The sequence below is a fragment of the Oncorhynchus kisutch genome, linkage group LG28 (genome assembly GCF_002021735.2).
Source record: "Oncorhynchus kisutch isolate 150728-3 linkage group LG28, Okis_V2, whole genome shotgun sequence".
In the NCBI taxonomy this organism is placed as follows: Eukaryota; Metazoa; Chordata; class Actinopteri; order Salmoniformes; family Salmonidae; genus Oncorhynchus; species Oncorhynchus kisutch.
Genome location: NC_034201.2, coordinates 25,075,981 through 25,197,876, shown reverse-complemented (window position 1 = coordinate 25,197,876; position 121,896 = coordinate 25,075,981). Strand labels below are relative to the sequence as shown.

At 44.2% G+C, this 121,896-nt stretch overlaps 2 protein-coding genes across 2 annotated transcripts; one reads left to right on the top strand and one right to left on the bottom strand.

Annotated features, from left to right (window-relative positions):
- Positions 1-6,609: 6,609 nt before the first annotated feature.
- LOC109873304 (myosin regulatory light chain 2, ventricular/cardiac muscle isoform) lies at positions 6,610-15,049 on the top strand. Its single transcript, XM_020464958.2, has 6 exons — positions 6,610-6,740; positions 7,480-7,645; positions 10,035-10,139; positions 10,374-10,452; positions 12,649-12,697; positions 14,832-15,049. Exons 1-6 carry the CDS (start codon positions 6,738-6,740, stop codon positions 14,934-14,936), a joined length of 507 nt encoding a protein of 168 aa, XP_020320547.1. The 5' UTR covers positions 6,610-6,737; the 3' UTR covers positions 14,937-15,049.
- A 557-nt stretch (positions 15,050-15,606) lies between these two features.
- LOC109872482 (collagen alpha-1(XXVI) chain) lies at positions 15,607-94,107 on the bottom strand. Its single transcript, XM_031808231.1, has 15 exons — positions 94,099-94,107; positions 93,351-93,458; positions 92,433-92,555; positions 91,285-91,388; positions 31,115-31,176; positions 30,845-30,977; positions 30,544-30,651; positions 30,035-30,157; positions 22,820-22,903; positions 22,586-22,638; positions 17,772-17,834; positions 17,616-17,651; positions 17,465-17,509; positions 17,147-17,231; positions 15,607-16,947 (listed from the first exon to the last, which is right to left on the bottom strand). Exons 4-15 carry the CDS (start codon positions 91,364-91,366, stop codon positions 16,802-16,804), a joined length of 1,020 nt encoding a protein of 339 aa, XP_031664091.1. The 5' UTR covers positions 91,367-91,388; positions 92,433-92,555; positions 93,351-93,458; positions 94,099-94,107; the 3' UTR covers positions 15,607-16,801.
- Between the last annotated feature and the right edge of the window lie 27,789 nt (positions 94,108-121,896).

The window sequence follows — 121,896 nt, the reverse complement described above, 5'->3', positions numbered from 1 at the left end:
CCAAATCATGTCCAATCAATTGAATTTACCACAGATGGACTCCAATCAAGTTTTAGAAACATAACAAAAAGATCAGTGGATACAGGATGCACCTGAGCTCAATTTCGAATCTCATAGTAAAGGGTCTGAATACTTATGTAAAGAAGGTATTTACATGTTTTATTTTTAATAAATTAGCAAACATTTCTAATAACCTGTTTTCACTTTGTCATTATGGGATATTGTGCGTAGATTGATGGCTATATCTATGCCTATATGTTTATCCGTTTTAGAATAACACACCATTGTAACAAAATGCGGAAAAGGAAAGGGGTCTGAGTACTTTCCGAATGCACTATACGTACAGTACAGACAGATAGGTTGACATATAGACAGACACATGACATGAACACACAATGACCTAATCATAATCATGAATAATATATACAGTTGAAGTCGGAAGTTTACATACACCTCAGCCAAATATATTTAAACTCAGTTTTTCACAATTCCTGAAATTTAACCAGAGTAAAAATTCCCTGTCTTAGGGTCAGTTAGGATCACCACTTTATTTTATGAATGTGAAATGTCAGAATAATAGAGAGAGAGATTTTATTTATTTCACCACAGCTTTTATTTCTTTCATCACATTCCCAGTGGGTCAGAAGTTTACATACACTCAATTAGTATTTGGTAGCATTGCCTTTAAATTGTTCAACTTGGGTCAAACGTTTCGGGTAGCCTTCCACAAGCTTCCTCCAATAAGTTGGGTGAATTCTGTCCCATTCCTCCTGAAGGAGCTGGTGTAACTGAGTCAGGTTTGTAGGCCTCCTTGCTTGCACATGCTTTTTCAGTTCTGCCCACAGATTTTCTATAGGATTGAGATCAGGGATTTGTGATGACCACTCCAATACCTTGATTTTGTTGTCCTTAAGCCATTTTGCCACAACTTTGGAAGTATGCTTGGGGTCATTGTCCATTTGGAAGACCCATTTGCGACCAACCTTTAACTTCTTGACTGATGCCTTGAGATGTTGCTTCAATATATCCAGATAATTGTCCTTCCTCATTATGTGTGTGAAGTGCATCAGTCCCTTCTGCAGCAAAGCACCCCCACAACATGATGCTGCTACCCCCGTGCTTCACGGTTGGGATGGTGTTCTTTGGCTTGCAAGCCTCCCCCTTTTCCCTCCAAACATAACGATAGTCATTATGGCCAAACAGTTCTATTTTTGTTTCATCAGACCAGACATTTCTCAAAATTTTTTCCTGAGGTCTTGGCTGATTCTTTTTGATTTTCCCATGATGTCAAGCAAAGAGCCACTGAGTTTGAATGTAGGTTTTAAAATACATCCACAGGCACACCTCCAATTGTCTCAAATTATGTCAATTAGCCTATCAGAAGCTTCTAAATCCATGACATAATTTTCGGGAATTTTCCAAGTTGTTGAAAGGCACTGTCAACTTAGTGTATGTAAACTTGTGACCCACTGGAATTGTGATATAGTGAATTATAAGTGAAATATTCTGTCTGTTAACAATTGTTGGAATATTTACTTGTGTCATTCACAAAGTAGATGTCCTAACCGACTTGTCAAAACTATAGTTTGTAAACAAGAAATGTGTGGAGTGGTTGAAGAATGAGTTTGAATGACTCCAACCTAAGTGTATGTAAACTTCCGACTTAACTGTAGCTAGCTATTACACTCGCATCTGTATCTCACATCACCTCCTCTCACTCTCTGTTTAAGAGGACTTATTCCAATGAAATGCTCAACTCGTAATGAGACTAAATTGGACAACTATTAGTAACTAAATAGAGAAAAAAATAGTTTCGGCTATAAGTTACAGTTCTGAATGGAGAAAAGATGAGTCTCAATTATGCTAGACTTTTGTAGAAATGTTGAACAAATGTATATTGTCTTTGAAGAGGAGAAATTACATTAATCAAAGACAAATCCTGGAGAAAATGTGCTGAAAGCACTTGAGCTTGAAATGCATGTATCACTTTTCTCCCCCCACACATATAGGATTTATTTAAACGATTCTGTTGGCTTCTCTCTTTCTCTCTTTCTCTCTCTCTCTCTCTCTCTCTCTCTCTCTCTCTCTCACTTTCTCTCTCTCTCTCTCTCTCTCTCTCTCTCTCTCTCTCTCTCTCTCTCTCTCTCTCTCTCTCTCTCTCTCTCTCTCTCTCTCTCTCTCCATCTCTTCCTTTCTCTGCCCTTCTCTCTTTCCCTTTCTCTACATGTCCCCCCCCCCCTCTCTCTCTCTCTCTCTTTCTCTCTCTCTCTCTCTGCCCTTCTCTCTTTCCCTTTCTCTACATGTCCCCCCCCTCTCTCTCCTTGTTTCTCTCTCCTTTCCTGTCTCCCACTCTCTTGCTAGACATTGAGTGAGTGTCGTAGATACACCGTTAGTCCTGGCCTCATCAGGGCCGTCCATTTAAAGCTAATCATGCATGTGAGTGCGTCAGTATTGCAGGGACCAGCTAGCTCCTCTCTCTCTCTGGGGGCTATCTGTGCCTTAACAAGGCACTTCGGCGTGACGATTGTGTTTGCGCAGGGGAAGATGGGAACTGAACAGACACGGATGGGCAAGTTTGATGAAGGAGCGTTTCCCAACATCTCCTTTCAGAAAAGAAAGAGAGAGAGAGAGAGAAAGAGAGAGACGGAGGAAAGAAGGAGAAAGGTGGGGTAGGGGGCTTTCCGATGATTAATTATGTTTGGGTTTCCCAATTAAAATGGAAAATTACTGTTAATCAACCTGCCAACTTGGTGTGCTGCGGTGAAGAATGGTACCAACGTTTTACATTACATGTACAGGAGGACGTACAGCAGTGAATATCACTTAAAGAAAAATGAATAGTAGCATACACACACATCATAATTCTTAAAAAGGAATTCTTATTCAAAATGACAGGACATTATGCACTGAAACTGTAGAGATAAAAATACATAAATTGTGCCGTGGGCTAATTCAAACAAAGCATTGCTATGCAAATGGACTACAACAATAGCAGTGACATGCTGAATGAACATAGGCCATGAGGGAACTGAGAAGGAGACACTTTCCTGTCCCCATCTCCCCTGGCTGGGCTCCCTTGTGTGACTGTCAGAAAGTCACACACACACATACATGTGCACGCACACACAAACATTCATACAAGTGTGCAGGAAAAGCTGATGAAGACAGAGGGGGGAGAGGGGGAACAGAGGAAACAGTGTAACTCAGGTACAGTAAGAGGAAATAGCGAGAGAGGAGCCATGTTGAAGTATAGCTCAGAAGGGAGAGGGAGAGAGGGAACGTAAGTATAGCTCACACATGAAGACAGAGGGAGAGAGAAAAAGGGAAAAGAAGAGAGCTGAAATCACACAGAGGAAGAGAGGAAGAGTGAGACAGGGAGCTGTAGCAGATAGTAGCCCACGCGTGCAGTGCGGTGCTGAGGAGGGGATTGGGATTTGAGGAGGGCCCCAGTAGACTCCTGAGGCTCTGTGCTCCTCCCCTCTCCTCAGCAAGGGGCTCAGGGAGCACTCAGCCCAGCATCTTCCCTCCCACTAGCAATTTGTTTTCCTAACCCACCAGAGCCTGGTGCTACCACTAGCACTACCACTACCGCTGTTGCTACTGCTGCTGCCCCTCTCTCTCCCTTTCTCTCTCTCTGACTTCCTCTCGCTCTCTCTCAGTCAGGGCCCTCTGGGGAGCCCAATTAGGGCCGTCTCCCCCACACGAAGATCTACCCATGACTCCCCGCTTCTCCTCCTCGTCTTTTTTTAATCAAATAAGAATCCTCTTGAGGCTAGTCCTTGTTTTAAGGAGACGGCATGCTGAATTAAATTTTAATTAAGGAAATGCTAGCCTTTTAGAAGACATCGGAAATGAATGGAATTGAGAGGGTGAGTTGAAAGCCACCCAGCGAGCATTGTTGGGTGCTTGTCTGTGGGAGTGTTTGTGTGTATGTGGGGGATGGAATGTAAATAATATTATAGTGCCATTATTGGTTCAAGTAGAGGTTCATCATTGGAATAATTTGATAGATTATTAATGTCATATCATATTGCATTACTATATATCAGACAGAAATAAAAACAAATAATCTGTGGGATAAATATACATTATTTTTCAGGTACTTACTAAATATGTCAACAAAGTTAATGGACTAACATCAAAGATGGAGGTTCATCCACTCTCTCTACCTGGTATTGTTTAGTTTCACTGTAAATTGAAACGGTATCAAGTATGACCAGTGCCCTTCTCTGGGAATACGTCGCCATCTACTGACAATTATGTGAAATTACTATTTAGCTGAGGTATATGATATCCTTCTGTCAGAGATAGCTAAACCACTTAGTATATGTATTAATTCATGAACATATTTTCACCTTCCAAAAAAGCTTTGCTAATGCACGGTACTTTACCTTGGCATTATCTTTCATTATCTCTGCAGAATCTAGGAATTCCCTCACCCTAATTTTGGGATGGCAGGTAGCCTAGTGGTTAGACCGTTGGGTCAGTAACTGAAAGGTTGGTAGATTGAATCCCTGAGCTGACAAGGTACAAATCTGTCATTCTGTCCCTGAACAAGGCAGTTAACCCACTGTTCCTAGTCCATCATTGTAAATAAGAATTTGTTCTTAACTGACTTACCTAGTTAAATAAAAATGTACCTTCTGTAATAGATCAAGCTTGTTCTTCTAGGCTGAGGTTTTGCCATACGCTAACAATTATTAAATCTCAGATCTCCACAATTGTTTAGGGGGAAGGGGTCAATTTCAGATAGGGTCTGTATGATGTCAATTTCACAGTTAGCAACCGCAATTTAATCACCGGGGGGCGCTGAAGGCCTGACTGATAGAGTGGCCTAAAATAAATTGAGCTGGCCAAAGCCCTATGACAACAGTGAGCTTCAGGTGGATCAGATGGATCGTTTCCCCCTGTCAGGGAATTAGTCAACACAGACAAAACATTCACTTAGAAGGGTCTAATAATAGGGACTACACTCAAAGATGTGCATACTCTCACAGGGCTAAATTCTAATATGAGAGACACATATGCAAAACTGGGATTTTTGTGCAAATATGAGACCTTGTCCCTGTCCCTAAGCCCTTATTTCTCCTCTCCGTGTGAACAGTAGATCTGAAAGGAATGCCATTTGGCCATTCGGCAAACACTCCCCTGAGTCAGATATAACTAGAGTACATATTGTGCATGTAGCCCTACATGCAGTAGGGGGAGAATTCTAGAAGTGATTGACATGCCTGGTAGTCTATGATGTGAATACAGTGATTGACAGGGCTGGGAGGAAATGGAGGAGGACCTTGAGGGTGCAAGAATAATGCCTGGAAGGAGTCCAGGTCATCTGTGTTAGTGGAGGAATACAGTGCCCATGGCACCCTTGAGACCTTGACTCCTCGCCGCTCCCTCTGCTTGGAGAAGCACCCAACATGGACAGAACCCTCCATTGGCCCTCCATGAATATCCTCACCCTGGTCCACACAATGTCGTGCCAGGGGCCACAGCAATAGGACATTCTCCACAGTCTTCAAAGTCTCCCCAAACCCATTCGTTATACGAGCAAATGTTATTTTACTGTACACACACGCACATGCACTCACGCACGCACGCACGCACGCACGCTCGCACACACACACACACACACACACACACACACACACACACACACACACACACACACACACACACACACACACACACACACACACACCTATATATCACTCAGCTAAAATAGGCCTCTCTTCTGTGGAGATGAGTTACTGCCGTCTGACACAACAATGGTCACCTGTTTTCCACACAAACATATAAAGCGTCGCCAGCACAACAACAATCCATATCTGTACAACTGAGGTCAATCGGAGCTATTTTCTCGCTTGACCGTTCAGTTTGAAGGGCTTATGTTTCTATCAAGAATCTGGTGTTTGGCTTATTACTACCCGGACAGATCTGTGCTGCCAATAGTGACATACTTTGGTCCCAAAATACTATTTCAGAAACAAATGTTGAGCTGTGAGCACAACTGAATTGCTTGACAAAAGTGAGCTACCTTGAGTGTGCAGCTGACTTGAGCTGTGTCAATGTTATTCACTGCAGTCATCGCTGTAGTGGTTGCTCAATGCTCAACTCTCTAAAGAAATATCTTAGGGGTTGATTATAATGTTTAATTGTGAGACAATGCTACAGTTTAGTGTTCAACAATGCCTGCCATGACCTCAGTGCACTTATCCGATCCAGTCATGGTGTCCAACCCTCCTATTAGTGAAAAGCCCCACCACAGCTGTTCAAAGCCTCTCCTTCCACACAAACTAGACAAGGGCATCAATTCATTACCGTGGTAATCTAGCGGGCTGAGAAGAACCCTTTTGGAACCCGTTTTCTAAGAGTGTACAGGACCAGTGAAGTCTGAGGCATTCTCACATATTTACAACTACCCATAACCCCCCCCCCCAGACCCCTCTCGAGGATAGGTGCCAGGTTTGAATTTCTAACCGTGTCCCCTGCTTCTAAGATAGTGTGTCACATAAACTGTTCAGAGCCACAGCACCCCTGCATGGGTCAATTACAATGGGTGGCTGGGGGCGGTGGGTGTTAGTCCTCTATATGGCTGGCATGCCTAGGGTAATGTCCCCTCATTGTCTAAACATAGTGCAGGTGGGCAGGGGAGCCAAGTGTTTTGCTATATAAGTAACCAGGGTCACTTTTTAGTGTTCTCTCAAGAGTAAGTGAACAACTGAGAAACTCCTAACACAATGGTAAGAATGACACCTCCTTCACTCTCTCCTCTCAACTTGTCTCTATCTTCACCTTGAAGTTAACTAGGTGTCTCATTTCTATGGTGTCTAGGATGCTGAGAGTTCTTGGAGTAGCTAAACTTACTTCAGAAGTAGACAGCTGTTAATGTTTTTAAATGCATTTATTCAAACTCTATTAATAGCCATGTAGTTTTGTGACTGGATGCTGTGTTCTGTAGCTCAATGTAAGATGTTTATAGTTTTGGTTGTGCATTTGAAATACAATCCAGTAAATGATGACCTATTATTTTTTATAAAATATAACAGTAATTATATTATTACTGTTATATTACTGTTATATTACATGATACTGTCAAAACTTCATGATGTCACTGTATGCAATCTGTATCAAAAAGTATGCAAGCTGTTGCTATTCATCATAACATCAAAGAACTTGTCATTTTCCTGTGTACCGATGTAGAATCTTATTTTGATCAAACTGTTGCAGGATAACTTTACATTGAAGGACATGTAAAAATGTGTCGTGTATTTTAGGTTTAAAAAGGCTTCTGATGTTCAGAAATGTCTAATTTCAACTTTTAGACTTGATTTTCCCTTACGAAAAATTGTATGAATCCCAACAAAAATGTCCATTAATTATAATCCACATACTGTAATAATTCACATTTCATGTTGCTGTAGGATTATTTTCCTGCTGTAGCAAACTGGCTTAAATTAAGATCATACCTCTGTATCTCAGGCACCCAAGAAGGCAAAGAAGAAGGCAGCAGAGGCCAGCTCCAATGTGTTCTCCATGTTTGAGCAAGCCCAGATCCAGGAGTTCAAGGAGGCTTTCACCATCATGGACCAGAACAGAGACGGTTTCATTGACAAGAGTGACCTGAGGGACACCTTCTGTGCTTTGGGTGAGCTAAGGCTAATCTTCGTAACTCCTCTGGAGATTTCCCTTTGCATTATAAAAGGGGTGGGTGAGGTTATCATCCTTTGAGAAGTAGTTGCGCAAGGGATAATCAACAAGGGCTATGCGTTCTATGGAGAATAATGAACGACACGCACGTGAGTGGAACTAACCTTCCACGGAGATGCATTTTTTTCCAGAGAACGCATAGAGCCCAGGTGTTGACTACCCCTTGCGTAACTACTTCTCCAAGGATGTGGCTACAATTTAACACATTTGGCGCTATAAATGCGTTAATTTGCTGGATGAAATGTGTTCGACATCCACTGAAGTAGCTAGCAAGCCAATCAGACAGCTACAGTAGTTACCTTGGTAACCAAACAGACTTGCTAGTTTAGCTAACCAAACCATCAGCCCTTGCTTGCTTTTATTAAAACCGAATTCAACAATGACAATGTTTCAATTCGACTTTTGCTTTCAAAAGCAGCTCTAACAGAACATGTAAGAATTAACTATAGCCATTGAATTCTAGCCTGCTGATAGCTACCATGCATAGGTGTGCTAATGAGGATGCACGACGCAACGTGCAGTGCCTGGATACAGAGGTAGCTAGCCAGTTAGCTTGGGTGCTTGACTGCCATTGTGAGGTCAGAACGTTCGGGTCAACCCTACACATCGGCCATGCGCTCTGACCTCTCAGAGAGCGACACGTTTTGATTTTAGAAACAGACAATCTGACAGCACAGTTGGAGTCACCAACGCTCTGGATAACATAACAGCCTAACCAGCTCTGCTAGGGCGAATAATGTTCAGTGAGCTGTTTATCAACTTTCAAAGCAAAATTACTTCCCCATTGTTCCTCAACTGTAGTGTGTTATATACCATTTTGTTGCTCTGAGTCTCTACTTTTATCCAATGTAAAAAACACAATTTCAAATGTTGCTACATAAGACCGATTTGAGCCTGTCGGTCACATATTGGCCATATACAGTACCACAAACCCTCGCTGGGTCATGCGTAAGAACAGCCCTTAGCCATGGTATATTGGCCATAAACCACACCTCTTCGGGCCTTGTTGCTTAATCTTGAATGCTGATTGGTTAAAACCAGCTGGTGTCAATTACACAAGTTACCACTGGCTAAATCTGTGACATTAAAATGCCTGTTTACTCTGTTCAATTTGACTGCACAATCCACTGCCTCATCAGCCCAGCCAAGCAATTTATAAACTTGATCTCCATTATAAAAAGCATCTCGACATTATCTCACATTTCTTTTAGACTAACAGCTAGTTTACAACAGCAGAGATCTGTATAAAACTTGCTGTCTATCTCTCCAACATTTGCAACATTGTTTCAATATTCAAATTCGATTTCCAACTGTCCCATAGTAATGACGGTGTCGGGATGAGACAGACAGGCAGGCAGCATTTCTCAGCCAGTTGAAATCATGAATCTGCTGCATCCTTTTTATGGATATATACAAAGAAATAAAACAAAACGAAGTGCAGCTAGTTTGCAGTCTTTCCAGCTTCAGTTTGAAGTAATCGTGTTAGCTGTGTTGTTGGCTAGGTCTTCTGAACAACAGTGTCCTGGCGAGTGAGAAAATGTTCACGCCTCATTAGCTCATTGTTATGGATGTTTATCTTGTGGAAGGATGAAATAGTATGAATAAATTCATAAAAATAACGTTTTTAATCAATAATGTCAATCATTATTTGAATATGTTGGTAACCCGTTGTATAACAGTGATAACAACACCCGTGCCAGTAGGTCCTCCAAACACCGGCTTATCGGGCAGTATCACTTAATTATAAACAGGTTATCAGCGTAATTATACCAGTAAATACATGGTATTTATTTTTTTTTTTTCCTTTATTTAACTAGGCAAGTCAGTTAAGAACAAATTCTTATTTTCAATGACGGCCTAGGAACAGTGGGTTAACTGCCTTTTCAGGGGCAGAACAACAGATTTGTACCTTGTCAGCTCGGGGATTCAAACTTGCAACCTTTCTGTTACTAGTCCAACGCTCTAACCACTAGGCTACCCTGTTTTCTAGGTTTTTGTGCATCTATGTTTTGGCCGGGTATGGTTCTCAATCAGGGACAGCTGTCTATCGTTGTCTCTGATTGGGAATCATACTTAGGCAGCTTTCTTTCCCTGTTGTATTTTGTGGGTAATTATCTTTGTTAGTGGCACTATAGCCCTGTTAAGCTTCACGGTTGTTTAGTTATTTCTTGTTTTGTTGGTGACATTTTATATAAATAAAAGAAAATGCACGCATACCACGCTGCACCTTGGTCTCCTTCCAACGACGGCCGTGACACCACCTGGTCATGTGAGTGATCCCAATGAACTCTGACCTGTATCTCTTCCTGTCCTGTGTGTCTCTGCAGGCCGTCTCAATGTGGGTAATGATGAGCTGGACGAGATGCTGAAGATGGCCCCTGGACCAATCAACTTCACCATATTCCTCTCCATGTTTGGCGAGAAGTTGAAAGGTCAGGCAACACCCCTGTATGGCCGACTAGGGCTTGCACATGTCATAGTGCATCACATGTAAACAGAAGCATTATGGCTAGTTAATGCTTTACAACAATCATATATTCAGACAGAAATGAAGAACTAGAATTATAATGAGGCAAATTACTACAGTATTTTCCTTAGTGACCTTTTCCCACGGTGCACTGTTTAGACAGACCAGCTGTATGTCTGAAACATGTGTCTTCTCTCAGGTACTGATCCTGAGGAGACCATTATTAACGCCTTCAAGATCTTCGACCCCGAGGGACAGGGAGTCCTCAAGGGAGAAGAGTAAGGATTTTAACTCTAATATCATCAAACATTGAAACAGTACCGGTAGCTCTTTTCTCATAAAGTTTTCATTCAATAGGGTTTTCTGTACATTTGCTAAGCCTTCCCTTTAAATACGGTGTACCTTTTAATTAGATTTGTCGACAGACTCAAAAGAATACATTGAGAGAACTGGGTCAGAATATAGGGATCAATAAAATAAAGCCATCTATGCATATTCGTCTCCGTTTCCGCACCAACTGGTAGATAATCTGATCATCTAGATTATTTAGACACATTTTTGGTTTCGGAAAGTATGTATGAGTATTTTTTTTAAATTTAAACTGTTTGGAGAGCCTTTATGCTCTAAATATATTGATAAATACAGTGGTTTGATTTATACTGAAATTGTCATATTCAAGTTCAATCCATAAAATATTGGAAGGTGGAGAAAAGTTTACAATAGGGGTTGAACAATAATCTTATGCATCTACCCTAATTCTCACTAATCATGGAACTGTATTACAATTGTCCTGTCGTCATGAACAGTGAGCCAGGCTCCAGGTTTAACCTCCTACGTGTGGTCTGAGATCCATAATGATTCAATTAGGCTACATGTCCCAAATTATTGGGCAATGTTCGCTTAATATGATCCAACTAATGCTAGCGACCCAAGAAGGACATGACAGAGGAAAGAACTATAAAAGGAATTGAATGTGGTGAAAATAAATGTATGTGGGTTTTACTGACAGTGGCCACTGATAGTGCCTAATATTTAACATGATGCAAATTGTTCAAATAAAACAGAGAAAAGCCTGGGCATATAATTAAAACATTCAAAAGCGCATACATCAATTTGGCAAGTTCATCCCTACAGAAGCCTATAGGGTCTCCAAATTTCATCCAGGCAAATTATGAGGGCATACAATAAAAATTCGGAATAACGGCACAACTATTTATATTCTATTTCACTGTGGAAAAGGGGCCGCAATAGCCTACATGTCATGTTGATATGATTTTCAGTTTGCTTCCACATGGCTGGTTTCACAATCTCATCTCCAGAGATCATAAGGAAAAATAATCTAAAACAATTGCTATGTGTATTTACAATCCCATGTTCCAAACGGATTACACATTTACCTAGCTCTTGTTGTAAATTACAGTGCATGGAGAATGGTCTTATTTATGTCAGGAAAAAATTAAGTAGACACTTTTTCCACTTAGAACCGGTAGGTTCGCTAGATGTTATTCATGGTTTCCTCTTGTGTAAAGTTGGTGGAATTAAATCAAGGTCAGAATGCAGTTTATCTGTAGACACACCTCTGCCACACCTTAATTTATTCGAGCTCCACCTCAAACAAGTAGTGTGTGAATAGCATGCTATTGTCATGCTTAAATTCAAGGTCAGATTACGCATAGAGAGAAGAGCATAGAGAGGTATTTATGTGCCATTCACACGCTTAACTGAGGTCTGAATCAGGGTCTACAGATGTAGGATCTTAATTTGATCACTCTTTTGTTGCTTAACATTTTCCTGCACAGCAGGAAATTCACACTTTGTAGTGTACTTTAGGTTTTAAAAAGTCCAAGTTATAATTTCCACTTTAAAATGTCAGACTTGATTTGCCCTAATGAAAAATGTATCAACCCCTACAAACAAAATGTCCATTCATTATAATCCATATAATAATTCCTATTTCTGTTGCTGCAGGATTATTATTAGCCAGTTTGCTACAGCAGGGGGAAAAAATTAAGATCCTACATCTGTAAGTCATTAGCTACACTTTTAGAAAAAAGGGTAATTTGGCTGTCCCCATAGGAGAACCCTTTTGAGTTCCATGTAAAACCCTCTGTGGAAAGGGTTCTACATGGAACCCAAAAGGGTTCTTCAAAGGCTTCTCCTATAGGGACAGCCAAAGCACCTTTTTTTTCTAAGAGTGTACTACAGTAAGGCATTAGATTAATTTTTTTAAATGACTCGATTCTAATCTATTGAATCTCTCTTTTGTGATTGCTGATAATTATCCATCAGTGATAGCGTCGCTAGTTTTATAGTCATGGATTCTTGTAGAGCAGAGACCTTTTCTTGTAGAATGTTGCAAGTGTTTTTGGAAATAATTAAGGAAGAAAGTGTAACTCCTTGAGGTCAACTCTGTTAAAATAACTCCCTGTCACGTTTGATGTGCTGTACCTAAGAATCATCATTTTCCCTTCCAGTATCAAATATTACATAATGTCTCAGGCGGACAAGTTCACCGAAGCTGAGGTAATGTCCTTCTCTCAGGTTTCTGAGGCTCAGTGGGATTTGGGTTTGGAATCAGTTTTCAGCTGTGCTAACATAATTGCAAAAGGGTTTTCTAATGATCAATTAGCCTTTTTAAAATTATAAACTCTGATTAGCTAACACAACATGCCATTGGAACACAAGAGGGATGGTTGCTGATAATGGGCCTCTGTATGCTTATGTAGATATTCCATATTGTAGCTGTTTCCAGCTACAATAGTCATTTACAACATTAACAATGTCTACACTGTATTTCTGCTCAATTTGATGTTATTTTAATGGACAAGAAATGGGCTTTTCTTTAAAAAACAAGGACATTTCTACAGTCAGTGACTCCAAACCTTTGAACGGTAGTGTACATGTAGGTGGAGTTATTAAAGTGACTATGCATAGATAACAACAGAGTAGCAGCGGTGTAAAAGGAGGGGGGCAATGCAAATAGTCTGGGTAGCCATTTGATTAGATGTTAAGGAGTTATATGGCTTGGGGGTAGAAGCTGTTTAGAAGCCTCTTGGACCTAGACTTGGCGCTCTGTTACCGCTTGCCATGTGGTAGCAGAGACAACAGTCTATGACACCGCCTTGTATAAAGGTCCTGGATGGTAGGAAGCTTTGCTCCAGTGATGTACTGGGCCGTACGCACTACCCTCTGTAGTGCCTTGTGGTCGGAGGTCGAGCAGTTGCCATACCAGGCAAAGGTGGCTCTCGATGGTATAGCTGTAGAACCTTTTGAGGATCTGAGGACCCATGCCAAATCTTTTCAGTCTCCTGAGGGGGAATAGGTTTTGTCGTGCCCTCTTCACGACTGTCTTGGTGTGCTTGGACCATGTTAGTTTGTTGGTGATGTGGACACCAAGGAACTTGAAGCTCTCAACCTGCTCCACTACAGCCCCGTCGATGAGAATGGGGGCATGCTCGGCCCACTTTTTCCTGTAGTCCACAATCATCTCCTTTGTCTTGATCACATTTAGGGAGAGGTTGTTGTCCTGACACTACACGGCCAGGTCTCTGACCTCCTCCCTATAGGCTGTCTCGTCGTTGTCGGTGATCAGGCCTACCACTGTGTCATCGGCAAACTTAATGATGGTGTTGGAGTTGTGCCTGGCCGTGTCATGAGTCATGAGTCAGGAGTGAACAGGGAGTACAGGAGGGGACTGAGCACGCACCCCTGAGGGGCACGTGTTGCGGATCAGCGTGGCAGATGTGTTGTTACCTACCCTTACCACCTGGGGCGGCCCATCAGGAAGTTTAGGATCCAGTTGCAGAGGGAGGTTTAGTTCCAGGGTCCTTAGCTTATTGATGAGCTTTGAGGGCACTGATGTTAAACACTGAGCTGTAGTCAATTAATAGCTTTCTCACATAGGTGTTCCTTTTGTCCAGGTGGGAAAGGGCAGTGTAGAGTGCAATAGAGATACCACGTCCTGATAATCCGTCTGGCCCTGTGGCCTTGGGAATGTTGACCTGTTTCAAGGTCTTACTCACATCGGCTGCGGAGAGCGTGATCACACAGTCTTACGGAACAGCTGGTGCTGTCATGCATGTTTCAGTGTTATTTGCATCGACGAGAGCATAGAAGTAGTTTAGCTCGTCCGGTAGGCTCGTGTCACTGGGCAACTCTCGGTTGTGCTTCCCTTTGTAGTCTGTAATGGTTTGCAAGCCCTACCACATTCGACAAGCGTCAGAGCCAGTGTAGTACGATTCGATCTAGAGCACTGACCCATTCTAACTATATATATATATATATATATATATATATATATATATATATATATATACAGGAACCCTATGTACTTACAGTGACCTAATGCAGTACTACTGAGTCCCTTGGAGACCATGGCATTTCTTTCTTAAAAGCACATGGATGTGTTCACAGATATAACTCACATTAATATTGCATGTGTGTTTACCATGACTTGTTTTCATAGCAAAACCATGAGTGGAGATTCCTGTCTAATCCAGGCTTACTCAAAGAAGGCCTTATCCTGACTTGACATGCATGTGTGTTCACTTTTATTTCAACTAAATATACACACCAAATTCAGAGTGCAAAAGGGCTAAGTTAATGTATTGTTTCAACCCATGACCTAGCGTGACCGTTGTGTGCTTTACTCGTCTAGGTTGAAGACATGTTCACAAACTTCCCCCTGGACGTCGCCGGCAATCTGGACTACAAGAACCTGTGCTACGTTATCACCCACGGAGAGGACAAGGAGGCGGAGTAAAGGAACCAATCACAACCTTCAAATCACCAGACCAATCACCTCTGACAGCCAACAACACATCATCACCCTTTCCACATCTCACCATTCTGACAATAAAAACATAGTAAAAAGGACTATGGTGTTAACAAGGCATTGTCATTTGAACTCCAAGATGGTGTTGAAAGTGAAGAGTTGATTGGGGTCAGAGGTAATGCTTAACAATGTATTCTATATAAGGTGGGAATATCCTTTTGCATATTTCAGACACCTTCAAGTCGCAGGGGTTCAGAGGTTAAGGGAAGAAGAGTGCCATAGGGATACACATAAAACACCATGCTTCAGATTGCCCTTACATAATAGGAGTTTGGTGACGGATTCAGATTCATCCTCTGTCCCATTTGTCCATTGTGTGATTCATAGGAAATTCATAGGAATTGAGACTGATAAGACGAGCAGCAAGCCATGGTACATTACATTGTGCATGTAAAATACCACAAGTTATACTGAAGATCAACATAAGACAGGTTCTTACCTAATTTATATCTACTCAAATGGGGTACAATTTTAAATAAAAAACGTTAAGGCAAAAATCGTCTCATTTGTGTCTTAAAATAGGCTACATTTACAATTCCATATGTTCACTAGAGCCATATCAATGGTGCAGAAAAAAATGAAGACAAATCCCAATCAGTCAAAATTATAGTGAATTTTATGAAAAGAACATTCTTCAAAATACTGGGCCAAGTCAAACGAAAACAAACACCTTTAAAAAAAAAAAGGGAATGTACTGTAAAACTGAACCATTCTCAAAGATGAAGAAAAACAAACACACAAATATGAAGTAATGAGTCATGAAATTGTCAGAGACATGCTGTAGGGAAAGACATAACAGTTGAGCTGCAATAATAATAATCTGGTTACACACTCTGCAAATGAGTTGGCAAGGACTCCACACCCAATATAAAAATGGTCATATGAGAGCATCCAACACACAACCACATTCCATCTCCAATCCACCAGACGTCTATTCTATTCAACCTATTTATAAATGTGGTTTTCAACAGGTGCATAAAAAACATGTCATGTAAAAAATTGGAGTTAATAACTCCAGACTGAAAGAAAAGGTGAAGCTAAAAGTAAGATCAACGGGTCAAACTTTATTTTACAGTTGGCTATTCAACAGTTTCACCTGCTTCACCAGCCTACTTGTTGAAACAGGACTGCAAAGCAAAAGCGCTACCTAGTGCTACAGCAATTAATGTTACCTCAAACCATGTGAGGCGATGTAATCTGATATCAACATGCATGTCCATCTGCTCCAATGATATGCAACAGTGGCAGATACAGTACAATATCCCCTACTGCATCGGATACAAAATCATTACTATAAATATAAAACCGAAACAAAACCAATTTATTTCCCTGTTGTGTTCAAATCAAATTCAAACCATTCAAAAACAGAAAACAAATCTTCTCAAGTCTTGTAAAAATCAAACAGTACAGATATTCTTACTGAATACAGATAAAACTAATATATGTATCCTACTGGCTATAGTATCTCCTTTTACCCTTGGTAATCCTACAGTTCCCAACAGGAGTATGTCATTGAGAATATGCACATGTTGAGACCAGTACCAGCACCAAAGTTACACAATTACATTTAAATAACATGACTACGATAATGACACAGTACTAAAAGTCAATGTAAAAAAAACACATTATAAACAGGCCAAATTCAAGGATCTGAGTAAGAATTCTGTGATTCCATGAGTATTGACTGGTCATCCACTCTGACCCAGAGAACACATGGTACGTCTATCTCAATCTCTTACCCAATCACTGTTCGTATACAAACCATGCTCTACTACACCCCTTGGCCGGACCATCTAATTGCCCCTCCTCCTCACTCTTTCCTCTCCAATCAGCTTTCTGTTTCCTGTGGTGAGAGAGTGGAGCAGGGTTTTGGGTCCTGCCCTTTTGTTTTTAAACATGGGCACCAGGTCTGACAGGATGTCCAGGCCAGAACCAGATTCTAGTGGGTTTTGTGAGAAATGACCAAAGAGAGAGAGAGAGAGAGAAAAGGAGGAAAGGATTGGGGATGGAGACAGAGGGAGATCAATTTAATCTCACAACCAGGACTCTCCAATACAACATAACTTGTCACTGACAGACACAGTGATTGCTTGGAATTGGACGCTGTTGTTTTCTGAGTAAGGGTGTGTGTCTCTCACCATGAATGCCGATCATGTGCTCCAGAATGAGAACCCTCTCAGCCAGGATCTTCAGAGCCTCTCTCAGCTGCTGCAGCCCCTCCCCCTGGACAGAAACACATCACTACATCAAGTTCAGCTATCAAATTCAAATTCAGCTTCCATCAGGAACAATATGTTAAGGTCTAATTCATTTATTACAGTACAATTACGGTATACTGTACAACTACTAAATACTACTACTGTGCTACTATTATGACTGCTTTTTCATAAGAGTGAGGTATTGCAAATGTGTCTATGTGGACTATTAAATCATATAGAGGGAATGTATAGGGTCACCTCAGCCTGGGTATCTTCTGGCTCACCCTTTGGCCCTGGTACACCCTAAAAACAGAAACACAAATGGAAAAAACACAGGTGGTTGGCAAAGATAACAATTTGTATATATGTTTAAAAGCAGTCAACTTTTGTATCCTCACTGTGTACTCACTGGCTGGCCATGTTCTCCCCTGAGTCCTGGGGGTCCCTGTGAGGAGACAGACGCTGTATGAGCGATGTCATGTATAGACTGTACATAGTGTGGAATTCCCATCAAATAGAGTCATCTTTATTCAAGATGGTCACTTTAAAGGCAGCCAAACCTCACCCTTTCACCGGAGTCTCCTTTAAGCCCAGGATCCCCAGGTTTGCCTGAGGGACCAACACCAGCCTGGAACACAGAGATAGAATTTCTTGCACTATTCTCCCATTGACATCAATGTATGATTTACAAAAATAACAAACACATACAGTGGGTTCCAGAATTATTGGATCCTTTGTTAAACATGAGATACTAATAAAATTGCTCAGAGAAAGAGATTGTGTTTAACAAGTAAGGAAAAAAACTTCTCAAAAAGATAGTGGTCTAAATGATTAGATCCTCTGTTTTCAATACTACAGCCACTGGCGTACCAGACATCCCTGCAGCCCCCCAAGGCAGGGGGGCCCATGAGCTCTGGGAGCCCATGCACCTGTCATCAATGTCAATTTAGATTTATTTAATAAATCATTTTGACAGTAACCCTCCAAAAAGTAATTCATAAACCTTTCTAATTTCCATATGTACTAGGAAGCTAAGAGTTTGTTTCTTGGGCTTCAGGAATGTGACTGAAAAAAGTGATTCAGGCCTTAAAAAATTTACTGATTTAAAGTAAGGGGATGTCGGTGAACAAATGCCATGGTCAAGGCTACAACGGTGCCAGTGTAATTAGTGGAGCTTATTCAGGTGTTCAAAACCGAGAGCCTAATTTTCCATAGGTAGTTATTTAGTTGTTTTAGGTGCAATATTGAGTTGAGTTTTAGTTGCAATATTCCATTATTGCTGGTATATCTTGGCATGCTTCATACAAGACTAAGTTTAAATTGTGTGCAGCGCAACGGACATACACTTAGTGTACAAAACATTATGAACACCTGCTCTTTCCATGACATAGATTGTCCAGGTGAAAGCTATGATCCCTTATTAATGTCACATGTTAAATCATTTTAGATTAAGGGGAGGAGACAGGTTAAAGAAAGATTTTTAAGCCTTGAGGCAATTGAGACATGGATTGTGTATGTGTGCCATTCAGAGGGTGAATGGGCAAAAAAAATATTTAAGTGTCTTTGAACGGGGGTATGATAGTAGGTGCCAGGCGCACTGATTTAAGTGTGTCAAGAACTGCAACGCTGCTGGGTTTTTCACGCTCAACAGTTTCCCATGTGTATAAAGAATGGTCCACCACCCAACGGACATCCAGCCAATTTGACACAACCAGCATCCCCGTGGAATGCTTTCGACACCTTGTAGAGTCCATGCCCTGACGAATTGAGGCTGTTCTGAGGGCAAAGGGGTTGCAACTCAATATTAGGAAGGTGTTCCTAATGTTTTTTACACTCAGTGTATAATGCACAATGTCTCAGGAATGTCTGGGTTGACTAGCCGTAACATAAATGTAAATCCGAGACCCTGAAATTAGTATGATATGTTATGTTTGGTTATATAAGATACTAGGTCACTTAAGGCAAAAACGAAAGGAGGGTGGTTGGTCGGAGTGGATGGGTGGGCGTATAATGCGAACGTCTAGCAACCCAAAGGTTCCGTGTTACATTTCATCTCATTACAGACAAGGGTTAGGGTTAGGGTCATGCCAACCCTAACCCTACTTTTTAGCTACTTTGCAATAACTTAGCATGTTATCTAACCCTTCCCCCAACCCTAATCATAACACTTTAACCTAACTCCTTACCTGAACCCTAACCCCAAACCTAGCTAATGTTAGCCAACTAGCTAACGTTAGCGTTAGCAACCTATCCACCTAAAACGTTAGCCATAACAAATTAGAACTCGTAACATGTTATACGTTTTGCAATTCCGTAACATATTGTACGAATTGAAATTCGTAACATAATGTACAAATTGTAATTCATAACATATATGAATTGTAATTTGTAACATATTAAATTCATTGTAATTCGTAATTCAGATGTTAGCTATCAACAACAAGGCAACTCCTATGACTAATTGGGAATGGGACGGAAGCGTAGAATTGATCACCCTGTCGCTGGCCGCCTTTGGGGAGGGTGTGAAAGGCCGAAACACCCTAGGAACCAAAAGGTACACTACTGACGATGCGCTCCCCAAATTTCACCAGGCTCACTGTTCATGAACTCTTGGAAGTGCTTGCACAGATAGTAACATCTCATCCTGTGTTCTTGGAATCGTAACATATCTTATGTAATGGATGATGGATATCCACAAATTAATGCATACCATAAGAAACGTAACATATCATACTAAATGGAGTGTCGTGGCTTTACCTACAGAATAATATGAAATGCTTTGACCACGTTGGAGTTGGCAATACTTAGTATAGAAAACAGTCTTCTGAGAGAAAGAAAGAGAAAAAGAGACACAGACAGAGAAAGAAGCAGCAAGGAGGACTTCAGGAGACCAGGGGAGTCCCTCAAGTTGGATTTAATTTACCTTGAATATTGCAGCCCATTTGTGTAGGCTATTAGCCAGAAAAAACCTGCTGAGTTCAAATTCTGCTTACTTTTCCCCCTCATTATTAGGCTATTTTGATGTGTAGTTTTTACTACAAAGTTGATCAATAGCAACTAAATACGGAAGGCTATACAATGCATTCAGAAAGTATTCAGTCCCCCTGTTTATTTTCCAAATCCTTATTCTAAAATGGATTCATTTTAAAACAATTTTCATCAATCTACACACAATAACCCATATTGACAAAGCAAAAACATGTTTTTAGATTTTTTTGCAAATGTATTGAAAATTTAAAAAAACAAATATCACATTTATATAAATATTCAGGCCCTTTACTCAATACTTAGTTGAAGCACCTTTGGCAGGGATTACAGCCTCGAGTCTTCTTGTGTATGACGCTACAAGTTTGGCACACATGTATTTGGGAAGTTTCTCCCAATCTTCTCTGCAGATCCTCTCAGGCTCTGTCAGGTTGGATGGGGAGCGTCGCTGCACAGCTATTTTCAGGTCTCTCCAGAGATGTTTGATCGGGTTTAAGTGTGAGTGCCTGGGCCACTCAAGCACATTCAGAGACTTGTCCCGAAGCCACTCCTGCATTGTCTTTGCTGTGTGTTTAGGGTTGTTTTCCTGTTGGAAGGTGAACCTTCGCTCCAGTCTGAGATCCTGAGCGCTCTGGAGCAGGTTTTCATCAAGGATCTCTCTGTACGTTTCTCTGTTCATCTTTCCCTCGATCCTGACTAGTCTCACAGTCCCTGCCGTTGAAAAACATCCCCACAGCATGATGCTGCCACCAATATGCTTCACCGTAGGGATGGTGCCAGGTTTCCTCCAGACGTGACACTTGGCATTCAGGCCAAGGCCAATGGTTTCATCAGACCAGAGAATCTTGTTTCTCATGGTCTGAGTCCTTTAGGTGTCTTTTGTCAAACTCCATTCGGGCTGTCATGTTCCTTTTACTGAGGAGTGGCTTCCGTCTGGCCACTCTACCATAAAGGCCTGATTGGTGGACTGCTGCAGAGATGGTTGTCCTTCTGGAAGGTTCTCCCATCTCCACAGAGGAACTCTGGAGCTCTGTCAGAGTGACCATCGGGTCCTTGGTCACCTCCCTGACCAAGGCCCTTCTCTCCCGATTGCTCAGTTTGCCCGGGCGGCCAGCTCTAGGAAGAGTCTTGGTGGTTCCAAACTTCTTCCATTTCAGAATGATGGAGGGAACTGTGTTCTTGGGGACCTTCAATGCTGCATAATTGTTTTGGTACCCTACCCCAGATCTGTGCCTCGACACAATCCTGTCTCCGAGCTCTACAGACAATTCCTTCGACCTCATGACTTGGTTTTTGCTCTTGAAATATTAAAGAAGAGCTGCACACTCTAGGAGCTCAGATGCAATAATTTAATAACCTAATATCCAACATTTCGACAGACAAGCTGTCTTCATCAGGGTATAATGACAAACACTGCGGGATGACTAGTTTATAGTGTCAAAGGACACACACAGGTGTCTGTAATCATGGCTGGGTGTGGCCTGATATCATTGGTTAATTCTCATATATTAAAATAACATTCAAAAAACATAAATGATTGCATACGATCATAGATACAATTTGACTACATAATCCTACAAATATTTACAATAGCAAAATCACAAGAATGGCTTCAGATCAAAGTCTAACATGCACTGTCAACTGTGGGACCTTAGACATTTACCGCAGGTGGACTCCAATCAAGTTGTAGAAACATTTCAGGAATGATCAATAGAAACAGGATGTACCTGAGCTCAATTTCAAATCTCATAGCAAAGGGTCTGAATACTTATGTAAATAAGGTATCTGTTTTTTAGTTTTAATACATTTGCAAACATTTACAAAAACCTGTTTTCGCTTTGTATTATGGGGTATTGTGTGTAGATTGATGAGGATTTTTAAAATGTAATCACTTATAGAATAAAGCTGTAATGTGGCATAATTTGGAAAAATTCAAGGGGTCTGAATACTTTCCAAATGCATTGTATAGTTAGAGATAGTAGACTACACTGCATATTGAAACAATCCCCAGTAAGCTATTGTTTTGAGGATGGACTGATTGTATTATTTGGCATTAATAGATAGAAAGTTATTGTGCGTAATACCTATCTAGGGTGGGAGAGAGCGCGAGGACAGCTCATGTCATGCAGGGGAGGGTGCTGGAGTATTGAAAACAGGGGATCCAATACAAATGTTGTATTACTTGTTAAACAAAATCTCTTTCTCTGGGCAATTGTACTAATATAAAATAATATAATTGTTTAAAAAAAATGGTATACAATATAGCTCAGTATTTTCTATTTTGTACAGTATTTTTTGCTAATCTTTATCCGGGGATCTTATAATTTAGGACACCACAGTCTCAAATTAGGATTCTGCTGCAGGATGTACATGAAAGTCCAATGTTATACATACGTTTCTCCCTGGGGTACCTGGGTTTCCAGCAGGCCCTGTGGGTCCCGGACGGCCTCAGGAGTTGGAAAATGGAGATTATAGTTTTCCAAAATATTCTGACAATATCCACTTAAAGGTCCCACTTGGTGATTAGCTGATATGGGGAAGTAGTATTCTATTTTCCCCTAACTAACATTATGACACGATTATCATTATGACTTCATGGTCATGCCAGCGGGGGTGTCAGTGTTATACCTGGGGGACCAGGGGATCCGGTGGGGCCTGGGGGACCGGTCACAGCTCTTTGGTTGTTCTGTGAATGGAGTGCAGCTTCTTCATCTGTAACCAAAACAAAAACAGCCATGGGTTAGGTGCAACAGGTGCTCACTGTGCTCTAATTACATACTACATGTATGTACTACATGTATGTACTGCATGTATGATCTTCAAGTTTGAGTTAAGAGTACTTGCAATATTTACATACTGTAGCTCTGGTGGTATTTTGGGTTGTGAATTATTGTCAAACATTGGAGATGATAGGTTGTTTTGGTTGGTTGTCACTGTGGGTGTGTTGTGAGATAGTGCCACACCCATCATTGTCATTGGTTGAGGTAGGGATCAGAAACTCTGGTTAGTTCAGTATCCCACTGCAGAGAGGGATCAACAGGATATTCTTGGGAGCAATGCCACTGGAACTCATTTCTGGTGCACTATAAACTTGTCTAAAATAGACTAAATTAGACTACTTCCTGTAGTGCCCCCCCCCCCCCCCCCCCCCCCAGGGCCTCTCTCTCTCTCTCTACTTCTCCTCCTAACCTCAAAATACCTGCAACATTGAGGTTTGACTTGACAACCTCGCCTTGCCGTTTTTTGAGCAGTTTCTGGCTCCAAGGCGGCCCAGGGTTTCCAGACTCAGGCTGCTGTGCTGACAGGTTACAAATTGGGTCTGATTTACAGCAGGCAGACTGCAGCCAGAGCCCAGGTTTAAACAAAGCCAGCCCACCACAATAATAATATACAGCTTTCCATGACATCCGAGTGGGAGCATTTTGCCCTCTGCTGGTCAAAACTGGGAAATGCCTCAGATAGAGGTCAATGGAACATGTCTATAGACTTCTACAACTTACAATTTTACAGTCCATAGATTTGAGCCAAAGTCCTCTATTAAATGTTACAGCATGAATTAATAAGGCCTACATATTCTATATGTTTAGTTTTATATGAGGTCATTGTCTCTCTAACACTCATACATTACTACCACTGACTGCCCTCCTCCGCTAGTGTGCATATGTATTTCCGGATGGAACCATTATTCACTATTAGACTTCACATGTCTCACAGATAATAGTACTACAGGAACAAGGTGATAAGGCCACTCAAGCATTACAGGAACATTCTAGTCATCCATACAGCAGTCAACTGAAATCTGTCTGAATGATCATTATCAACTTTATGGTTTATGGGGACTCACTATTGACTGATAAGATATGTATTTTTGCAATGGAGACATTATCGGGTATTTGGATCCAATAAAAACCTACATGATAAAACCTAGATTACTTTTTCCATGGTCTTGTGAGGGCTCAGTATATATTATAGCTCTTGGCAGACAGGTTGCCTGTTGTCCATTGAGGGTTCTTCGTGTAGGAATAGAGCATTTTAACAGGCAGAGAGAGGGCTGTTCCACTGATGGACTTCCCAGATATGGGACACCTGGTGAGACTACACTTTGCATGTCAATTGGCTTTAACGGTGTCATGACATTTTTCTTTCTTCCATAAAATGTTCCCCAGGTGTAAAAGGCTTGTGGAAATAGGTGGGAGAGTAATGTCTCCCAATATTATCAATTGATTGTTATCAGTAATTTACTATTGAAACAAGGTCTCCAGATATACAATATGTGTGGCAGATGGCCCTGATGTTACGTGGGGTGGACTCAGATGAGGAGACAGGGATAAGGTAACTAAGGTATTTATTGAAAAGTGGGGGGGGGGGTGCGGTGCAGGCCAGGGGGAGCTCGGGCGGGTAGCAGGAACTGAGGCTGCGGCAAGGGGAGTAGGGGCAGGGTAAGCAGGTCCGGAGCAGAATCCAAGGAAGCAGTAGAGTGAGGGTCCAGGGCAGGAAAGCAGGACAGACGAGATGAAGGACTGGCGACAGGGACCAGAGTCAGAGCGGACGGAACTGTAGCAGAGAGAAAAGCAGCGGCAGGCTAGGGAAAAAAGGAACAAACAGCTTGAAATGTAGACTGACTGAGCAGAGGCTACGATCTGGCAGCGTGGAAGTGGCAAGGCTGAGTATTTGTTGAGGTCTTGATTATGGAACAGGTTGCAGCTGGTGGGGGATCTGCTCTGACAACAGCATACCCGTCTCCACTCACAGTCAGATACACCCACACAGAGAGAGGGAGAGACCACTGGGGGAGTGGCGGCAGGTTAGGGAGACATAGGATGAGGTGTAGAGGGCGTGGCAGATGTAACAGCACCCCCCCTACGCCCGACCAGGCTTATCTGGTTGTAAGTTCTGGATATCCCGTAAGAGTGAATGGTCCAGAATGTGACGGCGGGGCACCCAGCAGCGCTCCTCAGACCCGTATCCCTCACAGTCCACCAGGTACTGCCAGCCGCAACCCCGACGGGAAGCTGCCGGACGGTATAGGCAGGATGGACATTGATGAGCCGAGGGGGTGGAGGAGCTGCTGCAGGAGGAGACAGCACTGGAGCAGACAGGTTTAAATCAGGGATACATGGAAGGTAGGATGGATCCTGAGAGTTTCAGGCCACCACAGAGGGGTTAATGACACAGTTAATATTAAAGGGACCAATGAATCGGGGCGAAAATTTATTCGATGCCACTTTCAATGGCAGGTCCCAAGAAGAGAACCATAACTTTTGGCCTGGAGTGTAGACTGGAGCTGAGGCACGGCGACGGTTGGCTTGGGACTGGGTCCTGGCAGAGGCACAGAAGAGCAGCCCGGGCCTTCCTCCAGGTATGACGACAACGGCACATCTGGTCATGGACAGAGGGAACCGCAACCTCTTGGGCGGGGAACAAGGGAGGTTGGTAACCCAGAGCACACTCGAAAAGTGACATACCTGATGAGGCGTTGGTGAGGGTGTTGTGGGCATATTCAACCCAGGAGGTCACGCAGCATAGGGCAGTCTCCATCTCCTGGTTGGCCCATCCGGTCTGGCTATTGGTCTGGCCGTTGGTCTGGGGGTGATATCCAGAAGACTGACATTGATACCAAGAGCTGAACAGAAGGATCTTCATACCTGGGATGTAAACTGGGGTCCCCTTTCAGAAACAATGTCAGTGGGCATGCCATGCAGACGAAACACATGGGATACCAGCAGGTCCACAGTTTCCCTGGAGGACAGGAGCTCGGAGAGGGGAATGAAGTGAGCCGCTTTGGAAAATCTGTCAATAATGGTGAGGATGAGTGAGTTACCGTTTAATGGGGGAAGGCCAGTGACAAAGTCCAGAGCTATGTGTGACCAGGGGAGACTGGGTATGGGAAGGGGGTGAAGCACACCGGAAGTTGGTCTAGTGGAGGTTTTGTTCCGGGCATAGACCCAGCAGGCTGAGACAAACTCCCGGGCATCTCTCTCCATGGTGGGCCACCAAAAGCTGACGCAGGAAGGCAAGGGTCCGGTTCATACCAGGGTGACAGGTGAGATGGGTAGAATGGGTCCACTGAAGATCAGAGCGAACAGAATCAGGAACAAACGGAGCATTTCTAGGACCGTTACCCGGGTCAGGCTGGTTTTGCTGAGCCTGGCGGATATGAGACTCGATCTCCCAGGAGACGGAGGCAATGATGCAGATGGAGGCACAATGGAATCTGGCTCAGAACCAGTGTGGTCGGCGGTAAACTGATGGGAGAGGGCGTCAGGCTTGGTATTCCTAGAACCGGGGAGATAAGTGAGTGTGAAATTGAATCTACCAAAGAACAAGGCACACCTCACTTGCTGGGAGTTCAGACATTTGGCAGTCTGGATGTAGGCCAGGTTTTTGTGGTCTGTCCACACGATGAAGGGGAGTACAGAGCCCTCCAGCCAGTAACGCCATAACTAAAGAGCCTGCTTAACTGCCAGGAGTTCACGGTTACCGATGTCAAAATTATTCTCTGCAGGTGAGAGCTTATGGGAAAAGAATGCACATGGGTGGAGCTTCTGATCAGAGGGGGAACGTTGAGACAGAACAGCATCTACCCGGTGTTGGAGGCGTCCACCTCCAAGATAAACTGGAGTTCTGGGTCTGGCTGAGTGAGGACCGGAGCTGAAGTGAAGCGGCATTAGGGAAGCGGCCTCTTCTTCATGGGTCCAGCGGAACGGAGTAGAGGTGGAGGTGAGAGGGGCTGCCAAACGGCTGTAGTTGCGGATGAAACGTCTGTAAAATGGTCAAACCCCAGGAAACGCTGTAGCTGCTTCAGGTTTGAGGGCGCAGGCCACTCTGTGACTGCCATGAGTTTTTCAGGGTCCATACATAACTCCCCCTGCACAATAATATTACCCAGGAAAGACAGGAAGCACAAGAACTCACATTTCTCAGCTTTAACAAAAAGTGTATTCTCCCACAGCCACTGGAGAACGTGTTGCTGGTGAGCCTCTGGGTCCTTAGAAAAAATCTGAATGTCATCCAAATTGACAAAATGAAGCATCCAATCACATCCCTCAGCACATCATTGACTAGGTTCTGGAAAACAGCAGGGACGTTAGTAAGACAAAAAGGCATGACCAAATACTCAGTGGCCAACTGGTGTGTTAAACGCAGATTTCCACTCGTCCCCCCTCTCTGATGTGGACAAGATGGTAGGCATCCCAGAGGTTGAGTTGGGTGAACCTCGTGGAACCATGGAGGGGGGCAAAAGCAGAACTGATGAGTGGCAAAGGATACTTGTTCTTCACCGTGATATTATTCAGCCCACGAAAGTCTATGCACAGCTCCAGTAACCCATCCTTTGTATTTACAAAGCAAAAACAGCACCTACCGGAGAGGATGAAGGCCTTATAAGTCCTGCAGCCAGGGAACCAGTCCATAGCCTCGTGCTCAGGGCGAGAGAGGTTATACAACCGGCTACTGGGGAGAGGAGCTCCAGGCAGGAGGTCAATGGGGCAGTTGTATGGCGAATGAGGAAGCAGCGACAGGGTGTGGTGCTTTCTGAAAACAGGAGCTAGATCGTGATACTCAGGAGGAACTGTTGACAGTTCCGGAGATTCTGGAATGGACTGGGGCACAGAAAAGGCAGGGGCAGAATGTAAACAATTAGAGTGACAAAATGAACTCCAAGTGGTTACCATTCTGGCGATCCAGTCGATCTGAGGGTTGTGCAGCTTTAACCATGGATGGCCAAGAATCAAGGGAGATTGAGGGCAGTCAATTATGTGGAAACTGATCCTTTCCTGGTGGTTTCCAGAGAGATGCAGGATGACAGGGACGATTCTCTCCCAGACTTGGACGAGGAGCTGTCCGTTGAGAGCGTTGGTATCGAGGGGTGAATCGAGTGGAACAGTGCGCAGGCCCAACTGGGTAACGACACCACGGTCTAGGAAACTCTCGTCGGCGCCCGAGTCGATGAGAGCAGGCAGAAGAAAGGCCTGGCTCTGCCACACGAGGGTGCCATTAAGCAGGGGTCTGGGGGTAGATGGCCATGGTGATTTGGCTCAACAGTATATCCCCCACTACTGCTGAGCCACCTCTTTTGCTGGACGCAGGGAACAGGTGGAGACAAAGTGACCAACCTGGCCACAGTATAGGCAGCTCCAAGTGCTGATTCACAGCTGCCTCTCCTCCGGAGAGAGACGGGCCCGGCCGAGCTGCATGGGTTCAGGTTCTGGAAGAGACTTGGGAAGGGAGGCAGTCGGGGAAGTAGAACAAGGCAATGAAGCAGATGTTGTTATGGGTCATGCAACCTTACCTGCCCTCTCCTTCCGACGCTCACGGAGATGGTTGTCGATGCGGATTTGGATGAGAGATGAGCTCATCGAGTCCATCAGGCTCATCCCTGGACACCAACTCGTCCTTGATGGTCTCAGTGAGAGCGTTCTGGAATGCTCCCTGAAGGGCCTACTCATTCCAGCCACTCTCAGCGGCGAGGGTGCGAAACTCGATCGCCATTTCACCGACACTATGGGAGCTTTGATGGAGGGACAGGAGTCATTTAGCGGCATCCTTACCGCTGACAGGATGGTCGAAGGCTCTTCATCTCCTCCGTGAATCTGGAGTAGGAGGAGAAGATGGGAGACTGTCTATCCCACAACGCTGTGGCCCAGGGACGTGCTGCTCCACGGAGGCAGCCGATCAGGATGGAAATCTTGGCCCGTTCACTAGCACAAGAGTAAGGCTGTTGCTCAAATACTAGTGAACATTGTACCAAAAAAGCTCTGCAAGTTCTGAGGTTGCCATTGTAACGCTCAGAAGCTGGAACAAACGGTTCACGGGGTGGAGGAGAAGGACTAGGGGCTGGTTGTGAGCTCTGGGTTCAGTCCTGCAGGTCAGAAAGGCTCCACGAAAACTCCTTGACATGCTCCAGAAGGGTTCTCAGGGCTTGGTCATGTTGCTCGAGCAGGGCGCCTTGGCCAACGAGGGTTTGGTGGAGAGGATCTAAGTCTGCTTGGTTCATATCTTTTGGCCAGAACGTACTGTTACGCGGGGTGGAGCAGGTGAACCCAAGTGCAGACTCAGACGAGGAGACCGAGATAAGGTAACCAATGTATTTATTGAAAAGATGGGGTGCAGGCCAGGGGGAGCTCGGGCGGGTAGCAGGGAACCAGGAACTGAGGCTGCAGCTGGGGCAAGGGGAGTAGGGGCAGGGTAAGCAGGTCCAGAGCGGAATCCAAGGAAGCAGTAGAGCGGGGGTCCAGGGTAGGGAAGCAGGACTGACGAGACGAGGGACTGGTGACAGGGACCAGAGTCAGAGAGGACAGAACTGTAGCAGAGAGAAAAGCAGCGCCAGGCTAGGGAAAACAGGCACCACAGGAATAGCAAGATCTATGCAGGAACAAATGGCTTGAAATGTAGACTGACTGAGCAGAGGCTACGATCTGGCAGTGTGGAAGTGGCAGGGCTGAGCATTTGTAGAGGTCTTGATTATGGAACAGGTTGCAGCTGGTGGGGATCTGCTTTGACTCCAGCATACCTGTCTCCACTCACACAATCAGATACACCCACACAGAGAGAGGGAGGGAGAGAGCACTGGGGGAGTGGTGGCAGGTTAGGGAGACACAGGAGGAGAACTAGAGGGCGTGGCAGGGGCAGATGTAACACCTTAAATAATGGATATTTCAAAATGTCCTAGATGTCAAACTGTCAATGGTAAGAAAGAGGTCAAAAATCACACAAGACTTCTGAAACACTTTCAGAATTAAACATCAATCATACTAATGAATGTGGTATCCCTATAGTGCCTATGGCTTACATTTCTTTCTGTAGTTCTTGACTTAAATTCATTGGTGTAGCAGGCATACTCACACCGGCCCAGCTCCCTCAGACCAAACGCATCTGCTCTGTGAGAGAAGGAAGAGGCTGGCCCCAGAGGCCCAGCTGGCCCAGGTACACCTCTCTCCCCTTGGGCTCCTCGCTGGCCCTGGGGCCCTGTGGGAGCCAGAGCACAGTCAGCCTCAACACAACACAACACTGTCCTTACACATCTAATGTGTGAACATGCACATGTGCAAGTGTCAAACTGCTTTGTACCTTTATATTTGATTTAACCTTTATTTAACTAGGCAAGTCAGTTAAGAACAAATTCTTATTTACAATGACAGCCTACTCCGGCCAAACCCGGACAACGCTGGGCCAATTGTGCGCCGCCCTATGGGACTCCCAATCACAGCCGGATGTGATTCAGCCTGGATGCGAACCAGGGACTGGAGTGACGCCTCTTGCACTGAGATGCAGTGCCTTAGACCTCTGCACCACTCGGGAGCGCCAAGTGATAGTGTATGGGTGAGATACAGAGGTGGGGGGAAGACTTATACCTCTGGGTCCCATGGGTCCAGGTTTCCCTGCTAGGCCTGTCTCTCCAGTGCGTCCAGGGGGTCCCGCCACACCTGGGAGTCCAGCTGGCCCTGGGAGGCCTCTGGCTCCTTGGAAAACAAACGATTTAACAACTCAGTCAGAATTCCACCCGATTCAGACACTTCTTTAAAAATTTAGTGCACTTTTCTGAAAATCTATAACACAACAGAGTCAAACAGTTGCCATATAAAACTATGGAGGAAGAAAAGTGAATAGTTAACCATCGGAGGTTCAGTGAGGTCCTGCTGTAAAGTGCCTCACCTGGTAGTCCGATTGCGGGGGGAGTGATGGGGGTGGGTTTGGGTGCTCCCAGTCCCACCTCGTTATCTGATGACCCATCTGGGGAGTATCTGAATAGGAGAGGTGATGGTCCCGCCTCCTCCAGCAACACAATCTGACACAAAATGAAGGAAGATTAGTGTTCAGTCCTGCTGAGATAGGAGCTAGATTTTTGAGAATATCAGGTCTCATTACATTCATGTACTGTATGTAATACTGTTTTAATGACAGGTTTGGTTGCTGCAAGATTACCTTGGATTCCAGCATACTCAGTCTATCATTCATATCAGCATAGCCAGTGCAGTTCATACACTCTAAGGAGAGAGAAAGAAAGAGATATAGGTAAGTAAGTAATACAGTGTAGAATGTTGCTTCAAGTTAGAGATACTAGATTAACTCTCAAGTTGGCAGAAACAGGTAAGACTCACATCTTTGTCCTTTCAATCCATCCATACCAATTCATGGTGCATCAATGTGCAATAATGCAATTCCAATAGTAGGAAACATTAGAAAAGACAGGCTTGGTTTCGCATAAGAAGACACACATTTCCTAACCCAGACTACCACAAAAGAGAAAACAAACACACACTGTGTTGGCCCAGACTGTGTTGTTTGTAGAGAGAGAGAGGGTTTATGTAGTGGCTGAGACATTATGAAGTGAGCCAGTCAAAGCAGAAGCACATTTCCAAGGTGACACAGGATGGATAGACAGCAACCTCCCGTTGCTCAGATGACATATGGGCTGGAAAGAGGGAGAGAGAGTAGGGTGAGAGAGGTGAGAGATGGAGAAAAAGACAGAGAGAAAGACAGAAAGAAAGATAGATAGATAGATAGATAGATAGATAGATAGATAGATAGATAGATAGATAGATAGATAGATAGATAGATAGATAGATAGATAGATAGATAGATAGATAGATAGATAGATAGATAGATAGATAGATAGATAGATAGATAGATAGATAGATAGATAGATAGATAGATAGATAGATAGATAGATAGATAGATAGATAGATAGATAGATAGATAGATAGATAGATAGATAGATAGATAGATAGATAGATAGATAGATAGATAGATAGATAGATAGATAGATAGATAGATAGATAGATAGATAGATAGATAGATAGATAGATAGATAGATAGATAGATAGATAGATAGATAGATAGATAGATAGATAGATAGATAGAGGAAGAGTGAAAGAGAGAGACGTGAAGCTTTCCTGGCAAACTCCCTGACCATTTATCTTCTCTCTTTGCCTAAGAAAAAACCCTTCCCTTCTCCTTTGCCAATTCTACCAACTCCTGGCCAAAGTGTCCTTCTCTGTCAGTCTGACATTTGGCATCTGCCATGTGTTCAGACTGCACCGCCACTCTGCCCCACTCCAGTGCCCGACAGAGACACCAGCCACGGATAAAAGCATCTGCTAATGTCGCTTTGGATAAAAGCTAAATGTAATATATTATATATATTTTTATTATATTATATATTATACATTGATTATGCTTGTGGACGTGCTTATTAATAAGTGGCCTAACAGTTGTGTTTTTTCCTCCAGTTCTCTTAGTAATGAATGTGACATCAGTGTGAAGGTGGTCTAATTCATCACCTTGTTCTCAGCTCATTAGGAAGGTGTGGTGTGTGCTGGGATTGGGAATCATGGAACATTGCAAGACCTGAGGTGGGATGCCAAGAGACAGACAAGGGAATGTGACGACTTTATCAACAGATCAGAAAGAGACCCTAAAACACATTATTACACTGTTTATAAATGTGTTTACACGGTTATTTTAAACTTAAATCCAATATAAAATTTCACAAATCCAATTGTATTCACAATTTGTTTTTAGGAAGTTTAGTTGCTGTCATGTACACAAAACACTGCAGTTCATGTAGATCGTTCTAAGCATAGGCCTGGCATTGCCTTGATCAACCACAAGGATAGTGTCAATTCCCAATCCTCTCTCCATGGCTATGTTTTCAATCTTGTAAGAAATATAATTCCTACATACAGTATCAGTAGATTAAGTAGACAAAGGAGCTGATCGTGGACTACAGGAAACAGAGGGGCTAGCATGCCTCCATCCACATCGATGGGGCTGTAGTGGAGAGGGTTGAATGCTTTAAGTTCCTCTGTGTCCACATCACTAAGGAATTAACATGGTCCACACACACCCACCCACACAGTTGTAAAGAGGGCACGACAGCGCCTCTTCCCCCTCAGGAGGCTGAAAAGATTTGGCATGGGCCCTCAGATCCTCAAAAATGTCTACAGCTGCACCATTGAGAGCATCTTGACTGGCTGCATCACCGGTTGTTACGGCAACTGCAAGGCACCCGACCGCAAGGTGCTACAGAGGGTGGTGAGCGATCATACAGAGATCATACACTGTTTACCGGGGGGCAGGGCTACCGACGTTAAGGCTAATCTGAAGATGGTGCTGGCTAAAGCTAAAACTGGCGAGTGTAGAGAGTATAGAGATATTGTTATCCACGTCGGCACCAACAATGTTATTTGTAGCTTCTGCGTATAAATCAGCTAGAAAGATGTGTCGGCATCGAGTAATTGTCTCTGGCCCCCTCCCAGTTAGGGGGAGTGATGAGCTCTACAGCAGAGTCTCACAACTCAATCGCTGGTTGAAAACTGTTTTCTGCCCCTCCCAAAAGATAGAATTTGTAGATAATTGGCCCTCTTTCTGGGACTCACCCACAAACAGGACCAAGCCTGACCTGCTGAGGAGTGACGGACTCCATCCTAGCTGGAGGGGTGCTCTCATCTTATCTACCAACATAGACAGGGCTCTAACTCCTCTAGCTCCACAATGAAATAGGGTGCAGGCCAGGCAGCAGTCTGTTAGCCAGCCTGCCAGCATAGCGGAGTCTGCCACTAGCACAGTCAGTGTAGTCAGCTCAGCTATCAACATTGAGACCGTGTCTGTGCCTCGACCTGGGTTGGGCAAAACTAAACATGGCGGTGTTCGCCTTAGCAATCTCACTAGGATAAAGACCACCTCCATTCCTGTCAGTATTGAAAGAGATCATGATACCTCACATCTCAAAATAGGGCTACTTAATGTTAGATCCCTTACTTCAAAGGCAATTATAGTCAATTAACTAATCACTGATCATAATCTTGATGTGATTGGCCTGACTGAAACATGGCTTAAGCCTGATGAATTTACCGTGTTAAATGAGGCTTCACCTCCTGGCTACACTAGTGACCATATCCCCCGTGCATCCCGCAAAGGCGGAGGTGTTGCTAACATTTACGATAGCAAATTTCAATTTACAAAAAAAAAATGACGTTTTCGTCTTTTGAGCTTCTAGTCATGAAATCTATGCAGCCTACTCAATCACTTTTTATAGCTACTGTTTACAGGCCTCCTGGGCCATATACAGCGTTCCTCACTGAGTTCCCTGAATTCCTATCGGACCTTGTAGTCATAGCAGATAATATTCTAATCTTTGGTGACTTTAATATTCACATGGAAAAGTCCACAGACCCACTCCAAAAGGCTTTCGGAGCCATCATCGACTCAGTGGGTTTTGTCCAACATGTCTCTGGACCCACTCACTGTCACAGTCATACGCTGGACCTAGTTTTGTCCCATGGAATAAATGTTGCGGATCTTAATGTTTTTCCTCATAATCCTGGACTATCGGACCACCAGTTGCAATTGCAACAAATAATCTGCTCAGACCCCAACCAAGGAACATCAAAAGTCGTGCTATAAATTCACAGACTACACAAAGATTCCTTGATGTCCTTCCAGATTCCCTCTGTCTACCCAAGGACGCCATAGGACAAAAATCAGTTAACCACCTAACTGAGGAACTCAATTTAACCTTGCGCAATACCCTAGATGCAGTTGCACCCCTAAAAACTAAAAACATTTCTCATAAGAAACTAGCTCCCTGGTACACAGAAAATACCCGAGCTCTGAAGCAAGCTTCCAGAAAATTGGAACGGAAATGGCGCCACACCAAACTGGAAGTCTTCCGACTAGCTTGGAAAGACAGTACCGTGCAGTACCGAAGAGCCCTTACTGCTGCTCGATCATCCTATTTTTCTAACTTAATTGAGGAAAATAAGAACAATCTGAAATTCCTTATTGATACTGTCGCAAAGCTAACTAAAAAGCAGCATTCCCCAAGAGAGGATGACTTTCACTTTAGCAGTGATAAATTCATGAACTTCTTTGAGGAAAATATTATGATTATTAGAAAGCAAATTACGGACTCCTCTTTAAATCTGCGTATTCCTTCAAAGCTCAGTTGTCCTGAGTCTGCACAACTCTCCCAGGACCTAGGATCAAGAGAGACGCTCAAGTGTTTTAGTAATATATCTCTTGACACAATGATGAAAATAATCATGGCCTCTAAACCTTCAAGCTGCATACTGGACCCTATTCCAACTAAACTACTGAAAGAGCTGCTTTCTGTGCTTGGCCCTCCTATGTTGAACATAATAAACGGCTCTCTATCCACCGGATGTGTATCAAACTCACTAAAAGTGGAAGTAATAAAGCCTCTCTTGAAAAAGCCAAACCTTGATCCAGAAAATATAAAAAACTATCGGCCTATATCGAATCTTCCATTCCTCTCAACATTTTTAGAAAAGGCTGTTGCGCAGCAACTTACTGCCTTCCTGAAGACAAACAATGTATACGAAATGCTTCAGTCTGGTTTTAGACCCCATCATAGCACTGAGACGGCACTTGTGAAGGTGGTAAATGACATTTTAATGGCATCGGACCGAGGCTCTGCATCTGTCCTCTTGCTCCTAGACCTTAGTGCTGCTTTTGATACCATCGATCACCACATTCTTTTGGAGAGATTGGAAACCCAAATTGGTCTACACGGACAAGTTCTGGCCTGGTTTAGATGTTATCTGTCGGAAAGATATCAGTTTGTCTCTGTGAATGGTTTGTCCTCTGACAAATCAACTGTAAATTTCGGTGTTCCTCAAGGTTCCGTTTTAGGACCACTATTGTTTTCACTATATATTTTACCTCTTGGGGATGTTATTCGAAAACATAATGTTAACTTCCACTGCTATGCGGATGACACACAGCTGTACATTTCAATGAAACATGGTGAAGCCCCAAAATTGCCCTTGCTAGAAGCATGTGTTTCAGACATAAGGAAGTGGATGGATGCAAACTTTCTACTCTTAAACTCGGACAAAACAGAGATGCTTGTTCTAGGTCCCAAGAAACAAAGAGATCTTCTGTTGAATCTGACAATTAATCTTAATGGTTGTACAGTCGTCTCAAATAAAACTGTGAAGGACCTCGGCATTACTCTGGACCCTGATCTCTCTTTTGAAGAACATATCAATACCATTTCAAGGACAGCTTTTTTCCATCTACGTAACATTGCAAAAATCAGAAACTTTCTGTCCAAAAATGATGCAGAAAAATTCATCCATGCTTTTGTCACTTCTAGGTTAGACTACTGCAATGCTCTACTTTCCGGCTACCCGGATAAAGCACTGAATAAACTTCAGTTGGTGCTAAATATGGCTGCTAGAATCCAGACTAGAACCAAAAAATTTGATCATATTACTCCAGTGCTAGCCTCTCTACACTGGCTTCCTGTCAAAGCAAGGGCTGATTTCAAGGTTTTACTGCTAACCTACAAAGCATTACATGGGCTTGCTCCTACCTATCTCTCTGATTTGGTCCTGCCGTACATACCTACACGTACGCTACGGTCACAAGACGCAGGCCTCCTAATTGTCCCTAGAATTTCTAAGCAAACAGCTGGAGGCAGGGCTTTCTCCTATAGAGCTCCATTTTTATGGAACGGTCTGCCTACCCATGTCAGAGACGCAAACTCGGTCTCAACCTTTAAGTCTTTACTGAAGACTCATCTCTTCAGTGGGTCATATGATTGAGTGTAGTCTGGCCCAGGAGTGGGAAGGTGAACGGAAAGGCTCTGGAGCAACGAACCGCCCTTGCTGTCTCTGCCTGGCCGGTTCCCCTCTTTCCACTGGGATTCTCTGCCTCTAACCCTATTACAGGGGCTGAGTCACTGGCTTACTGGGGCTCTCTCATGCCGTCCCTGGAAGGGGTGCGTCACCTGAGTGGGTTGATTCACTGATGTGGTCATCCTGTCTGGGTTGGCGCCCCCCCTTGGGTTGTGCCATGGCGGAGATCTTTGTGGGCTATACTCTGCCCTGTCTCAGGATGGTAAGTTTGTGGTTGAAGATATCCCTCTAGTGGTGTGGGGGCTGTGCTTTGGCAAAGTGGGTGGGGTTATATCCTTCCTGTTTGGCCCTGTCTGGGGATGTCCTCGGATGGGTCCACAGTGTCTCCTGACCCCTCCTGTCTCAGCCTCCAGTATTTATGCTGCAGTAGTTTATGTGTCGGGGGGCTAGGGTCAGTTTGTTATATCTGGAGTACTTCTCCTGTCCTATTCGGTGTCCTGTGTGAATCTAAGTGTGCGTTCTCTAATTCTCTCCTTCTCTCTTTCTTTCTCTCTCTCGGAGGACCTAAGCCCTAGGACCATGCCCCAGGATTACCTGACATGATGACTCCTTGCTGTCCCCAGTCCACCTGGCCGTGCTGCTGCTCCAGTTTCAACTGTTCTGCCTTCTTATTATTCGAACATGCTGGACCTGAGCCCTAGGACCATGCCCCAGGACTACCTGACATGATGACTCCTTGCTGTCCCCAGTCCATCTGAACGTGCTGCTGCTCCAGTTTCAACTGTTCTGCCTTATTATTATACGACCATGCTGGTCATTTATGAACATTTGAACATCTTGGCCATGTTCTGTTATAATCTCCACCCGGCACAGCCAGAAGAGGACTGGCCACCCCACATAGCCTGGTTCCTCTCTAGGTTTCTTCCTAGGTTTTGGCCTTTCTAGGGAGTTTTTCCTAGCCACCGTGCTTCTACACCTGCATTGCTTTCTGTTTGGGGTTTTAGGCTGGGTTTCTGTACAGCACTTTGAGATATCAGCTGATGTACGAAGGGCTATATAAATACATTTGATTTGATTTGATTTGAGTATGCCCCAGTACATCACTGGGGCAGAGCTACTTGCCTGCCAAGACCTCTATAACAGGCTTTGTCAGAGGAAGGCCCCCCAAAATTGTCAAAAACTACAGCCACCCAAGCCATAGACTCTGCTATCGCATGGCAAGTGGTACCAATGCACCAAGTCTGGAACTAACAGGACCCTGAACAGTTTCTACCCCCAAGTCATAAGACTACTAAACAAGACTGCTAAATAGCTAACCAAATGGCTACAAGGACTACCTACATTAACTATTTTTTACACTAACTCTCTTGCACACACACGCACACACACATAACATGCGCACACATGCATACTGACGACACACACACACACACACACACACACACACACACACACACACACACACACACACACACACACACACACACACACACACACACACACACACCTGCTGCTGTCTATTATCTATCCTGTTGCCTAGTCACTTTATCCCTGTCTACCGTACAGCGGAGGCTCCACAGAGGAGGAAGTGGAGGACCATCCTGCTCAGTGAATTTAATCAAAATACAAAAAATCAGATAGAACTGTACAAAATATATTCATGTCACCAAATAATTTATTAAAACACACTGTTTTGCAATGAACTAAACCATACTACACCTGCTCCGATGCTCATCAGATGTGGCAGGGCTTGCAAACCAATACAGACTACAAAGGGAAGCACAGCCGAGAGCTGCCCAGTGACATGAGCCTACCAGACGAGCTAAACTACTTCTATGCTCGCTTCGAGGCAAATAACACTGAAATGGCCATGTTCTGTTATAATCTCCACCCGGCACAGCCAGAAGAGGACTGGCCACCCCTCATAGCCTGGTTCCTCTCTAGGTTTCTTCCTAGGTTTTGGCCTTTCTAGGGAGTTTTTCCTAGCCACCGTGCTTCTACACCTGCATTGCTTGCTGTTTGGGGTTTTAGGCTGGGTTTCTGTACAGCACTTTGAGATATCAGCTGATGTACGAGGGGCTATATAAATAAATTTGATTTGATTTGAAACATGCATGAGAGCACCAGCTGTTCCGGAAGACTGTATGATCACGCTCTCCGCAGCCGATGTGAGTAAGACCTTTAAACAGGTCAATATTCACAAGGCTGCAGGGCTAGCATGACCTGTACTGCGAACATGCGCTGATGAACTGGCAAGTGTCTTGACTGATATTTTCAACCTCTCCCTGTCCGAGTCTGTAATACCAACCTGTTTTAAGCAGACCACCATAGTCCCTGTGCCCAAGAACACTAAGGTAACCTGCCTAAATGACTACCGACCCGTAGCACTCATGTCTGTAGCCATGAAGTGTTTTGAAAGGCTGGTCATGACTCACATCAACACCATTATCCCATAAACCCTAGACCCATTCCAATTTGCATACCGCCCCAACAGATGGAACTCTTCCAAGTCAATGTAAGCTTTTGGTTGATTAATTTATTGCCATCAGGGACTGCCGGTGTAACTGTTACTAACTACACACTAACGTTACTGCATGATTATAGTGGGTTTACTTACACATTAGTTCTATTAGCTATGTTGGCTAGGATGGTACTTTAGCTAATATAGGGATAACAATGTAGGTTGTGTGTATGACATGGTTTGGCATGGAAAGGTTATTTTGACTGGTCACATACAGCTGATGTGTTATTCACTGACGTTCACAAACGAAGGGAAAAGGTAAGAGGAGGAGAGTGTATAGAGGCAAGAAGGAATACAGCGTAGCTGCTAAGAAAATTAACAGATTTTTTTTTTTGTTCACCTTTATTTAACCAAGTAGGCCAGTTGAGAACAAGTTCTCATTTACAACTGCGACCTGGCCAAGATAAAGCATAAAACAACAACAACACAGCGTTACACATGGAATAAACAGACATCAATAACACAATAGAAAAGTCTATATACAGTGTGTGCAAATGAGGGAAGATTAGGGAGATAAGGCAAAAAATAGGCCATAGTGGCAAAATAATTACAATTTAGCAATTAAACACTGGAGTGATACAGTAGATGTGCAGAAGATGAATGTGCAAGTAGAGATACTCACTCGGGTGCAAAGGAGCAACAACAAAAAAATAACAATATGGGGATGAGATAGTTGAATGGGCTATTTACAGATGGGCTATGTACAGGTGCAATGATCTGTAAGCTGCTCTGACAGCTGATGCTTAAAGTTAGCGAGGGAGATATGAGTCTCCAGCTTCAGTGATTTTTGCAATTCGTTCCAGTCATTGGGAGCAGAGAGCTGGAAGGAAACGCGGCCAAAGGAGGAATTGACCTTGGGGGTGACCAGTGAAATATACCTGCTGGAGCGTGTGCTACAGTTGGGTGCTGCTATGGTGACCAGTGAGCTGAGATAAGGCGGGGCTTTACCTAGCAAAGACTTACAGCTGACCTGGAGCCAGTGGGTTTGGCGACAATTATGAAGTGAGGGCCAGCCAACGAGAGCATACAGGCCGCAGTGGTGGGAAGTATATGGGGCTTTGGTGACAAACCGGATGGCACTGTGATAGACTGCATCCAATTTGTTGAGTAGAGTGTTGGAGGCTATTTTGTAAATGACATCAAGGATCGGTAGGATAGTCAGTTTTACGAGGGTATGTTTGGCAGCATGAGTGAAGGATGCTTTGTTGTGAAATAGGAAGCTGATTCTAGATTTAATTTTGGATTGGAGATGCTTAATGTGAGTCTGGAAGGAGAGTTTACAGTCTAACCAGACACCTAGGTATTTGTAGTTGTCCAAATAAGTCAGAACCGTCCAGAGTAGTGATGCTAGACGGGTGGGCAGGTGCGGGCAGCGATCGGTTGAAGAGCATGCATTTAGTTTTACTTGCATTTAAGAGCAGTTGGAGGCCACGGAAGGAGAGTTGTATGGCATTGAAGCTCATCTGGAGGTTAGGTAACACAGTGTCCACAGAAGGGCCAGAAGTATGCAGAATGGTGTCATCTGAGTAGAGGTGGATCAAAGAATCACCAGCAGCGAGAGCAACATCATTAATGTATACAGAGAAGAGAGTCGGCCCGAGAATTGAACTGTGGCACCCCCATAAAGACTGCCAGAGGTTCGGACAACAGGCCCTCCGATTTGACACACTGAACTCTGTCTGAGAAGTAGTTGGTGAACCAGGCGAGGCAGTCATTTGAGACACCAAGGCTGTTGAGTCTGCTGATAAGAATGCGGTGATTAACAGAGTCGAAAGCATTGGCCAGGTTGATGAATATGGCTGCACAGTATTGTCTTTTATCAATGGCGGTTATGATATCGTTTAGGACCTTGAGCGTGGCTGAGGTGCACCCATGACCAGCTCGGAAACCAGATTGCATAACGAAGAAGGTACGGTGGGATTCGAAATGGTCAGTGATCTGTTTGTTAACTTGGCTTTTGAAGACCTTAGAAAGGCAGGGTAGGATAGATATAGGTCTGTAACAGTTTGGGTCTAGAGCGTCTTTGAAGAGGGGGATGACCGCGGCAGCTTTCCGCGATGATCAGGGGTGTATTCATTTCTACGATTCTGTTGAAAAACCTTTCTGAAACGGAAGCAAACAAAACTTGGATAAAAATACCTGAATCTTTCCAATAGAAACTCTCATTTGCAACTGTTGGACTAGTGATTACACCTAGATAAGCTAGATGCATGCAAGAGTGTGCAAGGCGGTATAGAATGTGTCACTGTCTGTCCATGTGTCACTGTCTGTCATCTCAAATGTTTCTCTCAACCTTTGTGCACCTACATAGTAAACTTTCATTCATAGGCTAAGTTGTTGCAACGTCATGATGGTTATAGGGAAAATTTGATTATCATGTAGTAGGCTTAACCTATCAATGTTACATAGAACTGGGTGAATGGTATATGAATAACAGTCATCCAACATGTTGTAATGGAAACAAGGTCATCATAAACGGCATTGGCCGCCACATACAGTCCCAGTCAAAAGTATGGATACACCTATTCATTCAATGGTTTTTCTATATTTTTACTATTTTATACATTGTAGAATAATAGTGAAGACATCAAAACTATGAAATAACACATATGGAATCATCTAGTAACCAAAAAAGTGTGAAACAAATCAAATAATATTTTAGATTTTAGATTCTTCAAAGTAGGCCCTTGCCTTGATGACAGCTTTGCACACTTTTGGCATGTTCTCAACCAGCTTCACCTGGAATTCTTTTCCAAAAATCTTGAAGGAGTTCCCACATATGCTGAGCACTTGTTGGCTGCTTTTCCTTCACTTTACTGTCCAACTCATCCTAAACCATCTAAATTGGGTTGAGGTTGGGTGATTGTGGAGGCCAGGTCATCTGATGCAGCACTCCATCACTCTCCTTCTTGGTCAAATAGCCCTTACACAGCTTGGAGGTTTGTTGGGTAATTGTCCTGTTGTACAAGTACGCTGGTGAGCTACCCTGTTGTGGGGTGACCAGTCCAAATCTCTCTGGGTGCTCATAGACTCTGGAGCCAACGAGGGCTTTATGGACGCTACCCTGGTGTCGGAGCTGGGAATCCCCACACAACCCCTCTCCATTCCCATGGATGTCAGAGCATTGGATGGGCGCTCTATTGGCAGAGTCACCCACACCACGTGTCCCATTAACCTGAGAGTGTCGGGTAATCACAGTGAGTTTATGCAGTTCCTGCCCATCCAATCCCCTCATGCACCTGTGGCATTGGGGTTTTCCTGGCTCCAGAGGCAGGCACAATCCCCTGATCGACTGGGCTACTGGTTCAACCCTGGGTTGGCGCTGCATGCCCCGGGACGTTTTCCTGCAGGCTTGGAAAAAGCCACGAACCTCTCTGCCATTCCCGCGGAATACCAGGACCTCTGGGAGGTTTTTAGCAAGGTCTGTGCCAACTATGCTTCCTTTGCATCAGACCTATGACTGCGCCATCAACCTTCTCCTGGGCACAACACCGCCTCAGCGGCGGCTTTATGCCCTGTCAGGTCTGGAGACCAAGGCGATGGAGACTTATATTGAGGACTCCCTGGCTGCAGGGGGTATCCATCCTTCTGCCTCCCGCGCCGGCACAGGGTTCTTCTTTGACGAGTAGGTCAAAACCATTCATCCGCGTATTGAATACCGGGGCCTGAATGACATCACAGTTAAAAAACGTTACCCGCTTCCACTCCTTGCCTCGGCTTTCGAGCTTCTCCAGGGGGCTACCATCTTCTCCAAGTTGGACCTCCGGAACGCCTACCACCTGGTATGGTTCCGGGAAGGAGATGAGTGGAAGACCGCCTTTAACATGGCTAGCGGACACTATGAATACCTGGTGATGCCATTCGGACTGACCAACCCTCCTGCTGTGTTCCAGGCCCTGGTACATAACGCTCCCCAGGACATGTTGAACCAGTTCGTATTCCTCTACCTTAATGACATTCTCGTGTTTTACCACTTGGCTCAAGAACATGTCCTCCATGTCAGACAAGTCTTCTAGCGTCTTCAGGAGAACCAGCTGTACGCCAAAGTGGAAAAATGCGAATTCCATCAATCCACCATCTCCTTCCTGGGGTACATCATTGCTGCAGGCAACATCCAATTGGATCCTGAAAAGGAGAGAGCGGTGGTGGATTGGCCGCAACCCACCTCCAGAGTGCTGTCACAACACTTCCTGGGGTTTGCCAATTTCTACTGCCAGTTCATCCGGGGCTACAGCACCCGGGATTTCCCCCTGTCAGCACTCACCTCTCCCAAGGTCCTGTTTACATGGTTTCCAGCTGCAGACCAGCCATTCTTGGACCTCAAACACCAATTCACTACTGCCCCCATCCTAATCCATCCAGATCCGTCCTGGCAGTTCATGGTGGAGGTCGAAGCCTCGGACGTTGGAGTGGGGGCTGTCCTGTCCCAGCTTTCGGCCCAAGACAAAAAGCTGCATCCTTGCGCTTTCCTCTCCCATCGTCTCAACCCCATGGAAAGGAATTAAGACTTAGGTAACCGGGAAATTCTGGTGGTGAAGATGACGTTGGAGTGGAGGCACTGGTTGGAGGGGGCGGAACACCCATTCATATTATGGACAGATCACAAGAACCTGGAATATCTCCTCACCACCAAGCGCCTAAACTCCAGGCAAGCTCGATGGACCCTGCTATTCACCCTATTTAACTTAACTCTCCTACCACTCGGGGTCCAAGAATGTGAAGCCGGATGCGCTGTCACGCCTCTATTGCCGCACTGCTACACTATCGACCAAGAGGAATAAATACACAGTAAACAAAGAATAACAAAGACGTACAAAATAAAATGGCTATATAAAGGGAGATACCTAGTCAGTTGTACAACTGAATACATTTAACTGAAATGTGTCTTTGCATTTAACCCAACACCTCTGAATCAGAGATGTGCGGAGGGCTGCCTTAATCGACATCCACGTCTTCGGCGCCCAGGGAACAGTGGGTTAACTGCCTAGCTCAGGTGCAGAATGACAGATTTTTTACCTTGTCAGCTTGGGGATTCGATCCAGCAACTTTTCAGTTACTGGTCTAACTGAAAAGTTTTCTGAATCGAATCCCCGAGCTGGACTTAGGGGTAGATGTAACATAGTAAATGTAAATCCGAGACGCTCCAATTGGTATGATATCTTATGTTTCTTATGGTATGTATTAATGGTATGCATTAATTTGTGGATGTGCATCATCCATTTCATTTGATATGTTACGAACTACAATTCTTATGATATGTTACGAACTGCAATGCTTACAAAATGTTACGAATTGCAATTTGTACTGTATGTTGCGAATTTGCAAAACGTATGATATGTTACAAATTCTAATTTGTCGTGGCTGACGTTAGCTAGGTGGCTAGATGGCTAACGCTAATGTTAGCTAGGTGGCTAATGTTAGCTAGGCTAGGGGTTAGGGATAGGGGTTAAGGTTAGGGCTAAAGTTAAGGTTAAGGTTGGTAATTTCAAAGTAGCTCAAAAGTAGTAAGTAGGTGCAAAGTTGCTAATTAGCTAAAATGCTAAAGTTGTCCGTGATGGGATTGGAACTCGCAACCTTTGGGTTGCTAGATGTTCATCTTATTAATTGTTATTGAACAGGCCTTTCTAATTGACCTGGCCGGGGTATCCTGGAATGACATGGACCTCATCCCGTCAGTAGAGGATGCCTGGTAGAGAGAATAGAGTAGATGTCACGGGTCAAAATTTTGATTGATGACCCTATGTGAACTCTATGTGAACCCTATGTAGTGATGACGTGTGCATGTCTTCTGGTCAGGCAAGCCTGGTTAGGTGGGGGCTATGGGGTGAGTAAGGGTCCATTTGACAGGCCGTTAATGATTGATGACCCAAGCCTGATAGACAAGCCTGGTTAGGTGGGGGCTATGGGGTGAGTAAGGGTCCCTTTGACAGGCCGTTAATGATTGATGACCCAAGCCTGATTTATGACCCTATGTAATGATTTATGACCCTATGTCATGTAGAAGGGTGCATGCCCTGGGTTGAGTAAGTGACCATGTGTCAGGTCAACCTGTTACTGTTTCTCACGGTTTGGGTTGGTTAAGGCCCCTTATAAAGCCGCTGAACAATACCTGTTTAAGAGTGCACAAGATCTTAAGAATAACCATGGAATTTGGGATCGGTACCAAAGCAGTGATGACTGTAACAACTGAAACAGGCCTTCGGGTTGCCCATAGAGAAAGGGCAAAGTATCAACCAGCAATATATGATGCGCCAAAAAAACGTTTTTTAAATGTGTATAGAACCCAAATACCGCCAGCACATGCTCTGACAGATCAAGTGCTGATGTCTAATGGCCAGCAGTGGGGGTATCGGTTTGATTACCTGGCCTGTAGAGTGACCCTCTATACGGTAGATGAAGGAGAAGAATATACAGACCAGACTGTAGGCTTGGAATATGGTGTTGAAGACTGGTCGGTTTTTCGCAAGGTTGTGTGTCCTGAACTGAGCCTTATCACCAAGGGGTATAGTGTGTTCACGGGCCACGAGACCCGTTGGGAAGGTACCCCGGACTCCTCAGGACAAATATTTCACAGGGTGAAAATACAAAGAAAGAATGGCCGACCGTGCGGCAGCGTGGAGTTCTATATCGGCACCGAGGCAATCCGAAACCACAAACTTAGGGGTGGTGGCCTGACTGGGGATACCCGACTGCGTCTGCTTATTCCTTTTAACAGTTGGGATGTACTGGAATTGAAAATGTTGCAACCGTTGGATGCTCTCTTTGTACAGAGCCAACAGCGTCAGAGCCTTGTTCATTTAAAGAAGTGCATAATATATACGAATCGTAAAGATTACGATGCAAAAGAGCCTCAAGAAGATACAGCGTCAGAAGAAAACTAAGTAAGCGGATGCTTTAACCCCGCCCCCCCAGATACCCAAGGGCCTTGTTCTACAATAAAAAGAAAAAAAGCAGACAGTTCTTCATTTCAGCATACACCATGGATCTCCAGACCATCTACGAGGAAGCCACTACGTCATGGGGGCCCGACACTAAAGACTCTATGCCACGAAGCCCTACACTCTACGCACCCCTGGCAAGACCCGTGACACCCCCGACATTTACCCAGCCTGAGGATGTGTTTGATGGGGTGGCCAGTACTGTTTTTGTGGATACAATCAAGGCCTCTGTAGCTACACTTTTAAACGTGGTGATTGGCGAATATATACGAGAAAAATGCATCGGCTGTGAGATCAATCATCCCAGCCAGCGTCGTCATCCTTGCCTCTACGACCCTCCTAGATACTACTTTTTCAATCATTTTGAGGAGCTGGTGAAAAGACTGTGGTCCTGCCGTTTTATACCAGCGCTGGTCATCGCCCTGGAGTCTATGGGTATTGCGCCGTCTATCCCTAGAGTTTACGGGGTAACCGAAGCCTTCCTACATGAACTGAAGGAGGCCCTCTTCATCCATGAGAAACTCAAAGAAATCCGACACACCCTGGTGGACGACAACAAATACAGGGAAGCTGTGATGGCTGATGTGATGCTTTTCTGGCTCAATAAATCCCAAGAGACCGAGTGACATTTTGTTTATTTAGAGCTATGGGTAACTATGTGTCTACGATGTTTGAGCGAATAAATACATTTTTTCTTTTGAGAGACCTTACAAATGTTATGCATCAGATTATTGAAAATAAAGTGAACAATGTAAAGTTCTACACAACCCACAATACAGGGGTTATTGTAGAGCGTGTGTTAAAAATGGAGCAAATCATGAAACATGTCCGACATACGGGCGAGAGTTTACAATGGTCACATATGGTATCAAGGCTTGTTGAGGATTCTGAAGAACTAGAAATAACTTTGGCTAAGATTTTACATTATTTGTTTGAACCACCCTTTAATGTGAATGTGTATCATATTTGTTGTTTATATACTTATATATCAGACGTGTGTGTTTTAAAAATTCAGCGAAACAAACCTGTAAATCTAAACAATATATACAGGGTGTTGCATGCTGTGATTGTTGAGAAAACGGGGACTTGTATCTTGCAACAAATCCTGAATTGTCTGTATACGTAATAATTGTTGCATTCTTAAAATAAAAATTCACAAACTGAAATGTTGTCGTTATATGAAAGTGGCTCATTACAGTTATTGTACCTCAGAGAGGCAAGAAGGATGGCTGAGCAGCTGTTGAAAAACATATATTATAATCCCTCTAACCCCGGGTCTTATGGGGGTAAAGAGCGTTTACAGAGAGCTATAGTCGAAGAAACAGGTAGTCTGTTAAGCGATGCTAAAGTGAATGAATGGTTATCAGAGCAAGATGCCTACACTCTACATAAACCTGTAAGAAAACATTTTCCAAGAAATAGAGTTTTTTCTACGCATCCATTATCCCAATTTCAGGCGGATCTATGTGACATGCAGTCCCTTGCCGATAAAAATGATGGAAATCGCTACATGCTAACGGTTATAGATATTTTCTCTAAATTAGCCTATGTAAGGGTGTTAAAAAATAAGAGCGGGGCAGAGGTGACCAGGGCCTTTGAATCGATCTTGAAGGCAGGAGGCGCCCCCAAGAAAGTGCAGACGGATGGCGGAAAAGAATTTTTTAATCAAACATTTCAGAAGCTAATGAATAAGTATAATATAGTACATTTTGCTACAGGCTCTGATTTGAAAGCTTCGGTTGTGGAACGCTTTAATAGGACTTTGAAAGAGCGGATGTGGCGCTATTTTACAGCTCACAACACCAACCGATATACAGACATAGTTCAGGATTTAGTAAACGGTTACAACCACAGCTACCATAAGACTATACGTATGAAGCCCTCGGAGGTCTCTTCGGAAAACTCTTTTCAAGTCTTTAAAAATATGTATGGTTTGTTCCCACTTCGCCGTAAGAAAAAAATGACTTTTAAATTCCTAGTGGGTGACTTGGTGCGTATATCAAAGTTGAGGGGTGTTTTCGACAAAAAATACGAACAAGGCTTTAGCTCGGAGTTGTTTACCGTTACCGAATGTCTGCCACGCATTCCGCCGGTCTACAAATTAAAAGATTATGACGGGGATCTTATAGAGGGATCTTTTTATGAGAAGGAATTACAGAAGGTCCAGTTGGGTAAAGACAAAGTCTTTCACGTGGAGGAGATTCTAGATCAGAAGAGAGAAAAGGGTAAAAAATGGTTGCTGGTCCGCTGGAAAAACTGGCCTCAAAAGTTCAACAGTTGGGTATTGGAGCAGGATGTGGTGGAGGCAACGGGGGTTAATTTAAACCCCTAGTCATGATAACTAGCGCATCATTCGCGTGTACACAGTTGGGCATCATGGAACACAGCGGCTTCTACCTGACTCTCCCCAGTAATGCGTCGGCACAGATATATCGGAATAATCAGAGTTCGAAGTATACAACCAATTTTCCAAAGCCTATAGAGTTATCAGAGGCTTGGGAAGTAGGTCTCAGCGAGATTACATACCCCCATAGTTGGTATAATATCAAAGCTAAGGACCGTGATTTTTATTGCAAAAGGTTCTCGGAACCTGCGAAACTTATTAAGCTTAAAAAAGGTTTCTATAGAACCGTCGACAGGATCGTCTCAGAGTTGAATGAACACCTAACCCTGAACAAGATGGAAATATTCCTATTCTACAATCCAATCCATAAAAGGATACAAATCTCAGGGCCTGCTAACGGAGGTATAAAGACCAGCGGTAATTTATCCTACATGTTGGGGATGGGTCCCAATAAATGGACGTATGTGAACGATAAATTATTCCCATTCCCTGCGGATATACATGCAGGCTTTTACAACATATTTGTCTATACCGACATCATAACCTATCAAAGGGTCGGAGACAGCTGTGTCCCCCTCCTGCGAACAGTTCATATAGACGGCAAGGATGGGGACATCGTCACTGTCAATTATGACAAGCCGCACTACGTACATGTCAGCAAGAACTATATTGAAAACATTCTGGTTGAGCTTAAAACGGATCAGAACGAAAACATTGAATTTACTTATGGTAAAACGATTGTAAAACTCCACTTTAGACCCACCAAAACCTCTCTACATATATAATAGCTGTATTATATTTATAAACATAATACAAATAAAAGGGTTATGGAGCTCCATCAGCTCGACCCTAACCGTTATGTTTCATACTATGTGGATCAAGTGGGTAATGGACTACCAGGATATCATGGAGCGCCGACAATGTATGGTTCGGGGATAGGAGGTATATTCCGTAACCTCTTCAGGATGGTTTTACCGTTTATGAAGAGAGGCTTCAGCATAGCCAAACCACATTTAAAATCAGCGGCTAAAAATATAGTAAGTGAGGTTGTAGCCAATGCTATGACCCGAAGGGCGTCACCAGAGGTGGAGCATCAAGAAGGCTCGGGGCTTATGATATTGTCACGAAGGCCAAAAAAGAGACCTCCTGGTTTAAGGCGTAGACCTGCACCTAAAAAGCGGCGGTTAACTGTTAAAAGAACCTCAGTAAGTCAAAGACGGGGTAAAGTGAGGAGGTCTGTACCAAAACAGGCTAAAAGAATACTAGGAAGTATTTTCTAAAAGAATAAGTGACATGGCTCTTTTACATCGAATGTCCTCTGAAGCTATAAAGACAGAACTTGATCTTTTCACGGCACCGTTAACGCAGCATTCAATAGATAGATCCAGTTATGTGGAGATAGCCCCTCTCTCTGCTATTACCGATAACGGGCCTATCGACGAGTAGAATACACATGCGCCTCTGGAGTAGAGCCTTTCGTGATTTTAAACCCAGGGTAAACGCTTTGAAAAAACGTTCTTGGTCTATTTCAGAATCTGCTGTTTCCCCCACAGAATTGGCCGATTCAAGAAGGTTGGCAGCTTCACAGAACATCAAATCGTCTACCTCAGAAATGTCATTTAAATCTTTGACATCATCAGGTTTCTCTGGTGTCTTTGGAGCCTCCTCGGGGATGCTTGTCTGGGCATCCTCCGATGTTTGTGCGTTGTGTTCATAAGCCGGTGAGGAGTCTGAAATAAAAATAATACATACACAAATAGGTTATTAACCCTAAAATATGTTAAAAATGCCAAATACATTTCAGATATAAGCCTATATATTAACAATACATTAATTAAATACCTCGGCTTTTTTGACGAGGGCTGTTCTGAAGAAGCTCTGAAACCAAGGGCTGTTGTGTTTGTTCAACCTGTATTACAACATCTGCAGGTCCGGTAGATGGGGAGCCTGAAAAAAACAAAAAAAAAACAGCATTAGGCCTTGTTTTAACATATTCCGGCATAAAAAAAATATATAAATATTAAAATAATAATATATATAAATAATAATATATAATTGATTCATACCTAGTCCTTGGAACGACGTCTCGTGAATATCGGCCAAGTAGAATTGTTCGGGTGAAGCGGAACTGTGGATCTGAGCACTAATTATCCTTTGGTGTTTAGAAATATGGGGGACAACGTTGTCCTGGCCAAGGGGAGTTGACCTGCCGTTTAAAGTCTCTGTTCGCTGCTTTTGGGTAAATACATCCTGGGAGTAGGGCAGAATTGTCTCGTAGTCATATGCTTCGCAGAAACCGTTCAGGCTCCATAGGGCATCGTTTAACCTTCTAGGCTTTAGGTCCTCTGTAAACATATAAAATAACTTTTAATATAAGATGCCCACACTTTTTGTTTTTAAGGTATAAATATTTTTATGTATGGAATTCTTGGAGCTTACTTACGTTGACAATTCAGGGCAGGCGTTTGTTTCGGAGCCCCATGGGATGATTCGAGCTCAGTTATACCTCGGAGTATCTGCGTGAATGCTTCAGAATCTATAAAACATTCGACAATATTAAAGCTATAATCACTTTAGCTAATATTGCCTTGTTATACGGTAAGCATACTGATCCTAATGATTGTTTAATATTTCTATAACATCCCACGCTTTTCAAACAATTCCCCACAACAATCAAATCTAATAAAGATTTATTTCAAGAACTCACCTTGCGATAGATCCATTAGAATGTTTTCCCCGATTATCTTTTTTAACGCTTCAGTCCGATAACGATTCTTGGAGTTTCTGGAGGTGCTGTTTGCATCGGAACTAAAACGCTGCTAACATTGCCCATGGTTTCTAGCGCTTTTGTACCCTACGACCTAGAGAAAAACCCCTGAATGATTTTTTTACATAGCATTTGGGGTTTGTCGTTTTTTTTGGGCTATACCCCCGCCCATGGTATATTTGACACATTTCAAACACATGGTATTGGGTGTGTCTAAACATTAGGATCCTTTTGGAGCTTCTAAAATCTCCGGGGTGCTAGCACCTAGATGCATGGGGGTGTGTTGTTCTCGACATCGCTGGGATGAATGACTTTTTAGCCCACCTAAAAAAAATAGTTTTATGAAAGGCCTTTAAGATTAGGAGTCGTAAGACACAATATTATTGTTGGGGGGTAGGCATCTGTTTTGCAGGCTAGTGTAAACCTTGGTTTCAAACGACCCACCAGGCATGCATGGGTATTTTTTTAACAAACAACCCGCCCCCCTTTTTCTGTTTTTGAAACACACACACACACACACACACACAGCCACTACAGAAAACTCCCTCACGCACATGCGCGCGCACATGGCTTTTTCCGCAAGATTTTTCTCAGGGACAGACTGCGCTAAGAGTGAACAAACGCGAGAGTTCATAACGTGGTGAGATTCTGATTTTAAAACCATTTATTTCATTCAAAATATTTAGTACATACATTTTATATCGTTACATTCTTAAGGTATTTTACGATGCCTTTCTTACAGATCCTGGGAGCTTATGCAACCAACCGCAATTGTCCGTGTCGAGTTCACCCTCAAAAGGCAAGGCTCTCTTGCTATGTCCATCAACACATGGTAAGTTTTCACTCCAGGGGTAGATCCGCCGTCGGGCCTTTTGGTCTTGACTCTGTCTCAAGGAAAGCCTCGCCCAGCGCTTTAACTGTTCCCCATTTTGGAAGAGAATGTCCAGCTTATTCATAAGTGTTATGAAAATTGGATAATCCACCCATTTAAAACTAAACACAGGAATAAAAAAGTTTACATGTTTGCGGGCTCTGGAAGCTACCGGAGAATTGACAGACTTTGTAGCATTAGCCTTATCATAAAGGTCACAGGCTAAAATTGTCACTTTGTTGTCAGGGCTATAGTCCATTGAAGCAATTCTTAGAGCCTTGAGATCACTGCGGCCGCAGACCTGTTCTTCCAACGCATATCCTGGCACATTTGTAACACTTAGGACCTGTTCAATTTTACAAAGAGCCAGCCTGATGTTTAGCCATTCTCTCATCCCCAGAGCCGGGGGAAAACTCCCAGGTTTTGCAGGATAAAGGGGTTTGGGTCCACGGTCTGTGAATATCTTTACCGTAGAATCCTCCGGGTGGAATATGTAAGACATGTGGCCCTCACTCGTACCCCAAAATCCTTTAAAACATTCTGGAGCTTCACACAGAACTTCTTCAAGGCTTTGGTCACTGGGTTCATGACAAGCCGAGCATAACATCCCTAAAATTGGCATAGGTGTCATTTTTGTTTAATATTCAGGGGGGTTATCATGTACAGTCTTAAACAGGTATTGTTCAGCGGCTTTATAAGGGGCCTTAACCAACCCAAACCGTGAGAAACAGTAACAGGTTGACCTGACACATGGTCACTTACTCAACCCAGGGCATGCACCCTTCTACATGACATAGGGTCATAAATCATTACATAGGGTCATAAATCAGGCTTGGGTCATCAATCATTAACGGCCTGTCAAAGGGACCCTTACTCACCCCATAGCCCCCACCTAACCAGGCTTGTCTATCAGGCTTGGGTCATCAATCATTAACGGCCTGTCAAAGGGACCCTTACTCACCCCATAGCCCCCACCTAACCAGGCTTGCCTGACCAGAAGACATGCACACGTCATCACTACATAGGGTTCACATAGAGTTCACATAGGGTCATCAATCAAAATTTTGACCCGTGACATCTACTCTATTCTCTCTCCTGGTTATTCTTTAAAAGTGCCTTCCTCACCATCTCAAATAAGCATGAAAAAAAATTTAGAACTAGGAATAGATATAGCCCTTGGTTCACTCCAGACCAGTCTGCCCTTGACCAGCACAAAAACATCCTGTGGCGTTGTGCATTAGCATCGAATAGCCACCGTGATATGCAACTTTTTAGGGAAGTTAGGAACCAATATACACAGCTAAGGCTAGCTTTTTCAAACAGAAATTTGCATCCTGTAGGACAAACTCAAAACAGTTCTGGGAAACTTTAAAGTCCATGGAGAATAAGAGCACCTCCTCCCAGCTGCCCACTGCACTGAGGCTAGGAAACACTGTCACTACTGATAAATTCACAATAATTGAGAATTTCAATAAGCATTTTTCTACGGCTGGCCATGCTTTACACCTGGCTACCGCTATCCCGGTCAACAGCCCTGCACTCCCCAGAGCAACTCGCCCAAACCTCCCCCACTTCTCCTTCACCCAAATCCAGATAGCTGATGTTCTGAAAGAGCTGCAACATCTGGACCCCTACAAATCAGCCGGGCTAGACAATCTGGACCCGGTCTTTCTAAAATTATCTGCCGAAATTATTGCAACCCATATTACTAGCCTGTTCAACCTCTCTTTTGTATCGTCTGAGATTCCCAAAGATTGGAAAGCTGCCGCGATCATCCACCTCTTCAAAGAGGAAGACACTCTAGACCCAAACAGACCTATATCTATTCTACCCTGCCTTTCTAAGGTCTTTGAAAACCAAGTTAACAAACAGATTTCCATCCCTTTCGAATCTCACCGTACCTTCTCCTCTATGCAATCTGGTTTCTGAGCTGGTCATGGGTGCACCTCAGGCACGCTCAAGGTCCTAAACGATATCATAACCGCCATCGATAAGAGACTTTAATAATGGAAATTGATGGAAAAAAATGTATTACTAGCCACTTTAAACAATTAATTGTATTATTTTTACCTTTATTTAACCAGGCAAGTCAGTTAAGAACAAATTCTTATTTTCAATGACGGCCTAGGAACAGTGGGTTAACTGCCTGTTCAGGGACAGAACGACAGATTTGTACCTTCTCAACTCGGGGGTTTGAACTTGTATCCTTCCGGATACTAGTCCAATGCTCTAGCCACTAGGCTACCCTGCCGCCCCACTTTAAACAATGCCACTTAATATAATGTTTACATACCCTACATTACTCATCTCATATGTATATGTATAAACTGTACTCTATATCATCTACTGCATCTTGCCATCTTTATGTAATACATGTATCAGTAGCCACTTTAAACTATGGCACTTTTATGTTTACATACCCTACATTACTCATTTCATATGTATATACTGTACTCGATACCATCTACTGCATCTTGCCTATGCCGTTCTGTACCATCACTCATTCATATATCTTTATGTACATATTCTTTATCCCTTTACACTTATATATAAGTGTATAAGGTAGTAGTTGTGGAATTGTTAGGTTAGATTACTCGTTGGTTATTACTGCATTGTCGGAACTAGAAGCACAAGCATTTCGCTACACTCGCATTAACATCTGCTAACCATGTGTATGTGACAAATAACATTTTATTTTATTTTATTTGACATTACTGTGCAGCCGTATTCATCGACCTGGCTAAGGCTTTCGACTCTGTCAATCACAACATTCTTATTGGCAGACTCAACAGCTTTGGTCTCTCAAATGATTGCCTCGCTTGGTTCACCAACTCCTTTTCCGATAGAGTTCAGTGTGTCAAATCGGAGGGCCTGTTGTCCGGACCTCTGACAGTCTCTATGGGGGTGCCACAGGGTTCAATTCTCGGGCCGACTCTCTTCTCTGTATACATCAACAATGTCACTCTCGCTACTGGTGATTCTTTGATCCACTTCTACGCAGATGACACCATTCTGTATACCTCTGGCCCTTCGTTAACTAACCTCCAGATGAGCTTCAATGCCATACAACTCTCCTTCTGTGGCCTCCAACTGCTCTTAAATGCAGGTAAAACTAAATGCATGCTCTTCAACCGATCACCTGCCTGCCCGTCCAGCATCACTACTCTGCACGGTTCTGACTTAGAATATGTGGACAACTACAAATACCTAGGTGTCTGGTTAGACTGTAAACTCCCCTTCCAGACTTACATTAAACATCTCCAAACCAAAATTAAATCTAGAATAAGCTTCCTATTTCGCAACAAAGCATCCTTCACTCATGCTGCCAAACATACCCTTGTAAAACTGACCGTCCTACCAATCCTCGACTTCGGCGATGTCATTTACAAAATAGCCTTCAACACTCTACTCAACAAATTGGATTCAGTCTATCACGGTGCCATCCGTTTTGTCACCAAAGCCCCATATACTACCCACCACTGCAACCTGTATGATCCTGTTGGCTGGCCCTCGCTTCATATTTGTCGCCAAACCCACTGGCTCCAGGTCATCTACAAGTCTCTGCTAGGTAAAGCCCCGCCTTATCTCAGCTCACTGGTCACCATAGCAGCACCCACCCGTAGCACGTGCTCCAGCAGGTATATCTCACTGGTCACCCCCAAAGCCAATTCTTCCTTTGGCCGCCTCTCCTTCCAGTTCTCTGCTGCCAATGACTGGAACGAACTGCAAGAATCTCTGAAGCTGGAGACTCATATCTCCCTCACTAGCTTTAAGCACCAGCTGTCAGAGCAGCTCACAGATCACTGCACCTGTACATAGCTCATCTGTAAATAGCCAATACAATCTACCTCATTCCCATACTGTATTTATTTATTTATTGATCTTGCTCCTTTGCACCCCAGTTTCTCAACTTTCACATTCACCTTGTGCACATCCTACCATTCCAATGTTTAATTGCTATATTGTAATTACTTTGCCCACATGGCCTATTTATTGCCTTACCTCTCTTATCCTACCTCATGTGCACATGCTGTATATATATTTTTCTACTGTATTAATGATTGTATTTTTGTTTATTCCATGTGTAACTCTGTGTTGTTGTATGTGTCGAACTGCATTGCTTTATCTTGGCCAGGTAGCAGTTGCAAATGAGAACTTGTTCTCAACTAGCCTACCTGGTTAAATAAAGATGTAAAAAAAGAAGGAAAAAAATATTCAAACACGCAACCTTATATTCCCACCCTGACCAACCACCCTCCTTTCCATTTTGCTTTAAGTAACTGTGAGCGGACCAAGTAATTGGACGTCACTCTAAAGCGGAAAGGTGGAATAAACGAGTCAGGAGTAGGTTTTCTTGATTGAACACAGTTCTCTATTGAGGGCATTTGGTCAACACAAACACTCCAACATAAATGAAAATCTCCCAAGGAAAAACATACATCTTCTTCTCCAGATGAAACAGGAACACAATACAATTATCTTGAAACTATAACAAAAGTCACGAGATTGTCACCGTCTTAGTGGTTCTTCATGGATAGCTCCTCTGTCTCGGTGGCCATCTTACAGAGTTAGTTTTTTTTTTTCGCCCCCCTCCTTTGCTGGTTCCATACTCTCTCTTATAGGCGAAGGAGAATATGTCATTAGTACCGTCAGCTGTGCTTAATTGCCTCTGGTTACCTTGTCTCCCATGCCTTGTTGGGCTACTATCCGTGAGCCCAGCCTGCCCTCTGTTGGTCCTTCCACATAACCTTCTGTCTTGTGTAATCATATCAAAGGTAACATATCATGCTAATTTGAGTGTCCCGGATTTATGCTTACAATGTTACATTTAGTCTATGAGAGCAGGCTGTTATGTGTGTGTTTGGTGGAGCTCTGTGGTGGCCTTGGCAGGTTCCATCAGAAGCCTGTGATCTTGAACAGTAACATGACATTCACACACTCAAGCTGCCTCTTGTGTTGATGCAAAATCAAGCACTGAAGACACATGTGCAACTTCCCCCCCTCCCACACACATTCAGATTGCTATATAATGACTGCCAGGAGGCCAGTACAGACAGAATGGTGATATTTCTCCTGGCATAGATACTGCAATAACAGTGTAAGTTTGTTTTACTCACTGCTTTAGCGCACTCTGCCAACCCTGATGTCCTTGCTGTGTCTGAATCCTGGCTTAGGAAGGCCACCAAAAATTCTGAGATTTCCATACCCAACTATAACATTTTCCGTCAAGATAGAACTGTCAAAGGGGGAGGAGTTGCAGTCTACTGCAGAGAGAGCCTGCAAAGTAATGTCATACTTTCCAGGTCCATACCCAAACAGTTCGAACTTCTAATTTTAAAAATGAATCTCTCCAGAAATAAGTCTCTCACTGTTGCCTCCTGCTACCGACCCCCCTCAACTCCCAGCTGTGCCCTGGACACCATTTGTGAATTGATCGCCCCCCCATCTAGCTTCAGAGTTTGTTCTGTTAGGTGACCTAAACTGGGATATGCTTATCCTTATCCTACAATCTAAGCTAGATGCCCTCAATCTCACACAAATCATCAAGGAACCCACCAGGTACAACCCTAAATCTGTAAACAAGGGCACCCTCATAGACGTTATCCTGACCAAGTGGCCCTCCAAATACACGTCCACTGTCTTCAATCAGGATCTCAGCGATCACTGCCTCATTGCCTGTATCCGCTACGGGTCCGCAGTCAAACGACCACCCCTAATCACTGTCAAACGCTCCCTAAAACTCTTCTGCGAGCAGGCCTTTCTAATCAACCTGGCCCGGGTATCCTGGAAGGATATTGACCTCATCCCTTCAGTTGAGGATGCTTGGTCATTCTTTAAAAGTAACTTCCTCACCATCTTAGATAAGCATGCTCCGTTCAAAAAATGCAGAACTAAGAACAGATTTTGCCCCTGGTTCACTCCAGACCTGACTGCCCTCGACCAGCACAAAAACATTCTGTGGCGGACTGCAATAGCATCGAAAAGTCCCCGCGATATGCAACTGTTCAGGGAAGTCAGGAACCAATACACGCAGTCAGTCAGGAAAGCAAAGGCCAGCTTTTTCATGCAGAAATTTGCATCCTGTAGCTCTAACTCCAAAAAGTTCTGGGGCACTGTAAAGTCCATGGAGAACAAGAGCACCTCCTCCCAGCTGCCCACTGCACTGAGGCTAGGTAACACGGTCACCACCGATAAATCCATGATAATCGAAAACTTCAACAAGCATTTCTCAACGGCTGGCCTTGCCTCCCTCCTGGCTACTCCAACCTCAGCCAACAGCTCCACCTCCCCGCAGCCAATTGCCCAAGCCTCCCCAGCTTCTCCTTTACCCAAATCCTGATAGCAAATGTTCTGAAAGAGCTTCAAAACCTGGACCCGTACAAATCAGCTGGGCTTGACAATCTGGACCCTCTATTTCTGAAACTATCCGCCGCCATTGTCGCAACCCCTATTACCAGCCTGTTCGACCTCTCTTTCATATCGTCTGAGATCTCAAGGACTGGAAAGCTGCTGCGGTCATCCCCCTCTTCAAAGGGGGAGACACCCTGGACCCAAACTGTTACAGACCTATATCCATCCTGCCCTGCCTATCTAAGGTCTTCGAAAGCCAAGTCAACAAACAGATCACTGACCATCTCGAATCCCACCGAACCTTCTCCGCTGTGCAATCTGGTTTCCGAGCCGGTCACCGGTGCACCACAGCCACGCTAAAGGTACTAAACGATATCATAACCGCCATCGATAAAAGACAGTACTGTGCAGCCGTCTTCATCGACCTGGCCAAGGCTTTCGACTCTGTCAATCACCATATTCTTATCGGCAGACTCAGTAGCCTCGGTTTTTCTAATGACTGCCTTGCCTGGTTCTCCAACTACTTTGCAGACAGAGTTCAGTGTGTCAAATCGGAGGGCATGTTGTCCGGTCCTCTGGCAGTCTCTATGGGGGTGCCACAGGGTTCAATTCTCGGGCCGACTCTTTTCTCTGTATATATCAATGATGTTGCTCTTGCTGCGGGCAATTCCCTGATCCACCTCTACACAGACGACACCATTCTGTATACTTCTGGCCCTTCCTTGGACACTGTGCTATCTAACCTCCAAACAAGCTTCAATGCTATACAACACTCCTTCCGTGGCCTCCAACTGCTCTTAAACGCCAGTAAAACCAAACGCATGCTTTTCAACCGTTCGCTGCCTGCACCCGCACGCCCGACTAGCATCACCACCCTGGATGGTTCCGACCTAGAATATGTGGACATCTATAAGTACCTAGGTGTCTGGCTAGACTGTAAACTCTCCTTCCAGACTCATATCAAACATCTACAATCCAAAATCAAATCTAGAATCGGCTTTCTATTTTGCAGCAAACTGGATGCAGTTTATCACAGTGCCATGCGCTTTGTTACTAAAGCACCTTATACCACCCACCACTGCGACCTGTATGCTCTAGTCGGCTGGCCCTCGCTACATATTCGTCACCAGACCTTCTGGCTCCAGGTCATCTACAAGTCCATGCTAGGTAAAGCTCCGCCTTATCTCAGGTAACTGGTCACGATGGCAACACCCACCCGTAGCATGCGCTCCAGCAGGTGTATCTCACTGATCATCCCTAAAGCCAACACCTCATTTGGCCGCCTTTCCTTCCAGTTCTCTGCTGCCTGTGACTGGAACGAATTGCAAAAATCGTTGAAGTTGGAGACTTTTATCTCCCTCACCAACTTTAAACATCTGCTATCTGAGCAGCTAACCGATCGCTGCAGCTGTACATAGTCCATCGGTAAATAGCCCACCCAATTTACCTACCTCATCCCCATACTGTTTTTATTTATTTACTTTTCTGCTCTTTTGTACACCAGTATATCTACCTGCACATGACCATCTGATCATTTATCACTCCAGTGTTAATCTGCTAAATTGTAATTATTTGCCTACTTCCTCATGTCTTTTGCACACAATGTATATAGACTCCTTTTTTTAATAAAAATGTAAAAAATTATACTGTGTTATTGACTTGTTTATTGTTTACTCCATGTGTAACTCTGTGTTGCTGTCTGTTCACACTGCTATGCTTTATCTCGGCCAGGTCGCAGTTGTAAATGAGAACTTGTTCTCAACTAGACTACCTGGTTAAATAAAGGTGAAATAAAAAATGAAAAAATAAAACATCCTTTTACTGTTACAAAAACAGCATGTTTTTGTAACAGTAACAGTAAAAGTTGTAATTTTGTAATTTGTAATTTGTAACATATCATACAAAATGTTTGATATACATCCACAAATTAATACATACCATACAAAATGCATTTCCATTTTTTTATTACCTTTATCTAATTAGGCAAGTCAGTTAATAACAAATTCTTATTTACAATGACAGCCTAGGAACAGTGGATTAACTGCCTTGTTCAGGAGCAGAACGACAGATTTTTACCTTGTAAGCTCGGGGATTTGATCTAGCAACTTTTCAATTACTGGCCCAATGCCCTAACCACTAGGCTACCTGTCACCCCCTAACATATCATATTAAATAGAGTGTCTCGGATTTACGTACAGAATAATACAAAATGCTCTAAAACCAGGTTGTGATGAGAAACCCTCAGCCATATCCTGACCTGAACCACAGAACCTCTTCCTGCTGCTGCCTCACAGGTCGAGGGTGGGGGCGCAGGATGGGCAGAAGTGAAGAAACTGGCTCCACAGAATAGGAACAAACTTCAAGAGTCAAAGGCTGTAATTTGGCACCATGGCTTTGTTAGGCAGACTACATCCAGAAGGACTATAATTGTCATCAACGCATGATTACACAAAAGTTATGTGTGCACATCTCAAGTTAGGATCTGGCCCAATGCTGCATTTTGACAATGGAGGGGAGGGGGGGTGTAATTTCAGTGCCAGTACAATATAATTTCAACTGTAGGATTTCCCCCAAATTCCTATGTCTATATGAGGAAGATACCAATCAGAAACAGCCTTGTAGACGGATAACTTATCTTCCACACCTGCTAGTATTTTTCATCTCATGTGGTATAGCTATTAGGGTGGATCCATCTTGTCTTTTAAAGCCGTTATGCTGCATAGTCCTGTGATAGCTTTACCTCTTGATGAATTTTTTTTGTTTGTCTTACTTTGTTACAGATACTGTACACGTCTCCTCCTTTCTTCCTCTTCCAGAGTAAGAGATTTATGAACTGTTGACCTTGATGGTGCTTGTCGATGCTCCATGGCTCTGAGGGTCAGGTAAGTCTATAAGGGTCGCATTTCAAAAGATGAAGTGCGCCTAGAGGCCAAGATCCTGGCACTGACTGTCTGGTCTAAACCCGGGCGTGCTTTTCCTAAGATATAGTGTATCACTGGGTAAAGGTCTACTTTCAGAACACTGGACAGGGAAGAGGTGGTGGAAAATACAGATGTTCTCTTCAGTCAGCAGTGAGAGAGAGAGAGAGAGAGAGAGAGAGAGAGAGACCCCCTGAAGACAATGAAGTATGCAGACCCAGAGAGGTGAATACTTTTTCCAGATGGATGTCTGGGGTTGGAGAACCCATTGGAAATCATTGCCAGCAACTTCACTGCTTTGCAAGAGGCAGTAATCAGACAATAAGGACAGTTGACGATTTAAAATGTAGACACCACACATATGCCCATACACACACACCGACATGAGTAGAGGAACAGATGAGTACTTATTAAGCATCGTCAGGGTGAAAAGTGCATTTCAATACCCTCAAAACTCACCACACTCTTGGAACAAACACACAGACACATAGTTGTGTAGGAAGAGGTTTCTGGAGATGTTGCTTTGCAGTTCAGGGCATAAAAACACCAGCATGAACCCTGTCTCCCTCATCGATAAAGCTGGGCTAATTATAATAATAACAAAAATAATCTCCCAGACAAAGCAAATGATCTTGTCTACAACATTTACATTTATCTTAAGACATCCCTTTAAATACGACATGTAGCAGGGACAGCAGGTAGCCTAGTGGTTAGAGCTTTGGACTAGTTACCAAAAGGTTGCAAGATCAAATCCCCAATGTAAAAATCTGTTGTTCTGCCCCTGAACAAGGCAGTTAACCCACAGTTCCTAGGCCGTCATTGAAAATAAGAAATTGTTCTTAACCGACTTGCCTAGTTAAATAAAAGGTTTTTAAAAAGATACAGGGTACTTTTAATGATAATTTTGTCAGCAGACTCTCTAGAATAAATAGAGAGAACGGGTTCAGAATATAGGGATCAATAAAGGAAAGCCATCTAAATACAGTACCTGTCAAAAGTTTGGACACCTCCTCATTCAAGGGTTTTTCTTTATTTTTACTATTTTCTACATTGTAGAATAATATTGAAGACATCAAAACGATGAAATAACACATACGGAATCATGTAGTAGCCAAAAAAGTGTTAAACAAATCCAAATAGTGTTTTATATTTGAGATTCTTCAAAGTAGACACCCTTCGCCTTGATGTCTTTACTATTATTCTACAAAGTAGAAAATAGTACACATAAAGAAAAACCCTTGAATGAGTAAGTGTGTCCAAACTTTTGACTGGTGCTTTTTTGCCCCATTTGTCTCCATTTCAGCACTAACTGGAAGATTTAAAAAAGACTCTGATTTTGTTGATTATTTAGGCACATTTAGGTGTTAGTAAAGTATATGCTGTATGAATCATAAAAAATAGGTTTGAAGACCCTTTATGCACAAAATATATTGATGAATCAAAAATAGAATGCTTTTTTTCATCCTGAAAGTTGCCATATTCACGTTCAATCCATGAAATATGGGGCTGAACAATACGTGTATTCTGACCTTGAATTTAAGCATGAGAATAGCATGCTATTCACCCGCTATTAGGTTGGGGTGGAGATAAAAAAATATATTTAAAAAATATATTAAAAAAGGTGTGGTGGTGTGTTTACAATTACTAATAATTAACCCCCGTTTCGATCTTGTCTCATCGCTGCAACTCTCCAACGAGCTCAGGAGGCGATGGTCGAGTCATACGTCCTCCAAAATATGACTCTCCAAACCCCGCTACTTAACCCGGAAGCCAGCCACATCAATGTGTCAGAGGAAACACCTGATGACCGAGGTCAGCCTGCAGGCACCCAGCCCGCCACAAGCAGTCACTAGAGCACAATGAGCCAAGTAAAGCCCCCCTGGTCAAACCCTTCCTATCCTGGACAACACTGGTCCCATTGTGCGCCACCCTATGGGACTCGCAATCACGGCCGCTGCGCTACTACTCAGGAGGCCCAGATATGTGGTATTCTGACCTTGACTTAATTCCCTCACAATTCCACTACTTTTATGAGCAATGAAATTTAGAATAAGGTTCAGTAACCTGTCAGTTCCATGTGGAACAACATTGACTTTATTTTTGTCCGATAGAAAAAACACTCTTCTCCATGCACTGTGATTTGACACACTGAACTCTATCGGAAAAGGAGTTGGTGAACCAAGCGAGGCAATCATTTGAGAGACCAAGGCTGTTGAGTCTGCCAATAAGAATGTTGTGATTGACAGAGTCGAAAGCCTTAGCCAGATCGATGAATACGGCTGCACAGTAATGTCAAATAAAATAAAATAAAATGTTATTTGTCACATACACATGGTTAGCAGATGTTAATGCAAGTGTAGTGAAATGCTTGTGCATCTAGTTCCGACAATGCAGTAATAACCAACGAGTAATCTAACCTAACAATTCCAAAACTACTACCTTATACACACAAGTGTAAAGGGATAAAGAATATGTACATAAAGATATATGAATGAGTGATGGTACAGAACGGCATAGGCAAGATGCAGTAGATGGTATCGAGTACAGTATATACATATGAGATGAGTAATGTAGGGTATGTAAACAAAGTGGCATAGTTTAAAGTGGCTAGTGATACATGTATTACATAAAGATGCAGTAGATGATAGAGTACAGTATATACATATACGATGAATAATGTAGGGTATGTAAACATTATATTAAGTAGCATTGTTTAAAGTGGCTAGTGATATATTTTCCATACATTTCCATCAATTCCCATGATTAAAGTGGCTGGAGTTGAGTCAGTGTGTTGGCAGCAGCCACTCAATGTTAGTGGTGGTGGTTTAACAGTCTGATGGCCTTGAGATAGAAGCTGTTTTTCAGTCTCTCGGTCCCAGCTTTGATGCACCTGTACTGACCTCGCCTTCTGGATGATAGCGGGGTGAACAGGCAGTGGCTCGGGTGGTTGTTGTCCTTGATGATCTTTATGGCCTTCCTGTGACATCGGGTGGTGTCGGTGTCCTGGAGGGCAGGTAGTTTGCCCCCGGTGATGTGTTGTGCAGACCTCACTACCCTCTTTAAAGCCTTACGGTTGTGGGCAGAGCAGTTGCCGTACCAGGCGGTGATACAGCCCGACAGGATGCTCATGATTGTGCATCTGTAGAAGTTTGTGAGTGTTTTTGTTGACAAACCGAATTTCTTCAGCCTCCTGAGGTTGAAGACGCGCTGCTGCGCCTTCTTCACGATGCTGTCTGTGTGGGTGGACCAATTCAGTTTGTCTGTGATGTGTACGCCGAGGAACTTAAAACTTACTACCCTCTCCACTACTGTCCCATCGATGTGGATAGGGGGGTGCTCCCTCTGATGTTTCCTGAAGTCCAGGATCATCTCCTTAGTTTTGTTGGCGTTGAGGTTATTTTCCTGACACCACACTCCGAGGGCCCTCACCTCCTCCCTGTAGGCCGTCTCGTCGTTGTTGGTAATCAAGCCTACCACTGTAGTGTCGTCCGCAAACTTGATGATTGAGTTGGAGGCATGCGTGGCCACGCAGTCGTGGGTGAACAGAGAGTACAGGAGAGGGCTCAGAATGCACCATGTGGGGCCCCAGTGTTGAGGATCAGCGGGGTGGAGATGTTGTTACCTACCCTCACCACCTGGGGGCGGCCCGTCAGGAAGTCCAGTACCCAGTTGCACAGGGCGGGGTCAAGACACAGGGTCTCGAGCTTGATGACGAGTTTGGAGGGTACTATGGTGTTAAATGCTGAGCTGTAGTCGATGAACAGCATTCTCACATAGGTGTTCCTCGTGTCCAGATGGGTTAGGGCAGTGTGCAGTGTGGTTGAGATTGCATCGTCTGTGGACCTATTTGGGCGGTAAGCAAATTGGAGTGGGTCTAGGGTGTCAGGTAGGGTGGAGGTGATATGGTCCTTGACTATATCAATGCACTTCATGATGACTGAAGTGAGTGCTACGGGCGGTAGTCGTTTAGCTCAGTTACCTTAGCTTTCTTGGGAACAGGAACAATGGTGGCCCTCTTGAAGCATGTGGGAACAGCAGACTGGGATAAGGATTGATTGAATATGTCCGTAAACACACCAGCCAGCTGGACTGCGCATGCTCTGAGGGCGCGGCTGGGGATGCCATCTGGGCCTGCAGCCTTGCGAGGGTTAACACATTTAAATGTTTTACTCACGTTGGCTGTAGTGAAGGAGAGTCCGCATGTTTTGGTAGCGGGCCGTGTCAGTGGCACTGTATTGTCTTCAAAGCGGGCAAAAAAGTTATTTAGTCTGCCTGGGAGCAAGACATCCTGGTCTGTGACGGGGCTGGTTTTCTTTTTGTAATCCGTGATTGACTGTAGACCCTGCCACATACCTCTTGTGTCTGAGCCGTTGAATTGCGACTCTACTTTGTCTCTATACTGATGCTTAGCTTGTTTGATTGCCTTGCGGAGGGAATAGTTACACTGTTTGTATTCGGTCATGTTTCCGGTCACCTTGCCCTGATTAAAAGCAGTGGTTTGCGCTTTCAGTTTCACGCGAATGCTGCCATCAATCCACGGTTTCTGGTTTGGGAGTGTTTTATTCGTTGCTATGGGAATGACATCTTCAATGCACGTTCTAATGAACTCGCTCACCGAATCAGCGTATTCGTCAATGTTGTTGTTCACCGCAATGCGGAACATATCCCAGTCCGCGTGATGGAAGCAGTCTTGGAGCATGGAATCAGATTGGTCGGACCAGCGTTGAACAGACCTCAGCGCGGGAGCTTCTTGTTTTAGCTTCTGTCTGTAAGGCAGGGAGCAACAAAATGGAGTCGTGGTCAGCTTTTCCGAAAGGAGAGTGGGGGAGGGCCTTATATGCGTCGCGGAAGTTAGAATAGCAATGATCCAAGGTTTTACCAGCCCTGGTTGCGCAATCGATATGCTGATACAATTTAGGGAGTCTTGTTTTCAGATGAGCCTTGTTAAAATCCCCAGCTACAATGAATGCAGCCTCAGGATATGTGGTTTCCAGTTTGCAAAGAGTCAAATAATTTTTGTTCAGAGCCATCGATGTGTCTGCTTGGGGGGGAATAGATACGGCTGTGATTATAATCGAAGAGAATTCCCTTGGCAGATAATGCGGTCAACATTTGATTGTGAGGAATTCTAAATCATGTGAACAGAAGGACTTGAGTTCCTGTATGTTGTTGTGACCACACCACGTCTCGTTAACCATAAGGCATATTCCCCGCCCCTCTTCTTACCAGAAAGATGCTTGTTTCTGTCGGCGCGATGCGTGGAGAAACCAGCTGGCTGCACCGATTCCGTTAGCGTCTCTCGAGTGAGCCATGTTTCCGTGAAGCTAAGAACGTTACAGTCTCTGTTGCCCCTCTGGAATGCTACCCTTGCTCGGATTTCATCAACCTTGTTGTCAAGAGACTGAAAAGATGAGTAAGCCGTTTGGATAAGGGGATTGTAAATAGAAATGGCAATTCATATGATCGCTGAAGACAAATGTGAAACCAGTCATATGGCAGCAAATTGAAACATATCAGCATATCTCCTTATGAAATGCTGGCCTTATAACTTGGGATGAAATTTGGAGACCCAACCTGTAGGCATGTGCTAATGACAGTATAGTGCGAAACCTATCGAGTTGATTTAGGATTGCTAGAATGTTTGAATTATATGCTCGTACTTTCACAGTATTTTTTAACATTTTGTACCGTGTTAAATATTAGCCACTATCGGTAGCCACCATTAGTTATACCCACATACATGTATAATTGTCACAGGGCCTCCCGAACGGCGCACTGCAGTGCTAGCTGTTCCACTAGAGATTCTGGGTTCAAGTGCAGGCTCTGTTGCAGCCGGCTGCAACCGGGAGACCCATAGGGCGGTGCATAAGCAATCGTCTGGGTTTGGCGGGCAGGGATGTCCTTGTCTCATTATGCACTAGTGACGGGATGGGTAGACATTTCTAATTCTGACATTTCTAATTCTGAACTCTACGCAGACGACACCATTCTGTATACTTCTGGCCCTTCTTTGGACACTGTGTTAACTAACCTCCAAACGAGCTTCAATGCCATACAACTCTCCTTCCGTGGCCTCCAACTGCTCTTAAATACAAGTAAAACTAAATGCATGCTCTTCAACCGATCACTGCCTGCACCTGCCCGCCCATCCAGCATCACTACTCTGGACGGTTCTGACTTAGAATATGTGGACAACTACAAATACCTAGGAGTCTGGTTAGACTGTAAACTGTCTGTAAATGTCATTTACAAGATAGCCTCCAATACCCTACTCAATAAATTGGATGCAGTCTATCACAGTGCCATCCGTTTTGTCACCAAAGCCCCATATACTACCCACCACTGCGACCTGTACGCTCTCGTTGGCTGTCCCTCGCTTCATATTAGTCACCAAACCCACTGGCTCCAGGTCATCTACAAGACCCTGCTAGGTAAAGTCCTCCCTTATCTCACCTCATTTGCTCACATTGTAAATAGACTTATTTTTCTACAATATTATTGACTGTATATTTGTTTTACTCCATGTGTAACTCTGTGTTGTTGTATGTGTCGAACTGCTTTGCTTTATCTTGGTCAGGTCGCAATTGTAAATGAGAACTTGTTCTCAACTTGCCTGCCTGGTTAAATCAAGTTAGCTAGCTAGCTTCACAAAAGTCTTCACTATGCGAAGTGTCCATTTCAATAGAATGTCACTGCAACAACCGTTGATAGACGTAACGTTAGCTGGTAAATTCGCTCTGGCTTTCTACTCCAATTTCAAATAATGGGTGAGAGTCTAGCTACCAATATTTTCTGACATTACACGTTTTTAATTTTGACAAAGTATTTTCATTTCAAGTTAAAATGTACTGCTAGCTAACATTGTCTGGCTGGCTCACTAGCTAACGTTACGTGTATGATCTTATTAGTCGCATCTCAGAGACATTTCCTTGGCTAGTTATAGCCTAATGTTAGCTAGCTAACATTGAACTTGGTTGTTTAGCTACCTGCAGATTCATGCTGGGTAGTAATGTCATGAGTTGGGATTATGGTTCATTGTTTAGCTAGCTAGCTACATGTCTGACCAAAATACTCCACTATGCAAGTGTCCATTTCAATAGAATGTCACTGCAACAACTGTTGATAGACATAACGTTAGCTGGAGAATTCGCTCTGGCTTTCTACTCCGATTTCAGACCACAGATAAGATAGTCTAGCTAACTACATTCTCAGATATTACACATTTCAAATTTTTACATAAAGTATTTAGGGTAGTAACGTCATGAGTTGGGATTATGGTTCATTGTTTAGCTAGCTAGCTACATGTCACTATGCAAGTAACCATTTCGGGTGCATTCGTAAATTCAGTCTGGCCATTTACTCCCGATTTCAGAGCATTCTCGTCAGTGTGCCAGAGCACAGAATAACTGATGAATTTACGGACACTCAACACCTGTTGAATATGGCCGGCATCAGTAAACGTCAGCAAAAAAAGCATAATTCAATTGTTGCCAGCAGCACAATTAGTCACCAATGCTCTGGATAACATGAAAACAGACTAACCAGCTCTGCTAGGGTGAGTAAAATGGTCCGAGTTTGGGTGGGGGCTAAAGCTTAAGAGGGTGTGAACAATGCTGAATGGATGTAGACAAAGGAGAGCTCTCCAGTAGGTACAAAAACATTCAAAAGACATTTTCTCAAAAGTGAGGTTACACGTTTATCAACTTTCAAAGCAGATTTACTTCCCCATTGTTCCTCAAATGCAGTGTATGATATACCATTTTGTAGCTCTGTGTCTCTGCTTTTATCCAATGTAAAAAAACACAATTTCAAATTTTGCTACATAAGACATAATCAAGACGGTTGGTCACAAATGTCAAAAGTCTGAATTGAGCCCCATTGTTCTTGATCTACTATATTACTGCATTATGCACCACCAGTTAGCATAGAGTGGTGGTATCATCTGACTGAGTCAAGAGTCAGATGGAAACTGAGGTGGGTGGATCTGGCAGACTTTATCCTGGTGAGGGGAGACCTACCTGCTCAGAGCGTTTGACACATTGCTCAGCTCGAACGCTCAAAAGTATGTCAAATTTTTTAAATGCTCATGTTACGGTTTTCTTCTATCTACTCCTCTGAAGAGGAGGTGTAGCAAGGATCGGACCAAAATGCAGCTTGGTAATTTTGATACATGTTTAATAAACAAATAAACACAAACAATACAAAACAAGAACGGTACCGCGAAAACCGAAACAGCCTTTCTGGTGCAAACAAAACACAGAGACAGGAACAATCACCCACAAAACACTCAAAGAATATGGCTGCCTAAATATGGTTCCCAATCAGAGACAACGATAAACACCTGCCTCTGATTGAGAACCACTTCAGGCAACCATAGACTTTTCTAGATAACCCCACTAAACCACAATCCCAATACCTACAAAAAAACCAAGACAAAACACACCACATAATTAACCCATGTCACACCCTGGCCTGACCAAAATAATAAAGAAAACACAAAATACTAAGACCAGGGCGTGACAGCTCAAAGGAATGAATGACTCCATGCCTCATGTAATTCAGACCTCATGGTACTGCGCAGTAATATGTTCTCACTTATGGTCCTTATAAGGTTCACAACCTACGCACTATACGTACGGTACTCACACAAATCTTTAATAAGAGTGCTTAGTGTTTAAGAATAAGATAGATGGACTGTTGATAAGGCTGCGTGTGCTATCTGATTAAAACAGTCTAGGCGTGAGTTATGTATCTAGACCTTTTTTAAAAGCTCCATAATTAAATAAGCCATAGAAAAGACATAGAAACATAGACATATAGACATAGAAAGGTCACTGCAAAGTATTCACAGTGTTGAGTTACTCGACAGACGGGTACGCCAGCTGTCTTCCGAAGTATCCCATTCCAAACAGTTGCATATAAGGGACATGTGGCAAAATGATGGCAGATTATGGAATTACAGTATTACTTGAGTTTGAGGAATGTGGCTTGATTAAACTGCTGGCTTAGTTAGAGCTCTGCAATCAGCTGGCATGTGGCTGAATGCTAAATGGAGCTTGCCAGAAGAATAGGAGTGGCCAGCCCCCACCTCGCTTTCACCCCTCCCTCAGCAGTCAAGTAGAGTTGAACCTGGGTCTTCTCAGTCTCCTTAGTTCTGGCAGATTTACAGTGTCACAGTGGGTCAAGTGTAGGCACACAGTGGGTCAAGTGTAGGGACACTTCCTGGTGGACTGTCAATTCTCCAACACACTCATGCAAGGTGGCTCAATGAGTCAAAGTGATTCCAGTAAAGAGTAGCTGTGGACAGATGTGCTTGTAGTTTTGGGAAAGTATTACACAAAACATATCTGAACCATAGTTGAGGATACTAAAAATGTGTCACAGGATACTTTTAGCAGTCATTCTTCACTCCAAGTCCACTCTCCCCACATTGATGGAAAATGGAACTTGAAGTCAAACCACAATAAGTAATTGTGTCCTCCTTTCCACATCGGTGTACAGTAGTTTCCTACAGTGGGCAGCTGCTTCTTTTATGTCCTCATCATCCACACAACATCCACAATTCTCATGTTTCCCACACTACAAGCCCAAGCAAATAACACCAGGGAGAAGATTTGATCAGACAGCTATCACAATGAGCCTGCAGAAGTTTCTGGAAAAACAGGTGAGCCAAAGACTGTCTGGATGAACACCATCCTCCTCTAAGCGGGACTAACCGTACCCCGAAATACCTGCCAAGACATCCTGTTACAGCTGGCCATGGTACAGTAGCTCTTGCTCAGCTACTGTTGGTCATCCAGGGCCGAGATAACTCCTACAGGGTGTGCTTGTTGTCTCAGGCTCAAAAGACCAGTGGAGCCATAGGGGATAGTGTGAGTGATGAGTGTAAGTCCCACTCCGAACCTAAACATGAACCCTTAACCTCTAGGGAAGTGAGCCGGATCCCTCTCTTATGGCCAGTGTGTCTACCTGTCCCATTCAGCTGTCCTCTACCATTTCCTGTTCTGCATTCCCCTGGGCTCGAAACTGTCTATCCGTCTGTCTGTCTATTTTGTTTTCACATTCAGTGTAGCAATGTCATACCATTCCATTTAGATTATCACTTACAGTACCAAAGCTGATATCTATTGGAAGTTGGATGCAGTTGGATGCACAGCTGACGGAGACATAATGAAACAATTTATCCTCTCCAGTCTAACTAGACCTCTCAAACGTATGCGTACGCATGTTGATTTAATCCACTATTATTATACAATGTAGAAAATAGATAAAAAAATAAAGAAAAACCCTTGAATGAGTAGGTGTGTCCAAAAATGTGACTGTGACTGTATGTATGTATGTATGTATGTATGTATGTGTACAGTACCAGTCAAAAAGTTTGGACACACCTACTCATTCAAGGGTTTTTCTTTATTTTTTACTATTTTCTACATTGTAGCATAATAGCGAAGACATCAAAACTATGAAATAACACATAGCGATTCATGTAATAACCCCATTTGTTTTTACAAATCAAAATATATTTTATATTTTAGATTCTTGCCTTCATGACAGCTTAATATTCAAGAAAAATACAACATGGTTCTTGCAATCAAATCCCTGTTTGTGCGCATGAACCGTATATATACAGTGCATTAATAATAGTATGCTAATGTATGTTTTTCCTTAGGTAGGGCTAATGTTTGTGTATGTTTTCCCTGCTCTTATCCATCAGTAAGTTGCAAGATGCCAGAGACGTGTAATTCACGTGAATAGAGGAAAATGTTCTCAGATGTTAAAATAGCCATGATGTGTGATATGGAAATAATCAGCATCATAATCAATACACTTGAGGCCAAACAGAAACAGAGTTTTCATGCCAGATCTCGCAGGCAAAGGTGAAAGGGTGTGTGAGTTAACCATGTTCCATCTGGAGTGCATTAATGAACTACAAACAAATCTCCACTGAAACCACAATACCAGACAAACACGTCTCTTCATTTTAACTCATACACTCAAATGTATGTGGCTGTACATGTGCCTAAACTACAGAGAAATGTATGGTTAGACATGAGCCAATGCAACCTAACACGATCCAGTCTTGGGAAGTCTGTTCGCCAAAACCATTAAACACATTGACCTGAAAAACAACAATGGGGACTGAACATATGTAGATCTGGGTTTCATGACAGAGTTATCATTCACTTCTAATTACCTTGAGGGGAAAACCCTTGTTCACCTTGAAATGTAATCATACATTTTGACTGTTTGAGCTTCCACGTATACAATCACTCAACATAGGAATAGCAATAGAAACTTTCTCAAAGCCATAAAACACAGGTGAAATACATTGAAAAGACAGAGTTCACAAAGCAACACCAGGGGTGGATGGATACCTGGCAGAGCACATGGGAAATGAGGAGCACTGGGAATGTCCTGGCACAGCCCCAGTTGAGCTCTTTAACTACAGCCCCATTACTGTTTTAGATAAAGACTACAAAATATCCCGCCAGAGATAGGCATCAAAAAGGCTGTGTCGGAAGGTGAGGGAGGGAGGGGGAATCATGGTGGAAGGGGAAATGAGAACCAGGCTCCAGAGTCCCCCAGTGATGGGATTACCCTCCAGTCTCACAACAAGAGGGGATGGAAGAGCTAATCTGGACCTTACATAAACACTGCCGGGTTCTACACACCCTAACACACCCTAAGATCACTGCTGGAGAACTCCATTAAAACCCCATCAGCAACTAAAACAGCAGACAGCAGTTTTTCAACAAAATACACACATTTAAAAACTACTGCTTACAGTCATTGTGGTTTAAAGTGATGATAACCTCTTGATAGGCTTGTCTGTGATCAGAGAGTTAAAAGGAGTTAATTGGTAAAGATGGGATCTGCTGGTGTCAGATGTCCATGTTGGTCTCCTATGGCACTGAGGAGGAAGTGGCCTGCCTGGGGCTGTTTGGGGGCTGGAGCTGACCAACTCTCCATGGGTCATCCTTACAAGCAAGCCCTTTTTCCAAATGGTTTTCATAAGACTACCTTTTCCGATAAAGACAAGTGAGGAGAAACCAGTGACCATGACTGCAAGGTCCTGTAAGTGCTCAGGGATGCCTCCTTCTTTTGGCAGGAGGAGCCATGCTGTAGCAACACAGGAGACTCGCCACAGGCAATCTCTAAACCTACTGACGATGTTCTGCCTCAGATTGATTGCTTTATAATGGGGATACCATCCCCACTGGTTATTACCACAGACAGAGACTCAGGCTCCAGCTTTGTTAGCATACTTTTTCCCAGCTGCCCAAACAATCTCGTGAGAGACTCAGGTGTGCAACAAACTGAGTTAAGTGGCAATTTAAACAAATGTAGTGGGACTTTATCCGCTGTTTGATTTATGGAGCCAGTCAATACAATAGCGAATTACAGAGTGGAGTGGAGGCTGGGATGGTACGGCAGGGATGCAGGGGCTGTGGGGATGCTGTCACTGACAATCTGTGCCTGTGGATGTGAGGTCTGCAGACATACCCTGCATTGACAGAATGCGTCATTGGCCATAAAGTCATAATGAGCAGTGAGAGCAGTGAGCTGGCTTACATGGACTGCTGTCTGGGAACTCCCCAGCACACAGACAGATTAACACTCTGGTTATGACTGAACTGACTCCCATATTCAGCTCTTACTGGTCCACTTAGCCAGAGGGAAGATGAGAAGATGGGATCAGGACAGAGAAACAAAGAGGGGGAAGAAGAGAGGAAGGATATACTACAGACCATGATATAATTCACACAAAGACGAAAACACTTGTACACAGAAAGCACATACTGCACATACTGAACACAGTGAATGCACTTGGAGTCATTTAGTGCCTCTTGCCTGCAATGTAATATGTGCATAGCGAAAGGTCGATCAGATGGAAGTAATTGTCAAATGGTCCTTACCTAGTGTACACAAAGTTTGCTGCTTCAGTGTCTTTAGATATTTTTGTCAGATGTTACTATGGAATACTGAAGTATAATTACAAGCATTTCATAAGTGTCAAAGGCTTTTATTGCCAATTACATGAAGTTGATGCAAACAGTCAATATTTGCAGTGTTGACCTTTCTTTTTCAAGACCTCTGCAATCCACCCTGGCATGCTGTCAATTAACTTCTGGGCCACATCCTGATGGCAGCCATTCTTGCATAATCAATGCTTGGAGTTTGTCAGAATTTGTGGGTTTTTGTTTGTCCACCCGCCTCTTGAGGATTGACCACAAGTTCTCAATGGGATTAAGGTCTGGGGAGTTTCCTGGCCATGGACCCAAAAGATTGAAGTTTTGTTCCCCGAGCCACTTAGTTTTCACTTTTGCCTTATGGAAAAGGCATTATTCATCAGACCCCACACATGAGTGGTCTCGGGATGCTTTACTGTTGCATGACACAGGACTGATGGTAGCGCTCACCTTGCTTTTTTTTGGATGCCCCAAACAATCGGAAAGGGGATTCAGAGAAAATGACTTAACCCCAGTCCTCAGCAGTCCAATCCCTGTACCTTTTGCAGAATATCAGTCTGTCCCTGATGTTTTTCCTGTAGAGAAGTGGCTTCTTTGCTGCCCAACTTGACACCAGGCCATGCTCCAAAAGTCTTCGCCTCACTGTGCGTGTAGAAGCACTCACACCTGCCTGCTGCCATTCCTGAGCAAGCTCTGTACTGGTGGTGCCCCGATCCCGCAGCTGAATCAACTTTAGGAGACGGTCCTGGAGCATGCTGAACTTTCTTGGGCTCCCTGAAGCCTTCTTCACAACAATTGAGCTACTCTCATTGAAGTTCTTAATTATCCGATAAATGGTTGATTTAGGTGCAATCTTACTGGCAGCAATATCCTTGCCTGTGAAGTCCTTTTTGTGCAAAGCAATGATGGTGGCACGTGTTTCCTTGCAGGTAACCATGGTTGACAGAGGAAGAACAATGATTCCAAGCACCACCCTCCTTTTGAAGCTTCCAGTCTGTTATTCGAACTCAATCAGCATGACAGAGTGATCTCCAGCCTTGTCCTCGTCACCACTCACACCTATTTTAATGAATCACTGACATGATGTCAGCTGGTCCTTTTGTGGCAGGACTGAAATGCAGTGGAAATGTTTTTTGGGGATTCAGTTAATTTGCATGGCAAAGAGGGACTTTGCAATTAATTGCAATTCATCTGACCACTCTTCATAACATTCTGGAGTATATACAAATTGCCATCATACAAACTGAGGCAGCAGACCTTGTGAACATTAATATGTGTGTCATTCTCAAAACTTTTGGCCACGACTGTACACAGACAGAATCAATATAATAACAGTTATGTTTGTCTGGCCTCCAATTCAAATCTATACCTTCAAGAGAAAACAAGAAGATGTCCCTGACTTGGGAAATAATCAGCTGACATTGCGCTGTTTACTCTTCTTATGTGCTTAAAAGATACTTTGAGCAATTTTTCCCAGTCCATAGTTGAAGTGTGTCAGGTGGTGATACCCATAACTAAATAAATCCTGTTGAATAAAAAAACATTAACTTTAGCCACCGTCCAAGAGGTACTGGTGACAACCCACTGGGAGGATTAACTTGAGGTCATGGCTACAGTGACCCACTCATCTCAGGTTTGAGAGGAACTCCAGAGTCAAGGTGCCTCCCACCCATCTACCCCAACACTGGCAGACAGACCCTACATAGGATGTGAATACAGTGGGGGTAAACCTGTGCATAGAGTGACGATGAAAGAGATATTGTTTCTATAAATATAATTTAAACCAGGTGATGTCACCGCATGTGTGGGAGGTGGAACTAAAGTGTATTGAGCAGGGCTAGAGGCTCTACAGTGAAATAATTACTAACCAAAACAGCAATGGACAAGGAATATTGACGTTAGGGAGAGGCATACGTAGCCAAGTGATCATAGGAGCCCAGTGAGTGGCTTCAGGCAGCTAGCGGGCTGGGGCTAGCAAGCTAGCAGAAGTGCCTTTGATGGACGTCGCGACAGAAGAAAGTCTGTTGTGGCCACCTCGTGCTGTGATGTCAGCAGACGTATCAGCAGGGCTCCGTGTGGTAAACCAGGCCAATTGTTAAAATAGGTATAGTGGCCAAAGAATTTGTTCGATGGGCCTCTTAAGCAAATAGTCCGATGTGCTCTAGACAGCTAGCGGGCTGTGGCTAGCAGGCTAGAAAATGGGCCTAGCAAGGCTAGCTCCAGGCTAATTTGTTATTTCTTAGGGACAGAGACATTAGCCAGGAGTGGCCACTCAGATAGCAGCTAGCTAGCTGCGATGATCCAGGTGAGAAAAAAAAGGTTCAGAGCTTGCGGTAGGAATCCGAGATATGGAGAAAAACAAGTCAGATTTGCTCTGGTTTGAATCGCGCTGTGCAGACTGGTGAGAGAGGTCTGGACTAAAGGTAGCTGGTGACCGCTAGCAGTGGCTAGCTGACTACTAGCTAGTAGCTAGTTAGCTGGCTAGCTTCTTTTGGGGGGGAGGGGGTCCGGTTCAGAGGACGGATCAGCGGGGCTCCGTGTGGTAAACCAGGACAATTGGCAAACTAGGTGTAGTGGCCAAAGAATTTGTCCGATGGGCCTCTTAAGCTAACAGTCTGATGTGCTCTAGGCAGCTAGCGGGCAGTTGCTAGCAGGCTAGCGGGTGGGCATACAGGGGACGTCGCGACGGAGGAGTCAGTTGAAAAACCCCCTCGGCGGAATCACGTCGGTAGTCCAGTTGTCATGAGTCGCGGGGGTCCAGGTATTGTAGCCCAAGGGGTGACTGATGGGCCTTTTCGGCTAGCCGGGAGATGGGCCTAGCAGATGGGCCTAGCAATTGCTAACTGACTTTTATCTAGTAGCCAGTTAGCTGGCTAGCTTTTGATGGGGGTTCCGGTTCTTAAGTATAAAAAATAGCAGATCTGTACCACATTGGGTGAGGCGGGTTGCTGGAGAGTATATTCAGTCCGTAGATGGAAAGTGATATTAAAGTATATTTGAAATATATCTGAAAAAAACCCAAGGAAAAACGATATTTACATGGGACACGGGGCACCGGTTAGTTGAGGTAGTATGTACGTGTAGGTAGAGTTATTAAAGTGACTATGCACAGATGACAACAGAGAGTGGCGTGGTGTGGAGAGGGGGGGGGGGGGGGCTATGCAAATAGTCCGGGTAGCCATTTGATTAACCGTTCAGGAGTCTTATGGCTTGGGGGTAGAAGCTGTGAAGAAGCCTTTTAGACCTAGACTTGGCGCTCCGGTACCTCTTGCTGTGCAGGTAGCAGAGAGAACAGTCTATGACTAAGGTGGCTGGAGTCTTTGACAATTTTTAGGGCCTTCCTCTGACACCGCCTGGTATGGAGGTCTTGGATTGCAGGAAGCTTGGCCCCAGTGATGTACTAGGCCCTATACACTACCCTCTGTAGTGTCTTGTGGTAGGAGGCCAAGCAGTTGCCATACCAGGCAGTGATGCAACCAGTCAGGTTCTCGATGGTCTCGATGGTGCAGCTGTAGAACCTTTTGAGGATCTGAGGACCCATGCCAAATCTTTTCAGTCTCCTGAGGGGGAATAGGTTTTGTTGTGCCCACTTCACGACTGTCTTGGTGTGCTTGAAGCTCTCAACCTGCTCCACTGCAGCCCCATCGATGAGAATGGGGGCATGCTCGGTCCTCTTTTTCCTATAGTCCACAATCAACTCTTTTGTCTTGATCACGTTGAGGGAGAGGTTGTTGTCCTGGCACCACATGGCCAGGTTTATGGCCTCCTCCCTAAAGGCTGTCTCATTGTTGTCGGTGATCATCGGCAAATTTAATGATGGTGTTGGAGTCGTGCCTGGCCGTGCAGTCATGAGTGAACAGGGAGTACAGGAGGGGGCTGAGCACGCACCCCTGATGGGCCCCTGTGTTGAGGATCAGCATGGCAGATGTGTTGTTTTTTATTTATTTTTATTTCACCTTTATTTAATCAGGTAGGCTAGTTGAGAACAAGTTCTCATTTGCAACTGCGACCTGGCCAAGATAAAGCATAGCAGTGTGAACAGACAACACAGAGTTACACATGGAGTAAACAATTAACAAGTCAATAACACAGTAGAAAAAAAGAGAGTCTATATACATTGTGTGCAAAAGGCATGAGGAGGTAGGCGAATAATAACATTTTTGCAGATTAACACTGGAGTGATAAATGATCAGATGGTCATGTACAGGTAGAGATATTGGTGTGCAAAAGAGCAGAAAAGTAAATAAATAAAAACAGTATGGGGATGAAGTAGGTAAAAATGGGTGGGCTATTTACCGATAGACTATGTACAGCTGCAGCGATCGGTTAGCTGCTCAGATAGCAGATGTTTGAAGTTGGTGAGGGAGATAAAAGTCTCCAACTTCAGCGATTTTTGCAACTCGTTCCAGTCACAGGGAGCAGACAACTGGAACGAAAGGCGGCCAAATGAGGTGTTGGCTTTAGGGATGATCAGTGAGATACTGTACACCTGCTGGAGCGCGTGCCACGGGTGGGTGTTGCCATCGTGACCAGTGAACTGAGATAAGGCGGAGCTTCACCTAGCATGGACTTGTAGATGACCTGGAGCCAGTGTGTCTGGCGACGAATATGTAGCGAGGGCCAGCCGACAAGAGCATACAGGTCGCAGTGGTGGGTGGTATAAGGTGCTTTAGTAACAAAACGGATGGCACTGTGATAAACTGCATCCAGTTTGCTGAGTAGAGTGTTGGAAGCTATTTTGTAGATGACATCGCTGAAGTCGAAGATCGGTAGGATAGTCAGTTTTACTAGGGTAAGTTTGGCGGCGTGAGTGAAGGAGGCTTTGTTGCGGAATAGAAAGCGGACTCTAGATTTGATTTTCGATTGGAGATGTTTGATATGAGTCTGGAAGGAGAGTTTACAGTCTAGCCAGACACCTAGGTACTTGTAGATGTCCACATATTCAAGGTCGGGACCAAGGAAGGGCCAGAAGTATACAGAATGGTGTCGTCTGCGTAGAGGTGGATCAGGGAATCGCCCGCAGCAAGAGCAACATCATTGATATATACAGAGAAAAGAGTCGGCCTGAGAATTGAACCCTGTGGCACCCCTATAGAGACTGCCAGAGGACCGGACAGCATGCCCTCCGATTTGACACACTGAACTCTGTCTGCAAAGTAGTTGGTGAACCAGGCACGGCAGTCATCAGAAAAACCGAGGCTACTGAGTCTGCCGATAAGAATATGGTGATTGACAGAGTCGAAAGCCTTGGCAAGGTCGATGAAGACGGATGCACAGTACTGTCTTTTATCGATGGCGGTTATGATATCATTTAGTACCTTGAACGTGGCTGAGGTGCACCCGTGACCGGCTCGGAAACCAGATTGCACAGCGGAGAAGGTACGGTGGGATTCGAGATGGTCAGTGACCTGTTTGTTGACTTGGCTTTCGAAGACCTTAGATAGGCAGGGCAGGATGGATATAGGTCTGTAACAGTTTGGGTCCAGGGTGTCTCCCCCTTTGAAGAGGGGGATGACTGCGGCAGCTTTCCAATCCTTGGGGATCTCAGACGATATGAAAGAGAGGTTGAACAGGCTGGTAATAGGGGTTGCGACAATGGCGGCGGATAGTTTCAGAAATAGAGGGTCCAGATTGTCAAGCCCAGCTGATTTGTACGGGTCCAGGTTTTGCAGCTCTTTCAGAACATCTGCTATCTGGATTTGGGTAAAGGAGAACCTGGAGAGGCTTGGGCGAGTAGCTGCGGGGGGGCGGAGCTGTTGGCCCGAGGTTGGAGTAGCCAGGCGGAAGGCATGGCCAGCCGTTGAGAAATGCTTGTTGAAGTTTTCGATAATCATGGATTTATCGGTGGTGACCGTGTTACCTAGCCTCAGTGCAGTGGGCAGCTGGGAGGAGGTGCTCTTGTTCTCCATGGACGCTGAGCTGTAGTCAATGAACAGCATTCTCACATAGGTGTTCCTTTTGTCCAGGTGGGAAAGGGCAGTGTGGAGTGCAATAGAGATTGCATCTGTTGGGGCAATATGCAACTTGAGTGGATCTAGGGTTTCTGGGATGATGGTGTTGATGTGAACCATGACCAGCCTTTCAAAGCACTTCATGGCTACAGATGTGAGTGCTACGGGTTGAGAACCACTGACCTAGCCTATGAATGAAAGTTTACAACGCAGGTGCACACAGTTGAGAGAAAATGTTGTGTTGACAGACAGTGACACATGGACTGCCAATGACACATTCAATACCGCCTTGCACACTCTTGCCTGCATCTAGCTGATCTAGTGTGCAATCATTAGTCGAACAGTTGCAAACAAGTGTTTCTATTCAACAAATTCAAGAATGATTATCCCCGTTTCGTTCCGTGTAAGAAACCATTTAACAGAATTGGCAGAATAAATACACCCCTGATCATACATAAGCACAGTTCACTTTCATAGCAGCCACGTTGTATTCCTTCTCGCATCTACACGCTCTCCTCATTTCACCTTTTCCCTTCACTTGTGGACTTCAATGCACAACACATCAGCTGTATGTGACCAGGCAACAACAAAAAAAGTTCAAGCCAAACCATATCATAACCGCTGGACACAGCACACATCCTTGACACCATATTAGCTAAAGTAATGTCATAGTCAACATAGCTAATAGAACTAAAGCTTTAGTAAACCCGCAGCAATCATGCAGTAGAGTGTACAGTCAGTAAGCAGTTTAGCAGTTACACTGGCGGGCCATTGTGGCAAAACATTTGTAAAACCTTACTTTGACTTGGAAGAGTTCCATGTCTCTCTCTCTCGCTTCTTCTTATTTTTTGAAGAAAGGAATTTGTTCAAAACTGTTGTCTATCTCTTTCAGTCAACTACATACCACATGTTATGCACTGTAGTGTTAGCTGTAGCTTATGCTTTCAGCACAAGATTCATTCTCTGATACTTTGATTTGGTGGACAACATGTCAGTTCATGCTGCAAGAGCTCTGATAGGTTGGAGGACGTCCTCTGGAAGTTATCATAATTTCTGTGTAAGTCTATGGAAGGGGGTGACAACCATGAGCCTCCTAGGTTTTGTATTGAAGTCAATGTACCCTGAGGAAGATAGAAGCTAGCTGTCCTCCAGATACACTGTGGTATTACAGTGCTGTTGAGGCTACTGTAGACCTTCTTTGCAAAACAGTGTTTTAATCAATTATTTAGTGACATAAGAATATACTTAGTATAGTTTTATCTAAAAATGATCACTTTTAAATGTTTCAATAATTTTATTTTTTATAATTGGATGGTCCTTCCCTTCCTCCGAGGAGCCTCCACTAAATAGACTAATTAAACAGCTCAACACCAAATGTGCATCCAACAAGTATTATGCATAATTATTGAAGAACCACATGAATTACATTATCATTAAGGTTTTAAGTATCAAGGTAAGGTGACTCTTTTGGTTAGAAGCATTAGATTTTTAAATTGCATCTTTATTTTGGATTTGTGTGCCTATGAAAACTGTTTTCACCACATAACATTAGGAGACACAATAAATGCCATAAATGCAAGGACAGAAAATGTATGTTTTATGTCACACAATTTTGACCAAATCTGTCAAGACACCAACCACGATAAAGGGTTAAACATACAGTTGAAGTCAGAAGACCTTAGAAAAAAAATGCAGACTTCTGTTTTAGGTACCACATCTGTTTTAGGTACCACATTCATCTGTACCTAAAATAGTACGCAAGTATATACACCATGGGACCACGCAGCCATCATAATGCTCAGGAAGGAGAAGCGTAATGTCTCCTAGAGATGGACGTACTTTGGTGAATAAAGTGAAAATCAATCCCAGAAGAACAGCAAAGGACCTTGTGAAGATGCTGGAGGAAACAGGTACAAAAGTAGCTATATCAACAGTAATGTCACGTTCTGACCATCGTTCGTGTGTGTTTTCCTTGTTTTAGTGTTGGTCAGGACGTGAGCTGGGTGGGCATTCTATGTTGTGTGTCTGGTTTGTCTATTTCTATGTTTGGCCTGATATGGTTCTCAATCAGAGGCAGGTGTTAGCCATTGTCTCTGATTGGGAACCATATTTAGGTAGCCTGTTTTGTGTTGGGTTTTGTGGGTGATTGTTCCTGTCTTTGTGTTTGTGGCACCAGATAGGACTTATATATATATATATATATATATATATTTTTTTTTCACGGTTCTTGTTTTGTAGATTGTTGTACTTTCATCTTTATTAAAGATGCACAAAACTAACCACGCTGCATTTTGGTCCGCCTCTCTTTCCCTAGAAAACCATTACAGGTAAAATTAGTCTTATATCGAAATAACCTGAAAGGCCGCTCAGCAAGGAATAAGCCACTGCTCCAAAACCGCCATAAAGCCAGACAACGGTTGGCAATTGCACATGGGGACAAAGATCGTACTTTTTGGAGAAATGTCCTCTGGTCTGATGAAACAAAAATAGGACCTTTTGGCCATAATGACCATCGTTGTGTTTGGAGGAAAAAGGGGGAGGCTTGCAAGCTGCAGAACACCATCCCAACCGTGAAGCACGGAGGTGGCAGCATCATGTTGTGGGGATGCTTTGCTGCAGGAGGGACTGGTGCACTTCACAAAATAGACGGCATCATGAGGCCGCGTGTGCGAGCAAGGAGGCTTACAAATCTGACTCAGTTACACCAGCTTTGTCAGGAGAAATGGGCCAAAATTCACCCAACTTATTGTGGGAAGCTTGTGGAAGGCTACCCGAAACGTTTGACCCAGGATAAACAATTTAAAGGCAATGCTACCAAATACTAATTGAGTGTATGTAAACTTCTGACCCATTGGGAATGTGATGAAATAAATAAAAGCTGAAATAAATAATTCTCTACTATTATTCTGACATTTCACATTCTGAAAATAAAGTGGTGATCCTAACTGACTTAAGACAGGGAATTTTTACTAGGATTAAATGTCAGGAATTGTGAAAAACTGAGTTTAAATGTATTTGGCTAAGGTGTATGTAAACTTCTGACTTCAACTGTAGGTTTTAAATCAACTTGTGAATGTTATTGAATACAGCTACAGTATGGGAGAGGGGCTCCTTCTGCATGATCCCCCCCCCTTATATCTTAATGTAATGACATGATAAAAAATGACCAGATAAACCCTAGTTTATAGAAAAACCCACTTGATATTTCTGTATGTTATTTTCAATAAATTTGCAAAAATGAATAAAAATTTTTTTCCCACTTTGTCATTATGGGGTATTGTGTGGATGGGTGGATAAAAAAATCTATTTTATCCATTTTGAATTCAGGTTGTAACAACAAAATGTGGAATAAGTTAAAGGGTATGAATACTTACTGAAGGCACTGTATCTGACAGTCACTATATTGCCTGAGCCAGTGATTTGTGTACAATTTCACTTAGTTAGCTACTATACAAATATCATTCTGTTACATACATGACAACGTTTCTACCATGATACATAATTAAATTAGCCAGTACTTTGTCAGTGTAAGGGGTATTTGGTTGCACCTGGAATTCAAGCTACTGACTCATACCACTGAATGACATTGAGAGAAGTCTATTACGGGTGTTTCCCATGGATATCGTACTGCCTTACAGTCTGTGGATGGGAGTGGTGGGTGGGGGAGGTTAAGTTAGCAGGACGTGAATCAAAACAAAGCGGTTGGCATATTTCTGTGAGAGCAGCTCCAGCTCCACTGCTGAAATCTGGTCACTGTAACCCAAGCTGAGTCTGGGAGAGGGGCTCCCTCTGAGAAAAGCAACCCGCGTCCCAAGGGGGCTCAGTCTGTCCAAATATTTGACCAAACACACAGATAAGTGCCTGTAGCCTGCAGACAATCACAGAACATTGCTTTCTCTGCTTGCTTCCACTTTCAAGGGACGGTTCACTCAAAATACACGCTTTGACATAAATTCGCAATAAAATAGTATAGAAAAGTATGAAAAATTACTGAGCTCCCTCTTCAATATCTTTGGTGTCCACATGGGGTGGGAATGAAGACACAGCATCAAAGAAAGTAGAAAACACCTTAAACTAAGTGCTTCCGCTTTAGATGATGAATCATTTAATCCAAGAAAAGTAGCTAGATGTTCTCAAGCCATGCTGTAAAAGTAAGGGGACCCCTCTTTCAAAGACTTATCGTCCAAATCCTTCCTTTGGTCACAACAAAGGCTGTGGTGGGCTTTTCTGGGTCTCATTCCTTCTGTTGACAAATGAATTCCAGGCTGGAAAACCAGCCCTCCATAAGTCAGATCTGCTGCCACTCAGAGCAAAACACAGACAGACAGATGCAGTTCAGAGCCATGCCAATGGCACACCTCATAAGCTCCCATCCTTTAGCTGACGACGTCCTTCAAGTCAGCCAGGTCAGAGCCTTAGTTGTTTATAAATGAGGTACATGTCTGTTTGAAGGGTGTTTTGGGGTGTCTGGAATAGTTTACAGTACATTCTTAGACTCTCCTGACAATAGTTGTGCTCCTGGAATAACAATAAAAATGTTTATGGGTACTTGTAGATTAATCATTTTAGCATGTGAGGTCTCTATTCTTAGTCTCCTCAGATGCACACTTGCTTGGTTTTTCTAAAGTTCAGACTCTCACTATGGGGATGATTTGCTTCCTTTGCTTGTTGAGTAGGGAGATGTGGATAATTGATGATGCACTGGAGGAAAGTAATCACCTTGTTCCCTACTGTGGATTCAAGGAACCTGTCATCATATACAGTGCCTTCAGAAAGTATTCATACCCCTTGACTTATACTTTCTGAAGGCACTGTAAATGCAAATAACAATTCACCAAAGCCTTGGTTTTAGAGGAGGAAAGCAAATGATTGTGGCAGCGTTCTCAAGCCCCTGTCATGAAAGCCAGGAAATATTACAGACCCAATGCTAATTTCTTTCACCTACTCATTCAAAAGGTTTTTCTTAATATTTGTACTATTTTCTACATTGTAGAATAATAGTGAAGAAATCAAACTATGAAATAACACATATAGTAACCATGTAGTAACCCAAAAAAGTTTTAAACAAATCAAAATATATTTTAGATTCTTCAAAGTAGCCACCCTTTGCATAGATGACAGCTCTGCACACTCTTGGCATTCTCTCAACCAGCTTCACCTGGAATGTTTTCCTACAGTCTTGTAGTTCCCACATATGCTGAGCACTTGTTGGCTGATTTTCCTTCACTCAGCGGTCCAACTCATCCCAAACAATCTCAAATGGGTTGAGGTCAGATGATTGTGGAGGCCAGGTCATCTGATGCAGCACTCCATCACTCTCCTTCTTGGTCAAATAGCCTTTACGTAGCCTGGAGGTGTGTTGTGTCATTGTCCTGTTGAAAAACAAATGATAGTCCCACTAAGCGCAAACCAGATGGGATGGTATATTGCTTCAGAATGCTGTGGTAGCCATGCTGGTTAAGTGTGCCTTGAATTCTAAATGAATCACCGACAGTGTCACCAGCAAAGCACCCCCACACCATCACACCTCCTCCTCCATGCTTTGCGGTGGGAAGCACACATGCGGAGATCATCCGTTCACCTTCTCTGCGTCTCACAAAGAACCAAAAATCTCAAATTTGGACTCATCAGAACAAAGGACAAATTTCCACCAGTCTAATGTCCATTTATCGTCTAAACTTGTAGCAATCATGGCCGAATACTGACTGGCATGCAGGGCCAGGGGGCCCCCATTGATTTCGTTAGTCATTTTCACTCAGATATAATATTAACAGGGCATAAGTCATGCAGAATTGCAGGAAATTTGCATCAAAACGGAAAACATGTCTCTCCACCCCATTGCAAAATGTGTGAATTGCATGAAATGTGTTATGAAATGTTAAAGTTTTCTCAACGCTCCATGGACACATTTGTAGAATCGCAGAAAACTTTCTTTAAAACTGCAACATTTTCTCTACGCCCCAGGGAAAATGTGTAGATTTTCAGGAAATTAACTATAAAATGTAAATGTTTCTGTCCACCATCAAGACGGGGGGCCACTATAATGTTTTTCTGCGAGGTGGAGGGCCCTCCAATCAAATCTTGTTTAGTGCCCCAAAAGTCTAGAGTCAGGCCTCCCGGGAGGCGCAGTGGTTAAAGGCGCTGTACGGCAGCGCCAGTTGTGCCATCAGAGACTCTGGGTTTGCGCCCCGGCTCTGTCGTAACCGTCCGCGACCGGGAGGTCCGTGGGGCGACGTAGAGTCGTCCGGGTTAGGGAGGGCTTGGCCGGTAGGGATGTCCTTGTCTCATCGCGCACCAGCGACTCCTGTGGCGGGCAGGGCGCAGTGCGCGCTAACAAAGGTTGCCAGGTGCACGGTGTTTCCACCGACACATTGGTGCCGCTGGGTTCCGGGTTGGATGCGCGCTGTGTTAAGAAGCAGTGTGGCTTGGTTGTGTATCGGGGGACGCATGACTTTCAACCTTCATCTCTCCCGAGCCTGTACGGGAGTGATGAGACAAGATAGTAGCTACTAAACAATTGGATACCAGGAAATTGGGGAGAAAAAGGGGTAAAATTCAACAACAAATTAACAACAAAAAGAAAAGTCTAGAGCCAGCCCTGCTGGAAGTTCATGAGAACACTTATGAAGTCCCATCATATTCTCCCTGTTCAATGTTCCAAAGATGACTCATCGTGATGACTCTTCTCTTGACCAGCTGTTTCCATAGGCCAGTGAAATATGGGGTACAGCAGCTGTGCATGCACTACCACAGGCAGCTGGCTGAGTCCCAGCACACACACACATACGGAGGCAGGCTTCAAGGCCAGATGACAGACCAGCCGCCCAGCGCATGACGACAACCTGAGGCATCACAACCCGGAGCCTGAAACAACAAGGATGCGCTGGTTTCGATTAATGTAATGCTCCCTGGGAGTGAACAATCTCTGAAACGACTGTGTCGATAGAGTGGGAGGGAAGAGACCTCCTATTCCCAGATGATGTCATTTCTTTACCTCAGAAGCAAATGCTTTCGGGATGAAGATGGGGAGGTCATGTGGGTATTGCCACATAAGTTGGATGACTTCTGCAACTGTGGCTTGCCTATCCAGGGATAGCAATGCCTCCTGAGCACTGACCCTGACCCTTTCAACAGCTCTTTGCACTTTTTCAAGTCACAATGGAGTTTTGCAACAGGTATGTGTGCAGTGAATGTGTATGGCTTCAACTGCTAATTTTCCAGGAATACACATTCTACTTTTCATACAGGTTACAAATCTCTAGTCTCTGCATTTCCATCTCTCTTTCTCTGTTGCTTTATACCTGTACAGTGCCTTTAGAAAGTATTCACACCCCTTGACTTTTTCCACATGTTGTTGTGTTACAGCCTGAATTTAAAATTGAATAAATTGAGCTTTTTTTTGTCACTGGCCTACACACACACACACACACACAATACCCCATAATGTCAAAGTGGAATTAATCTCTTCAAAATGTTTACAAATTAATAAAAAAATGAAAATCTGAAATGTCTTCGAGTCAGTAAGTATTCAACCCCTTTGTTATGGCCTAAATAAGTTCAGGAGTAAAAATGTGCTTAACAAGTCACAAAATAAGTTGCATGGACTCCCTCTGTGTGCAATAATAGTGTTTAACATGATTTTTGAATGATTACTTCATCTTTGTACCCCACACATGGACTTTACAGTCCCTCAGCTGAGCAGTGAATTTCAAACACAGATTCAACCACAAAGACCAGGGAGGTTATCCAATGCCTCACAAAGAAGGGCACCTATTGGTAGATGGGTAAAAATCAAAACAGCAGACATTGAACATCTCTTTGAGTATGTTGAAGTTACTAAATACACTTTGGATGGTCTGTCAATACACCAGGTCACTACAAAGATACAGGTGTACTTCCAAAGTCAGTTGCCGGAGAGGAAGGACACTGCTCAGGAATTTCACCAATGGTGACTTCAAAACAGTTACAGAGTTTAATGGCTGTGATAGGAGAAAACTGAGGATGGATCAATAACATTGTAGTTACTCCACAATACTATCCTAATTGACAGAGTGAAAATAAGGAATCCTCTACAGATAACAAAACACATTTTTTGCAGTATTACTTTAGTGCCAAGTTTGGGGCAAATCCAATACAACACATGACTGAGTACCACTCTCCATATTTTCAAGCAGCGACCATGGCTGCATCGTGCTATGATATGCTTGTAATCGTTAAGGACTGGGGAGTTTTTCAGGATAAAAAAGAAATGGAATGGAGATAAGCACTGGCAAAATCCTTTAAAAAAAAACCTGTTCAGTCTGCTTTTCACCAGACACTGGGAGATGAATTCACCTTTCAGCAGGACAATAACCGAAAACACAAGGCCAATTCTACACTGGAGTTGCTTACCAAGAAGACAGTGAATGTTCCTGAGTGGTCTACCTGAAAATCTATGGCAAGACTTGAAAATGATTGTCTAGGAATGATCAACAATTCATTTGACAGAGCTTGAAGAATTTTTAAAGGAATAATGGGCAAATGTTAGCTTTCCATACTTGGATTGTGTCTTATAAACTTACCCAGAAAGATTCACAGCTGTAACCACTTTGTCATTATGGGTTATTGTGTGTAGATGGGTGAGAAAAATAAATACATGTAATCTATTTTGAATTCAGGCTGTAACACAACAAAATGTCGAATAAGTCAAGGGATATGAATACTTTCTGAAGGCACTGTATACAGTATGCCATTTAGCAGACACTTTTCTCCATCGTAAAGTTTTCGTATGGGTGGCCCCAGTGGGAATTGAATCTACAATCCTGGCAATGCAAGTGCCAATCTCTACCAACTGAGCTTGACAGGACTACTCTCCCATCTCTCCCACAGGACGACAATACACAACTCAAAATTGTGCTGCTGCCAGGGTCCCTCACCTGGAACTGCAACATGGCTACACTGGAGCTTTCCAGACCGACATTTTATACCTTTGAACATTTTTGAGTCAGATAACTTCGTTTTTCTCTGACTAGCACTAATTTTCTTCACCAAAATAAACAGATCAAGTCATGCATGAAAAATATGATATGATATCTGATTGCCATGGTTGAGATCCTACAGTATAAGGCCTGTGGAGTACACAGCCATGTGAATGATTGCAGAGATGGAGATGTTTGGTGGTGGGGCCAGTAGCAGATGTTCATGACTCAGGGAGGAATCCTAATTCATGAGTGCTTGAAGTGCACACAAATCTCCCAATGACAGAGAAGCCATTTGCTTGTGTGAGAGGGTGTGTGTGTGTGTGTGTGTGTGTTTGTGTGTGTGTGCGTGCATGTTATAGAGCTGAACTTCCTGCCCTCCAATCCCTGGGGTTCCTAGTCTGTGAAGACATCCGCTATAACAGAGAGGTGGAGAGTGGCAAAGTTTGGGTAGGGGGGTAAATGGGGAAGACAGGGGAGAGTAGGGAGGATTGGTACATTAACAACAGATGGAACGTATGACCTTGGTTTCCCCTGAAATCCAAAAAAGGCTGGACCCCCAGTAGAACAGACCAGTAGGGCCCGGGGGATCACTATACCGAGTGCCGCCCCACACCGCCACAGTCTGGCTCTGTTTACCCATTCACAGAGAGAGCACATCCAGTCAGTGAGAGGCCCCTCTCCAGATGGTGTGTGTGTGTGTGACCGCACAATGACTTGCAAATACAGTACGACAACAACATATTGTTTTTGTTACAATTGTACACTATCAGAGTGCAGCATACTCAGTGGTAGCCAGTGGAACACCAAGATAGAAAAGATAGATAGCGATGCATACAGACAATCTTTGAGAACAACATAGACACAAAAATCTGAAACCCCTGTGAGGCCATTCTTCATTTAGACTTTGACCCATTACAACGTTATACTGGTATCTGCAAAAACAATTCTGCCATTAACACTCATTTCACATCTTCATAACATTGCTTTCCTTCTGGAAGTTGACTCCTCAGAGACAGCACAAAGGAGGGTCATCGCCAGTCCTATGTTGAACAGAGCTCCAGTCTGAAATGGACACCAGTCATAAATTAGAGACCTTGGTCTCAATTGGACTCCCTTTAAAAATAAAGTTAAAATGAAATCCATTAAATTAACTCTGAACCACCATATCGGTTACAGAAGAAATACTGTGTCTTGGTCCATTAACCCCTTGCCCGATGTGAACTTACGAGGAACATTGTCCCAAGAAAAAGCAGAACAGTGAGTCCAACCAAGAGGGAGGACAAGTAAGTAGAATCTGGTTCAGTGACTATTCCTATCTTCATTACACCACAGTCAGGAGATTAAATAAACTAAACAAACCACAAAAACAAAGTGCCCAGTCTAGAATACAGTGCATGAGTGGGTGATGATCGGCCATTGTTTTTCACCCTGTGATTTTGATGTCATACAGTACATAGCAGGGAGTTTAGGATCAAAGAATGTATGAGGTACACAAGGGGACCACTGTTTTGACTGCAGTGCCCTTGGGGCATTTATACCTCCAGCTCACCAGCTCTCTGAGTTTAAAAGGTAGACAGATAGATAAACAGACGAACGGACTGAAGGACGGGCGGACAGACACAGGTACAGATGTAGGATCTTAATTTGACACAGCAAAATAATCCTCAGCAACAGAATTTGAACATTTAGTCCATAATGTTGCTTGATCAGTGGTTAGGCAATTAGCTGGCCAAAAGTAGGCTACATGAAAAGTGCAATACTGTTCGTATAACCATGTGTTAGTGTGGGCTTTCAGTGAATGTATGTAAATCACGAAGCTCATCGACATTTGCAGGAAAATGGTCAGCATCAAAAGTAATGAAATTAAGATCCTACATCTGTACAGTACTCTACTCACCCTCTTTGCAGTCGTCTCCCAGGAAGCCTGGGCAGCACCTCCACTCCAGTGCTGTCACCTGGCGAAATGTCAGCCTGTACATGGGCCGGACCAGCGTCCTGTAACTGAGAGAAGATGATAGTTACTGACGGGCAGCACTGTAGCACTGGGGCACGTGTTCACTTCACAGACATCATTAGAGGTCTTAACACTGACGTCAGTAACATTACTGTAGGACAAACTTTCACAGACGTCATTCAAATCCTTTACAAGGGAGAGAATACACTGACCTCTTTACACTGGGAATGACTAAATCAAAATATGTTTAATTCATCTGTAACATAGGGATAAAATAACAATGTTGATCCAAGCTTAACACTATGTCCGAATACCCAGAGTCCATTAAAGTAGTCTTTCTGGAAGACATAGAACAATGGAATGCAACCACACAGTTACAAATCACACACATCTACAGTATATGATAAACGGCTATGGTCTTACATCAGTGTCTTTTCTGGGAGCAATGGCAGACCTGGGAATACTGGAATGGGAAAAATCCTATTCATATGCCTTAATGGTGTATGACTTGCTGCCCTGCGTGGTGTTCTAGGGAGTAAATCTGCCTTCTTCGACCAACAAAAAACTTAATAAAGAGCATTTCCATGGGGGTGAATTATCAGTCATTAGACTGTCTATAGTCAAAGCTGGATAATATAAACACATTATAATTATGAGCCCTTGTGCAACATCCGGCCAGACTCTTGTCCAGCTGAACTGAAACCAGAATCAATGATCTGATCTTTTCCCTCAAGAATGCTTTGTCTTCAGGAGATGTAGAATTATGAATCTGAAGGCACCAAAATGTAGTGGCACCAAAATGTAACGGCACTTGACCCATAGCTATCCTGAAGGCGACTAAGGGAAACCTGGAAATGGTAGCCACCAAAGCTTTTGGCTCAGCAAGATGGTTTGTTACCTTATAGGCTACTACAACCCATTATGATTTATATCTAGCTTGTTGACATGAGTGGATATTCCCTAAACTCAATATGGTTCCCAGCACAACACTGAAATCATAACACTTCATGTCTGAAGTTGTAATTGCCGCTGCATGACAATCAATCTGCATGAAGGGCCTGTGGCGGTGAGTGAGTGAATGCCATTCATACCTGATGAGGTTAGAACAGGGTCCTGGCCACCGGCAACTCTGAAACACTCGCTGTACTAGCGTCTCCGTCCCGTTGTGCACTTGGCATGACACAGTCTTCGACACTGTGTACTGACACCAGTTCCTACCAAAGGAGACCACAGGGAGGCAGAGTTTTAGCGTGTGTGTGTGTGTGTGTGTGTGTGTGTATAATAAAGCATTTTTTATTGCAATTCTTATTTTATTGAGGAAAACTCTGGCAGGTCCGCTTATGTCAATTGAGAAGTGTGGAATATCAGGACAAATCTAGTAAGACATTAAATAAATGTGTTCATATTGTCATAAACTAGTGTTGAGAGACAATGGGCAATTTCTAAGTAGTCTGCTCCATTAATTCATTCCAAATCAAACCAGAGCCACATCTTAATGCTTTGTTTCATTATTGCCAGCACTGCTTTTCATTTCATTATTCATAGCAGGAATTGCAAGTTATATACTTTTGGTTACTTCATTCAGAATAAAGTCAATGCAAAGTGTCATGCTCAAGCATACACAACAAGTCCAACTTTCTCAACAGAATGAGAGCTATAATTTTTTTATCTTGTTTTTTATTTAACTAGGTAAGTCAGTTATTTACAATGAGCGCCTACACCGCCAAACCTGGACGACGCTGGGCCAATTGTGCGCCGCCCTATGGTACTCCCAATAATGGCTGGTTGTGATAGAGCCTGGAATCGAACCAGGGTGTCTGTGGTGAAGCCTCAAGCACTGAGATGCTGTGCCTTAGACCGCTGCGCCACTCAGAGCTCCCCCCAAAATAGATATTTCTATTTCATGTTTATCCTTGAACAACAACTTGGAATCATAATAACTTTTCTGATGAATACATGAGTGACTTAGGTTTTCATTTAGGCTACTTATTTGCTTGAGGTCCACTTACCTGCGAGCCGAGTTGGTGCCTGCAAGGGGTCCAGCAGTGTGTTCAGTGTGGATGCGTTGCAATGTCACACCTGGAAACTGATAGACAAACCCGGTCCCTTGTGACAGACTGGGTGAACACATCCAAATACAGAGAAAGCTCAAAATTATTGAAGCTGTCATTGTCTGCGAATTTATGGTTCCTTTCGAGTGGTAGTTTGAAGTGTATAAAGTTTGGAGACGGACGTCTTGGGAAGGCAAAGCCGCAGGGAACGAATATAGCGTCCTAATTTGTCATTAAAGTAAATTAATTCCATATAAATCTGCAACGTCGTGAGACATTCTGTAGTGTTCTCCTGGTCCCTGCCTTCGTCGTGTTAGGCGTTTGCCTTCCAACTCTGGAGGGAATGTCTACTGTCTGCAGCACCGTGCGCGCTATATGCAGCAGTTTTTGCGCAGAGCCTATTACCGCTCAGTAATGTGGAACGGATAAAGTTCACCACCATCAACAGAATATATAGTGGTAGGCTAGCTATTCGTTTTACATGTATGGAATAGGAAGCCGTATCAAACCTTATCCATACATAATTTACGAGGCACCAACATTAACTAACAAGTGCGTAAATTCAAATCAAATAGTGATGCAAATCATATCGGTTTAATTGATCAAAAAGTGTAAAAAGTAGCAATAGATCTGAAGGAAAGAACTAGTATAGGCAGGTAGGGGCCTAGAGTAAGAGTGCATTTACACATTGTTACATAGTACTCACAACCAGTATATTATCTCCCGTGGGCATGTTTTACTTCTGGGTTACAGAGATTACAAGTAGTATAATTGTCCCCAACAATGAAATCGGGGATGGGACTGTGGATCTGTCTCTATCCATTAGTTGGCTATCTGATGGAACATCTCAGACAGCACAGGACCGATTTTGATGAAACTTGGGTGAATTATGTGTCTTGCCATAGAGATCTGGCATTTACGAAATTACACTGATTGGCCCAAATCGGGAGATAATAATTATCTTAAATGTGTTAGTCACAGGTGATAACTCAATTGGCCCAAGGTGGCGCTGCATCATTTGTGGGGGATGACATGTTTACTGTTGTCTTGTTCTCACATGAGCAGAATTGTATCATCCTTTTAATGCAGAGGAGGTTGATGGCTGGAACAGTCCCTTGGTCACATCATCAGGATATCAACGAATTTCTGGAAATGCAAAAACACTGCCATATTTGTGGTATTTTATCAAACATAATAATACAAAATGTATTTATGAACGCACGCGTCTACTAAAGAGTCCAGAGGCTTCATCTCCAACAACAACTTGCTAGAGAGAAAACATAAACATCATTCATTGACGAGAGATACTTACGAGCTCAAAGAAACATGTCGCTGGTTTAGGAGGATTCAAGCACTGTTAAGGGCAACAAACCCAATCAACAAAACAAACCAAAGCCATTTTGCCAAGCGGTATCAAAGATGGCACCAAACAATCCACAAGCAATGGATGTTGACTTGTTCAAATGCATCAACGAAAGGGTTGCCAAACTTGATATCTTGGATATATTACGAGAGGACATCAATGCATTATGTGCCAGTCTAGAAATCAGCCAACGTCAGATTGATGATCTAAGGAAAGAGAACACAGAACTGAAAGGTACTGTAGACTATATTCATGGTAAGGTGTTGGTGGTGCAAAGGGAGAACAAACAACTTAATTAAATAAACCTTGCTTGATGTACAGTGTCAAACAATGCGGTACAATCTAATCTTTTCAGGGATCCCTGAAAATGACAACAGCAGAAGCTGCGAGGACACAGTCCGAGACTTTATGTCAACTCAACTGAAACTGCCCATTGATGTTGTGCGTAATGTCACTTTCTCCAGAGTCCATAGAATGAGTAAGGCCTCTGGGAATTGGCCACGGGCTATTATTGCATGTTTTGACAATTTTAAGCAAAAGGAAATGGCGAAGAGCAGGGGCATAGAACTAAGAAACACTGATTTTGGAATGAATGATCACTTCCCCACAGAGATCAATGAAAGGAGAAATACATGTATCCCATCATGAATGAAAAGCGTTGCCTGAATCAACGAGTCTCCATGGTGATGGATAAACTTTACATCAACGGGCAACTGTATCGGGACTCTAGAGTAACTTCCTGGCTATTTTAATCCAACTGTATCGGGACTAGTGCAACTCCCTGGCTATTTTAATCCAACTGTATCGGGACTCTAGAGTAACTCCCTGGCTATTTTAATCCAACTGTATCAGGACTAGTGCAACTCCCTGGCTATTTTAATCCAACTGTATCGGGACTCTAGTGTAACTCCCTGGCTATTTTAATCCAACTGTACCGGGACTCTAGAGTAACTCCCTGGCTATTTTAATTCTATGTTCAAATCTGAGTTTGTGTTTTGTAGTGTATCATGACAACTTCAACTATAATGAATACTGATCTCCACTATAATGAATCTCCACTATAATGAATACATGATCTATTCATCTCCACAGGGTTTCATATAGCTCAGGTGAATGTACAGTATGTAGCCTTCCTAACACAATACATGAGGTTTTCAACTTGGTCAACATAAATAATATCCATATTTTAGCTTTGACCGAAACGCATTTAGATTGTATCTGTAAATGATGGGCAAATTGACATTATATAGTCTACTTTGAAGGAATAGGAATGGTGTGGGTGTAGCACTGTACATTCAGAATCATATTTTTATTGTATATATTTATTTAACCTTTATTTAACTAGGCAAATCAGTTAAGAACAAATTCTTATTTACAATGAAGGTCTACTAAAAAGCCTCCTGCGGTGATGGGGCCTGGGATTAAAGAAATACATTTTTAAAAATACAATATAAATATAGGCCAAAAAACACATCACAACAAGAGACACACAACACTTAGGTCTCACTTAGGTCTTAGGTTTCTCTACATAAAGAGAGACCTAAGACAACATAACAAGGCAGAAACACAACATGGTAGCAGCACAAAAACATTGTAAAAACATTATTGGGCAAAGTCAACAGCACAAAGGTCAAGAAGGTAGAGACAACAATACATCATACAAAGCAGCCACAACTGTCAGTAAGAGTGTCCATGATTGAGTCTTTGAATGAAGAGATTGAGATAAAACTGTCCAGTTTGAGTGTTTGTTGAAGCTCGCTCCAGTCGCTAGCTGCAGCGAATCGAAAAGAAGAGCGATCCAGGGATCTGTGTGCTTTGGGGACCTTTAACAGAATGTGACTAGTAGAACTGGTGTTGTATGTGGAGAATGAGGGCTGCAGTAGATATCTCAGATAAGGGGGAGGTGAGGTCTAAGAGGGTTTTATAAATAAGCATCAACCAGTGGGTCTTGCGGCGGGTATACAGAGAAGACCAATTTACAGAGGAGTATAGAGTGCAGTGATGTGACGTATAAGGCGCATTGGTGGTGAATCTGATGGCCAAATGGTAAAGAACATCTAGCCGCTCGAGAGCACCCTTACCTGCCAATCTATCAATTATGTCTCTGTAATCTAGCATGGGTAGGATGGTTAATCTGAATCAGGGTTAATTTGTCAGCTGGGGTGAAAGAGGAGCGATTACGATACAGGAAACCAAGTCTAGATTTAACTTTAACCTGCAGCTTTGATATGTGCTGAGAGAAGGACAGTGCACCATCTAGCCATACTCCCAAGTACTTGTATGAGGTGACTACCTCAAGCTCTAAACCCTCAGAGGTAGTAATAACACCTGTGGGAAGATTGGCATTCTTCTTACCAAACCACATGACCTTTGTTTTTGGAGGTGTTCCGAACAAGGTTAAGGGTAGAGAAAGAAAGCTTTGTTGTGGAGCATTTAACACAAAATCCGGGGAGGGTCCAGCTGAGTATAAGACTGTATCATCTGCATATAAATGGAAGAGAGAGCTTCCTACTGCCTGAGCTATGTTGTTGATGTAAATTGAGAAGTGTGTGGGGCCTAGGATTGAGCCTTGGGGTACTCCCTTGGTGACAGGCAGAGACAGCAGATTTTCTGACATATATGTATATATATATATGTGTATATATACACTGCTCAAAAAAATAAAGGGAACACTAAAATAACACATCCTAGATCTGAATGAATGAAATATTCTTATTAAATACTTTTTTCTTTACATAGTTGAATGTGCTGACAACAAAATCACACCAAAATTATCAATGGAAATCAAATTTATCAACCCATGGAGGTCTGGATTTGGAGTCACACTCAAAATTAAAGTGGAAAACCACACTACAGGCTGATCCAACTTTGATGTAATGTCCTTAAAACAAGTCAAACTGAGGCTCAGTAGTGTGTGTGGCCTCCACGTGCCTGTATGACCTCCCTACAACGCCTGGGCATGCTCCTGATGAGGTGGCGGATGGTCTCCTGAGGGATCTCCTCCCAGACCTGGACAAAAGCATCCGCCAACTACTGGACAGTCTGTGGTGCAACGTGGCGTTGGTGGATGGAGCGAGACATGATGTCCCAGATGTGCTCAATTGGATTCAGGTCTGGGGAACGGGCGGTCCAGTCCATAGCATCAATGCCTTCCTCTTGCAGGAACTGCTGACACACTCCAGCCACATGAGGTCTAGCATTGTCTTGCATTAGGAGGAACCCAGGGCCAACCTCACCAGCATATGGTCTCACAAGGGGTCTGAGGATCTCATCTCGGTACCTAATGGCAGTCAGGCTACCTCTGGCGAGCACATGGAGGGCTGTGCGGCCCCCCAAAGAAATGCCACCCCACACCATGACTGACCCACCACCAAACCGGTCATGCTGGAGGATGTTGCAGGCAGCAGAACGTTCTCCACGGCGTCTCCAGACTCTGTCACGTCTGTCACATGTGCTCAGTGTGAACCTGCTGTCATCTGTGAAGAGCACAGGGCGCCAGTGGCGAATTTGCCAATCTTGGTGTTCTCTGGCAAATGCCAAACGTCCTGCACGGTGTTGGGCTGTAAGCACAACCCCCACCTGTGGACGTCGGGCACTCATACCACCCTCATGGAGTCTGTTTCTGACCGTTTGAGCAGACACATGCACATTTGTGGCCTGCTGGAGGTCATTTTGCAGGGCTCTGGCAGTGCTCCTCCTGCTCCTCCTTGCACAAAGGCGGAGGTAGCGGTCCTGCTGCTGGGTTGTTGCCCTCCTACGGCCTCCTCCACGTCTCCTGATGTACTGGCGTGTCTCCTGGTAGCACCTCAATGCTCTGGACACTACGCTGACAGACACAGCAAACCTTCTTCTCGCATTGATGTGCCATCCTGGATGAGCTGCACTACCTGAGCCACTTGTGTGGGTTGTAGACTCCGTCTCATGCTACCACTAGAGTGAAAGCACCGCCAGCATTCAAAAGTGACCAAAACATCAGCCAGGAAGCATAGGAACTGAGAAGTGGTCTGTGGTCAACACCTGCAGAACCACTCCTTTATTGGGGGTGTCTTGCTAATTGCCTATAATATCCACCTGTTGTCTATTCCATTTGCACAACAGCATGTGAAATGTATTGTCAATAAGTGTTGCTTCCTAAGTGGACAGTTTGATTTCACAGAAGTGTGATTGACTTGGAGTTACATTGTGTTGTTTAAGTGTTCCCTTTATTTTTTTGAGCAGTGTATATACACTGCACTCTTTGATATACACTGTACTCTTTGAGAGAGGTAGTTAGCAAACCAGGCCAAAGACCCCTCAGAGACACCAACACTCCTTAGCCGGGCCACAAGAATGGAATTGTCTACAGTATCAAAAGCTTTGGCCAAGTCAATACAAATAGCAGCACAATATTGCTTAGAATAAAGGGCAATGGTGACATCATTGAGGACCTTTAATGTTGCAGTGACACATCCAGATTGCATACCCGAGAGAATACTATAGACATCAAGAAAGCCAGTCAGTTGATTATTGACTTTGATTATTGATTGACTTGATTATCAGCTTGATCTCCCCCTTTAAATAAAGGACGAACTGTGGCTGACTTCCAAGCAATGGAAACCTCCCCAGAAAGGAGAGACAGGTTCTAAAGGAGAGTGATAGGCTTGCGATGATAGGGGCAGCAATCTTAAATGAAGAAAGGGTATAAACCATCTGACCAAGATGTTTTTTTGGGGTCATGTTTAAGGATCTCCTTTAGCACCTCGGACTCAGTGACTGACTGCAGAGAGAAACTTTGTAGCGGGGCAGGGGAAAAAGAGGGAGAAAAGTAGGGGTGGTCGCATTAGAAGGGGTGGGAGATGAGGAAATGTTGGATGGGCAAGGAGGCATGGCTGAGTCAAATAGGAATCCTGGCTTAATGAAGTGGTGATTAAAGAGCTCAGCCATGTGCTTCTTGTCAGTAACAACCACATCATAAACATTAAGGTACATGGGCAGCTGTGAGGAGAAGGGTTTATTCTCCAGGTCTTTAACCGTTTTCCAGAACTTCTTGGGGTTAGACCCACATAGAGAGAACTGCTCCTTAAAGTAACTAACTATGCATTCCGGATAGCCTGAGTACACACATTTCTCATTTGCCAGAACGATAGCCAGTCAGCCTGAGTATGCGTGTGCCGTGCCTTTCGCCAAATTCAATTTTTGAGGTGGAGTAACTCTGCAAGATCACAGTCGAACCAGGGGCTGAACCTGTTTTTAATTCTAAATTTCTTTATGGGGGCGTGTTTGTTAACAATACCACTGAAAATTTTTAAAAAAGAAGGTCCAAGCGTCTCCGACTTGGGGGATCAAGCTGATTCTATACCATTTTACATATACCTTTTAAGAAGAGGGATGACCTTAATGTATGTCAAATGTTTTACAAAGAAAATGTATTTACTGAGCGATAATGTAAACATACATTCTTCCAAACAAGCTATTGTCCAATGGATTGATGATCATATTATGAGCAAAAAACCTGCTCTTTTAGTCTACAAATGGTGTCAGTAGAGGAGGTGTTAAACCTATTGAAGTAATTTAAATCTACAGGTTATGATCTTATGGACATTTTTTACCAAGCTATGCTACTTCCCAGATTGCAGCTCCACTGAAATACATATTTAATTGGTCACAGAAAAAGGGACGTTTGCAAATGTATGGAAGCATGTTAAACTGTGTCCTATCCCGAAAGACAGCAAAGAACCCATTACTCCTGCCAATATTCTACCAATTAGTCTACTCCCTTCACTCAGTAAGATATTGGAGGGTATTGTGAGTAGGCAAATATGGGAGTACATGGAAAATAATTATCTGATTACAGCCAATCAGCATGCTTATCGCAAAAACAATTCCACTACCACTGCATTGGTTAACATGACTGACTAGTGGGTCAATGCTATGGATAATGGCAGGTTTGTGGGTGTAAAATTTTTTGATTTTAGTGCAGCATTTGATTTAGTGGATCATGAAATCATTTGGACAAAATTATTGCATTATGGTTTTAAGGAGGTATTGAATTGGGTACAGTCATATGTAACTGGCAGGAAACAGTCCACCTATATCAATGGTTCATTTTCTTCCCCTCATGCTTTAAACTGTGGAATACCGCAGGGCAGCTGCCTTGGGCCACTTCTTTACTTAATATATACCAATGAACCTCCTTATGCCGTATCTGAAACTCAAACTACTATATTTGCAGATGATACTACAATTTATACAGCAAGGTTAAACAGGTACAGCAAGCTCTACAAGTAGATTTGGAAAATATCAGGGAGTGGGTTTGCTGGAACAAACTTGTTTTAAACACCAAGAAAACCAAAGTTATGTTGGTCTGTTCCACCAGCAGGCTGGGGAGTACAAATTGAGGAAGTGACAGAAACCAAACAACTAGGAGTGCAGCTAGACAACTGCTTATCATGGTTGTCTCAAATAACTCATCTATGTAAAAAAAAAGATTGAAACAGCATGTATGATCAGAAGGATAGCCAAATACTTACTGGGAAAGATTTTTAAGCAAATAACACAAGCATTAGTTGGGAGTCAGGTGAACTACTGTTCTGTGTTCTGGGGAAATGCATCAGCAAGTGAAATTAGGAGGCTGCAGATTGAACATAACTAAGCAGCAAGGATTGTTTTAAGGTGGAGATATGGTTATTCTGTTGTAGTCATGCTCAATGCTCATGGTTGGCCATCAATCAACAAGATAATTGAAAAGAACATGCTTATTTTATTTCATAATATACACCATTTAAAACGGCTAAACTCTATTCACAGCAGTATTCAGTTGGTAAGAGACAGACATTCCGTAAATACTAGGAATAGATTTTCCACATACTGTATGTGTTATCCAGGTAGAAAAGAGAAATTGGCAAAATAATGATTTCGATTCAGAGCAATAAAGAAATTGAATTATTTATCTGAGCAAACCAGAAACATTCAATATATACATTCAAACAATACTTTAAAACCATTTTAATATAATACGTAGGAAAGTTGTGCTGGACTATGGTAGATGAAGAATCAATCTATCTTTTTAGACTGTTTAACTGGTCAATATGTCAGTGTATTATGTCTGTTTGTAACGGTGTGTTACATGTGAAAATGTGATCGTATTATAAATTGTATTTTAATGTTTAAGGACTCTTGGAAGATTAGTCCAAATGAGGACTAAAAGAGATCCTAATAAAATGTACAGCCCACAGATGGGCCATGACTCATACAGAATATCTTAATATGGTCTAGAACAAAACAAGCACATTACAAACAAAAATATTGGATCACTGTAGGATGTAGGAATATTAATAATACTGTATAAACATAAAAATATGGGAACATAAACAAATCCCTTGACTTCTGTCATTGCTTAGTCTGAGTATATCCATTGCACATTACCCTGACCAAAAACTTGAATCAGTTAGTTAGTTATCGCCATCTTGTGGTCACAGTATATCATTGCCTCTGTGGTGAGTTCCAAGACAGCCTGTCCACTCCAGCTCAGTGTCCCCCCTCCCCCTCCAGTCACCTGCATCTTCTCGGGGTCAAAGCTCCAGTACTGCTGCTCCTTGAAGAAGTATACCTGTCCATCAGTGTGGTTGAGGACCCCGTTGGCCCTCTGGGGGACGCCCCTCCAGTTCTCCAGGCTGCAGGGTAGTATGAGTCGGGCATCAGGATCCCAAAGTTAAGCACAAAGTAACGCTGGCCTTTAAACACCACCAGGTGGCGGTAGGTGAAGGACTGGTCAGGGTGTCCAGGGAGGCATAGCTCACTGCTCCTCAGGGGGAAGCCTGGGTCCACATCGCTGCTAGAGTAACGCCACACTCGCCTGCCTGGAGGAAGAGACGCTAGGAGAAATGTGCTGGTGGTGTGAGATGTGATATTGCAATGCAGCTACACAAATAATGACACAAACTGAAAAATCTGTGTAAAACATTTCTGCTATGATCTGACTGTATTCTGTATCTCGAACTTGAACACTAACCCCAACTGTGACTCAAGACAGTTATTACTGTAGCAATAACAAATCATTTCTGATGAAACAGAAATAGAACTGTTTGGCCATAATTACCATTGTTATGTTTGGAGGAAAAGGGGGAGGCTTGCAAGCCGAAGAACACCATCCCAAATGTGAAGCACGTGGCAGCATCATGTTGTGGGGGTGCCTTGCTGCAGGTGGGACTGGTGCACTTCACAAAATAGATGGCATCATGAGGTAGGAAAAGTATGTGGATATATTGAAGCAACATTTCAAATCAAATCAAATCAAATTTATTTATATAGCCCTTCGTACATCAGCTGATATCTCAAAGTGCTGTACAGAAACCCAGCCTAAAACCCCAAACAGCAAGCAATGCAGGTGGAGAAGCACGGTGGCTAGGAAAAACTCCCTAGAAAGGCCAATACCTAGGAAGAAACCTAGAGAGGAACCAGGCTATGTGGGGTGGCCAGTCCTCTTCTGGCTGTGCCGGGTGGAGATTATAACAGAACATGGTCAAGATGTTCAATGTTCATAAATGACCAGCATGGTCGAATAATAATAAGGCAGAACAGTTGAAACTAGAGCAGCAGCACAGTCAGGTGGAAGTTGAAACTGGAGCAGCAGCATGGCCAGGTAGACTGGGGACAGCAAGGAGTCATCATGTCAGGTAGTCCTGGGGCATGGTCCTAGGGCTCAGGTCAGTTGAAACTGGAACAGCAGCATGGCCAGGTGGACTGGGGACAGCAAGGAGTCATCATGTCAGGTAGTCCTGGGGCATGGTCCTAGGGCTCAGGTCCTCCGAGAGAGAGAAAGAAAGAGAGAAGGAGAGAATTAGAGAACGCACACTTAGATTCACACAGGACACCGAATAGGACAGGAGAAGTACTCCAGATATAACAAACTGACCCCAGCCCCCCGACACATAAACTACTGCAGCATAAATACTGGAGGCTGAGACAGGAGGGGTCAGGAGACACTGTGGCCCCATCCGAGGACACCCCCGGACAGGGCCAAACAGGAAGGATATAACCCCACCCACTTTGCCAAAGCACAGCCCCCACACCACTAGAGGGATATCTTCAACCACCAACTTACCATCCTGAGACAAGGCTGAGTATAGCCCACAAAGATCTCCGCCACGGCACAACCCAAGGGGGGGGGGGGGCGCCAACCCAGACAGGATGACCACAACAGTGAATCAACCCACTCAGGTGACGCACCCCCCCCAGGGACGGCATGAGAGAGCCCCAGCAAGCCAGTGACTCAGCCCCTGTAATAGGGTTAGAGGCAGAGAATCCCAGTGGAAAGAGGGGAACCGGCCAGGCAGAGACAGCAAGGGCGGTTCGTTGCTCCAGAGCCTTTCCGTTCACCTTCCCACTCCTGGGCCAGACTACACTCAATCATATGACCCACTGAAGAGATGAGTCTTCAGTAAAGACTTAAAGGTTGAGACCGAGTTTGCGTCTCTGACATGGGTAGGCAGACCGTTCCATAAAAATGGAGCTCTATAGGAGAAAGCCCTGCCTCCAGCTGTTTGCTTAGAAATTCTAGGGACAATTAGGAGGCCTGCGTCTTGTGACCGTAGCGTACGTATAGGTATGTACGGCAGGACCAAATCAGAGAGATAGGTAGGAGCAAGCCCATGTAATGCTTTGTAGGTTAGCAGTAAAACCTTGAAATCAGCCCTTGCTTTGACAGGAAGCCAGTGTAGAGAGGCTAGCACTGGAGTAATATGATCAAATTTTTTGGTTCTAGTCAGGATTCTAGCAGCCGTATTTAGCACTAACTGAAGTTTATTTAGTGCTTTATCCGGGTAGCCGGAAAATAGAGCATTGCAGTAGTCTAACCTAGAAGTGACAAAAGCATGGATTAATTTTTCTGCATCATTTTTGGACAGAAAGTTTCTGATTTTTGCAATGTTACGTAGATGGAAAAAAGCTGTCCTCGAAATGGTCTTGATATGTTCTTCAAAAGAGAGATCAGGGTCCAGAGTAACGCCGAGGTCCTTCACAGTTTTATTTGAGACGACTGTACAACCATTAAGATTAATTGTCAGATTCAACAGAAGATCTCTTTGTTTCTTGGGACCTAGAACAAGCATCTCTGTTTTGTCCGAGTTTAATAGTAGAAAGTTTGCAGCCATCCACTTCCTTATGTCTGAAACACATGCTTCTAGCGAGGGCAATTTTGGGGCTTCACCATGTTTCATTGAAATGTACAGCTGTGTGTCATCCGCATAGCAGTGAAAGTTTACATTATGTTTTCGAATAACATCCCCAAGAGGTAAAATATATAGTGAAAACAATAGTGGTCCTAAAACGGAACCTTGAGGAACACCGAAATTTACAGTTGATTTGTCAGAGGACAAACCATTCACAGAGACAAACTGATATCTTTCCGACAGATAAGATCTAAACCAGGCCAGAACATGTCCGTGTAGACCAATTTGGGTTTCCAATCTCTCCAAAAGAATGTGGTGATCGATGGTATCAAAAGCAGCACTAAGGTCTAGGAGCACGAGGACAGATGCAGAGCCTCGGTCCGATGCCATTAAAATGTCATTTACCACCTTCACAAGTGCAGTCTCAGTGCTATGATGGGGTCTAAAACCAGACTGAAGCATTTCGTATACATTGTTTGTCTTCAGGAAGGCAGTGAGTTGCTGCGCAACAGCCTTCTCTAAAATGTTTGAGAGGAATGGAAGATTCGATATAGGCCGATAGTTGTTTATATTTTCTGGGTCAAGGTTTGGCTTTTTCAAGAGAGGCTTTATTACTGCCACTTTTAGTGAGTTTGGTACACATCCAGTGGATAGAGAGCCGTTTATTATGTTCAACATAGGAGGGCCAAGCACAGGAAGCAGCTCTTTCAGTAGTTTAGTTGGAATAGGGTCCAGTATGCAGCTTGAAGGTTTAGAGGCCATGATTATTTTCATCATTGTGTCAAGAGATATAGTACTAAAACACTTGAGCGTCTCTCTTGATCCTAGGTCCTGGCAGAGTTGTGCAGACTCAGGACAACTGAGGTTTGGAGGAATACGCAGGTTTAAAGAGGAGTCCGTAATTTGCTTTCTAATAATCATAATCTTTTCCTCAAAGAAGTTCATGAATTTATCACTGCTAAAGTGAAAGTCATCCTCTCTTGGGGAATGCTGCTTTTTAGTTAGCTTTGCGACAGTATTAAAAAGGAATTTCGGATTGTTCTTATTTTCCTCAATTAAGTTAGAAAAATAGGATGATCGAGCAGCAGTAAGGGCTCTACGGTACTGCACGGTACCGTCCTTCCAAGCTAGTCGGAAGACTAGAGACATCAAGACATCAGTCAGGAAGTTAAAGCTTGGTCACAAATTGGTCTTCCAAATGGACAATGACCCCAAGCATACTTCCAAAGTTGTGGCAAAATGTCTTAAGAGTATATCAAAGTATTGGAGTGCCCATCACAAAGCCCTGACCTCAATCCTATAGAAAATGTGGGCAGAACTGAAAAAGCGTGTGCGAGCAAGGAGGCTTACAACCTGACTCAGTTACACCAGCTCTGTCAGGAGGAATGGGCCAAAAATTCACCCAACTTAATTTGGGAAGCTTGTGGAAGGCTTCCCGAAACATTTTTCTTTTTGACCTTTTATTTAACTAGGCAAATCAGTTAAGAACAAATTCTTATTTTCAATGACAGCCTAGGAACTGTGGGTTAACTGCCTTGTTCAGGGGCAGAACAACAGATTTTTACCTTGCCAGCTCGGGGATTCAATCTTGCAACCTTTCAGTTACTAGTCCAACGCTCTAACCACTAGGCTACCTGCCACCATTTGACCCAAGTTAAACAATTTAAAGGCAATGCTACCAAATACTATTTGAGTGTATGTAAACTTCTGACCCACTGGGAATGTGATGAAAGAAATAAAAGCTGAAATAAATCACTCTACAATTATTCTGACATTTCACATTCTTAAAATAAAGTGGTGACCCTAACTGAACTAAGACAGGGGATTTTTACTAGGATTAAATGTCAGGAATTGTGAAACTGAGTTTAAATGTATTTGGCTAAGGTATATGTACTTCCGGTCATTTTCCTTTTGTGTGACAGGGAAAATGTATGGTGCAAAAAGTAAATTTTCTTCAGGAATGTAGTAAAGTACAGCACTTTTCCCTGTAATAAATGGGATGGCTTTAGCCACACTTTTAATATGAAAAGAATCTGTCCTTTCGCTTTTTCCAATTGATGCTTTGTATACTGTTTGACAGAGTGATTGGACACTATGATGTCATGGTGAATGATAGCACAGCAGATGGTAAAGGGTTAAATAATCGGATGCTGATCCAATCTCTAGTCAGATTTCAAGTTCAATATAAGGTCTCAATGTAATTTTATCATAATTTTATCAAATGCTCTCAAAGATGGCGTAGCAGTGCAGACGTGTTTTGTTCGTCCTCTCATGGACTTGTATTTTTTCGTATTTTTTGTATATATTTAAATTTAAATTTCTTCTCCATTTTAGTTAAATTATACCTTCCGGTAACCTGCCTCACCCAATGTGATACGGAACCGCTATTATTTGTAATTTCTAGACCTTATAGCAAGATCCACCTAGCCATCAGAAGCTAACCAGCTAATTAGCTACAAGCTATTTAGTAATTGTTAGCCACTGCTAGCAGCCTTTACCTTCTGCACAGGTACCAGCCCTTTTTTTTAGCTTGGATAATACACTACAATTCCGGATTCCTGCCGTAATCCCTGGACCAGTCTCCTGATCTTCACAGCTAGCTAGCACCCACCGAGTTACCCAGTCCCGAAGCTATCCCTGAGGCCCACCTCCCGGCCTACTCTGTTGTTCACCCGGCCTCCACCAAAACACGGCTAGAACACACTACTCCACCGGATCCTTACCATAAGCTCTGGACCTTGGCACCGGATCCCCGCTGCTACCGAGTGGCTATAGTGGCTAACGCCCCTGCCCCGAAGCTAGCACCAGTTAGCCGTGAGCCAGGCGCATCACCATCTGGCTTGGATCCTTAGTCGACACGCCGCCCCGCCGCACCACCACAACAGGTCTGCCGACAAATACTCCATCCGCTGTGCCTTCAACCGGCCTCCGTCGGACGTCGGGGGAAAGATGCTTCTACTAGCCCCGGGCTACTAACTTTAAACGCTGTGTCGCCCACGTGCTAGCGTAGTAACGACTACTCCGCGGCTTCCCTGTCCCATCTATTGTTTCCCCCTGGACCCTATGATTACTTGGCTACATAGCTGATGCCCACTGGACTGTCCATTAATCACGGTACTCCAATCTGTTTATTTTATTTTTTGTTTATCTGTCGGCCCCAGCCGCGAACTCAGGCTGTGTGTGTAGTTAACCGAACCTCTCTGCCCATTCATCGCCATTTTACCGGTTGTTGTTTTAGCTGATTAGCTGTTATTGTCTCACCCGTTGTTGTCTTAGCTAGCTCTCCAAATCAACACATGTGATTACATTATGCCTCGCTGTATGTCTCTCTCATATGTCAATATGCCAAACAGTTTGAACTTCTAATTTTAAAAATGAATCTCTCCAGAAATAAGTCTCTCACTGTTGCTGCCTGCTATCGACCCCCCTCCGCTCCCAGCTGTGCCCTGGATACCATTTGTGAATTGATCGACCCTCATCTAGCTTCAGAGTTCGTTCTGTTAGGTGACCTAAACGGGGATATGCTTAACACCCCGGCAGTCCTACAATCTTAGCTAGATGCCCTCAATCTCACACAAATCATCAAGGAACCCACCAGGTACAACCCTAAAACCGTAAACATGTGCACCCTCATAGACATTATCCTGACCAACTTGCCCTCCAAATACACCTCTGCTGTTTTCAATCAGGATTTCAGCGATCACTGCCTCATTGCCTGTACCCGCAGTCAAACGTACCCGCAGTCAAACGACCCTTCATAACTGTCAAACGCTCCCTAAAGCACTTCTGCGAGCAGGCCTTCCTAATCGACCTGGCCCGGGTATCCTGGAAGGATATTGACCTCATTCCGTCAGTCGAAGATGCCTGGTCATTCTTTAAAAGTAATTTCCTCACCATCTTAGATACGCATGCCCCGTTCAACAAATGCACAGATAAGAACAGATATAGCCCTTGGTTCACTCCAGACCTGACTGCCCTAGACCAGCACAAAAACATCCTGTGGCGGACTGCAATAGCATCGAATAGTACCCACGATATGCAACTGTTCAGGGAAGTCAGGAACCAATACACGCAGTCAGTCAGGAAAGCAAAGGCTACCTTTTTCAAGCAGAAATTTGGCTGGCAATGCCTTCCTCCTGGCTACTCCAACCCCGGCCAACAGCTCCGCCTCCCCCACAGCTACTCGCCCAAGCCTCCCCAGCTTCTCCTTCACCCAAATCCAGACAGCAGATGTTCTGAAAGAGCTGAAAAACCTGGACCCGTACAAATCAGCTGGGCTAGACAATCTGGACCCTCTCGTTCTAAAACTATCCGCCGCCATTGTTGCAACCCCCATTACCAGCCTGTTCAACCTCTCTTTCGTATCGTCCGAGATCCCTAAAAATTGGAAAGCTGCCGCAGTCATCCACCTCTTCAAAGGGGGTAACACCCTAGACCCAAACTGTTACAAACCTATATCCATCCTGCCCTGCCTATCTAAAGTCTTCGAAAGCCAAGTTAATAAACAGATCACTGACCAATTCGAATCCCACTGTACCTTCTCCGCTGTGCAATCCAGCTTCCAAGCCGGGCACAGGTGCACCTCAGCCACGCTCAAGTTACTAAACGATATCATAACCGCCATCGATAAAAGACAGTACTGTGCAACCGTCTTCATCAACCTGGCTAGCATCACCACCCTGGACGGTTCCGACCTAGAATATGTGGACAACTATAAATACCTAGGTGTCTGGCTAGACTGTAAACTCTCCTTCCAGACTCATAATAAACATCTTCAATCCAAAATCAAATCTAGAATCGGCTGTCTATTTCGCAACAAAGCCTCCTTCACTCACGTCGCCAAATTTACCCTAGTAAAGCTGACTATCCTACCGATCCTCGACTTCGGCGATGTCATCTACAAAATAGCTTCCAACACTCTACTCAGCAAATCCCTGAAGTTGGAGACTTTTATTTCCCTCACCAACTTTAAACATCATCTATATGAGCAGCTAACCAATCGCTGCAGCTGTACATAGTCCATCTGTAAATAGCCCACCCAATCTACCTACCTCATCCCCATACTGTTTTTATTTTATTTTATGCTCTTTTGCACACCAGTATCTCTACTTGCACATCATCATCTGCTCATTTATCACTCCAGTGTTAATCTGCTAAATTGTAATTATTCGCTCCTATGGCCTATTTATTGCCTACCTCCTCATGCCTTTTGCACACACTGTATATAGACTTTCTTTTTTCTACTGTGTCATTGACTTGTTTGTGTTATTGGCTTGTTTATGGTTTACTCCATGTGTAACTCTGCGTTGTTGTCTGTGTCACACTGCTTTGCTTTATTTTGGCCAAGTCGCAGTTGCAAATGAGAACTTGTTCTCAACTAGACTACCTGGTTAAATAAAGGTGAATAAAAAAAATATAAAAAATATCCACTCCCTCATGTAATCTTGTTTCTTCCTCTACCTGACCACTGATTATTACCTCCACATGTTTTCTCTTCTACTCTAATTTTTGGGCATGTAAAGTGACTGGTTCAAAATCAAATTCCAATCTACTTTTTAATGGCTTGTTCCTCGCTCAGTGTGGAGTATGCCTACACACACATTAAATCTGCTGTACAGCAGTGATGTCATCCCAGCTCAGCACCGTGGCTTTCCCCAGCTTCTAGTAGTAGGGGGACATGAGAGCATGACGCACAGGAGAGTAATCCAGGCCCAGCGTGTGGCCCACCTCGTGGGCAATCACCATGAACAGGTTGTGGCCCTTGCAGCCGTTCAGTGTCCAGCGCTCTGCCATGTCAAAGTGAGCCTCCCCTTGGGAAGAAGGCATAGCTAGGGCGCCTCCTGGGGGTAAAAACAAAAACATAGAGGTTTCAGTGGTGGTAGAGAAGCTTCCCAAAACAACCTCTTGCCCCACCCCCTCAAACTGTGCAGATCTGAAGGAGTCAACCATGTTTAAGAAATATGGTGGAAGCTTCTCGACTCCCATTTTCAAGCTACGTGGAACCATCACCATGTTTTTTATGACTATCTGGTCCCTTTAGATCTCAAAATAATTAAGCAGTAGAGGCTAGGGGCTGTTCTCAGACCAGGCAAGATGAATCTGTAAGCAAGTGAACATTGTGACAGCTGGGGCTAGTTCCGAAAGAGATCTTTCACAGCTGAAACCAATTGGTCTTTGGAAATTGCCCTGTTTGAAAATGCCTTCTCCTTTCCTTCAGGTAAACTTTGATCTGTCAGGATTCAATCAAAATGTCAAACCCCTACTAGACCTTATACTGCTATACTCCCCACCTGGACCATCAAAGGCGTTGCCCTTGCTGTCGTTGTGCTCCCCCTTGTAGAAGGCCAGCCGAATGTCAGCTGACCCCTGGGTGACCTCTTTTGAAGGTCAGGGACAACACCTTGCTCCACAGCTGAAAAGCCTTTTGTACGGCTGGCCACCTGACCCCGAGAGGGGTTGCCAGGCCAGTTCATCATCCGGTAGGTCAGGTTATGCTTCTGCCACCTCCCGCCTGCAGAGAGATGAGATGGATTGATTAAAATAGAGGAGCAAGGGGGACTCATGACAAAGAAGAGTAGTTAAATGGGTCACTAGCACCCGGTGATGGGATCTCTGTTGTGCTGAGTAAGATTCAAATTGTCATTTATGCAGCTGGGAGATAGGAGGATAAGAGGGAACGAGGAGACAGAGAGAGATGGACAGAGATTGCACATTTCAGGAAGTTGGAGAATGGTTCTAGATCCACTATTACAGTAATGGGAATGTGAGTGTTTAATTTTTAACAAGGGTGAATCCTTTGGATAAGAGCAAAGAGGGTCATGTGTATCGCATTACTTGTGATTTGAGCTAAATTAAATGCAGAACAGCAGTGACACAACTTTAGAAAATGTAAACAACTCAGAAGAGCTCCTGCTGTGTAGGATTTTTTTGTGTGTCAAAACAACTCCATGTATCTTTAATATGAGAAAAATAACCTTGTAAATTGAACGCAGCCGAGGCCTTGTGTCCCAATAAGACACATTCATCGAGCAAGACCAAAAAAAACAAAGGTGGGAAGAGTTGGTCTTCTTCACCTATACGAGCTTAGAACCAGAGTGTGATAAACACATTTCAAAGGCTTGTGGAAAACCCAAAAAACATTCACCTTGTTTCTACCTACATGGTTGAACCGGTTTACTAGTCTTGTCCCTCTTTTGAACAAGTATATAAGAAACTCCCCAAACTGTGGTCTTGGACACATAATATTTGTGTTATTTCAAGGACACCAAATATAATGTATCTCTCAATGTTTAAAGTGTGCTTCCATCATGCCTCACCAATGAGGCATGATGAGTTGATGGTGCAATTGTCACACCCTGATCTGTTTCACCTGTCCTTGTGATTGTCTCCACCCCCTCCAGGTGTTGCTTATTTTCCCCAGTGTATTTATCCCCGTGTTTCCTGTGTCAGTTCGTTTTGTATGTTTCTAAGTCAACCAGCGGTTTTCCTGTTCACCTGCTTTTTGCATTCTCCTTTTTCTAGTCTTGACACATGCCTGTTCTGGACTTTGTACCCGCCTGCCTGTCTGCCACTCTGTACTTCCTGGACTCTGATCTGGTTTTGACCTTTTTGCCTATCCACAACTGTTCTCTTGCCTACCCCTTTGGATTAATAAACATTGAAAGACTCCAACCATCTGCCTCCTGTCTGCATTTGGGTCTTGCCTTGTGCCTTGATAGCAATAGCTTGTTTCTCTCTGGTTCTCAAACATGACTTCTGTTGGCTGCCCTCACTAAATGGCTGGATAGAAAGATACAACTTTCTTCCTTACCACACTAACATTTGAAAGAATGCCACAATGTTCTTCCCCTGAAATGTACAGTATCTTGCCCATTGACATTACTCTTAAAAATCCATAGATTCATCTGGGACAAAGACAGTGCCTAACTTGCATAAATTGTCTTCCAATATCCAGTTCAAATTTAGGCTCCGGGTCAAATAATACCTTCAGGTCAAATAAAACTTCCCTTTCCAGTAATTGCAGGTGGCAGCTGTCAGGTATCAACTAGATGCTGGAAAAGTGGATGGTGTGACGCATTCTTCTAGTGTTATCCAATCACTCCAGGGGCTGTGTGGAATTACACGTTTCTCCATCCAGACCACCAGCACCCTGTTACCCAAATCCAGCTCCATTTACCACTGAGCATGTAGGCTTATCTCTCACACTGTGAAGATGTGTCGGACAGCCTCCATGTGGGCCTGGGCAGCTTACAGGAGGCTTATTGGAGAGAGTGAATATCTTAACCATTTAGGCAGTGGTTCTCAGAGTATATCTAATTTAAAATGTGCTCCCCGGCGCACAAGTGGAGATTGGATAATTCCCTAAAGTTATAAATGGCTGTGTGTAGATAGCCTACATACTACACTGCCTGGGACTTAAGAGTAAATTTTTTTTGGGAATGTTTATTTAACCTTTTTAACTAGGCAAGTCGGTTAAGAACAAATTATTATTATTTACAATGACGGCGTACCGTCATATACAATGACGGCATACCGGCATATATATCTCCCAGGCCCCTTCGGGGACGGGGCCTGGGAGATATATATATATTTTTATAAATACAATAATTATAGGACAAAACACACATCGCGAGACAACACTGCATAAAGAGAGACCTAAAGGCAACAACATAGCAAGACAGCAACACATGATAACACAGCATGGTAGCAACATAACATGGTAGCAGAACAAAACATGGCACAAACATTATTGGGCATTACTGTAGACATTAAGAAAGCCAGTCAGTTGATTATTGACAAGTTTTTCCAACACTTTTGATAAACAGGGCAACATAGAAATAGGCCTATAACAGTTAGGATCAGCTTGATCTCCTCCTTTAAATAAAGGACGAACTGTGGCTGATTTCCAAGCAATGGGAACCTCCCCAGAACGGAGAGAGAGGCTTGGCGACGATAAGGGCAGCAACCTTAAAGAAGAAAGGGTCTAAACCATCTGACCAAGATGTTTTTTTGAGGTCAAGTTTAAGGAGCTCCTTTAGCACCTCGGTCTCAGTGACTGACTGCAGGGGAAAACTTTGTAGCGGGGGAGGGGAAAAAGAGGGAGGAGTATCAGGGATAGTTGCATTAGAAGGGGTGGGAGATGAAGAAATGTTGGACGGGCAAGGAGGCATGGCTGAGTCAAATAGAAGTCCTGACTTAATGATTACAGAGCTCAGCCATGTGCTTCTTGTCAGTAACAACCACATCATCAACATTAAGGGACATGGGCAGCTGTGAGTAGGAGGGTTTATTCTCCCGGTCTTTAACCGTTTTCCAGAACTTCTTGGGGTTAGACCCACATAGAGAGAACTGCTCCTTAAAGTAACTAACTTGGCCTTTCGGATAGCCTGAGTGCACTTATTTCAGTCAGCTTGGCGTGTGCCGAGCCTTTCGCCAAATTCAATGCTTGAGGTGGAGTAACTCTGCAAGATCACGGTCGAAAATAGGGGCTGAACCTGTTTTTAAAGAAGCGTCCAACGTCTTCGACAGAGCTGATTCTATACCATTTTACAGAGGCCAGTTCATGAAGGAAGGCCTGCTCATTAAAGTTTTTTAGCAAGTGTCTATGTCAAATCAGGACAGGTCATTTCACTGAGCAGCCATTACGAACACAGGCTGTAAAACAGTGGTCACTAAGGTCATTACAGAAAACACCAGACTGATACCTATCAAAAATGGCGCCGGAGGAGATGGCCGCCATTTTACAGTCTCCTAACCAATTGTGCTATTATGTGTTTTTTTCGCGATATTTGTTTCTGCAATCGTATCTTACGGAAGAAAAGAGCTTCTGGATATCAGGACAGCAATCACTCACCTCGGATTAGACAAAGATTTCTTCAACAACAACAAGCAGGACTCACACGATATTCTCCAAACACCCCACAGGGAAGACATCCCAATTATTCGCAAAAGGAAGCAATGCAGAGGAGGAAGAGCCGGATGCCTCGTCCGGACCCGCAGAAGACAACTAGGAAAGCTGCAGTTACCGTCTGTCACGCCTTGGTCATAGTGTTTTGTGTTTTCGTTATATATATTTTGGTCAGGCCAGGGTGTGACATGGGTTTACGTGTTGTGTTGCGCATTGGGGTTTTATAGGATTGGGATTGCTATGATTAGGGGTGTGTCTAGTTAGGTTTGGGCTGCCTGAGGCGGTTCTCGATCAGAGTCAGGTGTTTCTTGTTGTCTCTGATGGGGAACCGTATTTAGGTAGCCTGAGTTTCGCTTGGTATTTCGTGGGTGATTGTTCCTGTCTTTGTGTAGTGTTCACCAGATAGGCTGTATTAGGTTTCACGTTCCATTTGTTGTTTTTGTATTTATTAGTTATTTCATGTATCGTCACTTTTTTTCTTCATTAAAGACATGAGTAACCACCACGCTGCATTTCGGTCCGACTCTCTTTCGACAAACGAAGAACGCCGTTACAGAATCACCCACCACACACGGACCGAGCGGCGTGGTAACAGGCAGGAAAAGCGAAAGGAGGAATGGACATGGGAAGACGTATTGGATGGCAAAGGTTGTTACACTTGGGAGGAGATACTGGCTGGAAGAGATCTCCTCCCATGGGAACAGGTGGAGGCACTGAGGAGAGCAGAGGCAGCCGGAGATAAGAGCCGACGATACGAGGGAACACGGTTGGCAAGGAAACCCGAAAAGCAGCCCCAAAAATGTATTGGGGGGGGGGGCTCAGAGGGAGAGTGGCTGAGTCAGGAGATGGACCTGAGCCAACTCTCCTTGTTTATCGTGAGGAGCCAAGGAGGAGACCAGAACCAGAGCCGGTGTTAGAGGTGAGCGAAGCAGAGACTGTGAAGGAGTTAATGGGGAAAGTGGAGTGGAGAGTAATGAGGGAGTTGCTAGCTTGGTGCTATAGATACCATATTCGTCCAACGGATCGTGTCGGGGATTTGATGGCACCTGAGTTAGCGCTCCATACTCGTCCTGAGGTGCGTGTTAGTCGGCTGGTGAAGTTGGTGCCAGCCTCACGCACCAGGCCTCCTGTGCACATCCCTAGCCTTGCACATCCTGTGCCACCTCCACACTCCAGTCCTCCGGTAGCAGCTCCCCGCACCAGGCTTCCTGTGCGTGTCCTCGCTCCAGTATCACCAGTGCCAGCACCACGCATCAGGCCTACAGTGCGCCTCGCCTCTCCTGCGCTGTCGGAGTCCCTCGCCTCTCCAGCGCTGTCGGAGCCTTTCTCCTCTCCTGCGCTACCGGAGTCTCCTGTCTGTTCAGCGCTATCAGAGCCTTCCTTCCCTCCTGCGCTGTTGGAGTCTCCCGCCTGTTCAGCGCTATCAGAGCCTTACTCCTCTACAGCGCTGCCGGAGCCTCCTGCCTGTTTGGAGCAGTCAGAGCTGCCAGTCTGCAAGGAGCTGCCAGTCTGCAAGGAGCTGCCAGTCTGCAGGGTGCTGTCAGCCTGCATGGAGCAGTCAGAGCTGTCAGTCTGCATGAAGCAGCCAGAGCTGTCAGTCTGCAAAGAGCTGCCAGTCTGCAAGGAGCTGCCAGTCTGCAGGGTGCTGTCAGCCTGCATGGAGCAGTCAGAACTGTCAGTCTGCATGAAGCAGCCAGAGCTGTCAGTCTGCAAGGAGCTGCCAGTCTGCAAGGAGCTGCCAGTCTGCAAGGAGCTGTCAGTCTGCAAGGAGCTGTCAGCCTGCATGGAGCAGTCAGAGCTGTCAGTCTGCAAGGAGCTGCCAGTCTGCAGGGAGCTGTTAGTCTGCAAGGAGCTGTCAGTCTGCAAGGAGCTGCCAGTCTGCAGGGTGCTGTCAGCCTGCATGGAGCAGTCAGAGCTGTCAGTCTGCATGAAGCAGCCAGAGCTGCCAGTCTGCAAGGAGCTGTCAGCCTGCATGGAGCAGTCAGAGCTGTCAGTCTGTATAGAGCAGCTAGATCCGCCAGTCAGCCATGATCTTCTAGATCTGCCAGTCAACCAGATTCTTCCAGATCAGCCTGTCAACCAGAATCTTCCAGATCTGCTAGTCAACCAGAATCTTCCAGATCTGCTAGTCAACCTGAATCTTCCAGATCCGCCAGCCAGCCAGGATCTACCGGAGCCTACTACCTACCTGAGCTTCATCTCAGTACTGGGCTTCCTCTCAGTACTGGGCTTCCTCTCAGTACTGGGCTTCCCCTCTGTTCCGGGCTTCCCCTCTGTTCCGGGCTGCCCCTCAGTTCCGGGCTGCCCCTCAGTTCCGGGCTGCCCCTCAGTCCCGAGCTGCCCCTCAGTCCCGAGCTGCCTCAGTCCCGAGCTGCCCCTCAGTCCCGAGCTGCCCCTCAGTCCCGAGCTGTCCCTCAGTCCCGAGATGCTCCTCAGTCACGAGCTGCTCCTCAGTTCTGTGGGGTTCTGGGTGAGGACTATTAGGCCATGGTCGGCGGCGAGGGTGGATTATCCCAGGACGCGAAGGGGAGGAACTATGACATTTATGGAGTGGGGTCCACGTCCCGAGCCGAAGCCGCCACCATGGAAAGACGCCCACCCGGACCCTCCCTATGGTTTTGAGGTGCGTCCGGGAGTCCGCACCTTGGGGGGGGGGGGTTCTGTCACGCCTTGGTCATAGTGTTTTGTGTTTTCATTATATATTTTGGTCAGGCCAGGGTGTGACATGGGTTTACGTGTTGTGTTGCGCATTGGGGTTTTATAGGATTGGGATTGCTATGATTAGGGGTGTGTCTAGTTAGGTTTGGGCTGCCTGAGGCGGTTCTCGATCAGAGTCAGGTGTTTCTTGTTGTCTCTGATGGGGAACCGTATTTAGGTAGCCTGAGTTTTGCTTGGTATTTCGTGGGTGATTGTTCCTGTCTTTGTGTAGTGTTCACCAGATAGGCTGTATTAGGTTTCACGTTCCGTTTGTTGTTTTTGTATTTATTAGTTATTTCATGTATCATCACTTTTTTTCTTCATTAAAGACATGAGTAACCACCACGCTGCATTTCGGTCCGACTCTCTTTCGACAAACGAAGAACGCCGTTACAGAATCACCCACCACACACGGACCGAGCGGCGTGGTAACAGGCAGGAAAAGCGAAAGGAGGAATGGACATTGGAAGACGTATTGGATGGCAAAGGTTGTTACACTTGGGAGGAGATACTGGCTGGAAGAGATCGCCTCCCATGGGAACAGGTGGAGGCACTGAGGAGAGCAGAGGCAGCCGGAGATAAGAGCCGACGATACGAGGGAACACGGTTGGCAAGGAAACCCGAAAAGCAGCCCCAAAAATGTATTGGGGGGGGGCTCAGAGGGAGAGTGGCTGAGTCAGGAGATGGACCTGAGCCAACTCTCCTTGTTTATCGTGAGGAGCCAAGGAGGAGACCAGAACCAGAGCCGGTGTTAGAGGTGAGCGAAGCAGAGACTGTGAAGGAGTTAATGGGGAAAGTGGAGTGGAGAGTAATGAGGGAGTTGCTAGCTTGGTGCTATAGATACCATATTCATCCAACGGATCGTGTCGGGGATTTGATGGCACCTGAGTTAGCGCTCCATACTCGTCCTGAGGTGCGTGTTAGTCGGCTGGTGAAGTTGGTGCCAGCCTCACGCACCAGGCCTCCTGTGCACATCCCTAGCCTTGCACATCCTGTGCCACCTCCACACTCCAGTCCTCCGGTAGCAGCTCCCCGCACCAGGCTTCCTGTGCGTGTCCTCGCTCCAGTATCACCAGTGCCAGCACCACGCATCAGGCCTACAGTGCGCCTCGCCTCTCCTGCGCTGTCGGAGTCCCTCGCCTCTCCAGCGCTGTCGGAGCCTTTCTCCTCTACTGCGCTACCGGAGTCTCCTGTCTGTTCAGCGCTATCAGAGCCTTCCTTCCCTCCTGCGCTGTTGGAGTCTCCCGCCTGTTCAGCGCTATCAGAGCCTTACTCCTCTACAGCGCTGCCGGAGCCTCCTGCCTGTTTGGAGCAGTCAGAGCTGCCAGTCTGCAAGGAGCTGCCAGTCTGCAAGGAGCTGCCAGTCTGCAGGGTGCTGTCAGCCTGCATGGAGCAGTCAGAGCTGTCAGTCTGCATGAAGCAGCCAGAGCTGTCAGTCTGCAAAGAGCTGCCAGTCTGCAAGGAGCTGCCAGTCTGCAGGGTGCTGTCAGCCTGCATGGAGCAGTCAGAGCTGTCAGTCTGCATGAAGCAGCCAGAGCTGTCAGTCTGCAAGGAGCTGCCAGTCTGCAAGGAGCTGCCAGTCTGCAAGGAGCTGTCAGTCTGCAAGGAGCTGTCAGCCTGCATGGAGCAGTCAGAGCGTCAGTCTGCAAGGAGCTGCCAGTCTGCAGGGAGCTGTTAGTCTGCAAGGAGCTGTCAGTCTGCAAGGAGCTGCCAGTCTGCAGGGTGCTGTCAGCCTGCATGGAGCAGTCAGAGCTGTCAGTCTGCATGAAGCAGCCAGAGCTGCCAGTCTGCAAGGAGCTGTCAGCCTGCATGGAGCAGTCAGAGCTGTCAGTCTGCATAGAGCAGCTAGATCCGCCAGTCAGCCATGATTTTCTAGATCTGCCAGTCAACCAGATTCTTCCAGATCAGCCTGTCAACCAGAATCTTCCAGATCTGCTAGTCAACCAGAATCTTCCAGATCTGCTAGTCAACCTGAATCTTCCAGATCCGCCAGCCAGCCAGGATCTACCGGAGCCTACTACCTACCTGAGCTTCATCTCAGTACTGGGCTTCCTCTCAGTACTGGGCTTCCTCTCAGTACTGGCCTTCCCCTCTGTTCCGGGCTGCCCCTCAGTTCCGGGCTGCCCCTCAGTTCCGGGTTGCCCCTCAGTCCCGAGCTGCCCCTCAGTCCCGAGCTGCTTCAGTCCCGAGCTGCCCCTCAGTCCCGAGCTGCCCCTCAGTCCCGAGCTGCCCCTCAGTCCCGAGCTGTCCCTCAGTCCCGAGATGCTCCTCAGTCACGAGCTGCTCCTCAGTTCTGTGGGGTTCTGGGTGAGGACTATTAGGCCATGGTCGGCGGCGAGGGTGGATTATCCCAGGACGCGAAGGGGAGGAACTATGACATTTATGGAGTGGGGTCCACGTCCCGAGCCGGAGCCGCCACCATGGACAGACGCCCACCCGGACCCTCCCTATGGTTTTGAGGTGCGTCCGGGAGTCCGCACCTTGGGGGGGGGGGGGGGTTCTGTCACGCCTTGGTCATAGTGTTTTGTGTTTTCATTATATATTTTGGTCAGGCCAGGGTGTGACATGGGTTTACGTGTTGTGTTGCGCATTGGGGTTTTATAGGATTGGGATTGCTATGATTAGGGGTGTGTCTAGTTAGGTTTGGGCTGCCTGAGGCGGTTCTCGATCAGAGTCAGGTGTTTCTTGTTGTCTCTGATGGGGAACCGTATTTAGGTAGCCTGAGTTTTGCTTGGTATTTCGTGGGTGATTGTTCCTGTCTTTGTGTAGTGTTCACCAGATAGGCTGTATTAGGTTTCACGTTCCGTTTGTTGTTTTTGTATTTATTAGTTATTTCATGTATCGTCACTTTTTTTCTTCATTAAAGACATGAGTAACCACCACGCTGCATTTCGGTCAGACAAACGAAGAACGCCGTTACACCGTCAATATTACTCGCCAATGTGCAATCATTGGACAATAAACTAGACGAGGTAAGATCACGAATATCCTACCAACGGGAAAAAAAAAAAACTGTAATATCCTATGCTTCACGGATGTGGCGCTCCTGCCCTGTTCGGCAGCTGGGTGATGATGGGCGACACTCCCCTGAGCCTTCTGTGGCCTAGGTCCCAGCAGGTGTATCTCACTGATCATCCCTAAAGCCAAAACCTTATTTGGCCGCCTTTCCTTCCAGTTCTCTGCTGCCTGCAACTGGAACGAATTGCAAAAATCTCTGAAGTTGGAGACTTTTATCTCCCTCACCAACTTTAAACATCTGCTATCTGAGCAGCTAACCGATCGCTGCAGCTGAACATAGTCCATTGGTATATAATCCACCCAATTTACCTACCTCTTCCCCATACTGTTTTTATTTAATTTACTTTTCTGCTCTTTTGCACACCAGTATCTCTACTTGCAAATGTTCATCTGATCATTTATCACTCCAGTGTTATTCTGCTAAATTGTAATTATTCACTCCTATGGCCTATTTCAAATCAAATTTCAAATCAAATTTATTTATATAGCCCTTCGTACATCAGCTGATATCTCAAAGTGCTGTACAGAAACCCAGCCTAAAACCCCAAACAGCAAGCAATGCAGGTGTAGAAGCACGGTGGCTAGGAAAAACTCCCTAGAAAGGCCAAAACCTAGGAAGAAACCTAGAAAGGAACCAGGCTATGTGGGGTGGCCAGTCCTCTTCTGGCTGTGCCGGGTGGAGATTATAACAGAACATGGCCAAGATGTTCAAATGTTCATAAATGACCAGCATGGTCGTATAATAATAAGGCAGAACAGTTGAAACTGGAGCAGCAGCACGGTCAGATGGACTGGGGACAGCAAGGAGTCATCATGTCAGGTAGTCCTGGGGCACGGTCCTAGGGCTCAGGTCCTCCGAGAGAGAGAAAAAAAAGAGAGAATTAGAGAGAGCATATGTGGGGTGGCCAGTCCTCTTCTGGCTGTGCCGGGTGGAGATTAAAACAGAACATGGCCAAGATGTTCAAATGTTCATAAATGATCAGCATGTTCGAATAATAAGAAGGCAGAACAGTTGAAACTGGAGCAGCAGCACGGCCAGGTGGACTGGGGACAGCAAGGAGTCATCATGTCAGGTAATCCTGGGGCATGGTCCTAGGGCTCAGGTCCTCCGAGAGAGAGAAGGAGAGAATTAGAGAACGCACACTTAGATTCACATAGGACACCGAATAGGACAGGAGAAGTACTCCAGATATAACACACTGACCCTAGCCCCCCGACACATAAACTACTGCAGCATAAATACTGGAGGCTGAGACAGGAGGGGTCAGGAGACACTGTGGACCCATCCGAGGACACCCCCGGACAGGGCCAAACAGGAAGGATATAACCCCAGCCACTTTGCCAAAGCACAGCCCCCACACCACTAGAGGG

What these genes read in the sequence shown, in the direction of transcription:
- LOC109873304 (XM_020464958.2), top strand. An exon ending in GGACACCTTCTGTGCTTTGG is followed by an intron (nt 7,646 to 10,034) that starts GTGAGCTAAGGC and finishes GTGTCTCTGCAG; the next exon opens with GCCGTCTCAATGTGGGTAAT. An exon ending in GTTTGGCGAGAAGTTGAAAG is followed by an intron (nt 10,140 to 10,373) that starts GTCAGGCAACAC and finishes GTCTTCTCTCAG; the next exon opens with GTACTGATCCTGAGGAGACC.
- LOC109872482 (XM_031808231.1), bottom strand. Translation starts at nt 91,366, where the DNA reads ATGTACAGGCTGACATTTCGCCAGGTGACAGCACTGGAGTGGAGGTGC. An exon ending in GGGAGACGACTGCAAAGAGG is followed by an intron (nt 31,177 to 91,284) that starts GTGAGTAGAGTA and finishes CTCTCTCCTTAG; the next exon opens with AGTGTATGAACTGCACTGGC. An exon ending in CAGAAGATACCCAGGCTGAG is followed by an intron (nt 17,232 to 17,464) that starts GTGACCCTATAC and finishes GTTTCTGTCCAG; the next exon opens with GGGGAGGGGCTGCAGCAGCT.